This window comes from Glycine max, chromosome 8, assembly GCF_000004515.6.
Source record: "Glycine max cultivar Williams 82 chromosome 8, Glycine_max_v4.0, whole genome shotgun sequence".
NCBI lineage: Eukaryota > Viridiplantae > Streptophyta > Magnoliopsida > Fabales > Fabaceae > Glycine > Glycine max.
Genome location: NC_038244.2, coordinates 42795392 through 42900139, shown reverse-complemented (window position 1 = coordinate 42900139; position 104748 = coordinate 42795392). Strand labels below are relative to the sequence as shown.

General features: G+C 31.5%; 10 protein-coding genes, 2 long non-coding RNA genes and 1 other non-coding gene across 21 annotated transcripts in view; 7 read left to right on the top strand and 6 right to left on the bottom strand.

The window, feature by feature from the left end:
* LOC100794683 (nuclear pore complex protein DDB_G0274915) overlaps positions 1-5633 on the bottom strand; it is an 8218-nt gene extending 2585 nt beyond the window's left edge. The window contains exons 1-6 of one of the 2 annotated variants that reach the window (XM_003530696.5): positions 5252-5633; positions 4260-4381; positions 4011-4162; positions 1040-1121; positions 906-942; positions 153-397 (exon numbers count right to left, since the gene is read on the bottom strand). In XM_003530696.5, the coding sequence (XP_003530744.2) occupies positions 153-397; positions 906-942; positions 1040-1121; positions 4011-4162; positions 4260-4381; positions 5252-5474 (861 nt within the window). In that variant the 5' untranslated portion in view covers positions 5475-5633. Of the gene's footprint in view, positions 1-152; positions 413-905; positions 943-1039; positions 1122-4010; positions 4163-4259; positions 4382-5251 lie in introns of both variants that reach the window. The other variant, XM_006586016.4, reaches the window with a different exon arrangement.
* Positions 5634-11534: 5901 nt separating this feature from the next.
* LOC106799812 (uncharacterized) lies at positions 11535-12874 on the bottom strand. 3 transcript variants are annotated; one of them, XR_005886250.1, is made up of 3 exons: positions 12795-12874; positions 12214-12251; positions 11535-12042 (listed from the first exon to the last, which is right to left on the bottom strand). It is a non-coding gene; the product is annotated as an uncharacterized lncRNA (long non-coding RNA). The 3 variants fall into 3 exon arrangements; XR_001389620.2 differs by having other exon boundaries at positions 11535-12251; positions 12795-12861; XR_005886249.1 differs by having other exon boundaries at positions 11535-12284; positions 12795-12838.
* Positions 12875-16642: 3768 nt separating this feature from the next.
* On the top strand, positions 16643-23333 carry LOC100794157 (uncharacterized). Of its 2 annotated transcripts, none has more exons than XM_006586015.3 (4): positions 16643-17384; positions 19763-20189; positions 20559-22273; positions 22569-23333. In XM_006586015.3, exons 1-4 carry the CDS (start codon positions 17007-17009, stop codon positions 23043-23045), a joined length of 2997 nt encoding a protein of 998 aa, XP_006586078.1. In that variant the 5' UTR covers positions 16643-17006; the 3' UTR covers positions 23046-23333. The 2 variants fall into 2 exon arrangements, with proteins under 2 accessions (XP_006586078.1, XP_040860647.1); XM_041004713.1 differs by lacking the exon at positions 16643-17384 and adding an exon at positions 19531-19648.
* An 8285-nt stretch (positions 23334-31618) lies between these two features.
* On the top strand, positions 31619-36328 carry LOC100782338 (purple acid phosphatase 18-like). Of its 2 annotated transcripts, XR_001389304.2 has the most exons (6): positions 31619-31951; positions 33225-33893; positions 34637-34825; positions 34918-35006; positions 35190-35544; positions 35910-36328. XR_001389304.2 is itself a non-coding variant. In NM_001252701.1 (5 exons), the coding sequence occupies exons 1-5, from the start codon at positions 31709-31711 to the stop codon at positions 35407-35409; spliced, it is 1410 nt and encodes a 469-aa protein (NP_001239630.1). The 2 variants fall into 2 exon arrangements, 1 of the variants encoding a protein (NP_001239630.1); NM_001252701.1 differs by lacking the exon at positions 35910-36328 and having other exon boundaries at positions 31709-31951; positions 35190-35409.
* Positions 36329-43470: 7142 nt separating this feature from the next.
* On the top strand, positions 43471-45320 carry LOC100793638 (fatty acid desaturase 4, chloroplastic). The gene has a single exon (XM_003530694.5). It carries the CDS (start codon positions 43622-43624, stop codon positions 44567-44569), a length of 948 nt encoding a protein of 315 aa, XP_003530742.1. The 5' UTR covers positions 43471-43621; the 3' UTR covers positions 44570-45320.
* Positions 45321-46845: 1525 nt separating this feature from the next.
* LOC100781799 (vacuolar protein sorting-associated protein 22 homolog 1) lies at positions 46846-51775 on the bottom strand. The gene is made up of 6 exons (XM_003532071.5): positions 51448-51775; positions 50517-50652; positions 48762-48916; positions 47589-47696; positions 47158-47247; positions 46846-47046 (listed from the first exon to the last, which is right to left on the bottom strand). Exons 1-6 carry the CDS (start codon positions 51607-51609, stop codon positions 46945-46947), a joined length of 753 nt encoding a protein of 250 aa, XP_003532119.1. The 5' UTR covers positions 51610-51775; the 3' UTR covers positions 46846-46944.
* Positions 51776-52436: 661 nt separating this feature from the next.
* Positions 52437-58164, bottom strand: LOC100781251 (probable folate-biopterin transporter 4). The gene is made up of 7 exons (XM_003532070.5): positions 57790-58164; positions 57284-57411; positions 56419-56640; positions 55209-55661; positions 54225-54422; positions 54002-54139; positions 52437-53353 (listed from the first exon to the last, which is right to left on the bottom strand). The coding sequence occupies exons 1-7, from the start codon at positions 57868-57870 to the stop codon at positions 53092-53094; spliced, it is 1482 nt and encodes a 493-aa protein (XP_003532118.1). The 5' UTR covers positions 57871-58164; the 3' UTR covers positions 52437-53091.
* Positions 58165-63202: 5038 nt separating this feature from the next.
* LOC100527393 (uncharacterized) lies at positions 63203-65602 on the bottom strand. Its single transcript, NM_001248520.1, has 2 exons — positions 65439-65602; positions 63203-63570 (listed from the first exon to the last, which is right to left on the bottom strand). The coding sequence occupies exons 1-2, from the start codon at positions 65587-65589 to the stop codon at positions 63287-63289; spliced, it is 435 nt and encodes a 144-aa protein (NP_001235449.1). The 5' UTR covers positions 65590-65602; the 3' UTR covers positions 63203-63286.
* A 274-nt stretch (positions 65603-65876) lies between these two features.
* On the top strand, positions 65877-68722 carry LOC100780349 (uncharacterized). Of its 2 annotated transcripts, none has more exons than XR_005886238.1 (4): positions 65877-65910; positions 67266-67650; positions 67737-67895; positions 68588-68722. It is a non-coding gene; the product is annotated as an uncharacterized lncRNA (long non-coding RNA). The 2 variants fall into 2 exon arrangements; XR_005886239.1 differs by having other exon boundaries at positions 67737-68479.
* Positions 67101-67195, top strand: LOC113002467 (small nucleolar RNA Z266). The gene has a single exon (XR_003268028.1). It is a non-coding gene; the product is annotated as a small nucleolar RNA Z266 (small nucleolar RNA).
* Positions 68723-68761: 39 nt separating the features above from the next.
* LOC102666527 (uncharacterized) lies at positions 68762-73208 on the bottom strand. Its single transcript, XM_041017782.1, has 2 exons — positions 70288-73208; positions 68762-70261 (listed from the first exon to the last, which is right to left on the bottom strand). The coding sequence occupies exons 1-2, from the start codon at positions 70798-70800 to the stop codon at positions 68762-68764; spliced, it is 2013 nt and encodes a 670-aa protein (XP_040873716.1). The 5' UTR covers positions 70801-73208.
* Positions 73209-74994: 1786 nt separating this feature from the next.
* Positions 74995-89356, top strand: LOC100792578 (uncharacterized). Of its 3 annotated transcripts, none has more exons than XM_014779398.2 (8): positions 74995-75063; positions 75797-76333; positions 77906-78055; positions 78690-78779; positions 79640-79786; positions 80085-80255; positions 87287-87861; positions 88614-89356. In XM_014779398.2, exons 1-8 carry the CDS (start codon positions 75051-75053, stop codon positions 89217-89219), a joined length of 2289 nt encoding a protein of 762 aa, XP_014634884.1. In that variant the 5' UTR covers positions 74995-75050; the 3' UTR covers positions 89220-89356. The 3 variants fall into 3 exon arrangements, with proteins under 3 accessions (XP_014634884.1, XP_006586077.1, XP_006586076.1); XM_006586014.4 differs by having other exon boundaries at positions 75004-75063; positions 75764-76333; positions 77963-78055; XM_006586013.4 differs by having other exon boundaries at positions 75004-75063; positions 75764-76333.
* An 8540-nt stretch (positions 89357-97896) lies between these two features.
* Positions 97897-101568, top strand: LOC106799617 (double-stranded RNA-binding protein 1-like). The gene is made up of 6 exons (NM_001370911.1): positions 97897-98109; positions 98798-98899; positions 99681-99889; positions 100583-100802; positions 100980-101054; positions 101168-101568. The coding sequence occupies exons 1-6, from the start codon at positions 97902-97904 to the stop codon at positions 101368-101370; spliced, it is 1017 nt and encodes a 338-aa protein (NP_001357840.1). The 5' UTR covers positions 97897-97901; the 3' UTR covers positions 101371-101568.
* The last annotated feature ends 3180 nt before the right edge of the window (positions 101569-104748 follow it).

The window sequence follows — 104748 nt, the reverse complement described above, 5'->3', positions numbered from 1 at the left end:
TCTTATCAATCTTATCATAATCTTATCAATTCATCTACCAAATGTGCAACGATAAGAACCCCCTCCCTCCCCCCCACCCCGACACACATACAAACCTACATCTTTTCCTTTTATCAGGAGCTGTTTGGTTTAAGTTAAACTGATTTATTTACCTTAGCATTTCTGGTAGAATCTGTACCCCTTGGAGCAGATATTTCAATGGACCTTGCTGGCTGTGAATCTTGGATGATATCCACACCTTGGGTTAAATTTTTAGAGACAGAGTCTGCAGAAGTAGACCTTTCACTATTCCGATCATTGGCCTTAACAGATGCAGGGGCATTGTTGCAGAGTAATCCATTATCCGAAGGACTTGATGTCCTATCGGTGCTTCCATGCTCAACAGCTACCTCTTGACCTGGACATGTATCAGCTGTAATGTAAGTACAAGAGAATTAAATAAGGGAACACAGAATTATGAAAGCAATATTCTCATCTTGTGCAGGGAATAGGGGATTTAAGTATTCAAGGTTAGTGACCACAGGCCATAGCTCAAATTAGATTGAAAAGGTGTTGGTTAACCAGATAGAAAAGAGAGGTAATATTATGTAAAAATATTGGAAGAAAAATAGACAAAAATAATTTTATTTTCGGTAACCACAGCTTTGAAAAAAGGGTATATTGATATCAGGATAAAAAAGGATGTCCATGCACGTAAAAGTTCTTAAATATATATATCTTGGTATCAGAATAACAAACTGACATGCCTTATTGGTTATTGCGCATCATTTTACATAGAAAAATTGCTGAAGTAGCGAGGTGTACAAACTAACAAATATCCACAAACATTAGTAGTTATGCCATTTCGATATACAGTGGATATAGATAATTTTGCATGCAGTAGATATTGGAGAGATCTAACTCACTTTCATGGCTTGAATTGAGGTTTTGAGTCTTTTCATCCTGTAGAAAATCAAAGCTTTAGAATAAAAAAATCCAAACCATAAAAAATGTGCGGAAATCCTGATTAGAATTACTAACTATGCATATGTCAACATACAATTTTTTCATTAACAGACTCAGACTTCTGTCCACAGTCATCAGTTTTCCCTTTTGAGTTTGACTTGTCGTCTCCAGCTTGTCTGTCAAAGAACAGTTGGCAGAAATCCAAAATGAAAGAAAATAATGTCATAAATCTGTATTTTTAAAACATTTTCTAGCGAGTGCAAATTCTTGTATTAAGATCATGGTAGTCAAACTCAAGATTCTACTTTGACTCAGAAAGGAGTCATAGAATCCTAAAAATGTGAAATCATAACTCAAAGCGTAAGATTCTACAAGATTTATAAAATTAATATATATGCAAAAAAATTCTTATATATGCATCCATAGTATAAATAAGTGAACAAACAATTATAACACATCAAATACTTAATTAAGCTTAAATTCACAATATTAGATTCATAAGAAGCATAAGAAAGTGAAAGACTAAAACTCCATACAGAACTCATAAGTCATAAATGACAATCAAAACTTAACATGCTGCAGTAGTTCCTACTGCCTAGTGCCTACTCCTAGTACAAGACAGAAGACATTAACAACTAGGCTAGACCTCTAAAATAGATCATACAAAATATATCCTCATTTCTTCCTTTTCCATGTCCTTGTCCTTCATCAATCATATTAGCAAGATGAACCAGTGAAATGAGAAAGAGAACCAGTGAACCACACAAACAGAACCACAGACACAGAGGAACAAAACAGAGAGTCAGAGATGACCTTGGATGTGGCCAAGAAGTGCTCTGGACTCTGGACATGGTGAAAAAAAGCTCTGGTCACAGTGGTTTCTGCAGCAGTTTTGGGCATGGTTTAGAGAGGATGCAGAATTTGTGCGAGGTTGAAGAACACGCAGCAATGCCTGCTAAGGTGTTTTCCTTGATTTTTTTTTTCTCTCAATTATCACTGTTAGGGTTACAGATAAGTTGGTTTTGGAGCTTGGGTTTTATGGGCTTAAGTTTTTAGAAGCCCAAAACTAAAAAAAAAAACTTCATCTATTTCTGAAAGTTGGCACACAAAAATGTGACCCACGCGAACTCAAAAAACTCATTGATTCCAGTGGAGATTCTTCCAATTCTGCTCAGCAGACAACGGTGATTCTGAGCATGGATGAACATGCCCAGGCATAACAGAAGCATAGAATTGTGCAATTCTATGAGTTGGGACGTGATTCTGATTTCTGACTACCATGATTAAGATTGTTAACAAATTGGAAACATACTTCATACCATACCATACGAGTATCAAATACGACATGGCTATATATGATTATTCTAAAAATATGCAGGATATGATACATGTATATGCACATTTAGATATGTATAAAAATTCATAAAACATAATAAAGATATAATTGCATTTTGCAAATCCAAATTAAGAACATGGTTGTAAGACATTACTAAAAACAAAATAAAAATTATAAATCATTGTTATCATAAATCACCTCTTATTGTCTACAAATAGGAATAGTATCAATCTCATTCCTTTCTTGAAATCATCCATAAAGAGGACAATTTCTATTTTTGGTTTGTTGGAGATCCCACATCAACTAGTGGTATGGCCAAATTAAATTATATAAGTGGGGGACAACCCTCACCTTACAAGCCGATTTTGTAGGATTAAGTATACAGTGACACTATTCATCTAGCTATCTGGTCCGCTACGACCACTACTAAACCACTCTGCTATGGCATCCCCTGCAGCACATGGGGGTTGCTCTGCGCTGCTATGCCACTATAGCATGCTATTTAAAACCCTGCACATATCTCTATAGGGTAAGGGATCACACTAGTCTCTGGTACCATCTTAGCATGTAGGTTTGGGCCTAACTCAACGCCAAAAGCTAACTCATAGGGTGAGGGTTGCCCTCCACTTAACACTATTTCTAGTCAATGTGAAACTTGAATTTTTTCCAATACACCCACTCCCTCACGCCCAACACTTTTGGGCCTGGTACGTGGATAATATGATGAGTGACCCGTTTAATGGATCTAGGATAGACTCCGATACCATCTTAGAATTTGGATTTTGGCTTGACTCAACCCCAAAAGCTAGCTCATGGGGTGAGGGTTGTCCCCCACTTATATATTTTATCTTCACCTTATCTCTAACCAATGTGGGACTTGGGTGGACTTGGATTTTTCCCGATACATGATAACACCACTACTAATATCATTTGGTAACACCCCAACTATCAGTTAACAATGTAGCATTGTAGCTTGAACATGTCCAAATCAAAGGACTGAGATGCTTAAGCCCCCGCTACTAATACCGGCAGTAACCTACTTATGCTAATCTTTGTCATGTTAAGTATGCAGGACTAAAGCTGATGCACAAAAAATTCATCACATACAAGCCAGTGGGACACAAGTCAAGCCACCTGACACCCTTATTCCTTTTGTAGTCTTTTTTTTTTATCAGTTCCTTTTGTAATCTTATTTGACATTATTTTCCTTTTTCTAGATAAGCTTTGAATTCTAAGCTTCAAAGCTTCATGATCATCCAAAAAATAAAGGTTACCCAGTTACCAGAGTTTGTAAATGGACAAAGCTTCATGATCATCATATTCATAATAAAGAGGTTACACGAGGAATATAAATTTAGACCAGAGCCAACGGAGAAAGAGATACACTGGTGTTTAACAAAAAATGTACATATTTTGCTAGCTAAATGCCTAAATAAGATAGTGAATAGTTGAGCAACCGGAAAATTCAAGTTGTGAGAGCATTTGAACACATTAACTTAGGTTGCAACTATTGGAAATTAGCAAATGACAGAAAAACACCCACTTATTTAAATCACAAATTTTGTAGAAAAGATTACTCAACAATGGCATGTGCATGGCAAGCAAAGAATATACAGTGAATGCTTCTGTTGGATGTCAGTAATAAAACATAGTAATTAATTAACTTAAGTATACTTAACACACAACTCTTCATGCATGCAAATGAATTTGATAGGAGATATCATAGTACCTTAATTGATTAACCTGTTTTGCACCCATCAAAGGTCCTGTATGATTCTCTACCTCACATGTTAGACTCTCGGAACAAACATTATGTGCAACTGCTTCCTCATCATCACCAGTTATGTTTCCACCAACACCATCTGCAGGAAATATTACTCCCTATGCACAAAGTAACATGTGCATTAAGCATATAGTTACATTCTAATTAAAATATGTTTGAACTCATAAGATACATTGCATGGTCTGAGTGTCTTACCTTAGCTACAACTTGCACAAGATCACTGGATAGAATCACTAGTGTATCCACGAAGCCCTCATTTCCGACATTAGAGTTGCCCTTTCCCTTCTTGGTCATCCTTGCTTTCTTCAAAACAATACCTAGACATAACACAAAGCAAAGAAATGCTATGAGTTTTACTTATACCAAAGATGTTCACTAAAATTTAAACGAGGTTTTATGCCAAAACTCAATAATTAAAAACATTAACAACTAGGTTAGGAGGTTTCTGACTTATCTGATCACCCATTTTAACATGTCTACATAAATAATAGACAAGATGAATCCAATGTATTTCTTACTCCCAAGAGTTAAATAAACTTTTTGTATAAACAAGTCCATTCAGTAACCCCTAGATCCAATAGTAAAACCAAGGTTAAACTATCACTTTGTCTCTATAGTTTTCCTCATTTTAAGTTTCAGTCCCTATATTAGAAAATGATAATGAAATTTTATATAACGGTTTTATAACGTAGAAACTTTTCTCTATTATGTTTGTTAGGACTTAGGATCAAACTTAACTTTTATGCATTATAAGGATTACCATTTTACTCGCACAGGGACTAAAACTTAAAACGGAAACATCTATAGAAAACAAATGAACAATTTAAAACCTAAAACAAATACAAAAATACAATTATAATAAATAAATTAGATGACAGAATTAATAACTAATTCAATCCCTCAAATTTTCTCAGCTAACAAGTTCCACACAAAACAATTGAAGCTAAAAACTATCGACAGTCTCAGGATCTATGGTTTTATGTTTCAGCAAAAACAAATAGAAGACAAAGAAAGCCACCCCAGATGAAAATCACACGTGATTGTTCAAGCAGGGCAATGGGAATTGCCCAAAATACGAAATTTCTCACAACCCATTTGAGCCTACAAGGGAATCTACACAAAAGAACCGAATTTCCCAGAAAAAAAAAGTGTGAAGAAATCAACGAGAGAAAAAAGAGGAAATGAACCGTAATCGGCGTGAACAGAAGCAGTGTGGAAGATTCCGGAATAGACAGAGCCATCCTTAACGTGAACATCGACGGGGTGGCCAACGATGCACATGGTGGTGAAAAGCAAGGCTTCGCTGAGTGAATCACACGAAGAAGAAGAAGAAGAAGAAGAAGAAGAAGATGATGATGATGATGATGAAGTGTGATTCTCTGTGATTGAGTCCCTGTTTCTGCAATCCATCTTCAATTCCTTTTTTTTTTTTTTCTCTGTGTCTCTAGAAGCTTATGCTTCTTCTGCTGTTGCAATTGAGTGAAGAGATCTGGCAATTGCAAAAACGAGTTTCGTTATGACAGAGAGCGAGCACGATACACAACAAGCCCACGTTGTTGTTTGTTACTTATATTTAATAGGTTAAATTACTTATTTATTCTTATAATTTCGTTATTTGTATTTTTTAATTTTAATAGTTAATAATTTAATTTTTTTAAATTTTTATAGTTTAAAAATATTTTTTTAATTCTGATCATCTATATTTTAATTCTTTTTTAGTTCATATCGTTTAAAATTAATCTTTTTAATTTATATAATTTGTATTTTAATTATCTTTTAATTCTTGTTAAAAAAATATATAAAATAATTAGTTACAAATTAGTTATAAATTATCAACTATTTTTTTATTATAAATTATTTTACGATAAATTAATTATGAATTACTTGTTAATATTTTTTTATTTAATTATAATTAATAATATTACTCATATTTTGATGGTAAAAATTAAAAGACCATTAAAATATAAAGTATAAGGAATAAAAATATCACTTTAAAATTATAAAAACTAAAAGAAAATTAAAATATAAAGATATCATTTTGAAACTATAAGGACTAAAAGAAAATTAAAATACAAAGGATTAAAAAAATCACTTTCAAATTGGACTAAAAAAAATTAAAATATAAATTATAAAAATTAAGAAAATCATTTTAAAACTATAAAGAATAAAAGTTACAAATGATAAAATTATAATAATCAAATTAGTAATAAACCTATTTAATATTTATTCATGCTTTTTTTTTTCTTTCTCCAAACCTAATAGTAGGACTAGGAGGATTGTTCAGTTTTGCAATATGCATGGCCACTGTTCTTTACAATAATTAGTCTTAGTCCCGAGTGGCAACTCTTGTATAAAATCATTAGGTAAAAGGTCATTTTTCCCCTGAAAATATATAGCGTGATCATGTTAGTATTTGAAAATAAGAAAATAAAAAAAATAGTTCTTAGTGTAAGTTCACTAAGTTGTTTGATCAAGTCTCTAAAATTTTCTTGTAAGTCCTTTAACGGATTGTACTTTTGAGGACTATTTTAAATTTTCTTTTAGAGATTAATGTAATAGCTCAAGTCTAGACATGTGTTGCACTCAAGTCGATTTCAGTAAAAGTTACTGAAAATTGCACTAGGCTGGATTCCAACATGAGACATACATGAATAGAAGGCAATTGTTGTCGTTTAGTTAACATATGTAATGATTTAATTATTTATCCTGTTTTATTTTAACATAAATAAAAATTTGACACAAGCCAACCTTGGTCATTGAAGTCTCTAGATAGAAACTTAACAACCAAACTATTATAACAAATTACTTTTTATAAGAAAATAATAATATATATGTATAGTATATATAATATTGTAATTATTTATACCGAATTATCTAGATTAATTAGTCACACATTAATTTGATCATTGATCAACTGATCGCTGATTTAATTTTTAAAATTATATTTTTAGAAGCCAAAACACCTTTTATCTTAAAATCATTAGACTTTCCATCTCACATATTTATTACATGAAGGCTTTTTATAATACTAATAGAAAGAATTTCATTATTAAGGGTTAAGTAATATGGTATGATATGATTGACAAATAACATTCTCTCTTATTCATATATTAAAAAATGTTAAAAAAAAAATCTTTTCTTTAAATTAATTTTAGTACATAAAGGAATTATATAAAAGAGTGAAATTTACTGTTTAGAAGATATGAGCCAAAGTAATTATAAGAACATTTCTAGTTTGAGTAATTTCTAACAAAACATCTTTTAAAGTCTTAGAAGAGATAATTCAGCAATAGGCTCACGGATACTTAGAGTTGTTACATTAATTTCTCTCTTTTTTTTTTACACCTTCCGAGTCCATGAACTGACATTCCATTTCGTTCTTGAGCCTTTTCACCTTTTAGAGAGTTTGAGGATAAAGATTGTATATTCGGGTTTAGGAATCGATGTTCCATTTCGGTCTCGAGCTTCTTCACTTTTGTACTTGAGGCTAAAAAGATGCGCATCCTCCGATTTGGAATGGAGGATTCTCATGTGTCCTTTCTTGGTCCATGATTGAGCTTTCTTAAATGCATGCATGTATAACTTTTTATGTCTTGTTGATCTTCTCTGTCCTTTACTATAATAACCTCTCACTAGGTGTTGTAAACTTGTTGTGATCTTGTTAAATGGATTTGTGTGTGTACGGTGGTAGAAAACAATTGATAAGCATAAACAATGTGTAAGCAATAGATAGAAAAAAAACTCATAAAACTACTGTAGCTACTTTTTGTTTTTGTTAAAATAATTTGATTCTTTTTTATAACATTTTACTACAATAAATTTATAGGTTTGCTTTCAGTGATTCAGAAAAAAAAAAAAAGATTTGCCTTCGGTGGATTGACTTCAAGTCTTCAACCCAAAATGTTGGAGATGCCACATACTCAAGGAACCGAGCTAATAGAAAGCCACGACGACGTCTCCGAGTATTTTACTTTCTTCTGTTTTTTTTTCAAATAATAATAATTTTTATATATAATTGTATATTATTTGTTCAATTGAATTGTGACACTGATTTTTTATGTTTGATAGATTTGTGACTACTAAACATTACACATTCAATGTTTCTTTTTTCAATTTATTTGTTTAATTTTAAGCAATTTGTAGCCAAATTAAATAATTAATATGGATATATTTTTGTGTGAAAATTTTAACTATCCAATGATATTATCAATTTGTCTATGTAGGTTAAGAGTTACAAATTCGATTTATTTGAACAATTTTCCAAATGAGGAATCATGTGATAATCTTGGATGCAAAGTAGTTGATATGAGTAAAAATGATATGAAGGTTCTCTTGAAAATATTGTTGAAAACTATTTTGAATCTTTTATTGGACAATGTTTCTTAATTGAGGAAGAAGCTTATATGTTTTAGGAGAATTATGCCAAAAGGAATGAGTTCTCAATTCAAAAAGGTCGATTTGTTAATAAAAACGAGAGAATAAATAGGCAAGATTACTATTCTCACCACGGAGGATTTTTAGATAAAAAAAATTGTGACCCATCTAAAGAGAAACAAAATAGAAAATCTTCAAGAAGTGGATGTAATAAGGCTATCTTGACAATCAAATTGAAGAAATTCTTTGAGATTTTTCCAAAAGAATGGCAAGTTGTTTAATTTATATTTGACTACAATCATGAATTGTTGCCTCTAGAGTAAGTGCGCTTCCTTGCATCTTATTGGAACATTTTTGAGGAAGATGAGAAGCAAATCTTGTTATTAAAAGATGTTGACCTTTCAGTTAAGCAAATAATGTGTGTTATGGAGCTTGAGAAAAATGTGATGCATATGGAGATCTTCCATTTCTTCAAAAGGATGTTCATAACGTCTTCAATAAGATTCACCAGCAAAATGTGAATGATGATGCTAGTGATCTTTTACATTTATGTAAGCGTGTTAGAGAGAAAAATTTTTGCTTCTAATTTGCATTTGTTATTGATGAACATAAGAGGTTGGAGCATATTTTCTTGTCACAAGCTTCATTGCTTTGAATTGTACCAAGAGTATGGAGATATTGTTGCATTTGACACTACTTACAAGGTGAATTCTTATAATATGCCTTTTGGCATTTTCATTGGTGTTGACAATCATGGAAGGCCAATATTGTTTGGATGTGCACTCCTTCAAAATGAAACAATTTCTACATTTCAATGGCTAATGAAAGTTAGTTATTATACATCTCTTTTATTATTAAATTTTGTAGTTTTACTTTCATTCTTTTAAAAATAGTAATCTTGTCTATTTTCATTGACAACTTTTTTGCATACAAACTTTTGTTTCTTTGATGAAGAAGCCTCCAAATACAATAATTACCAACCAAGATCCATGGATGACTCAAGCAATTTCTCTTGAAATACCATTCACAAAACATGCCTTTTGTATATGGCACATTACTACTAAATTTAGTGATTGGTTTACTTTTATTCTTCAAAATCAATATTCATCATGGTGTACTGATTTTTATCGAGTTTACAGCCTCAACAATATTGATGATTTTGAGAAAGAATGACCTATCATTGTTTCTAAGTTCAATCTATAGCAAATAATCACACCAAAGATTTGTATGAAGTCAAGCAATATTGGGTACCATCATATCTGCATGCGTGGTATGATGAAAACTGAAAGATCTGAGAGTATAAATGAATTTGTGAAACACTTTACTTCATCTCACTTGTGTTTAATCCAACTTTTCAAACAAGAATTCATATGATATTTTTGTTTCTTGTCTATCTTGTGTGGATTATTTTTACATCGCCAAATATTTAATAATTGGTGGCACTTTGATTGTAGTACCCTAAGAAGTAGCTTATATTCTAAATTGGTTTATATATATATATATATATATATATATATATATATATATATATATAATATTTTAGGTTGATCTTGCCATTGAGGACATTGGACAACAACAATTATATCATACTAAGTTGGATACAAATAAAGGGTTCTTCACTTTGAACTTCATCCCCTTTAAAGGAGCAAGTTTATAATGTTTTCACAACATTTACTTTCAAAAAAATTTCACAAGGAGTTCGAGAGAGTAACTCAATACAAAATATATGAAGAAAATCACGTGGGATACATGTGCAACATTACAAGGAGCAACATTCACAAAAGCATATAAAGTTTTGTGGGATGGTGATGCAGTTAATTAGTTGTAGTTGTAAGAATTTTGAATTTTGGGGTATTCTTTGCTGTCATGTATTAACAATATTCCTCCATATGGATTATTTCCAAGTTTCAATAAGGTATTTGCCATTACGTTGGTGTCGTGATGAATTTCATAGACAAGTTGAAGCTTTTTAGATGCCAAGTGAAGGATGATTTATAGAGAAAGGTCCATCTATTGATAGTGTTGGGAATAAGGTTACTGATTTTATCAACAATCCTCCAAGTTCAATAGCAAAAGATCATCCCAATGTTACAACTTGTCCAGATAACAAAAGATGGAAAGGAATTAGTGAAGGTAGAAATTGTACGTTTTGCAAGAGAAGTGATCACAATGTTACAACTTGTCCAGATAAAGAAAATCATGTTTCATCAACAATGTCAAAGAAAATTTAGAAAGAAACTCAATTACAAGAAAAATTAAATCCTATTTTTTTATCTAAAGTTTTAGACTAAACTTTTTTGGGATCTAGTGATTTTTGTTTCTTTTGGAGTTTTAGAAACGAAGGTTTGAATTATCATTATGAAATAGATGTTGTGAACATCTATGGTAAAGATAGGAGTTTGCCACTAATTATTTACCTATGAATATCTATTATGAAAAATATTGGTGTTTTATTGATTGTATTTTTTTTTCAAGACAAATTGATGAAGAAGTCTCAATGTTACAGAGAAAATCGTCTTTTCATTATGCATGGATCATGGTTGTATATAAAATCTGCTCTAAGTGGCGGTGACTTTTCCAAGCTATTTGGCATATGTCTATTGAATGTGTGAAGTTGTGAAGGAGAACTTTCATTTTCATAAGCTTTGTTGCAACGGGAGAATATCATGGAAATGGATCTCCTCAATTTATAAATGACTAAATAATTTCAATTTAAATAAATAATAATCATTGAATTAAAATTAATGGTTAGGATGAATTTTAACAAAACTTATTGTTTTATTTTCACATATTTTTTAATTCACATTAAAAGTATCACTCTATCACTCTAAGAGTTTGATGTTCCTTGAAGAATTACCAATTAGCAATAGTCCCACTGACATAAACTTGATCTTCAACCATAGCTGGCACAAACCACAACATGGTGAGAACAACCAAAGCATAATAAGTTGGCACCCAAAGAATCCTTCTTCCATTCACAATCGTATCCACTCTTCAAATTCTTCACAACAATCTTCCCATTAAACCTCGCAAACACCATGAAAACCACGATTGGAACAAAATACAACACCAGCCCATCAGACAAACAAGGTAGCACCCTGAACAAAGCCATGTTCCTTGAAAGTGCGTGGGAAGCGACCCCGATTATGCTCAACGTGAGCTCCACGCGATGCCAATTCACCACCAAGATCCACACAATGATCCCAATCACCAAAAACAAGAACACCAAGATGCACACAATAATGTATGTTTATATGGTCCAAATTTGCCTCTCTTGCCCTCTCATATTAACACTCTTTTCACTTGACATACGGCCAAAAAATTATGTTGTCAATGTATTTTGCACCTCAAACAATTTAAAATTTGTCTATTGAAGATTATTACAGGCATATATACATACCTCAGGCGTTAGCCAACTTCAGCTTTGAGGAATCAATCAATCATACAAGGAAAAGCTTAATCATTATATTAAAAATTAAAATAAGAATACCAAGCTCAAATTCATGAATTAGAGAATGGAGCAATTAGAAAAGAGTACCTAAAGTGAATATATAGCTTCTACTTTCAATTTGTCTGACTGATTTGAAATTCGTTTGTCTTATTCCTGACAAACAAATTTCGATCCATTACTTAATTATTGTTTAATGTTGAAATGAATTTATTTGGGGTAGAACACGTCAATCAAATCCTAGCCTGCATCCCTAATTCTAAAATTGATTAAAAAATGAGATGCAAAATAGCAAGTAGATATATTTAAACAAATAAGATCGAGTACCTGAGTGAAAAGAGGACGATGAGATAGCTAACTTGGGGCTGAAAGATTAAGAGAATAACAAATTAAAGCACCTAACATGCAGAAAAATTATAGAGAAATAGAGAAGATCAATCAAATAGTGAAGAGAGCTATCACTAATAATATTTATTAAAGGCAAATGTAAAGTCTTCTGCTTTTATTTTATTTATTTTTTGTTGTGAATTCGAAAATTTTTACTTGTGAAAATCAAAATAATTACTTTTAAGTCTTCCTGCATTTTTTTTTAAAATAATTAATAAATTAACAAGAAAATATACACAAAAATTACCTATAAAAAATCTATAATATGATATTTTTTTCAAAATTTTTTCATGTTAAAGATTTCTTGTGAATTTAAAAACTTAGCTGTAAAAAATTTTAAAATATAAAAAATAAAAAATAAATTTGCAGGAAAAGATACCCAAAAAATACCTATAATAATTATTAATTGTGTAAAAAACATAAGAAAGATTGAAATATGTATATTTTTAGACACAAAAGGTTTAAAATACTGTTAACTGGGAGAAACTAATTTGTCTATGTATGTTTCTCTGGTTATTTACTTTGGATTCGAACTGATGAAGAAAGATGATTTCATATCCTCAAATCAAAATGTGTTGTGCAAGTACTCGACATTCAGCTCTAGCCTGCACAAGAAAATAGAGCTTTTAAACTTAGAATGAGATATTCTTTGCTTATTCTGCCAGTTTTTCTAAATTCTTTAGTGAGTCATGAAGTTTTAGTTATTCTTTTCTTAAAACAACTATCAGAATAAGAATATTGCAAAATCTTTTTTAAAGTGTATGAAAAAAAATCAAAGGGAAAATTTTGCATTTTTTCAAAATCGCATTTAGTTTTTTATATGACGAAAATACCTTTAATAGCATTTTGTGTGCATACTAACATGTCCAAGAAAATTCGATATAACTATAATAGTGTGCATTTTAGGTCTGAAAATTATCTTAATTATTAATTTGATTAATTCTAATAAATTCTATAAATAAAAAGTATTGAATACTTAAATTATAATATCTATATATCAGCAATGTGTAAATGAACTCGCACGACATTATTTTAACCTAAATAGTAATCTTGAATTCAAGCCTTAAATTTACACAACAACGTTATATAGAAAATGTTTTACTACTTATAATAGTCATATTTAGTTTAAATATGAATGCCTTTCATAAATAATAGCTATAGTCTAAAAAAAATAATGATGAAAATGATAATTTTTTCCCCTAAATATTCTAGTTATTTAATATTATATTATTTATATTTATATTTTACTGATAATTTGTTGTAATAAAGATTTTTTTTAGTATGAACAATTACAAGCAAAACTAAAGCCTAGCTAGGAACAGCAAGCTAGTCCTAATGCATTTTGCTAACAAAACAGAAGCAATTAATAGGCGAAGGACAAACATTCCAAATGAATCAAATGTTACTGCAATTTGGCTCAAGGTTTAGCTAGCCAATTAGCTATGCCATTTGCTTCCTTAGCATGGTACAGCTTATGGTGACAGGTGGGGAAACGATTAAAGGTACCTATCATAAAATAACATTGTAGAATTAGCAAATTAAGATTAATGATGGCGGGTTCCAATTGGTGGATATATATATATATATATATAGCTGAAGATTCTCCCCGGTACAAATCTGGAGCTGACGGATCGAAGGGGTATTTAATTTGGTGAGGTAGTTATTTTGATTTTTGAGGGGATACAAAGAGAGTAAAGCACATAGGAATAGGATTTTACTACTACATTGCGACAAATAGCATCTAGCATCCTAGTTACAGTAAAAAGAAACATAATTTAAGGAGGGGAACAGAATATATGCAATTGCATGTACGTTGGTTTGGTTCCGGATCCATGTGTTTCTTTGCTCTTGGCAACAAGTTTAGAGCTGTGCTTAGGGTTTGGGTACCCCTTTTTATCTATAAATGAGTCTTTTTTACTGATAACCCCCCAAAAAAAATAATTCTACCCTTCAAGTGCCTATGTCTTGAAACCCTTCAGGCAACGATGTCATATATATTTTTTCTTGGCAACTCCATCTCAAGGGATTTATATGGCTTCTTCGACTTATAGTTGGTATCTTCAACATCCAACTTATGCATGCACGCCTTTAGAATCTGGAAGAAGATTTGGCATCGTGTTATACCCGAAAAAAATCGTTTCTTCATTTGGCAACCGTTCTGTACTGCTTTTCCAACTATCATTTATAGCAAGAGATTCGCTTGCCGTCTTTTTACCCAATGCTGTCTGCACAAGATGTTTTGCTGCTCGCAAAATAATTGGATGATCTCTTTCTACCCTTGTCATTCAGCAATCTGTTTGTAATCCGGTCATTGAGGGGTGTTTCCACCGTCCCTGAGAAGATTAGGGACATTTAAGGTTATCAAACTCGAGAATTTAAATAAACTCATGAGAGTTTCATAGAATCGACTCGTGAACTCGACTTGTACACTCGGAAGAGTCTACTTTATATAAAAATAATAATAAAATATCTATAAATAATATACTAATTAAATATTTCAACAATATAATAAAATAAAATAGTAAATTATGAAATTTAAAATATTTAAATAATCAAGTCTAGTAATAACACATCACTACTAGATAATAATTTATAGAGATTATAATAGTGATATTTTTAGAGAATAAGGATTTGATATTATTAAAGGTAAAAATTTGTATTTGAGAATAACACGCTAAATGAAATTATGTTGAATGCTAAATAGACAAAAAAACAATAAAAAAATAACTTATATTTTGACATAATTTTTTTAACTTGTTAACTCGTTGACTCAATAATAAACTCGAGAGTCTACCGAGTTTACTTGGAGTTTATAAAGTTTGTCTAGAGTCTACTAAAATTTTTTTACTCATAAATCAACTCGTAAAAGACAAGTGGACTCGTAAACTCGTAAAAATTAATGAATTAACTAAAGAGTTTGATAATTATGAGGACATTAATTCTACTCTTATATACCAATAGTTGATAACACTGTGTTAGTGATTCAGTTTAAGCCAATAATTCCTTGCAACGTGATCTACAAAATTAATCCATTACAAACTTTGTTGCCATGGTTTTAATTAATTGCAGTCACAGTCGCAGTTGCGGTTGCATTGTGATAAGTCAAGAAAACCTTTATATTACGGATAATTGTAGGAAAATACAACTGATGTAATCACAATTACGGTTGCATTGCAATGAGTTAAAATACCTTGATATAACAGATGCAATATGGTTGCAGAAATATTTTTAAAATCATGATTGTTGCATTTAAACTCAAAAGGATAATGTCTCATTTGGTTGCTCATAACCCTCCGGAAGACAAAGTTAATATCATCATTTTTGCTTAGGAAATATTCCACTCTATGAGAACCAAGAGAGGAAAAATTGGGTTGATAGCCATATAAAAGTGGACTGGGAGATTATTCCATCTCATTAATAAGACTTTTGATTTCCTAACGAGACTCAAAATATACCATAAGTTTTGGTTCTTTGAATTGGTTATGAGATTAATTTTTGACTCATTCTTTAGAGCATCTACAATCAATAATTGCTTAGATGAATTATTTATCTTAATTTTTTAGTCTTATAATTTCATATTAATTTAAATGTTCTATTCAAAAATTCATTCCAGTGTTAACGTTGCTAAATTGAATGCTTAAATTAATTTTATAGGTTCCACAATGTTCAAAAAATATGTTATTTATAGAATAATCTTGTTAAACAATAATTGTTTATATAAACAACTTTATGTTATCTGTCATAAAAAAAGAGTTAAGCAACTCATTCACTCTCATTAAAAATACTCTTAGTCTAATATATATTTCTGTTAATTATGATTTTATCCTAACATTTAATAGTAAAAAAAGACAGTTTTAAAGTATCAAACTTTACCGTAACTCAAAAGCTCACCAGACAAGAGAAGATTTTATTCGTTTCTAAATTTTATAAGTATTAGTAGTATCACCAAATATTTCATTTCATAACACGCGGTTAGATTTTTGCAAAAAATTAAAATTGTGCGTGTCTTGAAAGATAACAAGCTAGTAGTTTTTAAAGCACAAAGTCATGTTCGTTTATTGAAGTAACTTGTCTACAGCCAAAGCAAAAGAGAAGCATTTCCCTGTGAACAAAAAGACAATAAAGAGCAAACCAAAAGAAATAAAGCAGGGAAGGGACACAGTTTTCTCCAATATGCTAGGTAATAGCCAACTTCATAAAGATAGAGAATGAAACGGAAGAGTATGTTGGAAGATCTACACCACAACCACTCCAAGGCCCTGAACTGTGGTAAAAGGAGAAGGAAGGAAGAATAATTTGATCAGAGAAAGCAAATTATTAAAGAGACACTGGCTCTTTTTGTGCACTGGCTATGAATCTTTCTTTAAGAAAAGAAAAGAAAGTAACAAGTTAACTTGCTGAATTGTTGTGCACAACGTGGAAACTGTTTGTGTGGTCATTCTACAATAATTATTATTTTTATGTTAATTAACTACTAATTAAACATAACTCTAAGGAATAAAAAAAATGTCATGTTAGGTTGGAAAAAAAATACTTATTTTATGTGAGCTTGAGAAGATTAATCACCAATTTTAGTAAGTATTATTTGGTATCAATAGCATCATAAAAAAAAAAAAAGATAACTCCAAGGAATGAAAAAAAATGTCATGTCATGTACATCATGCATGCTTATGCACGCTCAATCTCCTATTTATAATGTTGTAACACCATAGGAAAAAGAAAGAGAAAGAAAAATGGTTAACCCAATCCCAACGTTTGCAAAGAATGTATGGTCCAAGTGGAACATACGTGGTGTTATCCTCGTTAGTCTCTGCTTGCAGATAACTCTCATCTTCTTAGCACCATTCAGAAAAAGGTCTAGAAAATCCTATTTGGTTTTGTTGCTTTGGTCCACATACCTTCTTGCTGATTACACTGCAAACTTCTGTGTTGGACTCATCTCCAACAAATATGGGGATGAAGACACGCCCATTTCCAGTGTCAACGACTTCTTGCTCGCGTTCTGGACACCCTTTCTGCTGCTGCACTTGGGAGGCCCTGATACCATCACTGCTTTTGCTCTGGAGGATAATGAACTTTGGCTCAGGCACATGCTTGGACTCATTGTTCAGGTAACTATGTAACGCTAATGATTATTGAAATTTATATTGTATCAATTTTTGTTTAAATTTCTGTATATGTATAGGATGTATTTAAACAGTTTTTATATTCTGCATCACTTTAAGTTTTTCATCAGTTTTATATATATGCTTGGACTCATTGATATATATATATGCTTATATTTATTTATTTTACAATTCTTATAAGTTTTAAGGAAGTCATCAAATTCACATTCATGATAATTTCACCAATAATAATATATATGAACACTTAAATAATATAAATAATTTATATATATATATATATATATATATATATATATATATATATATATATATATATATATATGAAATTTGTTAACATAAGCATGGTTATTTTTTTAATGAGTGCAGTAGAGTTACATCATTAGTGATGCAGTGTAGGGTACCAATAGAATAGACCCAAAAAGTCAATTATGTTCTTTTTTACGAATGAATACACTTTTTCGTATGCGAACAACCTTCTAATCGAGATTGCATTTCCCTCAGGCAAAGCACTGGTCGATATTTTAGCCAAATTTTATCATCTAAGGAGTTAAAATGACAATTTTATCGTTTATCGTATTTTAGGGGGTATTTTTGGTATTTTCTTTATGTAAGAGCCTTTTGGGATTTTTATTGTTTCTTGCTTTAGGATTTTTGTTGATTAGTGTTTTTCTAATTATATGTATCTAAGCCTCCTTATGATGGCAGACTCTTTAGTTGAATAAAAATTTAGATTTTTTCAATTTTCAATCCTTGGTATTCTTAGGAATCAATAAGATGTTAAACACTGGTTTCCCTTTTCCTTATGCTTCGCTGCATTAATTAACAATAGCAATATGTACATTAACAAATCCCAAATCCCAGTGTATATATATCTTTTATTATTTTTTAGAGGATATATATCTTTATATTATATCATATCACTTATCACGTTATCATTTATATATATTTCTTTGTTCACTTTCTTTCATGATACTTGTAACTTTTGAAATCCATAAAACATTATCCTAATTCACCTTTCTAATTTTTTATGCAATCCACAAATAAGTTAGCCTCCATTCCTCATTGATATATTTATTATTCAAAAATATTTTTAGACCCCAAATATTATTTAACATCTAGTAAAATAATGATATAAAATAGAAAAAGATATAAGTATGTTAGGGAATATTTCGAGGTAATATAATAAGAAAGTATATATAGAATCCAGAAAATGAATAAGGAACGAGCTGAAAATTAATTTTTGTTACATTGCAGATTTATTTTAAAATTTAGATGAAATAAAAAATTTATCCTCTTAATCCTATAATAAGTGCTGTGTTAAAATAAAAATGAAGTCAAAACAAATGTAATTTTAAATACTTTTTTAGAAAATTATGCATTTGATCTAGTTGCACAAACTTTTCGTTTTACTCCCTACAAGGTAAAATTTGTGCAACAAGAGGAACCAAGAAGGATCCAAAAGTGCTAATACATAGACTAAAATGGATGATTTTTAAGTATAAGAACTAAAAGATAAAGTTTGTACAATTCTAGTGATCAAATGAGTAAGTTTGTTATATTTTTTTTTCATTTATACCCCTAACTATATTTTTTAGAATGTTGCTTTCTGCTACATCATTCCCAACAAAAGAAAATTGTGAATAAGATTAATTTTATAAAATTATTATACTTTTTCATATATTTACTATTTTTTTTTTGTTTTTGTAACACAATTTTATTACACTAAATGAATAATATATATATTTTTAATAAATCTAACAAATATGTATCACATTTTTTATTCAATTTATTCTTATTTTATTGCCTATGACAAAATATCATATTCTCATATTAAAGCTTACATATATTTTTGTTCTTTATCATTATGCTAACTTTTAATTTTAATTCCTGTATAATTTAAATCTTGGTTTGTGTTTTTACATCTTATTAATTAAAAAAAACACTTTATGCATAGATTATGATAGATTCATTACTATTTGGTATTGTCTCTTTTATTATATTTTGATAGTCATGCTAAACATATGTAGTCCGGGTGTATGGTGTTTTTTTATTTATAGGAATTGAATAAAATACATTTTATTCATTCAACTGATATAGACTTCCTTGATGTTTGAGTTTGCTCCTTCTTTTTTGTCTCTGTTCTTATTCTTATTAGCTGACTCATCAACTAGTGTTTTTTGTAAGGCTGGTAGTCTTGTTTCCTTGGCGTTTTGCGGCCCTTCCAGAATTAAAAATAAAATAAAATTAAGGTGGATATCATACTTATGCATGCATGAAATAATCATGTTCATTAAAAGATCATATATTTATGTATTTATTTTTTTTTTTTTTTGTTAGATGGAGCTTACCTTTTATATTTACAGGTATGTCTAACTGCTTATGTGTTCCTCTTGACACTGCCTGAGAACACTTTATGGATCCCTACAGCCCTGGTTTTCACTGCTGGGATCATCAAGTTTGCAGAACGGACTCGGTCTCTTCAACTTGCAAGTGTTGGCCACTTTCGACAATCTATAGTTCGCAAACCAGATCCAGGTCCCAATTATGCAAAGCTCATGGAGGAATTGAAATCTAGGGTTGATGCTGGACTTCCCACCGAAATAGTAACCATGCCAGAAATCTCAGATGATCCATTTTTAGACATTGATGAGCCAGAAACAAGTGGTGGCAATCCAGATCATGAACACCCCAAAACAGATGATGAAGTAGTTGGTGCCATTAATAACACTTCCCAACAATCAGATAAGCCAGAACCACATGCTAATGATAATGCACAGGACCAGCCCAACAGTAAGACATCTATAATTCAAGTTTTAGCTCACCAACAAAAAAAAAAAATATTTACTATTAGTTTTAATAAAGAATTTTATGTATATGTTGGCAAAAAAGTTCTTTACATGAGATCGAGAAAGGCTAGGGACAAATTCTTTTAAACACATTTTTTTTATTGATTAAAATTTAGTGAAAATTACAATTTTGTAAATCTTTCATCATATTTAATGATCTTCCATAATAATTTTATAATTTTTAATATATTTTAACGAGTTCAAGAATGTGTGTTTTTAGCACTCATCCATTATATAATTCCCTCGTTTAAAGTAAAAAAGTCTCTTTCAAAATCTGTTTTATGTTACACTCGCCATCCTACTGGCTCTTCAGATGGAGAGGCTCAAGACGTAGATGGTGCTCCCCCAAAAACACTTGATGATGATGCTAATGCCAAGATCAATGATCAAGAAGTGCTAACCGATGTGGAGGTAGTGAAGGGTGCTTATGACTACTTCAACAAATTCAAAGGGCTTGTTGTTGACATGATCTTCAGCTTCCAGGAACGTAGTGACAGTCGCAATTATTTACTCCAAAGAACAGCACTAGATGCTTTGAGAGTAATAGAGGTTGAACTCAACTTCATCTATCAAGCTTTCTACACCAAGGCATCAGTCATAACCAACAAGGTAGGGTTTTTCTTTCGATTAGGGTCCTTTGCTTCACTCGTGGCGGCCTTGGTGGTTTTTGTTTATGACCAAAAGCGTGGCTCCAATCCCTTTGATGTTAAAGTCACCTACACATTACTATATGGTGCTGTGGCCTTAGATCTCGTGTCCGCGTTCATGCTCATTTTTTCTGACCACTCATTTGCATTAATTTACCCTCACATCTCTAAAAAAATTAGTGATTCTGATGGTGGCAAAGAAACATCCAAATTAGCCTCTATTTTAAGTTGTTTCCTCAAGCTTAAGAGACCGAAATGGAGAGAACAGAAGCTTAAGGAGCCAAAATGGCTTCAAAATAAGAGCTATAAGATATTGTGTAGGTTCATGTTAGTTCGTAGATGGTCTGAGTCCATTTCGGGGTTCAACTTGGTATCGTATTGCCTACATAAGAGGAAACTACGTTTGGTGGATAATAAGGTGATCGAGTACATTGGATTCAAAGAGCCGTTAGAACAATGGTTATGTGAGAAGAAGCAGCCATTGCTCCAAAAGCTTTGGATTTTTATATTTACCGAGCTGGAAAGAAAATCTTCGGACGCAGATGATGTTGAAACTATTCAAAGAATATGCTCTTCAAGAGGTGAGTGGGTTCTCCAAGAAGGCGAGTTACCGCGAAAGGATCTAAACAAGTTGATGTCTTATGTGGAGCGCAACGAAGTTACCTTTGATCAGTGTCTTATTCTTTGGCACATTGCCACTGACCTCTTGTTCTATGCAGATAAAGATGAAGAGGATGAGAGAAAAAAGAAACAACATGATGACGCCAAAAAAAATGATGCTCTGGATCTCAAGAAAGGACCTATAAGTGGTGATGGGCAAAACCATAATGAAAATGATGATGCTCAAGATCTGGAGAAAGGAATTATTGATAAGAGGCAGAAAAATAATGAAATTGCTCCGGATGATCATGTGAAGAAAGAAAGTTCTGAAGGGCAAAAAAAGAATGAAATTGCTCCAGATGATGTGAACAAAGGAAGTGCTGAAGGGAAAAAAAAGAATGAAAATGCTGGACATAAAGATGACCTTGTTAAAAATGATTTTGGAGATGTTGATGAGCTCAGGGATTTTAGTAAGCTACTGTCGGATTACTTGTTGTACCTTGTAATCATGCAACCTAACATGATGTCTGCTGTTAGGGGAATTGCACAGATAAGGTTCCAAGACACGTGTGCTGAGGCCACTAACTTCTTTAGCAAGAGGCAAATGATGGCAGAAGGAGAAAGAAAAATGGAAGCACAGGGGAAAAAAAGAAAGAGAGACGAAGAAAAAGCACTTCAAAAATCAAACACCATGAGGCTCCCACCGGATCAGCGTATTGCTCTGCAGGCAAAGGACATGTGCAAGACACTTTATGATGGATTCATTGGGTTCTTTAAAAAGGTAAAGTTGTTTGAAAACATAAAAGAGTGATGCTACATAGCATATGGTTTTAAATTTGCAGTTTATAATATGGAAAATTGCTGGAAAATGCAATTGATACAGTCATTATGGTCATGGTAAATTAAACAACCATTCCTTTCTAGTCGTAATCCTAACTAGCTGTGAACCACAATTTAAAACCAGGATATATAATAATTTTTTAATCACTTTTAAATATTATATCAGCACTTATTATTTTTTTTCTCTTTTTATCAAGTTATGTCATTTATTATATCTATACGTTTTTCTTCTCCAGGTGTTTAACAGCATTAGCTGTCGTCGAAACTTTTTCCAAGTTAAAGAAGAGAATGGAACAGAAAAGAGTGACGAGCAGGAGGCATGCATGAGACTCCGTGAAGTGTGTGTTGATCATGAACCCTCAGCTGTGAAGGGAGATAGGAGTAAATCTTTGTTATTTGATGCCTGTAAACTGGCCAGTGTTATAGACGGTTTAAGATTAGAAGAGCCAGACAAATGGAAAAAGGCAGACAAATGGAAAATGATAGCACAAGTATGGGTGGAGTTATTGTCATATGCAGCAGCTAATTGCATACCCATTACCCATGTCCAACAACTTAGTAAAGGTGGAGAGTTCCTTTCCCTTGTTTGGCTATTGATGACTCATTTAGGCCTTGCCAAGCAGTTTCAAATCAAGGAAGGCCATGCGAGGGCAAAATTGATAGTAGGTGAAGAAGAACAGATTGAACAAAACTTAGCTAAAACTAAACAATAACTTAGTTGTAATTTGTTACTTAATTCTTTCCTTGTCCTAAGACCTGAAGAAGTAAAAGTCCTTGTTTATTTTCTGTATGTATGTGACATCATGCGTAAACAGTGTGTCATGTGTGTTTGCTGTTGGTAGGAAATATAGAGACTAAACAATCCATGTTTTTGCAGGATTTTTGGTTCCAAAGAATTGGTGTATATTTTTCTTTATCAAGGAAAATATATTGGTATTAAAAGAGTGTAAGGGTACCTATCTATCCATGTACAAAGTAACCTTTGGCTATGTTTCAAGACGAGAAATGTTACTTAGCAATTTAAATAATTTGGTTTTTCCACTTATCACCTATGGGCCATATTCTACACAATACATAAATTGGAACTAATTTAATAAATAGGGTGGATAAACCAAAAATCAAGAAACATATACGAAAAGTTGAGAAATTTAGCTTCTCTGTTGTCCTTTCCTGTGTTGTCCTTGTGCTGCCATTTAAAACTATACAGTTTTCATGATTTTTAAAATTAAATATCACCATTAAATATTAATACAACTGCTATGCATTGTTATTTTAATGGGGCAGCACAGGGACAACACGGAAAAGGACATCAGAGAAGCCAGGTCCAAAGTTGAGATGACATCATTCTTTTCCCCTCAAGAAAACTTGCATGCTACTCCATTAATTACATTGTTCCCCTCTTCAAGAAAAGAATCTAATCCCAAATTTATGTTCCTTGGTGATTGAGACAACTAACAATGTTTACTTTGCAATCACCCGAGGCCTTTCCATCACAAGGTAGAAACAAAAGTGAAAATCAATACTAAAAAAATGGTTTCTTTACAATGTACATTCCACAATGGTTTTCAAAAACCGCATTAGTATATAAGGCGGTAACAATTTTGTAAATATATGATTTTTAAACAAAGACGATTCTACAAAAATCATCTTGAAAACTATCATTTCACGACGATTTCATGAAAACCATCTACGAATGATTGTCATTCTAAGACGTTTCGTAAAACTTGTCTTAGAAGGTTCTCATTCTAAGACGGTTTTATAAAAACTGTCTTAAAAATTAATTTTAATTATATATAACTAAATAATGGAAGAAAATGATTTATATATGTACATTTTATAAAAATAACACTTTCTAAGACCATTCTTTAAAAAACTATTCTGGAATGGACACTTTCTAAGACAGTTTTTCAAAAAACCGTATTAGAATTCTTTAATTTTTTTTTATTTTTTTTAACAAAGACATTCTAAGATGATTTTTAGAAGACTATCTTAGAAAATACCCCTTCAAAGACGATTTTTTAAAGAACTGTCTTAGAATATTTGATTTTTTATTTTAAAAAAAGACATTTTAAGACGGTTCTTTGAAAAACATTCTTAAAAAGTCTACTTTCTATTTCTAAGACAGTTTTTGGAAAATCACCTTAAAATCTTTATTTTTTTATTTTAAAAAAAACATATTCTAAGATGATTTTTCCCAGAAACCACCTAAGAAACATCCATATTTTTTTTTCAAAAAACACTTTCTAAGACAATTCTTGACAAAGTTGTCTTAAAATTTAGACCTTCTAAAAAGGTTTGAGAACCATCACGAAAAGTCAAGACTTTGACTTTTTATGACGAGAGCTTCAAAGACGGTTGAAAACTGTCATAAAAAGCCCCTTAGAAACGTCATGGAAAGCGGGTTTTTTTGTAGTGAACATTTCACCATTGATTTGTATTCCCAATCATCACCACTACTTATAACTCCTTTCATCCATCCAACCCTAGCTCTTCAATTCCCTCCATCATGGCCTCAAACATTACTGAAATCCTTAAAGAAAATTTCTTGAAATTTGTCTAAGAGAAGGAGCTTAACTTATCAACTACTATCACTTCCCTATTAAATGAAATAAAAAATGAATTCACAAAGAACAATGTATATTGATCACCTCCCCTTGTTGAGTCCCTCTCTTATTTGTACCAACTTGACCATGCACTTGCTGAATGTAGAGCAAACCAAAAAACCTTCTCCTTGTTCTCTCGTCTTGATTCGGTAGAAAGTTCCAACGAGAAGGCGTTGATCGATATCAAATACAAACTCATTAAGGTGGGGATGACCAAAGTGAAAGCGAACTCAACCTCAACCTTATACACTTCGTGCATGTACCCTAGAAGAAAGGACAACACACCAATCTTCTCTATATTCATCGAAGAAATCAAAAAAGATTGTGAATTGGCTTGAATCAAATAATGATGGTTTTAAGGCTATAGGGATTCATAGGATGTGTGGCACGAGAAAGACCACACTTACAAAAATGGTTCTCGATGATCAACATGTTTGGTACAAGTACATGAAACCAATTTAGGTGTGTCTGTATGACTTGAAATCGAACGATGAATGTGATGCAGAGGGGTGTGGGTTGGTATTTTTTTTTTGGAGTAGTATATGTATAGTGGCTCACTATACTTTTGTATACATGTGGCTCTTTAATATATATATATATATATATATATATATATATATATATATATATATATATATATATATATATATATATATATATATATATATATATATATATATATATGTGTGTGTGTGTGTATATATGGATGTTATCTTTTCCTTTAAAAAAAGATAGGGGGTGAATCAAATATATTTAATACTTTTCCCTTGAGATAGTTGAATTTTTATTTAGTCATTTTTTTCGAGCAACAGTTGAGCAGTGAGAGTTTAGGAGATGTAAAAAATAACTACTCGGGTATCATGATATCATTTTTTTTTATTAACAGCCATCCAATACAATGCAAAAATATGAATCACATTAATTGTTTTATTCATTCATTTTTTATTAACTCAACTATATGGGAGAAGTATTTTGCAAGATTTGGTTTAACTATCAAATGTCTTTACCAAAAGGTGGTACTTTACAAGATATTGGTAATCTAAGTGTAGGCAATAAAGGCAAAAAAAATATGTTTCACATGGTATATTGTGTATATAAGAGAGTTTTTTTGTCTTTGGTAGGCATCATTTGATATAATAGGCTCGTAGTGGAGCTTTAATGTGTGTATCTTTCTTGTGCCTTTGTTAGGGAGTGGTTATATAACTTTCACACTAAACTTGGAGTCTTGGACTCAACTTATGATAAGCATGTTTACAGGTTTCAGCAATACCATATCCTTTGCGAACCAATTTATTTTAGCTAGATGTCATCCAATTAGAAATGCATAGTTAAAATTATAGTGCGAATGAATTGATAATATTTTGAATAATATTTATTATTTTTAATTCTTTAACCAAATATTTTAATATTTAGGTTGACATTTCCCATCATATTTAATATGTTCTTTACACATTTATTATTCTAATATATGTATCAATATCAATATTACATCCATTTTCTTTATTTGAAATTTAAGGCTTAATTTTTTTTTACCCTTCCTATTTTCAATGTCATTTTGTGTTTGTGCATGTATTCACTTCTATTTTTCATTATTAGATTGTGTTATAAAAACCATGGTTTGCATATTTTAATTTGAATTGTTTTGTTGAAATATTTTATTGAGTACCATTACCATCTAAGCATATAAGTCTCTTGGTACAAATGTTGCCAATGCTTAGTGGCAGCATTGCATTGGTTTTGACCCATACCACATCTATTGCTTAAAGCTTTGTCCACCTAGTAAAAAAGAGGGTCTAGGTTAACACTGGGTTCAGGGACTATACGGTCAAAGAATTGGACAATTTTTTACAACAACCAGCTAATTGGTTAATAGTCATATGTCAATTATAATCAATTACCCAATTGAGTGTTTTTTAACCTACAATTTTGATTTGTTTCAGTGGAGTCCTAACAAGTCTTTTGTATTTGGAAGTATTGCTTAAGATGGTATTTTAAAAATTTGGGACCTTTTTGTCTCATGCCACCTCTCTTTTTATAAGATGTGAATTTGTATATTATACTAATACTAATCAAATGTAGATCTTATGGACTTAAAAATTTTATTTGAGTGCTAGAGCTACTGAAAAACCTAAATTCTCAGGCCTTTTTTTATTGTTGTTTGAGCCCTTCCATGAAAAATAAGAGATCTATATGTCACACATAAAAAATATTTGGAAGAATCTTCTTGTTTATATGTTTTTATTTCTAGCCGGGCTAGTCCTATCATGATAATTTTATTCTCTAAATTATCACTACTTGGTAAAGTCATGCATAGAGTCCAGTTGGCAAAAAAAAAAAAATAGACCTTTTTGTAAAAAACCAAGATGAGATTTGATGGGCTATAACTATTCTATCATTCTTGTTTATTGTATTTTTAATTTCTTATGATTTATCTCACTAATGGTGATGCATGAATTTTGTTTTTCCTATATTGCATGTTTATTTTTATTATCTAAAAGTTTTGGTGTCAAGCTAAAAAACTACTACTTTTAGGTTGGTAAAACAACAGACTCTGGTGGTTCAAAAGCATCAAATACTCCCTTTGGTCTATTCTTTTGACATGTTGGGCATAGGTATGATATCAAATGTTTGTGTGCTTTCATTTCTTTATTTAGTTCATTGGAATTCAACATTATATTTAAGTTGTTTGAGTTTTTATTGCAATTGGGACTACTCAATTGCACAACATTGTAATTTGTTGTGATGTAATATTTGATTGGTGACAGAGTAAATGTAGGTACAAGTGTATCAATGAAGTATCCAAAAATATTAGGGGTTTGAATTATGGACATGTGAAGCAAATGCAGGTACAACCGTACAAGTGTTTCATAGCATATGGACTGATATGGCCACTGCTAGAAAAAAAATGATCTGATGGTGGAAGAACAACTCCATTGGGGCTATCATAATTTGATCCATAAGAAAATCATTATTTTTTAAGGATTTGAAAAAATCTTTTAAGTGAAAACAACTTCACAAGATATTCCTTCTTTCTTTCTTCATTTGGCTATTGAGCATGTACATATTTTTACCATGAAAAATAAGTGTTTGTAGATCTTATCCTAATGCTTGCACCCTATAGATTTTGTTTTTGTCATTATTGTATGTAGGCCATTGACAAATTGCCACTTTTCCCAATGTTACTGGAATTAATTGGAATATTTTACTCTGTGGTAAGTGTTGTGCTGCATAATTGGTGTGTGTTTCTATTAATGCCAATTATGTTTCTATTAACTTTTCCTTTCAATTTCAGTGGTTTACTAATGGTTATCTCATATTCAAACCTCATTGGTAAACATGTTGGTCCCCTTTATTCTAATTTCCACAAGTTTGTTTAATATTAACCACATCATAATATTAAGAAGTGAGACAAGTAAAAGAAAATTTACAATGGTTGCACTTACAAAAAGACTTATGAACCACTTGATTGATTAATCTTGCTATAAAGTTGAAAATGATTGTTTGACCATAGAAAACAGAAGCATATATTATAGTTGCCTTTTGTTGTCCCACATAAGTAGAAATTTTAAAAAACATTTTCTTTAAATGCTCTTTATTAGTTATCAAATCAGTTTTTTTGTAACATCCACTTTATTAGCATTTTTTGAATAGGTTGAAGTGCTATTAGTGGTGATGCTAATATTGAGGAAGTGGCAGAGCTGTTAGAGAAAAATAAGGGGAATCATTTTTACACTGATATTTTATTTTAAAAGGCTTCACACAACTTGGAAAATGTGTGTGCAGAAAAGCTTTCTCTTTTGTTATGATTTCCTATTCATTTTTCTATTTTCCCAAGTCAATAATCTTGGTAATTATTCTGTGGTTTTCATAGCCTAAGACCACGAGTGCACGAGCTCATAGGCTCGTTGTGTTAACCTTTGGGGAGCCGTCGACAATTTGGATTGCACCGATGTCTAGTCGAATGTCGCTTTCAGGGAAGTGGTTTTCACGGCACAACAAAACTTTCAATTAGTTCTTTTCTCGTTTGTTCTGTACTATGTTTTTATCTATTTTCCTACAATGAATAACTATTTAATGAAGAGATTAATCTCATGTAAATGTCAATGCAAGGATTATTATTGGGTTTAAGACCACCATATTGCATCAATGAGTTAAAGCTTACTTCTTTTGTGTTGGTTTCTTTGTATACAATTTTAACGAGTTCCCTTATGCATAAAACTATCAAGAGTAAAACTAGCATAAACAATTACCAGAAATAACTGCTAAGGGTCAACTTATATACTTTAATAAATCTTTACAAGATCATTGTATATGTATTCTCATAGTAAAAAAGATACCAATGCTTTGGGAAATTTGGTATAAATGTAATATATTTATGCTTAATAGTTATATTATTATTATTATTATTATTTCAAAATTTATAAAACTTGTGATGTGAAATGAATTATCATAAGAATATAAGAAATTGAAATAGCATGTGGCTAGGAATAAAAATATTTTTTATTAAAAAAAAAGACATTCTAAGTCAGTTATTTGAAAAATCATTTTAGAAAGTTTACATTCTAAGACGGTTTTTGGAAAAATCATCTTAGAATCCACAATTTTTTCAATTTTTTTAAAAAAAGATTCTAAGATAATTTTTTCAAATCTGTCTTAAAAAGTCTAACTCGTCTTACAATTCTTAATTTTTTATTTTTATTTTTTTAAAAAAAGACATTCTAAGACGATTTTAAGACCAAACCGTCTTAAAAGCTATATTGTTCTAAGGCAGTTTAAAATCGTCATGAAAAGTCATGACTTTCACAACGATGACAATTGAAAATCATCGTAAAAGAATTCCTAAGAACTATCGTAAAAAGCACTTTTTTAGCAATGTACATTTTGTGGTGGGTTAAAATTATCACTAAGTGATTTTAAACTGTCACAAAACACATATTTTCTAACACATCATTTACTTTAGATAAAAAATACAAATTAAAACAATTTTAAAATTAAAGAACCAAATTAAATTCAAATACTAAATTAGAGAGCAAAAATATAATTTAACCTAATAATAATAAAAAGAAAAAAATGGATGAATCTATTAAGAAATAAGAAAAAAGATACTAGTAATATTCTCTCTAACACTCTCTTTTGGTGATTTTTTCTAGTATTAGTTAGAATTTATTGAAAATTATGATTTTTAATAAGTTTTATTTCCCATTTAATAATTTATTCTCTCTTTCTACATTATATTATTATTTATAACTAAGTATACAATCATTATTATATATCACACTATATATATATATATATATATTAAAGATTAATTTGTTTAAACGTAAAAAAACTTTATAATTAATTTTTTTTCAAAAGTAAATAAAAGTTGTTCCTAATAAATATTTTTTAAAAATAATTTAGACAAACAAATTAAAAATTAAAATAAAATTATTCTACTAAAAAAGTGCTTTGAAGAAAAACTTAAACAAAGGTCCTAAAACTTCCCCAATACATTTTTAGCCACCAGCCACCAAAACTTAATTATCGAAATGTCTAATTAATCCTTATTGTTGTGTTAGTCCTGGTTATAAAAACATCATTATCATGTTCAACATTAATTATAATATTGTATAGTTTAATTATATTATTCAAGAATATAGGGTCAACATCGATTATAAATATTTGGTGCATAAGGGACCTGAAAAAAGTAGAATCACTACTTCACTAGAATGCACATCCTTTAGCTTTGAGCCCTGTACCACTCGTGACATGCCACCACTCTTAAAAAAGGGACAACCGACATCATACATTTTTTCTCGCAGTCTCTGACCAATGGATTCTTAATTTATAGTTAGATACTAAATCTTTAATGGTAGATATTTCTAAAATAATATTTTCTCTTTTAATAAATTTATTTTATATGTAATAAAAAGAAATAAATCAAATTATACTAATATAATTTTGACCAAATTATTACACCATTCAATAACATTTAATTAAATAATTTCTTATTAAAACTAGTTATTTGATTGAATGTTATTTTCATATAAATTAAATATAAAAAAATTATATTAATTTAAAATTATTTATTATCTTATTCATATTGATTAAAATCAATATAATATAAAAATTTTAAAATATGTTAAAATGAAAATCATTTGATTATTTTTTATTGTGATTTAATTTTTTATAAAATTTAACATAAATAATCTAACTAATATATATATATATATATATATATATATAATTAAATTGTTGGATCAATAAATATTACATTTTATCACAAAATTATTAAATAGTGTAATAATTATTTAAGCTATATCGGTATAATTTGATTTCTTTGCATAAAAATAAAATTCTAATTAACATATTTAATGAGAAACAATTAACTATACTTACTCTGTAATTGGATAGCAGTTTTTCTCTTTATACATATCAGTTTTAAGTTGTTTTATGGAGAGAAAAATACATCATTTAAGTAATAAAACGAATGTATATTTACAAATCAAAATAGCAGTAAATAATTTAATTTAAAAATTTAATTAGATAAAACAACTGGAATATCAAAGATTTATATAAACTTTTCTTAATTCGAGAAACTGACGCAACAACACGTTAGACTTTTTGGGGACCCAAATGCTACTTTATTCAAAGTAGTAAAATTAAAAGTATATTGCACGAAACAAAAAAGTTATTTAAATATGAAATTATGCAACAAATTAGCCACACAGTGACCAAAAAAGGGATGTACTATTGAGAAACAAAATCCACGGACCTCAATCACGGCGTGGTGAATGCTGATGATAATAGATTCTCCTGAACTTGAAGTACATTGTTGTCGTGCTGCTGATCCAACGTTTGCAGAGGTTTCTGTTGTGTTCACAGTTCACACACAAATGGAACTGAAACTACTTCTAATAACGGTTTTAATGATGGTGTCACTTTCTGCAACTGCAGCAGCTGATTACATTCGACCTCAGCCTCGAAAAACCTTCCATCTCCCATGGCATTCTAAACCCTCCTCTTACCCTCAACAGGTCACACTCTTCATCTCATCACTGTATCGTTTTTTTTTTAATCGGCAAACATTAATTGTTTGTTTGTTATCAGGGGAATCCACCCACAACTTTTCTCCCTTTCTTTCTTTCTTAAACCAACCTTATATTTCATCACTGAGTCGTGTTCTTCAATAAAAATCACTTTTTTTTCTATACCCTTTTGCTTACTAGCTGACCAGTGCCACAATTTTTCCATTTTTATTGTGTTTTTGGTTCTGAATCTGTGTTTTTTTAAGGAAAAAAAAAGAGAAAAATAAGGGTGTGTTTCATTTCTGTTTTGAAATGAAACTAAACAAGGTTGCTCGGAGAGCTGGTGAAGAGTGGTACAAGACACATGGCAGAGTGTAGAATTGAGAGAGTTTGAATAAGATGCAAATAAAAATGGGAAAACATCTCCTAAGTGTGTCTATTATTTGGTTTTTAGATAATTGTTTTGGAACTAATTTTCAGAACTTAAATAGAATTTTGATGTGAAATTAACTGGTGAGTATTGTGAATTTGTTTTAGAAAATAGTTTTTAAACCCCAAAAGTGAAAAGAGAATCAAACTGACCCTAATGTCTAAATTTAGAATGTTTCCCTTTACTCTGCAAATTGCATACACGAAGGAGTTACTTTGTTGTTTGTCCTCATTTAGTGCAATTCCTTGTTCTTCTTTGGTTTCTGGCCCCTGCTACAGTAGTGCTTTCCTTCATATTCATTTTCCATTACGGATTTTGGGTGATAGAAGTAGTGACTTATGGAGAGTTGTGAGATTCAGCGATGCCCCACTAGTTTGATTTGTCACTACTTGGTTGAGTAACGTGACATTAAACTAGTTGATTAGCAGCATTTTGTAATTGTAGTCATGTGTTTGTTCTTGATAATGTTATGATGATAAATTCTTTAGGAGGTTGGCACTGCAATGTGGATGGTATTCAATCCCCGTCCTTGTTATGTTTGGGATTATAATAATGCTAATTTTGATGTCTGACAAGTGGTGAGGAATCTTGAAATGATATTTATTTGTAATGATTGTCTGTTTGTTGTAATGCTTGTACTCAGACACGTATTTTCATTTAAATGTTTCTTATTTGGAACTTAAATTTGGTGAATTATTTTCCAACTCTTGGACAATTACCTGCGAACTTTGAACCATGACTCTTTGCTTAATTAATCATATCAACCATTTTAAGTATGTGAATGTTACTTTGTGATACCCAATTAGTATCAGATGGTTCAGATTCTTATCGGCAAAGTGTATTACATTTCAGGTACACATTTCTTTAGCAGGAGAACAGCACATGAGAGTTACCTGGATTACTGATGATAACTCTGCACCTTCAATTGTAGAATATGGAACATCACCAGGGCGATATGACTCTGTAGCTGAAGGAGAAACCACCTCTTACAGTTATCTGTTGTATAGCTCAGGAAAGATACACCATACTGTAATTGGGCCTTTAGAGCATAATTCTGTGTACTATTACCGATGTGGTGGACAAGGTCCTCAGTTCCAGCTCAGAACTCCTCCAGCTCAACTTCCAATCACTTTTGCCGTGGCTGGTGATTTGGGTCAAACCGGATGGACTAAATCAACATTGGATCACATTGACCAATGTAAATATAATGTTCACCTGCTTCCGGGAGACCTTTCATATGCTGATTATATCCAGCATCGCTGGGACTCGTTTGGTAGGCTAGTGCAGCCACTTGCTAGTGCTAGACCATGGATGGTAACACAAGGAAACCATGAAGTAGAGAGCATACCTTTGTTAAAGGATGGGTTTTTGTCCTATAATTCCAGATGGAAAATGCCATTTGAGGAAAGCGGATCAAATTCAAATCTCTATTATTCGTTTGAAGTTGCAGGTGTTCACATTATCATGCTTGGGTCCTATGCAGATTATGATGAGTACTCTGAACAATATGGATGGCTAAAGGTTAGTTGGTTGCACCAATTCATTAGGAGTTACTAGATTCAGACAAGTGTTGATTTTATCTATTGCCACTAATAAGTAGTAAGTGCTTGGAGAGATTAAATATGGAAGACAAGAGCTTCTTCTGCCATAGTTTTCACTTTTTATTTTGTGGTTTTAGTCTACACCTTTTTAATGAAAAGCATTCTCGGTAATGGCTAGAGGCACATAATGTTTTTCATTGTTAGGAATAGCACGTATCACATCACAGGGTAAAATTAAGTTTGATGTCTGTCGCCGTCTTGGACTCTTGGGATATTTAATGCATGATTCATCATAGCCATGCAGAAGGATCCTCACTTTGAAATTTTAAACTATGTTAGCTTTCATCTGTTTTTCCAAAGAGAATCTGTCATGGATATATCTTGCATTGGAAATTCTATTTTTCTTGATATGCAGAGATTGCTTGCAGTTATAAACAACTGTGATTATACCTTTCTTTTGGCGAATTGTCTCTGATTATACCTGCCAACAGAAGTTTTTCTAAATCAAAACCAAAAGCATCAAGGTTGTTGTCCTGTATTCTTCATATGTTGATACATTATATTACTTTTCAACTGTCACAATGTCCTAGCTTGTTTCCATTGTTCTTCATTTGTCTTGTTATAGATATTCTCAATAAAGTCAATTGATCCACATATATATACAGCCTGTCTTGCTTAAATGTTTTTATGTGCACATGGCTTATTCTTGTCTGTGATCTACAGGAAGATCTGTCAAAGGTGGATAGGGAAAGGACACCTTGGTTGATTGTGTTATTTCATGTACCATGGTATAATAGTAACACAGCTCATCAAGGTGAAGGGGCTGATATGATGGCATCTATGGAGCCATTGCTTTATGCTGCTAGCGCCGATTTAGTTCTTGCCGGTCATGTGCATGCTTATGAACGCTCAGTATGCCTATCCAGTTCATAGTTCCGTTTCTTTTTAAATATTTTTTTCTTAATTGTATTAGGATTTTAAACTGTTGTTTGTTTGATTGACAGAAACGTGTATACAATAAAAGACTTGATCCTTGTGGTTCAGTCCATATAACCATCGGTGATGGAGGAAACAAAGAAGGTTTAGCTCCTAAGTAAGTTTGGTTTAGCCATAAACTTTCCGAATAAATCTGTTCTCTGAACCATTTGTCATCCCAAAATATCTATATTGAGATTGTTTTCAAACTCAATTTGTCAACACTCAACATGCATGCCGCTTGTATTTGCTCTTATATCATTGTTACCATTTTTATGGTCACATCATTGTTTGTTGACAGGTATATAAATCCACAGCCAATATGGTCAGAATTCCGTGAAGCCAGTTTTGGTCATGGTGAGCTACAGATTGTAAACTCTACGCATGCTTTCTGGAGTTGGCACAGGAATGATGATGATGAGCCAGTAAAATCCGATGATATCTGGATAACATCTTTGACCAGCTCAGGATGTGTTGATCAGAAGAGAAATGAACTCAGGAATAAACTTATGACACCTTAAAATCCCCTGATCTTGTTATTTCTCAACGACAGAATAGCAAGAGTTTGGTCGTGTATGCAAATCATGAGACAATTCCTCATACTAGTAAATAGCACTAAATTAGAAGCATGAGTAGTTTGACCTTGGGTCCTTGGAGTGAGTAAATTGTAATATTTCAGTACTTTATTTTGCGGTTGTTCATGCATTTAATCTAAATACATAATCTATAAATTAAGAATAAGGCTAGTTATCTGTTACTCTGTTTGCGGTTGATGGTATTGATTGTTGCGAGTTGTGGGAGAAGTAACTCTAGTGAAGTAGTGATACTGATAGCAATTTGAGTAACTCTTATTAAAGTTGTGAGAAGTAACTCTATAGTGTTAGCAGCTTGAGTGAGTTGACCTTGTGTCGTTTGAGTAGATAGCGATATATCAGTACTTTGCTTACATTTGCTCTTGTATTACTCTTTAAGTATATAATTTAGAATTATGCATAATGTTGGTTTTTTTGTTTCTTTGTAGCATGATGCTGTTGCTTGTTATGGGAAAATGGTAAACTTTCTTATTAGATATTTTGGAGGATGGAGGGTATTGTCTAGACCCTTTTCATATTCAAAATTGGCCAAGGTTCTAATATCCAAGGAGGGGATGAACACGTGATTGGCATTTGGCAAGTTGGTGAAGTTTCTCATTTATGATGCTCTCCTGATAACTGATTGTGCTTATGACGAGGAAAGGTGTGTGTTGTTGAAATAAAAATGGTTGAGCTTTATTCAACCAAACCAGGCCAACCCGTTAAGATCATTAGCTATAACATGTAAAGATAGAATCATGGTTTTAAACTTCCGTCCGCAACCACAATTGTACCTGTGACTGTAACGTAATGCTTTTTCGATTGTTTGCAACTGCAATTATGGTCACATCAATCACGTTTCCCACCATTACTTGCAATGTAGAGGTCGCAACCAAAATTTAAAACCTTCCATATAATAGAGGGATGATACATGAATCACTTTTTGTTTTAAATACCCTATCAATACATCTTATTTTTTTTATCTCTTTAATCTTATTACATCAAAAATTTTATTATACTTGTATTTTTTTTTTCTCTATCCAAGTGTTGGATAACATTTGGGATGCTTATCAAACATTTTCCCATATGATATAAGGATTGGTGTTGAAAATAGTGTACTAAGCAAACAGAGTGCTGCAAAAGTACACTTCAATATATTGACGTTAATTAATTCCCAAGGGTGGATATAGTGGTAATGAGTTTGGATAGTTTGCTGTTGTTGCTATTGTATACCATAATAAAACTTATATTAATTAGAACATTAGCAAATTGATAAATTGATACTCTTCTATTTCACGATGAAGAAATAGGTTCCCTTTGTGAAAGAGTAATTTCTACCATGCCAATGTTTCATGTGAAATAAGAACCATGTCAAACTTTATAGGGTTCTTTGCTTGTCCATTGTGTGCTGGAATAATTTATTGCAAAAGTTAAACCAAATGGAAGATTTCCTTCTTCTTTTTTTTTTATCATTTTCTGAAGCGAAGAATGTTCTTAACTCTTGTCTTCATTGTTTTTGTGGTTCTAATTTAATAAATTCTTTATTTTCTAAAACAATTCTATTATTAATTAGCTCATTAAATTGTGAACCTGCATAAGATAAAAAACAGTAATTTATTCTTTTGGGTGGCAGTACTGCAAATTTTAATTTCAGTACATATCTTATTTATTCTTTTAAATATAGTTTATACATTTTAAATCATAAACCCTTTTATTTTCTCTGCCCGAGACTTGAAATTCACCTAAAGAATTGCATGGCTTGCTAAGTATGAATTTTATAAATTTACATTTTTTATATAGAAACATACGTATTAAATTTGATTTTATAAATTTAAATTTCTAAACCTTAGCTTATTCTGAAATATGATTATTATTTAAGTGGTAACTGAAATGTTATCATACAAGTAACAGATTGAAGAAATTCCAACTTTAATTTTAAACATCAATTGAGAGAATATGAAGCATCTTAAGAAAAGAATGAGGTTAAACATTTGCTATTTTATTCCATGCGTGCAATGATGAGTTTAGTTAAATTCCACAGTTTAAACTATATATAAATTGGTTTTTTTTATCAGTTTTTTATAGTCAGAAAATCTCCTACCACATACTCTAGCTAATCCTATATATATATAGTTTCTTTCATCAAATCTATTTATTTATAATATATAAAAATTAAACTTCCCAATATCACACTATTAAGTCAGTAAAATTAATGATTTAAAGGAATAAAAAACTTCTCAATATCACGCTATCACATCACCAATTTGAAAAAAAAATAACATTTTACGTATTTAATTTTAAAAATTAAATTAATATGAAGAAAAATTATAAATAAAATAAATATAAAAGTTTACATTGATCTAATATTATCATCTATGTACAAATTTATTTATTTTTATAATTGGTTACTTTAAAATATATTTATGGCAAAATAATAAATTAAATTCATGACTTTAAAGTTATAATATAATATAATATGAAAATAAAAAATATAAAAATTAGATATATATATATATATATATATATATATATATATATATATTTAAAACAAAAATTATTAATAGTTATATTCAATGTTAATTATTTAAATTAAAATTAATTAGATAAGTGTAAATTAATGATAAAAGACTAATATTTAATATAAATTTAAGAATTTTTATATTATTTTTATTGTAAATTTTATTTCATAAACTAATTTTTAAAAAAAACTATAAATGTAATAATTAAATAATAAATATTATTTGCTTCACTTTTACATAAAAATAGATATATGTAAAAATATATGTTACAAAATTTATCGTATGATAAAGTTAATAATATTTTTTAATTTTAAATTATATTTTCTAAAACAACTTTTTCCAATGATGAAAAAAAATTAATTATATTTTAGATTAATTTAATATCATTGAATTTACACAATGAATACCAATAAAATTTAATGATTACATGTATTAAAATATTAATTTTAGGTATAAAAAAAACAAATAAATAAACTTGAACTTTAAGTTAACTTATTTGGGAAATATAATTTTACATTAAGTTCATCAATAGTCATTTAAATATATGAACACTGATTATATAATTTTGATACTATTTTAAATAATAAATTTTACATAAATAGTAAATTAAAAAATATTTGACTATGCTTACATTAAAATATATATTTCATAAAATAAATAAAAATATTTATAATATTATATACTATAAAATAATATGTATTAAAATTGTCTAAGACATTATTATTATTATTATTATTATTATTATATCTTAAAATAGTATAATATATTATTTTTTTCTTCCTTTTTTCACTTGGTTCTTTATAAAAATTAATCATCATTTGTACTTTTTAGTCGTTATAGTTTGAAAGTGATCTTTTTAAGTTTTTATAATTTACATTTTAATTCTCTTTTAGTTCATGTAGTTTAAAATTAATCTTTTTAGTCCTTATAATTTATATTTTAATTCTCTTTTAGTCCATATAGTTTGAAAGTGGTCTTTTTAGTCCCTATACTTTATATTTTAATTTCCTTTTAGTCCTTACCATCAAAATATGAGTAATATTATCAATTACAATTAACTACAAAAATATTAACAAGTAATGCATAACTTATTTATCGCAAGATAATTTGTAATAAAAAATAGTTGATAAAACACAACGTGTTGAAGGAGACAACATTGAAGGCCTTGTGGGAGAAGCTCAAAAATATCTATTTGTCACAGTCGCTAACCAATCGCCTATGTTAGAAGATGGAGATACATCAACTCAAAATGGAATTGAGAGGAGATCTTCATAACCACATCAACAAGTTCAATCAACTAGTAAATCAATTGTTGAATGCAAATGATAGACTCTTTGATGAGGAGTAGGCGTTGTTGTTGTTGGCCTCATTACCAAGGTTCTTCAAAGCTTTGGTTCAAACGTTGTTTGTGGGAAGATTAACTTTGAAATTGGATGAGGTGATCGCCACTCTTAGAGAAAATGAGAGAATGATGAGAACTGAAAATGTTGATGATGAACACAATGCAATAGCTGTGGTGGAGTCTGAGCGAGGAAAGAATCAATCAAGGAGACATGATGATCCAAGAGGAAGATCAAAATCACAACCGCGTCCGCAATGAGATATGAGTAACATTCAATGTTACTATTGTCATAAGAATGGTCATGTGTAAGTGAGGTGCAAACAAATGAAAGAAGACTTGAAGAAATTAAGAGATTGAACAAAAATGACACCAACAAATGATGATGGATTTTGTTGCCTCAAAGCATATTTGTAGAGATTGAGAGATGTTTGAAACTTTGAAAACCGATGGAGAATTCAATCATTTCAAGTTAGGGAATGGTGGGAAAATACAGGTTGAAGACATAAGGAGCATGAAGATGAAGCTCCATGATGGAGTTATTCAAAGTTTCTCAAATGTGAGGTTTGTACCTTTTGCTGTTGTCAATATGATTTCTATGAGGGAGATGACATCACAAGGTTACAAGTATGTTAGTTCAAAGTGGGGATGCAAGGTGTACAAGGGGAGACACTTGATGTTCCGAGGACAGAAAAATAAAGGTAACATTTGTTATTTAGATGGTCAAGTCTTGAAGAGGAACCATGATAGCAAAGTGAAAAAGAAAGTTAAGTTTTCTAATGTTGTAGAAGTGTTAAGAGATATTTCCGTTGGAGGGAGAGTTTGTTCACTCTCAAATTAATTGAATGATATTTCTCTTTTGGCTTAAGGGGGAGAATTATAGAGTTTCAAGCCAGAAGATAAGGTGCATGCATATTAGAAATTGAATTTTTATCATTAAGATTTAGGTGGCTTAAATGCATAGTGAAAAATTGCATTTTATTATATGAACCTTAGTTGAATGGATGTATTGGAAGTTGTTTTTGTTTCAACTTTCAAGAGAGTTTATTTATTATGGTTAGTGAGAATCTTCATTATAAATAGAGAAGAAAATTACTGGAGAAACACAACACATGTAAAAAGAGTGTGTGAGAAGAGAAATTGTGAAACAAAGTCACTTTGTTAAGAGAAAAATATCTTTGTGTGAGAGTACTATTATTTCTTGTAACCATTGAGTGAAATACTCAAGTTTGTAGAGTGATACACTATTTGGGGTGAGTTACAATCTTGTAATTATTTTTATGATAATGAAATACTTTTTGAGACGATTCCGTAGACGTAGGCAAGAGCTGTCTAATCACGTTAAATTTTTGTGTTTGTTATTATTTTCCTACGGTGTAATCTTTATTGTATTATCACAATCATTTGTGAGTGTGAATAATTTTGTCTGTAGGAGCGTTGAGTATCAACAATTTCGATTTAGCTTACAGAATTGTATTTACAAAATGTGTAGATATAACTAACTTCAGATTCTGTTCGACTATTATTCAATCCCCGTTTGCATTCTCCCCAACAAGTAGCACTTAGACATTTCTAAATGCTTGAGATTTTTCAATGATGTAATATCATTAGGCAGTGTTGTGACAGGCATTGAGATCAAGAATTTCAAGCCTTTCAAGTCGAATAATGGTGTGTAGAAGCTTGTAAATTCTTAACATCCCGTAATACTTACTTCTAAATTTAAAATGGGTATACTACAAAGTTGATTGGTTGTATAAGAAGGATGAGATATTGTAAACTCTTTAATAAGTGTTTTTTATTAGTATGGATAAAAATAAATAAATTAAAGTGTGTCTTTAAGCTCAATGCCTAAATTTTTGTTTTTTACATATAAATTTTTAAAAAAGGCAAGTTGAAAAAAAAAAAAAACATATAACTAATCGTTGTTTTTTATCCGTAGAAATCAAATACGAATATCAAAGATTTATAACAAATTAAGCACACTACTCAATCAACTAAATCAAATCCCATGAATAAATATAGCTAATCTATCACTATAATTAAATTTATATTTGACTCATATTAGCCCCTATATATCTTCCATCTCCAATTGATTATTATGAATAATATGTAGTCTTCTACCACCAATACATACTAGATATATACTAGTACGCTGCACGGAAACTTATTTATTTTTGTTTTAATATTATAATTATTAATCTAATTAAGATTTAGAAAAAAAGTTCACATAACCAACAAAAGTTTGAATTTAGTGAAAGAAATTAATCTTTTGCAACATCATAAATTAAGGTTTAAATTTTTATTAAAAGAAGTTTTCACATTTAAAGCATTCCTAACATATATTTTGGATAGAAATGTTCAAATGGTCCACCTATGAAAAACTAAAAGATATTAGATTTAAGATAAATTTATATTTATATATAAAAAAATCATGATAAATATATATCCACGTGTTAGATAAGTGTTACATATATAATCAACCATTTAATTGAAATTTTAAAAAAATATATTTAACCAATAATTTAAATTAAATTAAAATATTTAAATTATAAAATAGATATAAAATTAAAAACAATAGAATAAAATATTTAAAATTAAAAAAATACAACAAAATTCTTAACTTGATTTAAAAAAAAGAAAGAAACATTTAAAAATAAAAAAAATGTACTAAAGAAATTTCTTAAGTAAACAAAAAAAAAAGACAAAAAGTGGGAAATCAGTTTGGGGAAATCAATTTCTCATCTTGAATAATGTTTTGTATATCCATATAAATAATTTTTTAGATATATTATTTGGGTATATAATTAATATATTTGTATTATTTAGATAAAAAAAACTCTAGAAAAACAGCTTAATATAAACAAAACATTTTTTCATCATCCACAGGAATCATATTTCTGAAAATATATTTGTTAATAATTATTTAGTATGTTCAAGACATTTCCGAGTCCCACCTATTTTCATGAGAAAATCTTAGTGGAAACCTAATTAAAAAAACCACTGAAATGTTATATTCTTAGAAATAATTTTTAGAATATTCATTGATATAGGAATTTAACATTTGCTAGAAAGATTCCTGGGTAGGGGTGTAAATTGTTGTATATTGAAGTATTTCAAATGGCAAATCTCATATTGTATAGAACAATTTTGTTTCACTTGTTTATATTTTATTGGTATTAAAGGCTTTCTAAATGTCAAGAGAGCCTTATCTTTAGTTTCTATAAATAATTTTTTTAAAAAATAAAACATATTTTTAATATAATTAATATATTAAAACAAACTAATAGGAACAAAATTATAATGACTTTTATACTTATACAAATTATAAATTAAAACAAGTTAAAGGAAAGAAAAACTTAATTACAACAACTATTTAGGAAATTTGAGCTCAACGACGCTTCAAATAGTTAAATTCATTATCTCCAATAAAAGCAATAGAAAACAAAATTGTATTTTAATGGAAATTAATATTTACACAAACAAATAAGTAGCCCGGCCTTTTATAAATGGACAGTTAAATTTTTCATATTTTCTAACCTTCCTTTCACTTCTTAAAAAATATATTTAATTCTATTTTTTTATCTCCAACTTTTTAATTTTTGATAAATATTATCTCCAATAAATAAACTTAAAGCCTTGTCTCCAAAGAAGAGATGAGATAAGGAGAGTCAAAATCGTCTCAATTTCCTTACCATATATACCTACCGTGTTCTGATAGGCCTCTATTAGTTGCTTTCAGAAGCTGGATCCTTTCGGGACTAGAATTTACAGATTTTTAACTTTATATCCTTTTCCTTTGATTAATTTATACAATGAAGATGCTTCTACAACTTGTTATTCGTGGAAGAAACACATCCTCACGTATCTATCTCTATTTCCATATTATTAAGTTTCAAGCGACTTCCTAAAAAGTTTTGTACGTGGACACAAAGTGTACTACTAGATGACTTAATCACCAACCAATTAAATAGATCACACTCTCTAAGGGACCACCAAAAACAGCAAATTGATTTAGTCCAAAGTGTCAAAATTGCTCTACCACGCTTTTTTGGCTCATAAGAAACAAACCTACAGGGAAATCCATAATCAAATGTGTGACGCATATTTAATGTAAACCTGTAAGTTTCTTTTAGAATTCAATAACACCACGCATCCCTTTTCCCCACCACATTATTTTGCCTTCTCCTACTTCCACAAAAATGGGCATTTTCCCCCACAACCACTATTGAGTAGCTCCAAATTTTGTATATGTAGCTCTTTTTAATGCAAGAATTTGATTCCTCTTCATTCTTCAATAACTCCAATGTATTCCTTAGCTCAACACAAGTATACACCAAACTTCCACCACCAAGTTTGCAAGAACCATCCACCCCGTCACCCGTCTCGAGTACATTGTTCTACCACAACCACTACCACCACCACCTCTAGGTCTAAGTCCAATGCTAAGTCATTGGTCATTGAGACCCGGCTCGTGCCGGTGCCGCCAATGCCAACGGTCGTTACCACTGAGATCCACCGTCCAATGAACAATGACCCAAGTTTGCAATCAACATGGTCTCATAGAGCTTGGGTGGCAGCTGGATGCTCAACTTTGGTCATTTCCTTGGGAGAGTCCATAAAGGGTGCTATTGATTTGAACATGTGGGTTGAGCCCATTGTGGCAGGTTGGGTTGGATACATCTTAGCTGATCTTGGATCAGGGGTTTACCATTGGGCCATCGACAATTATGGCGATGGCTCAACCCCAATAGTTGGGGCTCAAATTGAAGCCTTTCAAGGCCACCACAAGTGGCCTTGGACCATCACTAGGCGTCAATTTGCTAACAATTTACATGCATTGGCACGTGCAGTGACCTTGGCAGTGCTTCCTGTAGTCCTTCTTTGCCATGACCCTATTGTTGAAGGATTTGTTGTGGTGTGCTCAGGTTGCATCATGTTTAGCCAACAGTTTCATGCATGGTCACATGGCACTAAGAGCCGGCTTCCGCCACTCGTGGTGGCATTACAAGAGGCCGGCGTGCTCGTGTCACGGTGGCAACATGCCGCACACCACCGGGCACCATATAACAATAACTATTGTATAGTGAGTGGAGTGTGGAATGAGTTTTTGGATAAGCATAAGGTCTTTGAAGCCATGGAAATGGTATTGTATTTTAAAACAGGAGTTAGGCCAAGGTCATGGAGTGAACCTGCCCCTGAGTGGGTTGAGGAGATTGAGACTCCTTCTCAAATCCAAATCCAAACCCAATGAATGATGTTTATTCTCTTCTCCATTTATTTTTAAACCATTTATAACACACATGTGTCAATGTAGCTTTTGGGTAATGTAAATTACATTATATTTAAATTATAAAGCTTGAAAGGTTAAATATATGATAGAGGAAGTCTGTTCTTTCTTAATGGTTTTAAATTTTAATATATTTTACATTTCTAGCATCTAAAAGCGACGTTATCCTCACCTTCCTCTGCCTTATCACCTGCAGTCTGCTCAGGGCCGTAAGGGGAAAAAAATCACTAACGATGTCACAATACACTATCATATAAAAGTTTAGTTTTTAAAATTATAGCAGTTATAATGCTGATATATGTTACAAAACATTGGGGACTGTGAATATCCAATTTTATTTGCCTGCATACAGTTTTATGTGAAAAAAGTATTTTATTTTTTATTTTTTAAAGAAAATAAAAAAGACGGACAAAGAAAAAGAAATAGAAAAAATGTGACAGGACTCTATCAATACATGGGATATTTCGTTTTTTTATTATTTTGTAAATAGATAATGAGTGTCCGCATGTCGGGCATGTGGTGTCTCTGGACATGTATATCTCTTGATATAGGATTAAAATATGAAATCATAATAAAATGGATATTGGCATTGGTTTTTAATTGGTTACAAAAAACAATAATAAAAATTGGCACGTTGGGTCAGGTATTGTTTCTTCTTTTCTTTTGCAAGCAAAATATGTATAAGATGAGGTTTAGTTTTGGTTATATTTTACAATAAAAAGAGTGGTGTTGGATTGTATAGGAACGATGAGCATGTTCCCCTTCCTTAACAAAAGTAAGAATAGATATTTTCTTTTTTAATCTTTTTATTTTTCTCTCGAATCTTTTTTTTTTATACTTTTTCTATTATTGTAGTTTTTTTAATTAACTCATGCAATGGTTTATGAAATTAATTAAGTAACAATTTTACTTTTTAATGTTGCTTAAATCATAAAAAATATAGAATAACCATTTTTTATCTAATACTTAGGTATGGAGTTATCTTTAAGAAAATTATTTTTATGAAATTTTAAATAAAATATAAAAAATTTTAACTTGTACAGTGGTATGTAATGTTGACTGAGTAGCAATTCTATCTTTTATGTCACATAAATCATAAAATTTATAGAATAGTCATTTGCTATCTAAAGTTCTTCTTTATAAAGTTATCTTCTTTAAATAAATAAAAGTGTTCTTTTGATAAAAATAATATAAATCAAAAAATACTTTTTTGGATAAAGTAAACATTTAAAAAGATATATTATTTTACACAATTAATTGTAAGTACCCTTTTTAAGGGATGTTATAGGATGTTAACATCTTCCCTATACGTAATGGACTCTCAAATCTATTTTTTATTTCAAAGTCCATTCATTTTTTAAAGATTTTTTCTTTCAAGATACAAATATTAATGTCGACTCCATGATTTAATAAATTTATCCACCGTTCCCATTGTAACTCCGGTTGCGACATAGACATTTCAAAACATTAGCTTCAATTTGCAATGTTTTGCAACATGCATTAAGTTATTGGTGGTGGAAAAAAGAAAAATATACTAAACGAAAACTAATCATCATATTGCTTTTCAAACTAGACTTCTTTCAAAGTAGGGGTGTTTAATTAAAAAAATTGGTTCGGATTGAATTAGATTGTAATCGAACCTAAATCAAATTAATTTTCTAGTTCAAGAAAAAATAAGTACACTATTTTATAAAATCAATTTGGTTAATCAAATTATTTATACAAAACCAGTTGGATTAATCGAAATGATTTTTATTTGAAAAAAATAGTTCGAAAATCAATTCAAAACTGGTTTGACTCTTCAAACTAATTTAAAACTAATTCAGTTCAGAACCAAATTTTTAAGACCAGTTTCTAAATCAGTTTGACTATTTGGATAAAAAACCAAAACGATTAAAACAACTTAAAACCAATTTGATTCAATTTTTTTACCGAACTAATTTTTGCACACCCCTGATTCAAAGCATAGGTGACTATGTCATACATCTGATGCTGGAACCAGATCTAGTTATGCAGATGATTGATGGTTTCATGTTTTTAATGAGAAGAGGAGAAAGATATGGGGGTGGGGGGTGGGGTGGGGATTGGGGGCAAAACTGAACAAGATCCAAAAAAATTTAGTACTTTTGTTTTACGCAATCGTCACTTACAGAAAACGAAGTAAACATTTCCAGTTCCCAATCGCCATACATATGTGTACACTAGATAAACATACAATACAATTATTTTAGGACAAAAAATTCAAGAAATCAAAAGCAATAATAAATATCAATTTTGTAACAATCTAAACATACATAGGTCTTCAAAAACCAGACCTCAGTTTCCTTTCACTAAATTTATTAGGAATCAACTCCTATTGAAGATGAGATGGGAGACACGCAAGGAAACCAGTACCGCCGTCTACCATCTCTATGGCCATCATCAATCATTGCAAGTCCTTCCTGCACAAGCCAACAGTGTTTCATTGTTACATATGTGATTTGAGATTGAAATGTGTTAATCAGATAAAGAGAAAGAAACAGATTTTCTCATAAAAAATTTAGTTATCTTACATCGAGTAATGTATCAAGGGCATCGATGGCACGGCCAGAACTCCATGACAACCGCCTCTCTACTTCATCTACAGTCACAAATCCTTGAGCCTGCAGTAAATAAAATGTTACACGCAAATGTGAAAAGACTAATGCTTCTCAAACAGCAAACTGATTGCATAGCTATTTTTGCTACACTGGATAAGTTGGACACAGGCAATCTTTTCTTCACAACAAGGAATCCAATTTCTAACTAATGTCAATCAAATTAAATCACACCATGGATGAAGCTTCTTGTACACATTGTTAACAATCAAACAAGATCCAAAGCAAGATGGTTCAAATTAAAGAAAAGTGAAAGGAACAAGGAAGCATTAGCGAGTAATAACTTATAACACCTTAATGAAAAGCACACATATTACCATATCCAAAAAGGAAGAAAAAGTTGTTACCTGGGCAAGTTCTAGAATTTCATTGTGGTCTTTGTTTAACTCGGTTGGAACTGAACGAACAAGTTTTTTCTTTCCAACAGAAATAACTTCAAAACCACTACCCAGCACCTGAAATTTAGTTAAAGATCAGTATGAAACACCAAAAGGTTCAAGAAGGACACATGTAACAAATTTCTCTAGTGGAGAAACAAAGATGAACAAAAGGAATATGTACTACTCTTTACTTGTGCACTCCGCAATCCAAATGCTCTTCCAACATATACATGCAATTTAGGTTCACTATATGTAGTTTATTTAATCCAACCATAAGAAAAGTAGACATCCTTTTACTAAGAAAGACACAGAAAAGATAAAGAGTGATTAATCATTACACTATCATCTACAGATAAGCATTATATTCAGTAATTAGTGTCGTAGCAGAGGCTAAGCTAACATCCTGTCAATATAGTGTTCTTTTTTCAAAAATATCGATTATTTATAAAAGAATTCAAAACTGACTGCATATCTATAAACAATAGTTGTTCTATATTTACAATTCATAGATTAAGGAAGAGTTTTGTCTTGTAAATTTTCCCCAATTTACTTACAAAAAAACTGAAGGTCCTTCCTACAATTTAAATCCATATTTCAGAGTAAGTCCAAAACTATCCAAAGAAGTGGACTCCTCCTACCATTAACCCATTCACATCCCAACTTCCTTCTTTAGCTGAATATTATCAAGTTTCTTTTGTTTTTTTCTCATAAATGTGTTTGGCCATTACCATTTGTGGACTTTGCTGATACCATCAATTATCATTGACTTTAAGTCCTGAGAAGTATAAAAATTCCCATCACAAATACCAAATTTGTGTATGCTGTATAACAGTTAAAGGAAATCATGAATTCAATGTAATGAGGTTGTTCAAAATGAGATATTGCTGCTCAGCTATGGTCATTCCCAGAGCAGGATTAATTAATGGGGAAGAGTCAAAGGCATGCTGTAAAAGTAGGAGCACATTTATGTTGAACAATGCACTGATGTGCAAACATATGGGATAACAGAACCCTTAAACACATCTGGGATTGTCTTTGGCATTTATTTAAGATTTCCTGAATCTAGCATACATTATCTACATCACACTCATAAACAGTAATAGTCATAATCTAGTTAATGGGCAACCTAAAGCACAAGACCTTCAGCTTCTTAATAGCACGCAGACAATCATCCTCAGAAACAACTTCACGATCACTTTTTCGTCTCTGGCGAAGGAGACTGCAGAGTTCGTGCAGGTCGATCAGTCCTCCATTGTGGGCTCTAGTGGCCAAGCAAATATCCACTATTTGAACTCCTGTCTAGTCAAGTAGCTTGTCTTAGCATACATGATAAGAAAATATTGAAAATAAGCAGCTTGGATTTAATTAAAAATATAAATCAGGAATGGTTTATTAAATAAAAAAGATAAATAGTTCAACAATTATAAGTTTGTAACACGCTGAATTAAAATGTAATGTGAATAAAACAATAAAGAGAAACCATCATAAGGAACATTTTATCTTAGAGGATAAAAGGCTAGTTAATAATAGAATACCAAGCTTTGAAAGTTATAAATTTAATTAATAATAGAATGTCAGATTAGTTATTTTTAGTTTTAAGGCGTAGATGTTCTTCATAACATTAAGACTACTTCCATTAATCTTTATCCCAGTCTCTATTTTTCCACAGACCACAGCTGTTTTACCTATATTTCTAGTGTTAGATTCTATCTTAAAACCAATTGGCATTAAATGAATTTAGATGCCTAGCAGACCCATCCATATACAGCAAAAACTACAAAAGCAATGGAGATCCCCTCCACAACATGGAAACAACTGGAAATGAATTAGGCTCTTATATCGTTTTAGATTTCATCTTAAAAGTTAAAACCAATTGGAATTAAGAGAAGTTGTCCAACAGGAATATAAATAGCCCCCTAACAACTGAGGCAAGTGATGTGGGGCTTTCCAATGTTTGGTAAACTAACATTAGTTTCCAATTTCCATTACATTAAGCATCTCCCTTGTCCCATGACAATCTACCTAACCCCAACTCATGGTTTTTGTTTGTTTGAAAACCAAGAACAGAAAATCTAAACAAGAACTATCACCCCATATGCAATATTGATGCTAATTAGCCAGCATAGGATGCCCAACAAACTACATATAGAAACATGATTAAAGGCAAAAATACTGCATGAACAATCACAAGAAAACCCACAGCTTTTGAAGATAATATTGCAATAAATTTACAGCGGCACATTATCTGCAGCTTTGACAAAATGAAGATTTAATAATTAAATAAGGATACAAGATCTGAACAAGCTACTCAAATTATGGAACACGGCCCTTGAATTTAATAACAGTGGCCGACACTTGACGATAACTCATATTGGCAGAACAAAGATTCTACTATTTTAGATCTATACTAGGTAATGCCAGTAGTTTCTGTCGTGATAAAGGGACATATGCTAAATATTATTAAGATCAATTGAGGTATCTTGTTCATGTGCAGTGCAATGTTATATGCAAGTAATTGGAACATTTGATCTCATATTTACCTTTATAAACATAAAAAATATCACGGTATGTATGCCTATCGGCCTGTGGTTTTGTCATTTTGAAATTTCATAAAAATCATCCTGAAGTTAACTCTTCTTCCCTAAAAGTGAACCCAGTAAAGAGCTGCAATACTAAATCCAAGCCACATTCATATTGCTCAAATTCTGAATAAGACTGTCATGTATAGTTCAGACACTACAAACTCCAGCATTATCTGTCTTATCCTACATTTTTTTCTCAGGTATTCCATATTAATTATCATTATAGCATATGGATATTAGTACATAAAAGATCCATCGATGCATAAGAAAGTAGAAACTTATTTCAGACAAGGCTAAGAAAAATATCACTAACCGAGTTCATAATAGAAGTCACCAAGTCCTAACAGCTCTGACCAGAAACCCTTGTTTGAGGCCAAGGGGTCTACTCCAACTTTAGCACACATCTCATGAAACTGTGATCTGAATGAAGGGTTCTTGCGGATGTCATTCTGAACAGGCAATATCAACTGTTAGAATCTTTTAATTTAATCATGAATTGCCAAAAAAAAAGTGATAACTAAAGTGGGATTTCATTATAAGGCCAACACCAGAAACCATGAACAATGTGTGTTGTTACTTGTTAGCCAAACACTACTCTGAAGTTTCAAGGCTATCAAATTAGTCAAGCATATGCCCCTGAACAGAACTCCACTGACATGCTAAGTCAGCAATCAGCAACATAGCTAAAATATTTCAAACTCACCCTATTCCCATATCATCCTATTTCCATTTCATACATTGCTAGCATTTCTCAACTTTCATTAACGAATATTGGCAAAACTTAAAGCAATTCGTTAAGTGCTTTTGGTCTTATTCTCTTATCAAAATTAGTTTCACCTCAGTAATCCGCGTAATAAATGTTTGTATTAAACGTCAGCATAGCTTACTGAGGTAATAAAACTCTTTTCCTAATTGAAGAATAGAACCAACTACATTAAAGTTTCGTCCTTTATTACTTTCACTCAAAATCAGCCAAGCCCAAGTCCCAAAAAACCAAAAAAAAAAAAAACTCCTTTCCCACTAAAAGCATCAAGTTCATAAAACCCAGTTGAATTTTTCCAACACCCCAACATAAAAATAATAAAAAAAACGGAACAGCAGAAGAATGAGACAATTTGACACACAAATTACAAAGAAACTGATGATAAATCAGACAAATATTACTATTATTCAGAAACTAGCAAACCAATTAAAACTAGTAACTATCATGTGCTGCATCGATAAAAGAAAAAAAACGAATTCACCTTGTGTTTGCGAGCGAAATCTTCGAGCTGAGAGCGAAAGGTGGCAAGCTGCTCCTTCATCAAATCAGTTCTGATCTTTGCGACATTTTCACCAAGCAAACGGAATTGATCTCTTGCAGCGGCGTGCGTCTGCAACCCTCCAATTCCTGGTCTTCTTCTCATCTTCCTTTAGCCTTCGCCGAATCTTTGTTCCAATTTTTGTGGTTTTTCTGCTAATTGAGTTCAGGGTAGTGCTTTTGTTGATCAAATCTAAAAGAAAGAGGCTATTTTTTTTGTGGGAGAATTGAAATTATGGTAAATATGATATTTGAGTGAATTATTTTAAAAGTTAGGGCAAATAGTGAAATTCTGTCCCTGTGATAACTTAGTTGCTGAATGTAAAAAAATAAAAAAATAAATTAAATTAATCCTACAAGTTAAATTTATGAGCTCATTATTAATTTATAATATTCAACAATTCAACAACAAATTATATCTTTTGAAAACTAATTCAATATTAAATTACAAAAATTAAGAATTAATTTTTCACTAAATTGTCTACACCATTAATTTGTGACACTTTTTCAATTTAAATTTATTATTTTTTAAGGACTAATTTATTCAAATTTCATACTTTTAGGAGAGAATTAGGATATTTATTTATGCTAAAAATTAATGAATTTATATAATATTGAAAAAATAAATTTAAATATTTTATTTTTCAAGAATCAATTTATCCAATCCCGTAATTTTAGAAATAAATTTGATTATTTATATACAACCTTCATTTCAGCCTACAAAAAAATGGAGAGAACAAGCTGAGAAAGGCAATGTGCAATACTAGCTTATTTATAAAAGGATTATATAATGTGTGAATAGATAACATACCACTAATCACAGTGGCGCAGCGTAAGCGTGGTCAGCCCATATCCCACAGGTCCCTTGATCAAAACTAGGCTCTAGTGTGAATAGATAATACTAGCTTGTTTATTTTTTGTTTTTTTTTCTTCTTATTTTCACTCTGAATTAAAACAGCACACCCTAATTGTTTCAAGGAGAAACCATTTGATTGATAGATTCCAATTCACTATAAGCCCCCATCTTAACTTTTGAAGGTGATTTTTTTTTATATAGTACTTTTGAAAGTGATTCTTTTTTTATATATAGTACTTTTGAAGGTGAATTTTGATTAGTCCATACAGGGTTTTTGTTTATAAAAATATATGTACCTTTATGTACTGTAAAAACACAAGTTGTGAATTTAGAAAACGAGAATGATAGTTTAGTGAAGCAACACATTGCACGATACCTTAAAACAAAAAGTGAATAATATTGTTTCAACAAAATGCATGCAGATGAAGAGCATTTTGACAAGTGATTATTCGCCAAAAACCACACTCATTATTTGTCATCAACCCTTTATAAAAATTAACGAAGATGTGTGTCAACCACCTTTCAAATTTTTCATGCAAGAAAATAGACTTGCTGACCAAAATTGTCAGTAAAATAGTATATACAATTACTATGATCCGAGTTCGCATAAATCAGATTAATATGTTCCTCATTTGCTCCAAAATATTCCCATCTACAAGTGTAAAATTACAACTATGGTAGGCCTAGAAGAACCTAATGAAGCAAAGCCAATCCCTGTGTAGTAGTCATAATCTATGTTGAAGAACCTGTAGCTTCCTTTGGTATCAGAAACAGAAAAGCAATTGGGATGAAATTGCACAAGGCATGAACAATGATGCCCAAGAGAAGATTGTCAAATGATCCTGAATCAATGTTCAATATAGAAGCCAAGCCAGCACCCACAAAAGACCCCACTGTGGATCCCAAGTTGTTTATTGACATGAAAAGTGCAAATAAAGTCCCTTCAATTCCTGGAGGACAAAGTTGTCCAGATAAGATCAGGAAAGGCATAAACCTGCAGTTTTTCCCAGAAAAAAAATGGTTACGATTTAGAACTAATGATGTAGCACAAATAATTGTTCAAATCATTATGCTTCCAGCAACAAAAACTCAGATGCAACAATGGAGATGCCCATGGCGAATCAAAATGCACTGGAAAATAGATTGGCACGATCATAAAAGATCTTCTACACTTCTAATGCCTATTTAGGTGTGCTTGATAAAGATGAATTAGGGGGCAGGGATAGTTTTAAGAAATGAAAAATGTTAACTTGTTACTATATGTAACAAAAGTAGAAACATCATCATTTCATTACACCAAATGTTTTCATCTCTATTTTAAGATGACAATGAAGTGAACATATAATAAAAGAGCTCAATTTCGATACACTTGGTATAAAAGTTTTTATATTGACAACTGGTTAGAAATCTCCCTAGATATGACTAAAATAATTTTTACAAAAGTCAACAATTTTTAATTATGTGACAATTTATGATTGGATAACAGTGTAAAAAGAACATTTGTATTGTTTGTGTATTTCCTATTAAATTCATAAAATAACATTTCTTTCATGCTTATTTTTATGTTTTTCTTGGAAATACTTTTCACCTATCCAACCATGCACATTTTTAACTAAAACAAAAAATAGAAGCAATAACATACTTGAATTGATTGATTCCATCAGCAAGAGCCGAACCAAAAAGGACCATAATCTTGTCTGAGATGCCAAAGGCAATATTTTTCCTTGACACTACAGCAATCTGCAGAAGATTCAAGAAGGCCAAACCAATATGGGCACACCTGTAATCAAGATAAAAACATATCAGTATATTAAATATACATAAGTTAGTCATCCACCAAGGGAAAATAATCCTTAGTTGCTTACATGAGGATTTTTCGTAGGGTCATATACTTTAGGTGACGATTATAAATGAAGGTGCCCAGCATAAGTCCCAACCAACCAACAACCCGTGAAGTCCCAAGGAAAGATGCTTCTAGCTTTAAAACCTCGGTTTCGTAGTAGAAGATGACGGTTGAAAGATTCGGAATCGTAACGTGGGCAAGGAAAAACCAAGACATAGGTCTGCCCTCACCAACATATAACAAAGACTATTAGTAACTAATAACCATGTTATAGCATATGCATAATACATGAAATGAATTAGCATCAATTGATACGGCCATGCACACATACAGAGGAGTATAAAAATCAAAACCTTAAATATCTCAGATGTTTTGATTAGTGTTCTGTAACATTTCTTATTATTAGTTTGTGTTGAAATACATTCAGGTTACCATTTACAGATTACTAGGTTCATTAGATATTGTAGAGTTATTAGGTCGATCTCTGTTTCCTAGATTCCTCATCATTCATTACTGTATATAGTTCACTGAACCTTAATTTAGAGATTCAGTATAAAAATGACATCAGATGTTCAGTATTTTTCACCAAATCATTCACCCAAACTAATTCATTCACAGTTATAAACCATTGCAGAGAATGTTTTTGAAGGTAACGTCTGTCAATATAAGCTTTCTAACTTGATTACGTCCTTTTGTCTGTAGAAACCAGTGATTCTTCCAAACTAATCATTTCAATCGGCTGCAGTTTATAAACCTCTCAAGTCTATGTAGTTAGACAGTTGCAGAAACTAGGGTGAACATGTTTAGTAGCCAAAATGCCATCTTTAAGGAACAGGTAGGAGGATTCAGGATGCAGACTTACTCAAACTATACAGATAGATAAAACTCTCAGGCAGGAGATTCACTTTCAATAAGGAATCATTCATTATCTTAAAAGTATACAATTAAAATTGAAAATATCTACACGAATACACTGTACATAAACTTTAAATATTACTATAGTTACCTCCAAATCATTGGCTGTCTAAATGCACGGCATAAATCATAAATTGCTTCTTTCAAAGAATGGAACCACTTTAATGCCAGGGAGTCTCCTTTCTTATAAATCTTTGATTTGCTGCTATTTACTGCTCTACCTTTTGCATTTTTTTTGCCCTTCTTTCTTCTTCTTGTGCTGCTGTGGGACTTTTTGGTTAAAGGACTATCTTCATCTAGGGTACTACCATTCATATGTGAATCCCTTACAATTGAATCCTCTGGTTCAGCTTTGCTATTTTCAGAGTTCTCCTCCACAAAACAGCATGATAATAACTGTATGCATGGTAGTACACAAAACAGAAGAAAAATAGTATCTATCTGTAAATTGGATAATGCGTATCCCCCTAACAAACTCCCACATATTCCTCCCAAAGCCATAGAAGACCAAGATATTGACTGGAGATCTCCTGCAAATGATGCCCTAGCCAACAAAGCAAGTACTTAACCACATACTGTAGAGAAGCATTCAACAAAGATGATATGAACAAAGTACATAGTCCACAGTCACACCAAAGATTAGACACAGATACAAGATATAGAATATCCATCATTAAAATTCAAAAAAGGAAATTCCCTCCAGGTCAAACCTTATGCATGGGTCTAATAACTGAAATACATTAAAAGGTTATTAACAAAAGTTACAAAACCAATCCAATCTTGGGAGCAACCTTCAATAATCGATTATATTAAGAGATTGGAACTTCTTATGTCACAGAAAGAAAAAATTCTATTGAATTCAATTGTCAAGTGATACGAATGGCATGATACTATCAAATGAAAACAAAAAATTATCTTGTGCCAAATGAATAAAAAGTATTCCACAATGTCTAGTAAATGCAAACTTGAACAGGAAAGCAAACAATTAGAAAGCAGTCTCACAAGTAAAACCTGAAAAAAAAAAAACAACAGAAGGAAATTGTTTGATATTTAGAAATCATACTACTCTCAGTCATTCCCCAATTTTCATTGCTTTTCAGTGATCAAGAATTAACATTCACACCATTGAATACACAGTATTTGATTTCATCCTCCATCCTTATTATGAAGATTGAGAAATTGCAAATAAGCCAAAAAAAAATTAAACTACAATTCAGATGTTTTGTGTTTTTGCATTTTTCTTATGCGTGCGCAGTATTTAATTAGAAAATGAGAATCAGGAACTTGTGATGCAGACATACCGTTCATATCTTACTGCCTCAGCTATCATTGCATCAACAACAACATCTGCCATTGCTGAGCCCAAGTTTTGTGCAGTCAACAATACCATGAGGTGCCATGTTGAATCCCTCAAAGTTGAAGATAAGCCTAAAATAAACCATGGCACTAGGGAGAGCACAGTTGCAATCACTAAGTAGGGAATCCGTTTTCTTCCTTTAATTGGAATACAATCAGAAAGTATTCTGTGTATCAGTAACAAAATCAGATTGCAAGCAAGCGGTATAAAGTTGATTTAGTAAACAAACAGATACAGATACACAAAAAAAAAACTACAAAAATTAAGCAGCACATTTTAATAGTCAACACAGTTATGTGGGTTGGAGAATTACTGGAAAGTAATATTAAAATTCTGTTTATGCAGAAACTCTTCATGCTGAATGAAAAGGTTACTTGTTCATCCAGAGACCCCTTAAGATCTTGTATTCTCTAATCCCTTTATGACACTTTTCTTTTCCCATTTGATGGGAATATCTATGTCATTTTAAAAACTATACTAGGAACTACTAGTATAAATAATTTAATTCTATCTCATACTTTTCCATGTTCTTTCCCTTTTCATTATTCAAAATCAAAAGATAACTTCTATCATTCTGTCATATCTTCTCAATACTTGTATATGAAAGCTGAAAACAGATGACGGAATTATAGAAACATAAGCACAAAAAAGCATCACATTAAATTTATTCAGGCCGATATAATTTGCAAATCTGCCTTAAGATAAGGATACATTACTTTTGTGCTTTGTATTCATGAACAAATCTCCCTACGTGTATTAAGTGTTTTTACAAGTGAATAATCAATGAAAAAAGGACCATTGATCCGTACCCGTATAATGGTTTAATGCTCCATGGGAAAAATGCTACTGAAAACACAAATTGGGAAGCTGAGGGTGACAACTTAAGATTATCTTTAAGCTGGTAGGAAATCGATGTCCATACAAAAGACCTAAAACCCTGCATTCATTAATGAAGTGAAACAACCAAACAAAAGGCAAGGCATCAATTACCATTATATAATGTTATGTCAGCATGACACTTAAGCAATCTAATAGCAACTGATAAACTAACAGAATCATTCCTCAGAAAATGTAAAGAAAGAAAGAAAGAAGGAAACAAAATACTATTTTAGGCTCAGAGCAATTTTATGCATAGAAAAAGGACTAAAGAAATGAATTGACCAATAACACCCATTGTAACAAAACCAATAAGAAACTATCAGAATTCAGATCTTACAGAAAAGGGGAAAGAAATTTAAAAAAAAAAAACATCATTGATTCCACCAAAAGATTTAAAATTTAGATAAAAAGAAAACAAAACTTGAAGAATTGAAACCTGGGTGAAGTAAATCATGCAAATCAGCCAAAGAAACGAGGCCCCAAATGCAGCATTCAGCTGCTTCGTCCATTGGATCATAGTCGACAAAAAAAAAAAACTCACTCTTTGAAACCCTTTTGTGTATGTGTTTGTGTTTGTGTCTCCCTCTTTGTGTGTTCTCAATTCTCAGTACGACTGTAGGAGGATGATGCTGATTCGAGAGTTGGGCTGTTTTTGGAGAAGCGACAACAGTTTCCGTTTTCCCTCCCAACGGTTTCGACATTCGACAGTGCGGGAGTTATTCCCTTTTTGACGGTTTTGTCCCTTCCTCGTACGGTCTCCAAGTTCGCCGCAATAGAGGTTATTTGCGTCATTAAGTTGAGTAGCTGACACGTCCATGAAACGAACCAGATTTCGCCTGTTTGCAAACGGATGTGATAGTTTGACTTTTCTCAATATGAGGACTTTGACTTGCCCAAAATGTTTTATTGAATTTTCAGCTTGTTTTTTGAAAAAAGGCATTTTCAATAACAGCATATTCTTTTAACATACTATTTAATATTTTTATTATTATTAATTAAAATTTATTGAAAAATACAAATAATAAGATTTTTTAGTGAAACACATGTAATGGAAGGTAGGGTGCATGAAGAGTCCTTGAGTTGGTGGGCCAGTTATGGTTCGTTGACACCAACATTGCAAGCTCTAGCATATAAGTTGCTTTCACAGCCTGTTGGTTAATTTGAAAATCGAGATAATATTGGATAAATCTGAAATTGTGTATAACACTTTCAGATTAAATCAAATTTCGGGGTTCAACCAAAATTGTTCAATCGGATAAAATCATAAGATTATAATTCAAGAGTTTTGTTTTGATCTTGTATGTTTTGTCACCCGTTATGCTTTCTGAACCAGAATGATTATTTATGATCAAAGAACAGGTGGTTTTTGGCGGTTGATGAAAGTTTTATCTTTTTTTAAAAAAAATGCCAACAGGTGGTTTTTGACGGTTGATGGAAGTTTTAAAAACTGTCTTTTCCTGAAAGTCACTTCCATGTAATTTCCAAAATTTGCCTAAACCGAACATCTCGTTATTACATTAAAACAAGCGTGCACTCTTATTTTAACATAATAAAGAGATCAATTACACTAAAATGTCAAACAAACCTCCCCCATTTTAGTATAATTACCGATCAAATCACCAAAGTCATAACATACCACAAACTACTGCATAGATGAAATATCGTGACGATTGAATTTCATCTTAGCAAATTACACGTTTCAAATATTCGAATATCAGGGTGTCACTAAGGATTGAACCCTTTCTATTCATAATGAATACATGAAGATAATCTGCACAATAGTTTATAATATTACTCTTGCTCGACACTAGTTTACTAGCCTGTGTCCCTATCCTTCATAAGCATATCAAAGCCAAGTCCCAACTTCTTGAAGCGGCTAAACTTCATGCTTATATAGGTAGTCTTTTTCTTTCTTGCACCTGCAAATGCAATTTTTCAAAAGAACCATTGAGAAGTTATACTTCAACCTCCTTAACTTACAGAACCGAACACATACCTTTTGGGATACTTTCGATGATGTGTTCCAATCTCTACATGTTAAGCTTTCCACATTGAATTCAACACCTAATGTCATATTAGATGAGAATTGGGTATCTTAACATAAGAGATTTCTGATGGACTTTAATCCTAATCCCACAGCCGACCTTTTCACGAGATCTCTACTTAACCCTTTGGTTAAATGATCGGCCAAATTATGCTGAGTTCTCACAAACTCCACTGATATCACACCATGCATCCCCAAATTTTGAGATAACTCAAATTTGGTGTCTTTTTGTGCCAAAGTTCATATGGGGTAACCTTATTCCTTTTGTTAGGAATTCGGTTCAACAAGTAACAGGCTGTCAACATAGCCTCACCCCAAAATCCTTCACTTAAACCCGAATAGGATAACATGGAATTCCCCATTTCTTTCAAGGTTCTATTCTTCCTTTCGGCTACACCATTCTGTTGTGGTGTATAGGGAGCTGTAGTTTGATGTATTATTCCAGTAGATTGAAAATAAACCGGATCATAATACTCACCTCCCCTATCCGTACGAAGAGTTTTGATTAGCCCATTTTGATGAAGTTCTACCTTTTTCTTATAAATTTTAAATTTATCAAGAACTTCATCTTTTGTATTTAATAAATATACATAACAATACCTTGATGCATCATCAATAAAAGTAACAAGATATTTTTTATGACCTAATGATGGAGTAGCATGCAAATCACACAAATCACTATGAATAAGGTCTAAGACTTTAGTCTCACTTTTAACATCCTTAAAAGGTTTCCTAGTGATCTTGGTCAACATGCAAGTTTTTCATTTTTCAATGTTCATATCAAAAGGAAGAATCATACTTGTTTTTGACATATCTTTTAATCTTTTGTAATGAACATGTCCTAATCTAGCATGCCAAATTTCTGATTTTGTCATATTAGTTATAGAACTACACGAGGCCATACAAACAGATTCAAGAACAAAAGGAACATCAATGTTTAATTTAAACATTCCATTACAACGATAACCAAATCCAACAAACGAACCATGTCTTGACAAGATGTACTTGTCACTTTCAAGTACTTGCTTGAAACCACAATTATTTAAAACCATACCAGACAATAAGTTCTTACGAATACCAGGTACAAATAAGACATTATCCAAATACAAACTTTTTCCGGAAGTAAAAACTAAATTCACACAACCTAATCCTAGGATTGGTTCAGTTGCAACATTGCCCATCTTCACAATAGAGCCATCATCGATTGGTCTAAATTCCTTGAACCAACGACGATCTTTGCACACATGGCTTGTTGCTCCCGAATCAAACCACCAAGCAACGTCATCATCTTGCACATAGAATGCATCAGATATTAGTGATACATAATTTGAATTCGTATTCGAATTAAAATTATTCACTATAATTTGACCTTGTTGCTTTTCAGGATCATTAGACCCACTTGGACCAGCCTTGTTTTTTCCTTTGAACACTCGACAATCCCTCTTTAAATGACCAGGTTTCCCACACTTCCAAAATGACAATTTTGTCTATTTGTTTGGACCTTTGTTCTTATTTCCTTGAAATTTTCGTTTGTTACCTTTAGCATTGTAATTTTGCTTAACTGTTCCACTTTCCTCTACCATATTAACGAAAGAGGAACCTGCTACGTTTTTATCATTGACTTTGTCAATTTCCTGAGCCCTCAGCGACTCCTCAATCATGAAATGACTACCAAGTTGAACCAGAGTCAACTCTTCCTTCTTATGTTTCAAGGTATGCTTGAAGTCTTTCCAAGAAGAAGGCAGTTTATCAATTATAGATGAAACTGCAATGAATTCATCCATTTTCAAATCATGTTGAGTAAACTGACCCAAAATCCGTAGCAGTTCATTATATTGTTCCATAACAGGCCTCGAATCAATCATTTTGTAATTAAAGAAATTACTAACTAAGAATTTGTTACTTGAGGCATCTTCTGCCATATACTTGGATTCAAGAGAGTCCCATAATTCCTTAGCAGACTCAACATTTTGATAAATATCAAAGAGAGAGTCAGACATACCGTTCAGAATGTGTCCACGACAAATGTAATCGTCGTTCTCCCATTTCGAACGCTTCATTGTTTGATCCAGAGTTTCGTCTTCCATAAACACCGGCATCGGTGTACTCAGCACATACACCACCTTTAATGTTGTCAAGAGAAAGTGCATCTTCTTCTGCCATCTTTTGAAATCCTGCCCTTCAAACTTGTCCAACTTCGCAAACTTGCTTGTCATCTTCGAACTATCGTTCGTCATCTCGAAAAATTTGATTCAATCTTTTGTTGATTAATTTGAAAATCGAGATAATACTGGATAAATCTGAAGTCGTATATAACACTTTCAGATTGAATCAAATTTCGAGGTTCAACCAAAATTGTTCAATCAGATAAAATCAGAAGATTATAATTCAACAGTTTTGTTTTGGTCTTGTATGTTTTGTCACCCGTTATGCTTTCTGAACCAGAATGATTATTTATGATCAAAGAACAGGTGATTTTTGGCGGTTGATGGAAGTTTTATCTTAAAAAAAAAAAACTGCCAACAGGTGGTTTTTGGCGGTTGATGGAAGTTTTAAAAACTGCCTTTTCTTGAAAGTCACTTCCATGTAATTTCCAAAATTTTCCTAAACCGAACATCTCGTTATTACATTAAAACAAGCGTGCACTCTTATTTTAACATAATAAAGAGATCAATTACACTAAAATGTCCAACACAGCCTACATCTTCCTCTTGCTGTGAAAGAAACTGAAGTTCTTTCTCTGCTATCCAAAGTCTCAAGAGAAATAAATTAACTTCAAGTAGGACTGATGACCTCATCTATGTTCACACCAACCTGCGCATGTTGGCTAGAAAGAAGGAAGAGTACAAGGTTGGTCCATCAAACTATTGGGATGTTGGCAAGTTTTTAATATTTGAAACTTATTTTCTATGAATCAATTTTAGTTTTTTATTCAATTTTTGGCTAACTGATTTTCTGTCATTGCTTTTTTAGGTGGAAATGTACTTCTTGTGGATGATGACTATGTTGATGACCCGAAGATTGAAGGTGTGCTTTTCAATGATGAAGAAGAGCAAGTGAACTGACTTGGTGGCTGGTGCTGGTTGATGAATTTGCTAGTTTAAGATGCTGCTAACTCGGAGATTATGCTACTGCTTTTCTGTTAGTTCAGTTTATGTTTTTTTTTTCTTTTCATGTTAGTTGAAATTTGGAATTGGAAACTCTAATTTATTAAGGTTTTATGTTTTTTTTTCATGTTATTTGAATTTTGAAGTTGGAATTGGAATTTGAGTTTTTTGAACTTTAGATTATGCTGCAGGTTGAATTGAGTATTTATATTTTGTGATATATTTTTAATTAAAAATAAATGTTCCACCGTAATTTTAAAAAGTATAATAATAAAATAAAAAATAATGTCTCGTGTCCCCGAGTCCATATCCAAGATTTGGAGCCTTGCAAAATGTGTTCCCGAGTCCTTGAAATTAGAATTTCACAGGTCCAAACCTTGGATCCATATCCGAGTCGGATACCCGTACCCGTACCCGAGTCCGCACATCACAGCTTTCAATAAAAGCTATTGGAGGTGTCATATGTGATATTGTTTAATGCAGTCCATATATGTATTTATGAATGTAATGCTAGAAAATATAATATGCATTTAAGCCATGGACTCATTGCATTGCTCAATGACAATGCCATTTACAATGATTTTGCATTGCTCTCTATAATATTGCCATTTACAGTTACTTAAACGTCTCATGCTTACTTTGACTAAGCTCTATAGAAATACATGCCGGAACACCACTACACATACATATAGTATAAATAAAATATGCTCATATACTCATTAGTTTTGCACTAGTTCAATCAAGCATAGACACTCTCAGATTCATATACTCATTAGTATATATCAAATGCAGTAAGTTGGAACACTGGTGGGTCGATAAACAAAGGTCCTGACAGTGTGTGAATGTCCTGATGGATGATTGTAACTGAATTTAACCCCAATGCTGCCTTCACCAAGTTGAGTGCATTGCTCATGGAAACTACTGATTGGTCGGGCAAGACATGCATCCCAACGATCACTCTCCGGCATTGTCTCGGCCACTGTGTATATCCCCTTAGCATCAGTGAATGCCTGATAATTTAGAACCTCCCCAGATTTGGTGATGCAAAGAACAGCAACCTCAGCACCTGCATGAAAGCATTATAAATTACTTTTCTTTTGTTTAAGAAATGGAAATAATAGTCTGGCAGTACGTTGCAATCATGCGAAAGTCAATCTGTGGAAATTGCATTCTGAGTTGCACCAAGATTTTGAAATGCACTAGGAAAAGTGTAATATACAGGAATATACTTAGCTTCAAACCAATTGCAGAGGATGACCAGTTGACCACAGTGACATGTCCTTGTTTGTTGTATTTGTTATTGTTAAATTTCAAACCAAACCGCACCCGAAAGAATGAAATGATGTTATGAAACTATGAATTACAACCAAAATGGTTAACTCTGAAAATGAGATTACTTAAAAGCCAGATACAATAGGATAAGAAAGAAGCCTCGTTTCTCATAGAGACAACATTAAATTAGGTTATCATGGAATCAATGCTATATGTTTCCATAGATGAATCTTAGGGGTAAAAGATGAAACTTGAAAACTTCAAATCATCAGCTGTTAGGCCAGTTTTTCACCAATTGTGAAAATGAACTCCAAAGGACAGTTGCAGCTAAACCTATCTTAGCTTCAACAGATTTGTCATGAAAGTGCATGGTTGCAATAATTTTAGCTCAGCAAACAAAGCAGCAATCTTTAACCAGGTTATCAAATACTTCTAATTCTAATGGCCTAGCAAGACAAATCAAGTTGGAAACTAGATCTTTTGGTGAGATTTCTATTCATGCATTTAGGACAAGTTTAATCCATAAATCATATGTTGAATCAAGATTATTTGTTTTTTTTGTTGACCATGGTATTGGCACGAAATTGTTCCCACCAGAAATGGTGACTATGACTAATCTTTGTCGGGATCATGAGCGTCCTCAAGGTAAGTATTTTTCTCCTAACATGATTTATTTCACATTCAAGGATCAATCAAGATTCGAACCCTGAACTACTTATTAAGGAACACAAATCGCTACCACTTGTGTTAACTGTTGTTGGTAGATTATTTGTTTGCGACTGAAATCAAGAGAAAATGGAAATGCAATGTAACCAGGTTGAACAGATTATCATGAAACATATCTTTTCCAACCAGTCACCATCATTCAAAAATCAATATATAAGACTGGATCAGGAACATAAATCTTCCAGGTATCAAATTACACTTGGGATTGAGGAAATTTTTTTTTCCCACTCCAACAGAGGTTAATCAGGTTATGCATTCTTATGAATATCTGAAAATCCAATGATCAAACCAACCAAGGCCATCTCATTCTCTTAGTGGAAATCTTTTTTTATTTTTTTAGCAGAGGTAATTAATCATCAATTCAACATCATTTCCTAATGGCAATAAACAAATTCTGAAAACATCTTCCCTGTTACATCCCATGTGCCACCAGGTCTAACAGGCTAATAATGACTAAAACAGTGCACACAGTCTAGTGCAAGGTTTAAAACAATGATTGTGAGTGCAATTTTGGCTGCAACATTGAGGTTTTTGGGTTTCTGCTGCCACAATTTCAGGCGCATTTGTCCATAATTTCTCACAATATCAATGATCGAAACAAAAATGCATCTGCAGCCGCAATCTAAAACCTCGGTCTAGTGTGTTATGGCAAATTTCCTCCACAGGCCAAAAAACAAAAAAGATCAGGCAAGAAATAGAAGTGCTAAACGGTTAAAACGCTAACCACTAACCACACACCACAGATATCAACATACACACAAGTCAAGTTTTCAACCAAGTTGAACAATTGGCGAAGAATGACAAGGCTCATGAACAACAACAAAAAAGCAAACACCTTTCAACAAAAAGTGAAAACTCCACTTCAGAAACTCCACAAAAAAAGCCCCAAAAATGAGAGAGAAAACGCCAATTGAAAAGAGAGAGAAAGAGAAAAACCTTCGAGAACATGGTCTTCAGGTCCGAGAGAAGAATCCCCACAAACATCACAAACAACTCTTCCATGGATTTCACCAGTCCAAGCACTCACATCCGAAGCAAATAACAGCAGCAACAGAATCAAACCCATCACTGTCTTCTGCTTCTCCATGGTTGAGAATTGAGAAAAAAACAACCACAAAAAAAACGCTACCTTTCTCAGAGCACTCTGTTTTTGGGTTTATAGGTAGTTTTCTTATAACGCCCACAGTGCATTGATTTTTCACCGACACAATAGCTGCAATGTTGAATCACTGAGTCCAATGACCGAGTCAACCTAGTAGGGACTGAAGTGTCATTATGTAAGATGTTCAGGGGTTAATTGGAAAATAAAAAAATCATGACCTATGTTCTGTCTTCTATAAATACCAACCAAACCCTATGTATAGTTGCTATGTTTTGCCGCTTCTGAGAGGGTTACTGAGGGGGACTGGTAGGTTACCCTGTGTTTTGGTGCATTGAGAATTTTCTATTGATGTTTGTTTATTTTTACTGTTTGTGTGTTACAAATCTCGTTTAGTTTGATAACACTTTTGTTATTGTCAATGTTGTTGTTATTGTGTATTGCATGCTATAGGGTTCATTTATTGTTTCAAAAGTTAGATTTTTTTATTGATGTTTCAGAAGAGTGGAAAATGAACGGATTCATGGTTGTTGTATTAATGTGGGAAATATTAAGGGATAAACCGGTATAGACTCTCACAATCATGCTCAATGTCACTTTTACCAGATTTGAATTCCTGAGTGTTTCTCTTTGTTTTCTTTGGGAGTATTATGTGTATTGTTGTGACTGGTTAATTTTAATTTAAACTGGATGAAGTTCTTCTCTTTTTTCTACCCTCTTTTGATGGGGAAAAGTTTGTATATTTCAATTTGATTGATTGCAATATGGTTAATTTTATATTTCACGGTAAGTTGTATAGTATTTTTCGAAGGGTAAAGATGATTTTTTGTGGGTTTGTTTGATACTTTTGAGGACTGAATTCCCTTGAGGAGAAATAAAATCAGAGGGATGTACATATCTGTTACCTATTATTGTTGTTTTTCTGCACTTTGTGTAAGCATTGTGCCATGTAGCATCCATTCTGAGTCTTAATGTAAAGCCCAAGGTTTTAAATATTGGTTGCGCTGCAGTTTTGTTGCACATTTTTCTACTGCTTCGATTGTCAATTTGTGTGAAATATTGTGTCATGCACTGTTATAGGCAGTTTAAATACTACTTGTGTAAGCACGGTCCTTAAGATCGCCTTCCTTAATTCTTATCATGGAAGCGTTTTGAGTCATAGCTGTGCAAAAGCAATTTAATTATGGAGGTTTCCCATTAGGGTTTTCCTTCTGGGTCCTCCTTTCCCCCACTTGATTCGTATAGTAATGAGGTATAGACCCTTTTTACCATTGGAGCTGTTACTTTTATCCTATTATTGTTGATCTTATGTAAATGACTACGTGTCACCATAAGATTCAACTAATAGGAGTTTGGCTCCTTTGGTGCACGACTAATGTCTCAGCTAGCAAGTGGGAACAATTAGGCAAATCTTTCTTAATTTTGTTGGTTTGTACCTTGATGACTTGTTTGGTGCTTTACTTTGTCTGCTTTATTAGTTCTGTTTTAGTTAAGAATACAAAAGACAAGGCAGATGAATCAAGTAGATGTGTGGAAGGAGAAGTCCTTTCTGATCTTAAATTTTGAGGCATATTTAATATCTTATATGTTAATCTTTTTGTGTTTTGAAATGCTATTAAATATTTTTAAAGAAATCACTAAATTAGTATATTCTTCATATGCAGAAAGGCGTTGAAAAAGATTGTCCCCCTCCCTTTTCCTGTTCTGTTTGCTGGATCATATTTTTGTTAATACCAATTACCAACTCGGGTGCCAATGTTTACTCTTGTACATTTTTGGGTTGAGCTCATTGATCTCCTAATTCTCTCCATTTTTCTATGATTGCTCCACTGATTTCACATTACATGTACACTTGGTACCATTAAAGAGAGTTCGTTATAGAAAATTAGACTTGATTTTGTTGGGTACATATTGTTTCAGCACACTCCCATCAACAGCATCATCATACCCTACTCTACCCCTGGGGCCATACTTTAAGCAGCACAAGCCACTCCTATATTCCAAACCATCCAAATTCAACTCTCTTTCAATAAATGGCCACAGAAGGATGTAAGTTGCACTGATCTACTCTTCCATTTCCACTGTCATGACAGTTCCTAACTCTGGAAAATCTAATCATAAAATGAAATTTGCAGCTGTGATCTCTTTGATTTGCATCAAGAGCAAGTACCTTATGAAGTGGCCTGGTCTTTGGCAAAAGGAGATTGTCAGGGAAAAGAAGGCACACATTGAAAAGGAAGGAGATTGCACTGACACCCTTATTATTCTACAACACCCTTCTGTTTATACATTAGGTACAGCTAGTATGGAGGAGAACCTCCAGTTTGACAAGAAAAAATGCTCGGTTTTTTTTCCTGCATTACATCTTTTCTCTTCTCATTTTTTTCAAAAATACCCTAAACTACACCTGTTCTTGAAGTTTGGAGAGAAGTTTCTCTTTGGTTTTGGTTTTGTTTTAAAAATAATATTTTCCCAAACCAAGTTTTAAATTCTTTTATTTTGAGGTGCTATCGCATGCTATTAACATTATTAGCAAGAGATGTCATAGTGGCATGGTTGCAACAATAAGGTGCTATGAATCAGGACCACATAGGAATTGGCTGTACTACAATTGCAAGGAAATGGTTAGCAAATTCCTTGGATGAGTGAATCAACTGGAGAGCTATAAACGTAAAACAAGCATAGGAATTGTGTTGAGAGGCAGCGTTTTACAAGAGAATGTGACTTTTGTAGAAATTGGTTATGTAAAAGCTGGGGTAGAAGTTCTTAAAAAAGATTGAAATCTTGAGTTGATGTATCTCCCATGGCATTGCAATAAATAGGCAAATTTTAGAACCTGTAAAATCTACCATGGCATTGCAATTGACTAGATTAACAGGTACTATCTCATTATACAGAGATATATCTCCCATCTTCTAAATTCAGATATAGGTTCTTTCAGCCTAAATAGCCATGTTGATACTCAATTATATGTCTATCTGCACAGGCCATGCAATGCTGTGAATCCAAATTCAAGACAATGCACCAGTGCTAAGATCCTACTTTTTCATGTTGTATTTGTTTTTCTAAACATTCATGTCATGTAATTTTGCAAGTATATGACATTAGTAATTCATGTTAACAAGTGGCAAGGTTTTGGTTTGATAAGCTAATAATGTTTTTAACAGTGACCAAACTTTGCTATCTTCAATTTTTTAATCACTGTCTCAAGTCTGTTGATTCTCTGCTCAAGATCCATTACATTTATTCCAGATACAAAGGTATAGCTTTCTCCTTGAGTACCAGATAGGCTTACCCTCTCACTAGAAAGCCTTGATTCTTTGCTCCCATTCGCATCTTCAAAATCTTCCTCCAAACGCCCCATCAATGGTTCAACCGTATCTTTTGCAAGCAGTTTTGTCAGTGGTGATATCCTTTTAACATTTTCATATTCTGCAGTAGAGGCTGAAGAACTTGGGTTGGACAAATTCTTACATGTTGGAACATAAGCATCAATACTTTCATTAGCTATCGTACCATCTTGAGCAGAATTTCCAGAAGAAACAGTTTTCAAACGTTTAAGAAGAAAACCAGAAGGTGCATCAACATCACTATTACGTTTCCTAGCATTTGAATCATCATCAACATTCCCATTTTTGTTTGCTTTTGATACTTGAGGTGACCTTGGACTTCTTTTTCGTCGCACAATATTCTTTGCAAAATCCTGATGACCCATATTCTTTGCAAAATCCTGATGACCCATTAGAGATCGCTTCCACCACTTTGCATAACGTGTGGTAATATCACCCTCAAAAAGCCTAGCAGGAAAATACAAACTCCTATCAGATATGGGCCTGCAGTAATTTTTCCAAGCAAAGTCTTTAGTCCCATCAAATCTAGGCAAGCAACTTGGAACATCTTGATCCATTCCAAATTGCATAGCAACTCTATGTGGCAGGTACTTCTTTATAGTAGACTGAATACCAACAAGCAGAGAAACTCTCAAGCATGTAGCAAAAGATACTAGTAGTCCCGTAGGTTCTTTATCCAAATCTGTATCAATTAGTACCAAAGTTTCATTTTCTGGATAAAACACCTTGAACTTACCGGCATATTGAACATAAGGGCGCCAACAAAAATGCTCCATAGCCGACTCTAGTGCCAATCTCACATTGTCAATTTTCAAGGCCTTAACCTTGTGCCACCTAAACATCATAGGATCTTCATGGTTGATCAACCTGGGCTGTGGTTGCAAATTCTTGAACCTCTCCCAAACCCAAATTTGGACCAAGTAAAAAGGTGACTGAAGAGTAACCTCCAATTCCAATTTATCACCAAGTACTAGTTGTTTTGTCATACCGACTATTGAGTTCTTCAACAAAGTCAAATCCTTATATATGCTGGCCAAAACTGCTGGTCCCAAAGCAATGGGATTCCCTCTAGCAAGATGAACAGCTATAGGGAAAACCAACGTACTCACCAAACCTTTGGAAGAAAAACCAATCATTGACAACCAAGTTGCAAGGAATGCTTCATGCTCAACTTCACTCCCACTATTGACAAAAGCATCCATCCATGCAGATAAAGAAGCCTTAGCTTTTGTCCTCCTCCAAAGTTGTTCTCTTGCAAGAATCAATTTCTTCTCCGCCTCTCTCATTTCATGGCTTTGAAGTGTTGTTCTCTTGCAAGAATCAATTTCTTCTCCGCCTCTCTCATTTCATGGCTTTGAAGTGGGGCGAAGACAGGATCACCAACAACAGGGTAACCCCCCAACACCATCACATCCTCCAATGTGATGGTTGCCTCGCCCCATGGAAACAATAAGGTATTTGTCTCAGCACACCACTTCTCAGCGATCCCAAAACACAAGTTCTGATCTTTCGCTATGGAACACTTGATGCTCATTATGGCTTCAAAGATGCCAACTTTCTTCCACACTGATTTATACCTGAGTTGAAGGGCATCCACCCATTCAACCCATTTCTTCTTTGTGTGGCGCCGCCAGTCGAAATGGATCACCAAAGGCCAGTCCTTTGGTTCAAACACGGGTGGCAGTGACATAGTCATAGAAGATGAAAGAACCTTAGAAACTGGTCCATCAAGGGATTTTGCAATGGGTTTCAGAAAATAGGCACTTCTCAAAGCTGGTTCACTGTCTCCAATAGGTGAAACCATTAAATCTTCCCTTACCTCCATAATGCTCAACAATGATTCATCCATTCTTTAAATTTGATATAGAAACTACAGTGCTAGGTTTTTCAATAGAATGTGAACATGCTACAAATGGTGTCGAAGCTTAATAAAAAGAACCCAAATGATCAAAAAACGGTTACTGTCAATGCATTGCTTTGACTAGAAAATGGACACGTTATGGCTCATGCATTTGTTGTGTGCAATTTCAATGATAAGTATTCTTCCACATGAAGTTTGTGTATGATGAGATACGGGAATAGAGCATCGTGTCACCGAGTACAGGTAAAATTAAAATACAAAATATAAGAAAAACTAAAATTAGAAAAAAAAATACATAATTAGTTTAAGTAAAATATAAAAAGGTGTAAATTAAAAAATAAATTATAAAGACATGTATAATTAATTTAAAATTTAAAATTAAGGTTTTTCAATTTCGAAGGATATTGTCTGATCTTTTTTTCCTCTCTTTATAAGGAAATTGTGATAACTACAGTTTTTAAAAAACTCTTGAAAATGAAATCAATCTTTTAATAATAAAAGAATAAAGCTTTTTCGGTACAAAATAAAATAAAACTTATATAAAAAGTAATTAAAGAGTTCTTACTTTCAATGAGAAAAAAAAAACAAAAGCCTGCCATTTTAGTTAAAATAAACCTTTCCTAACACATGGATGAAGAACGTCAACCAATCAAAGTTATCAAACTCTTCTCCTCCCCCAAGGTAATAGAAAACCATATTATATCAAATTTAGAAATTAATTGCTAGCTCTCATGTTTTAAAAATCGAGTTATGCTAGAGAGTGTAAATTAAGAACTTTATAGCAGTTTTTGCAAGAAGTATACCCCAAAAAATTATTTGTGTTGAAAATTAAATTGCAACTCCTTATATAGATTAGGCGATCATGCAAGGAGCCGTTTTTGCAAGAAGTACCCCAAAAAATTAATGTTAGCCTTAAATTGTTGCCATTCATGTCTCTATCAAAGTAGTACACTGTTCACAATGAACACATTGATTGTGTGTGTAGCTGACCAAACACATCAAGCAACCACCCAACTTGGACATTGCCTGAATCCTGGCATCTTAATTTGTATGTGGCAGCAACACCCAAAACTATCTTTAATAACCATATGCTAAATTTTGAGTATACAGAATCTGTAAGAATTAAGCATCAAAACATTCCATTGTTGTTCAAAGAGTCTTTAGAAGTATGATAATGAAGAGATATCTGTTTAGGGAGGCTTAGGGCTGTGACGATCTAGGACCCTAGTCAACGGGGAAAATTTATTTTAGAGAAATAAAAAATAATAATTATTGGCATGGAATGGAATGAAATGTGAGATAAAATGAAATATCAAATTGATCAAAGTAGTGTACTGAAAGAGCTAAAAATGAAAGAAAAAAAAAGGTAAAAGATAAAATTGGACACCAGAGAAAGAAATTGGAGACAATGAATTCGTATATATAAAAATAGGGGAGCAAAATACAAAAACTCTAAATATATACACTTGTAGTTTTCTCAAAGTGAGAGAGTGCATTAGCACAGACTCACTTCAACATATGTCCACCAGCGGCTCAGGGTGTTGGTTGCATTTGATCATTGTATTGATGAGTCTATGATTGATGGCGCGTAGATCTGCAAATAAAGTTATAATCTATTATTTGTAAACAATAACTGTTATGTGTGTTGAGTTGAATCTATGGTCAGTCATGTAATCATGATTTTAAATTGTCGTTGTAGTCACAATGGCAACTTCATTGCAATTTTTGATATTGTAAAAAATTACAAACAAATGCGACTGATTAGGTATGGCAGATTTAGAGGTTTATTATTTCAGTAATGTAAATAATGATGAAGGGGAGATATAAGCATACTGTCATGTTGTTTTGGAATTGGCATTTCTGCTATGCAAGATAATGTGAAGGCATTCCATTTCCACCTATGCGGGTTCCTCATGCATCATGATGATAGATTATATCTTGGTTGATCTTTTTGTTGATCCAATGCTCAGATATTTATACTTTTCTATTAATGAATGGGTGCAGGGCAATATTGATCCAATTAACATGTCCCTTGCATTCCTAATTTCCTATAGTATGAGTGAGCATCATGCCATTTTAATCTTTGGCGGTTCACCAATTATACTACCTATAAAGGTGATTCATGGTAGCCTTCGTCACATTTTTATTGCATTTGCAAAAAGATTCCACACCAACAAGCATTTGGATTTCAGTTTGGTGACTTCAAACATGCTTTTGGAGCATCAAAGATATTATGGTTCATGTTTGGTTGCCACCAGAAGTCATTTTCCTACCAACATTTTACTCTAAGCTGAGTTTGGTGCGCCAAAGCAACATGGGGGTTGCTTTTGAAAACTCATTTTCTGTTGGAAGTATTTATCCAATAGCAACATCAAGTAAAAGTACTTTTAATTAGTATTACCCAAACAAACTTTATTTTATCAAGATATTTTTGAACAAAAAATATTCAAACATAAATATATTATAATAAACTTATTTTTATCAAACTTGAGTTATTAACATATTTATGATTCAAATTTATGTTCGCAAACTTTAATTCAAACATACAAAAAGAATGTTCACCTGAGCACAGAGGATCCTATTCGGCATATTCGACTGAAATTTGGCAGCTTCACTGAAGGTATATATATGTTTTTGCTAATTCAATTTTATTTGCTTACAGTGGTATTTTAATCTTTGCTTTTATAAATTTACATTTACGTCATGGATAATACTTAAAGAAATGCAAACAGAGGATTCTATTTCTATTTGTGGCCCATACGTACTAGGTGCTAGAGGTGGAAATCCACCTAGGGGCACCTATATATTTGGTTGTCCACTCCATATTAGTAAAGGCAAAGGTTTATATATTAGGCACTTTATATAATAGACAGACAATTCTCTAGCCTTTATGTTACTCAATTCTATATAATTTTTACCCTGTCCTATGCTTTGTGAAAATCCTGTGAGCTAAAGCAGTATGATTGTATGAATTAAAGGTGCTTTCTTCTGGACTCTCCCTGTCATAAATTTGTTTTGTTACAGGAAATTAAAAGAAATTTATTATCTCAACATAATGAAATCAAAACTATGTCATATTTCTAATTTTAAGGCAAACAACATTATATTAAAACCAGTTTATAACTTGCATTCCAATGGCTTAGAGGACCTCTACAACAAAAGAATACTTTCGACCTTTGGTTTTTAAATATAAAGGACTAATTTCAAATATTGCATTCATTTATATCTTTATGTATAATACTGTTTAAAAGGGACTATTTAATGTTTTTTTCCACCTACACATGTAGCATGTAGGTTGTACTGGTTTTGTACCACGCATACATAGAATTCCAAATTTTTGCACCCTTTTAGTACTCGACCACCTTAATATATATATGTCAATATTTGAAATTTCAGCCAAACGTGTTTCTACACTTTGAGTCTTCTTGCTGAAGTGAAGCATAATTCTTTCCTCTCATTTAAGTAATATTGTAACTTTTGCTTCTCTACTACAACTAAAACAAAATTAAAGTCATCTTAAAACTTTTTTCTTGACGCAAGTCATCTTAAAACTATACTGGACAAAAATCCTTCACTTCAATATAGCCTACTTTAAAGAAAAGGACTGATGATCATATGACAAAGGACCACAAAAAAGACATAAGATACCAATCCTTATCTTTGGTTGATGCCAAAACAAATATGAAAAAGACGGTACCTTTGGTTTTGCTCAAGCTTGCATTGAATTGTGCTTGTCATGCAAGAAAATTTTCCTCAACCCTAACTCATCAGGTCATTGTGATAACTTGTAACATTTATTGGGTTTTAGATATAAATAGAATTCTAATATTCTTAATTTTTAATGCATAAATGTATATAAACGGAATTTTAAAAAAAATATAATATAGAAAAACTATATGGAAAATACATGGTTTCCGTGTTTAAAATTATCATAATGGCAAACTAGAAAGTTATATATGGTGGAAGGCGTGGAAGTGGGGTAACAGACAGCTAAATATGACTCAATTATTTGATAAATAGTATAATAAAGAATTAAAAAATGTTAGTTTGAAAGGAATTATTCTAGAGAACAAATAAATAATCACTTTCAATTCACTACAAGACAGATGTAAATTAGAAGCGTGGGATTCAGAGCTTTGGTATTATATATAAAGGAAAGCTTGCGTTCCTCCCAGTATCTTGCAACTCCCATTTCCCGTCTATCATCTTCCTTCTTGTCATCGTTTCAACCTCGCAAAATGAGCACCTTTGGTGAGTCCAATTAACTGAATGCAGATGAGAACATTTATATACTAGCTAGTTCTAATATTTCCAAATTCTCCTTGTAATCAGGTTAACTACTATGATTGATATTAAATTTGGTTGACGATCTCTTGATTATCTTGTTTTAATTATTGAGTGAACTTGTTTTTTTCCAGCATTTTTATTTAAGTAACTTTAAATTAGTATCTGTGATATTTTTGACGAAAAATAAATCTTCAACAAATTTTTTAGATGAACTCCTAATAATTAATTTTTGGTTGAATGTGTCTTATTGCTTAACAGCATAAGCATTCTGTGTATGATAATCAGAATCTATATGATCAAGTAGTAGAGTTTAGTACTCAACCTCTTAGACATGCAAATTTAAATTAGCAGAAATTTATTTTGCATAGAGTGTAAATATTTTTATATTGTCAATTTATCATAGATGATTTTATACATATGCAATAATGAAGCTTAACTTAATTGCTTAATTAAGTAACATATATGAGTTGTTGTAAATTCTTCTATTTGTTTTTGGTTCCTACATATTATAAAAAAAGTTATTTTTATATTATATGCTAACTTTGCTTATCATGAAAGTTATTCTGAATAGTATAATTTTTTTATTGGTTCTTTTAACTTAACGAGCATGCACATGCACGATTAAATTCAAATCATTAATGTATATCTTTCATTGTTTCACTAGAATCATCAACAACAAGATCCTTTGTTTCTGTAGAATCAACAACACCAATTGAAGGAACGGAAGCTGACAATGTGAATAGGGACTCATTGTTCCGAGGGTGTGTATTGGAAGGGAGATGGGACTTCATTCTTACGGCATATAAAAACGATAGTCACTATCACAAAATTAAAATAAACGAAAGCAGAGGCACAGCACTACACGTGGCAGTGAATGATGGCAAAGTGGAACTTGTTAACACTCTCGTTGGTGCAATCTTAAACCATGAAGGGATGGATGTGCTGAGGGATGATAGTGCATTGAAAACAACCAATGAGAGAGGGGACACTCCTTTGCACCTTGCAGCATCAAGAGGGTTCAATGCTATGTGCAAGTGCATCATAGGGGAGTCTGAGGAAAGGAAGGATTTGATTAGGGTTAGGAACAATAAGGGTGAAACACCTCTCTTCCGGGCTGTGCTCACATGCCATACAAAGACCTTTGTGTACTTCCATCATGTTTCCAAAGATATTCCACTTAGGAACTATGATGGGGATACCATCCTTCACCATGCCATTTGGAGAGAATTCTTGGGTAAGTAAGCTTTTAATTCTATTTTTTACCATCCTTTTCATTCCTGGATATGATTTGTTTGAATTTGTGTTGATTCTTAGTCAAGAATGTGGGAGAATGAATTGGATGATTTTTTTTTTTATCGATAAATATTAGTTATTAGTTTTTGTTAGTGAGAGATTGAAACTCAAAATCTCTCTCCCCTTTCTTCTCTTTCATCACTTAGTGGTCAATCTTATAATTCCTTAAATGATTTATACTTGATTAACTTATTTTAGGATGAACATATATAGCTTAGATTAGACCTTTGAAAAAATTTATAACTCAAATTAATTAAAAATATATAGTTTGATTAGTAAGTCAGATTAGATTTGCTTAAGTGTGTGTCAACCCAACTTGATCCAACTTGATTAGGTTAGGTCATTAAGGTGAAAATATAAAATGGATTTTTTAAAAAAAATACAAAAAAACTAAAATTTAAAAGAAAATAGATGTTATGTCTCAAAATTTAGATAAATAAATATAATTAAAGATAAAAAAATACTTAAATGTTAAACTTTTATAGTTTGATATAATCGAAACGAGTTTGAAATCTCTAAAACCTAATATTCATCTCAATTGTTTCATTTTTATCCATTTTCAAATAGTTCTAATCCATCAACCCAACTCAATCTAGTTTGTATTATCTCATGTCAAGTTGAGTTAGTAAGGTCAATCCAACTCATGATCAACTATGTGTAAGTTATTTGTCCAACAATATTTGACATTTTGGACTCATGACCATGGTCTCCTTTCATTCCCTTGTGATGGAAGAATGTGAAACTTGTTCTATAATAAGAATTTTTTTATTTTGAAAAATTGTTTATGTTGTAATAATAATAGAAATAGTTATTATTAATAATATTTTATACACTATCTATATGATAGAAAAAAATACTTTCCTTATACAATTGAATATTATAACGGTCTTTGAAATTTTTACATTTGTAATTAATATCTTTTACATATTTGTAAAAATAAATTCTGAAAATAATTAACATTACTTATTTTTACATAAATATTTTTTTGGATCCTAAAAAATTGGAGCACTAAACATAGATTTTAAATGACCTAGAATGTTTTAGTTTACTCATATATCACTATTTTTAATTAAAAAAATAATCATATACATACAATACAATTAGACAACAAATTAATGTGAAATAATTGAACTTGATTTTTGGATTACTATATTGTTGATAAGAAGTATCTCATTATTTTGTTGATAATTATTTGTCAAAAAATTTGACTAACAATTTTTAAAATGTATTTGGTTATGCATTGAAATCACATTCAACCCAAAAAAACCTATTACAAGACACAAAGATAAATAAATGTGAGGAAAGTAATTTTTTTAACCTAATTATGAGGAGTGTAATCGGTACATAAACATATTTAATGGTATCTATTTTCAATCACATTTTCTCTCAAAAGACTTAAATACGAGATTTTAATTAAGAGATTTGAGCTCAATTACCTTCGATTTAATAACATGTTGATTCAGCTTGGATCTAAATTTTGATTGCATAACTATGAGTTGATTAAATTTCACAGATTTGGCAATTATAATAACTCATTGCTATCCTGAACTTGTTGACATGCGAAACAAAGATGGAGCCACTCCTCTCAAAGTTCTTGCCTCTAAGCCTTCAGCCTTCAAGAGTGGAAGCAATCTCCCATGGTGGAAGCAAATTCTATATTATGGTAAGTGTTGCATACGTGAAAATGATCTCATAAGATTTATTTTATTTTATTTTACAAAAATGGAATTAAAATTCAGGAGTGGCTCAACTTACCCTAAAGTAATCCACACACTTGCTTTTATTAGTCTCCCCGACAAAATCCTCTTATAATTATTTCCTTAACAAATGTTTTATACGTGAAAATTAAAAATATCTTAAAATTTAAGTTTAGTTTAGTTTGGCTTATTTTATGATTTAGATATTAATGATCTATCTTAAATTTTTTAAATGTATTTTCTTGTATTCCCTCCTGTACGTCATGAATGTAACCTATTATACTTTTCATCCGTTAATTCATTGCATTAATTATACTACTTTAAGAAATCTTATTTATGATAGAGACTGTCCTAATTAAGAACATGTCTTCCAAAACTTAGTGAAATTATTTTTTATAATTTATTATACATTAATGATGACTGTCATGTTTAGTCTTTTTTTTTTTTCACAGCAGTTATTTTTTAGTCATTAATATACTCAAAATAATCTACTTATATTTTGGAAGACCAAAATAACATTCATTTGAGTTATTAATTTTAGTTATGTCAAAGACCATCAAAACACACTTCTAACATTATTTCTATTATTTTCATGCAAAGGTATACTCGTAGAACAACTAGACGCAGAAAAGGCAATAAAATCCTATATGGATAAAGTTGACAAATTTGAGGCCGACATTGAACTCAAAGGTAAGCTTCCGATTATTATTATTATCTCAAATATTATATATAACTCTTTACATTATGGATAAAGTTTCTAGTACTTTTTTTGTTGTTTTTAAATTTTATCCTTTTATGATCTTATGATTATTAATTACCTTTGTTTAAAATTATATAAATTATTGATGAATAATAAAAATATCAGTTTCTTTACTTTTGCGATATCTTGCATAGGTAATTCATATGCTATATTATTATAATTTTTCTTTTTGTATTTGATTAACTATATCATTTCTTTTTATTTGAAACATGGGTTCTGCAAATTAATTCAACTATTTTTTTTTAAATAATTGTATGAAACAATACATTAAGTTAAATATACCAGTTAGAAACAAAATTAGGATCGTATATAGATTATATTTAATAAAGGGCAATAATTACATTTAAAAAAACAGTATGTTAAGAAAAAAAACCCTCAATATATAAAATATATATAGAATGGCCGCGTTTAGACGGGATAGTCTTTTTTTTTTTTTTTGGAAATCAGGTATGCATTAAAATTACCGATTCATAATTTTTTTAAGTATATGGAATAACATTATTAATGTAGCATTATTTGCAATACAAAGCTCAATCATCCTTGCCATAGACAGAATTGTGATGGGAGACTTAAAAAAATAGTAAGGATTAATCATTTGATTAATTCAAATCCTTTTAGCTCTACTCTTTACATTTTTAGTTGACATATTTTATTAGAGATCACTTGAAAAAAATTAATTTTTTATATACGTATAAAAAACACTTTTAGTTACTTATACAATTAATTTAAGTATCTTTAATTTCGTTACTCGATATTGCATTTACTCATTAGTTGAGTTGTATTATTCCAGTGAATATACATTCAGAAAGTAGTGAAGCCAACAAAGCACAAAAATTTGTGGAAAAACAGTATGCTACTTCTGTTCGGTTTGTAAAGAGTGCTGTTCGATTAGCATTCAAAGTCCTTAGCCTCTCGGGATTGGGTGTCACTGCACAGGGTACGTAGGTCTCTCTTTCAAATTAATTTTTAATCAATAATATTATTCTCAATATTTTTTTTCTGTCCCTCTCTCTATTCATATCATTCATCTTATCTCACTTTTCTTCGTATAAAAAGTATTGCTTCTATTATAATTAAGTGGATATAGCATGCATGATTTCTCTCTCTCTCTCTCTCTCTCTCTATATATATATATATATATATATATATATATATATATGATGTTTAATCTATTGGATTTAATTGTCAAAATTAATTGCTCTTCTTGGTGCATGTACTTAATTATAACTTTCAAGACTTGAAAGCAATAAAGAAGATAAGGCAGAAGCACAGATGGAGTCGTCAACTCTTGAATATTTTTATGGAAAGACCTTATGAGTCGTACATTGGAATTACTGGGGGTCGACCATTTTTGAGAGAAGACAGAGACTTAGGGCAACCCGTTATTACCCAACAACAGTTACAAAGTAAGCAACAAATCAGTTCAGTTAATTTATAAGTTGTTAATAATAGTTTACGCAATATACTAATTTAAATTGTGGAATAAAACGTAGGATGAAAATTGGTCATGTGTTAATTTTCAGACTAATTGTAGGATATAACTTAATAGTTCATGCTCGAATGATTTTGATAAGAAAGCACCTTGCTCCCTCTATGATAAAACACACACACACACATATCATCATCTTTATATTTGAAATTAATTCTTTTCGTGATTGTTAGTATAAATGAAAGTTTGAAAAAAAAGAAAGGAAAAAAAAAAAGAAAAAAAAAGCTTCAAGTTCCACATCGCTCAGGATAAACACTTGAATAGTGTTTCATTCTCTATATATAGAGAGCTCATTTCTTCTTTTTTCCTTGCCCCAGTTGAGAAGCATTTCCTCAACTTTTCTTTCTCCCTCCCATATTTCAGCCGATGCATTTCCGACAAACTTCTCCCTCTTTCTTTCTGTCGCTCTAAAATTTTGGTTGCCTTTAAGAGTGACTTTCTAAGTCATATTTTTTCGGTTGGTTTTAAGAGTGACTTTTTAAGTCACATTTTCCGGTTGCCTTTTAGAGTGACTTTTCAAGTCATATTTTCGGGTGGCTTTAGAGTGACTTTTCAAGTCATACAAGAGGGTGTAATTCTAGAAAAGGTTCCCTCAGTGCAGTGGGAATCTTATACAGTGATCTGGGCTGTTTTATCCTGGGGACGTCGTGGTTGATAGTCTGCTTGCACAATTTTTGGCAGTGCCACGAAACGTCTTAAAGAAAGCGACATTGTCCGTGACTTAGCCAGTAATTTTTTGGTTTGCCATAAACTTTTGTTACAACAATTTTAAGACGTTTTCGGTTCTGCTATGACTACCGTAGATATTACTGGCTCGAACAACAATGACCTCAACAAACCTTTTAGGTTTGAAGGGTATCATTTCAAACGTTGGCAACAAAAGATGATGTTATATTTAACTATGAGAAAAGTTGCCTATGTTTTGAACACTGATATTCCGGTGGTATTTGAGGATGCTGAGAAGGAAGTGAAGGATAAAATGACTATGGAATTAGCTCTCTGGAATGAAAATGATTATCTATGCAAGAATTTCATTCTGAATGGGTTAGCTGATGATCTCTATGATTATTATAGCCCATATAAGTCTGCCAAATTAGTTTGACTGGCTTTGGAAAAGAAGTATGATACTGAGGAAGTTGGGACTAAAAAGTATGCTGTTAGTCGCTACCTCAAGTATCAAATGACTGATGATAAATCAGTAGAGTCTCAATCCCATGAGATACAGAAAATTGCTCATGATATCATATCAGAGGGTATGACATTGGATGAGCAATTTCAGGTTGCTGTCATCATAGAAAAATTGCCTCCTGGCTGGAAGGATTTCAAAAACCTTCTCAGACACAAGACCAAAGAATTCTCTTTGGAGTCTCTGATCACACGTCTGCGCATTGAGGAAGAGGCACGCAGACAAGATAAAAAAGATGAAGTGTTGGTTGTGTCTCACAACAACACTAAAAGAAAGAACACAGGTGCAGTTCTGAAGCCTATTGGCAAAAACTTTAAGAATCAGAATCGCAATGTGTGCAATACCTCTAACCGCAACAAGAACCCCCCAAGGGTCCAACATGCTAGACAACATCCACCTACCAAGAATAATCCCGGTGAGCCATTCCTCTGCTACAATTGTGGCAAACCGGGACATATGACACGTAAATGCAGAAATCCTTCAATGACAGGTGCTCCCCAGGCTAACATGACTCAAGAGCCATACATAGTTGTGATAACAGAAATCAATATGATTGGAGGATCAGATGGATGGTGGGTAGACACTGGCGCCTCCCGCCATGTCTGCTATGATCGTGCTATGTTTAAAACATACACGAATGTTGAAAGTAAGAAAGTGTTGCTGGGTGATTCCCACACCACTACTATTGCTGGAACTGGAGATGTTGAACTGAAGTTTACCTCTGGAAAGACTTTGATTCTCAAAGATGTGATGCATACTCCAGAGATGAGAAAGAATCTGGTTTCTGGTTTTCTTTTAAACAAGGCTGGGTTTACTCAGACCATAGGTGCAGATTTATTTACTTTGACCAAGAATGGGGTATTTGTAGGGAAAGGGTACGCCACTAATAGCATGTTCAAATTGAATCTTGATATTAATAAAGTTTCTCCTTCTGCTTACATGCTGTGTGATTTTAATATCTGACATTCTAGACTTTGTCATATAAATAGTCGTTGCATATCTAATATGAGTAACTTAGGTTTTATTCCAAAGCTATCTTCAAATCACTTTGAAAAATGTGTTTTTTGCAGTCAATCTAAAATAACTAAGAAATCACATAAATCAGTAGTTAAAGAATCTGAGCCATTGGATTTAATACATTCTGATATATGCGAATTTGATGGAACGTTGACCAGAAATGGAAAACGATATTTTATCACTTTTATTGATGACTGCTCTGATTATACATATGTATATCTTATGAAAAATAAAAGTGAAGCGCTTGACATGTTTAAGTTATTTGTAACAGAAATTGAAAATCAATTCAATAAGAAAATTAAGAAACTTCGAAGTGATAGAGGCATAGAGTATGATTCCAGTTTGTTTAATGAGTTTTATAATTTGCATGGAATCATACATGAAACGACTGTTCCATATTCACCTGAAATGAACGGTAAAGCTGAAAGAAAGAACAGAACTTTTACACAATTAGCTGTAGCTACTATGTTGAGTTCTAGTGCAACATCTTTTTGGTGGGGCAAAATTTTGTTAACTGTTTGTTATGTGCTAAATAGAATCCCCAAATCAAAAAGCAAGACATCTCCCTATGAGATATTAAAGAAAAGACAACCAAATTTGTCTTATTTGAGAACTTGGGGATGTCTGGCCTATGTAAGGATCCCAGATCCTAAGAGGGTTAAACTTGCAAGTAGAGCCTATGAATGTGTGTTCATTGGTTATGCTATTAATAGCAAAGCGTATAGGTTTTATGACCTAAACGCAAAAGTGATCATAGAGTCAAATGATGCTGATTTTTATGAAAATAATTTTCCTTTTAAATTAAGGGATAGTGGGGGTACTTCATCCAATTATCTTCCTGCTATTAGTAGTGAAAATCTTGCACAACCAAAACCAGATATAGAGCCTCGAAGAGGTAAGAGAGCAAGAATTGCTAAAGATTATGGGCCCGATTATATGGCTTATACATTAGAGGAGGATCCATCAAACATCCAAGAAGTTTTGTCTTCTTTGGATGCTGACTTGTGGCAAGAAGCCATTAATGATGAGATGGATTCTTTAGAATCTAACAAGACATGGCATTTAGTAGACTTGCCTCCTGGTTGCAAACCAATTGGTTGTAAATGGATCTTGAAAAAGAAACTAAAACCTGATGGTACTGTGGATAAATACAAGGCTTGCCTTGTAGCCAAGGGTTTTAGGCAAAGAGAGAATGTGGATTTCTTCGACACCTTTTCACCAGTCACTAGAATAACATCTATTCGGGTGCTAATATCTCTTGCTGCTATTCACAGTCTAGTGGTACACCAAATGGATGTTAAAACTGTTTTTTTAAATGGTGAATTGGAAGAGGAAATCTATATGGAACAACCTGAAGGGTTTGTGATTCATGGATAAGAAGATAAAGTCTGCAAGTTAGATAAATCTTTGTATGGCCTAAAACAAGCACCTAAGCAGTGGCATGAAAAGTTTGATAACTTAATAGTCTCGAATGGGTTTAAGGTGAATGAAAGTGAAAAATGCATTTACTACAAATCTGTAAATAATATTTGCACTATCATATGTGTATATGTCGATGACCTTCTCATATTTGGTTCAAATATTCATGTAGTGAACAATGTGAAATCATTGTTGTGTAACAACTTTGATATGAAAGACCTCGGAGAAGCAAGTGTAATCCTTGGTATTAAGATTACTAGGTCAAAAGAGGGAATTTCTCTGGATCAATCTCACTACATTGAGAAGATCTTAAAGAAATATGACTACTTTGACTGTAAACCTGCTAGTACACCATATGATCCAAGTGTAAAACTGTTTAAGAACACTGGTGAAGGTATATGACAAACTGAGTACGCAAGTATCATTGGCAGCCTTAGGTATGCCACTGATTGTACTAGACCTGACATAGCCTATGTTGTGGGATTATTATGCAGGTTTACCAGTAGACCTAGTATGGAGCACTGGCACGCTATTGAAAGGGTAATGAGGTACCTTAAAAGAACCATAAATCTTGGATTACATTATAAAAGGTTTCCCGCTGTACTTGAAGGATACAACGATGCAGATTGGAACACTCTTTCAGATGATTCTAAAGTAACCAGCGGCTATATATTTAGCATAGCTGGTGGGGCTGTTTCTTGGAAGTCAAAGAAACAGACTATCTTAGCTCAGTTCACTATGGAATCTGAGATGATAGCACTAGCAACTGCTAGTGAGGAAGCAAGTTGGCTAAGAAGCTTACTTGTAGAGATTCCTTTATGGGAAAGACCGATACCAGCTGTGTTGATCCATTGTGATAGTACCGCGACTATTGCAAAAATTGAGAACCGTTATTACAATGGTAAGAAACGACAGATACGTCGTAAGCACAACACTGTTAGAGAATTACTCTCAACAAGAGCTGTTAGAGTGGATCATGTACGCACTGATAATAATTTAGTAGATCCTTTGACGAAAGGATTAGCTAGAGAGAAAGTCCATAACACTTCTAAAAGAATGAGACTATTGCCCTTACTGCGATGATCATTCATGATGGTAACCCGACCTATATGACTGGAGATCCCAAGAACTAGGTTCAATGGGTAATAACAAGTTATGAAGTGATATGAGATGAACATGCTGTTATAAGTGAAAACAACATGATTCCTGAAGTAACAACAGGATGAGTTATGAAAAAAAATTCATAATTCTTAATGAGATCTATGCTCTACATTGAGTGGAGTACCTAGGCTACAGGAGTACTCTTGATAGACTCACCTATGTGAATGTTGAAGTGGGGGCCGCTTCATATGAAATTTTGGGCAAAAATTTCTAGAGCGTTCACTATACTGGGATAGACGTGCATGACCTTTAACGCACGGGCTTTATAGAATACACCTATGAAAAGGTTGTGTGTGGTTTGATGTCGGAGATAGAGTTCAAGACTTCGAGTCACTCTAGTAAAATCTGAATCTTACTCACTATGCAAAGGTTCAAGTTGTATGACACCTTTGTTTATGCACAATTTTATGATATCCTCGAAAATCTTCTTTTCAAATTTCAAGTGGGGGATTGTTAGTACAAATGAAAGTTTGAAAAAAAAGAAAGGAAAAAAAAAGCTTCAAGTCCCACATCGCTCAGGATAAACACTTGAATAGTGTTTCACTCCCTATATATAGAGAGCTCATTTCTTCTTTTTTCCTTGCCCCAGTTGAGAAGCATTTCCTCAACTTTTCTTTCTCCCTCCCATATTTCAGCCGATGCATTTCCGGCAAACTTCTCCTTCTTTCTTTCTGTCGCTCTAAAATTTTGGTTGCTTTTAAGAGTGACTTTCTAAGTCATATTTTTTCGGTTGGTTTTAAGAGTGACTTTTTAAGTCACATTTTCCGGTTGCCTTTTAGAGTGACTTTTCAAGTCATATTTTCGGGTGGCTTTAGAGTGACTTTTCAAGTCATACAAGAGGGTGTAATTCTAGAAAAGGTTCCCTCAGTGCAGTGAGAATCTTATACAGTAATCTTGGCTGTTTTATCCTGGGGACGTCGTGGTTGATACTCTGCTTGCACAATTTTTGGCAGTGCCACGAAACGTCTTAAAGAAAGCGACATTGTCCGTGACTCAGCCAGTAATTTTTCGGTTTGCCATAAACTTTTGTTACAACAGTGATTTATTTAAAATTTTCTTAATTTAGTTTTAGTCTTTATAAAAGTTTTTGTCCCTTTTTCATCATTGTAAAATTAAAATATGTCATATTTTAAATCTAAATTAAGTTTGATTATGTCTTCAAACCTTCTCACATTTTCTATTTTAAAATTTTAAATATGATTTATGGAAATTAAAAGTCACTAATAATTCTAAAAAAATAAAAAAATACAAAAATATAATCTGTGATGGTTAAAACTAAAAAAAAAAAAGCAACAATCAGATTCAATGATTCTCAATCAGTCATCCATCACCATTGCACCTCAAACATTATCACCACCTTCAACCCCCAATTCACAACCCCTAACAACCACCACCTCCAACCCTCAAATCAGATTCAAAAAACAAATTATGGATTTGAACAACAACAACATTTGTGTAAAGGGCTCTGAGAGGAACTCTTCCACTCTCGTGTTTAATCTTCCCTAGAACCGTCGCGAAAGGGATGCTGCCCGCCACAAGGTTCACGGCGGAGGAGGCGACAAGCCTTTGTTGAACACAACGGAAGAAGTTGCAGAGGAGCCATGTTGGACATGCGGGTTGCAGGTGCTGTGCTGGTTGAAATCAAAGCTGGGGACTCCCTTAGAATCCTCCATTGGAACTCTCCCTCTTACTCCATCATCATCGTATGTAGCGACATCTTTAAAGAATTTTTACACGTGTCAGAATCTAGTTGGCTACTTGTCCAACACACCCATGAGACATATAGGTTAGGTTGGGACATAACAGAACATAACTTCTGAATAAAAAAATGACACATTATAATTTTAATGTTGGTTTGTTATATGTTAAATTGAAATTAATCTTGAATGCTGGTTTGTTATATGTTACAGAAATTACTATTTTGCTTTGCTTTTTTCTTACCTTGAAAAGATGAGAGGTGCTATACGGTACAATACCATTTGCACAAAGACTTTACGAATACATGTGCTTAAATGTTATTGGCTAAATTCTAAATTAAAAGTACAGAAACTTCAATCTTTGATGGAAATTAAGGTGTGGCATGGTGGTTGCTGTGTTAAAAGTTTTTCGAGCATGAATACAATCGTACCAAATAGCATTTACCTTTTACATAAATATACTTGCAGTGGTGGGTGGTGCAGCTAGCTCAGGGCAACAAGAAAACAATAGAGTGGAATCCGCAGCAAAAAATGAGGAAAAGGAGACATTTGTGGCAGTGGCAAAAGCCGGCATAGTTGAACTTGTGAATGAGCTTCACAACAAAGTACCAAGTACCTTCCATGACACTAACTCTCCTGAGAAGGAAAACTTACTGATTGTGGCAATGAAGAACATCAAATACAAAATAGGAGAACACCATGTTGACAAAAAGGAGACTGCATTTTTGGCAGCGGCTAAATACGGCATTGTGGAGATTGTATTTGCACTTCAATCCAAAATACCAAGTGCCGTGCATGAAACCAACTCCAACAATGAAAACGTGTTGCTTGTGGCTGTGAAGAATAGACAAACCAAAGTTGTTGAGGTGTTAAGGAAACATATGGATAAGGAACTCTTTGATAGCTTGATTTTAGAAGTGGATAACAGGGAGAACACTGTGTTGCACTTGGCAGCTGGAACTGGAACTACAAGCAACAGTGAAAGGACCTGGCAGATTGCTGGTGCTGCCATGCAAATGATGTGGGATATCAAGTGGTATCAGGTATGCATATTTTCATATTTGTTTTGTAAATTTTCACGAAGTTGGATTCATACTAAACATTTTTTTCCAATTAAATTCATTGTTAAATATGTATATATGCATGTAATGAATATATATTATTAAGAGAGATTAACAAAATTTAAATATAATTTGTCTAGTCTATAATATTGTGTATAATGGCATAAATATACACCAATATCGATGAAGTTTGGATATTTAACAATGATATTTCAACATCACATTATTATAAATATTTTTTATTTTTTTCTATCACATTTTATTATATCTAATTCTTTTTCTCTTTTTTTTTTATCTCTATGTCACTTCATATATTTTTTACTAGCAAATAATAATTATTAGTTTTTTTGTTTTTATTAGAAAATAAATTTGAACTCACCATTTGTTCTCTTTTCTTCTTCCTTTTATGATTAACAGCAAGATAATCTTATCTCCTCTCTCACTTGGTGTTAAATAACATGTTGGATGTTGAAGTATATTATTCCTTTGTATATTTCACTAACCGAAAAGAAAGTGATAAAAACCAAAATTAATTTACATGACAAGATTATGCAAAATTTAACATGAGAAGAACAATTATCTCTCATTCACCCTTGCCCACTATTACTAGTCATTTATTTGCCCCTTCTCCCTCACATACAATAGTAAATTAATTTGATGTAACATATTCAACAATACAACATATACACACTCATATTAATTAATCCCTTGATCAATTCTACCATGTGGAGCAGTACATTAGAGCCCTAGTGCCGGAGCACTTCGTTTTCAGAACCAACAAAGACGATAAAACCGCAGGCGAAATCTTCAAACAAAAACACAAAGACCTGGTGAAAGAAAGCTCCGAGTGGCTAAAGGAAACCTCCAACTCCTGCTCCGTCGTCGCCGCCCTAATCGCGGGCGTCTCCTTCGCCACATCGAGCTCCGTCCCCGGTGGCACCGAGAAGGGCAAGCCCGAACTTGAAGGCCAGCCAGCCTTCGACGTCTTCGCCATCGCATCGCTCATCGGCCTCTGCTTCTCCGTCACCGCCCTCATCATGTTCCTTGCCATTCTCACTTCGCGAAAACAGGCCCCAGACTTCCGCAAGAGCTTGCCCTTGAAGCTTCTCTTTGGCTTAAGCTCTCTCTTCGTGTCCATTGGCTCAATGCTTGTTTCGTTTTGCGCTGCGCATTTCTTTGTGCTCAAGGACAAGTACAAGAACATTTTGTTCCCCGTTTATATTGCTACTTGTTTGCCTGTGACCTTCTATGCGGTGGTGCAGTTTCCGTTGTATGCTGATCTTCTTAAAGCCATTTTCAAGAAGGTGCCACAACCCAGTATTACCAGCAGCCAATTTTAGGGTGGCTATTCTTTTTGCTTTGTCCTACTTATTAATAATTGTATTTGGGTAATTTGTACCTGAATATGTAATTGTAAAATGTTTGATAAACATCCAATCCAATGTATTTATCCAACACTTTGAAAGAGAAAGAAAAAATACACATAAATGATAAGATTTATCATATCATACAAAAAGAGAAATAAAAAAGGATTATTAAATTAATGTTTAATTAAAATAAAGATTTCTTTGTACTATGCTACATGTATAAATATATTAACACAATATAAATATGTTTTGGATTTTGTACCTAGAGAGTGATCATAATAGAAAGAATTGATACATGATGCTATAATAACATTTTGTTTCACGTTTGCCACAACTTTTTTCCATCATATTGAAAAAGAATAACAATAAAATAATAACACTAATATAGTTAATAATATAATTTAAGTAAAATAATATTTCATAAATATATGGTTGCAAATTAGTAAATATTTAATAAAGTAAAACTTTAATATAGAAAGGATTAATTGAATCTTAATCCTGAGATTTTGAATCACAAGCTCTGACAACTCGACGTATTAAAACTCTTTAGCTTCTCTAAAAATATATATTAATCTGAAATAAATAAACATGATAAAATTAATTTTTCCATAGTTTTTATTTTATTTTGGCTGTGATAAATATTTTAAAAGTTATAAATAATTTTCTCAATAAATTAGAGGTAACCGTCTTCGAGGATTCATTTTTTTATGCATAATTAACCTAAAATAAATGTCGGAGACAACTTTTTTTATTTTAACATAAAAAAATTTAATCACTTAGCACATTATTTAAATAACTAAAAAAAATATTTTGATTCAGATTAAAAAATATACTCTCATATAATTTTAAAATATAGTTCCACATAATTTTGAATATAAAATATTTTTATTTTTAATTTCTTAACTAATTTCTTTAAAAGATTATTAACAAGACCCTTTTAACATATTATTTTTGTCATCTTGTTGCAATCCTCTTTGTGACAATCTTAAAATTACCCGACAAAAATTCAGAGCATTACTTTATTTAATTTTTTTAATAAAGTTAAGGTATGCTAGCTAGCACATTACAATAGTCCCATAGATCTCAACGAGGTTGCCACCTAAGATTCTATCCATCATTTGCTACTCATGTAATGTTCATTCAATTAATCCAAAAAGAAAAAAAAAAATCATAGTATTACTTCATGATAGCGTTCTTTTAAGAATATGGCTGAATCAATACGACAAAGACCACAACAAAAACAACAGACCACCATAAAGAACTCAACAAAAAAAGTACTCAACAAAAAAAAATACCACAATAAAAAACTTAATAAAAAAATTAAGACCACAATAAAGAACTGATAAAGAACAAAATTAAATAAATTAAAAAAACCACAATAAAGACGGCAAGATACGAAGCCTAATCTTTGGTTAATGCCAGAACATAAATGGAAAAGGAGGAAGTATCTTAGTTTGTGCTTTAATTATAAGCTTGTGCTTTACTCAACATTTGTGTTTATCATGCAAGAATTTTCTCCAAAATTTCAATTCATCGGATCTATGATGACTTTTACACTGTAAGAGTTTTCACGCTCAGGCCGTGTATAAATATTCTAAGGTCTAAGACGAAAATGTTAAAATGATCTTTTTTTTTTACAAGAATTTTAAAGAGACTTAGTATATTATATAAAATATCAATTTTTATATTAATCTTTTAGCTGCAAAATTATTTATCTTAAGAGTTTTATAATCAAGCAATTCTAACCCTTCACTTTCAATAGATAAAATAACTAGCACATTCAATCTATCTTGTAACATTGTTAATTTTAGATATGATTTAAGTAATTTTAATTTTGAAAAACTTCTTTCAGTAGTAACAACTGTTACCGGGATTGTCAATAAAATTCTATATGCAATGTAAACATTTGAAAAAGAATATAAAGTTTTGATATAACTCAATACTTCTATTGGTGTGCTAATTTCTTCTCTTAACATTTCTCTTAGTACTTTCAATTCTGAAAATAAATTAAGACCATCAATATCAGAGTATTCATTAAACCTTAAAAACTTTTCAAGATTAATACAATATTTTTTCAATTCATCCTTATCTAAAGCTTTAATTTTTTTGGAATCAAATAAAAAAACCAAAAATTGTCTCATATTGTAAAAAGTGTTCAAATCGTGTCTCAATAGAATTAATTGATTGATCTAATATGTATAAAAAATACTCAATACGAAAAGATTCTTCAAGTGAATGTGTGATCTCATTACTAATATTTTCATCAAAATGAGATTTTCTATGAATTTTATTTTTTTCACGAAATTTTGGCTCTATATCCATTTCGATAGCCCTTTTTTCTGTGGATTCTAAAGTCAATGCAAACCCGTTTTTCCTATAATGTTTTAAATAAGTGATAAGACCTTTTAAATGATCTATAGCAACATTTATATACATATTTTTTTTATTGTAGAATCTTGCTAACAGAATTGACAGCAAACAAAATATCATACCAAATATTCATTCCTAATAAAAATTCAAAATCTTCAAGTTCATGAGTTGGACATGACTTCACTTTTTAATTTAGGATCTTCACAATTTTTTGATAATTCAATCAAAGCATCTCTTACCTTTGGAGCTTGAAACTTAATAGCTTTGACACTTTCTATTCTACTTTTCCAACGAGTTTGAGATAATGATTTAACAGAAAATTTAGATACATCATCTTGCAAAATTTTCCACCGTTTGGTAGATGAAGCAAATAAAGAATAAATACATTGTAGAACTCCAAAAAAAGAAATAGCTCTAGGAGACGAACTAGCCATATCACATAAAACTAAGTTCAAGTTATGACACCCACACGATGTATAAAATACTCTAGGATTTATGTCTAATAATCTTCTTTGCACTTCTTGATTTTTACCCTTCATGTTGGAACCATTATCATAACCTTGTCCCCTTATATCATCAATATTAAGGCCATATTTTTTTTAAAACATTAACAAGCTCATTAAAAAGACCATTTCCTGATGTGTCATCAACTTTTAAAAATTCTAAAAAATACTCCTCGATTTTAATTGGAGATTTAGAAGTATCAATGCATCTCAAGATAAGAGTCATTTGTTCTTGATGACTTACATCAGGAGTACAATCAAGAATAACAGAAAAATATTATCATCTTTAACTTTCTCTATGATTGACTTTTTAACTTGGAAGGCTATCATTTCTATAAGCTCGTTTTGTAAGGTATTACTCAAGAAATGATTATGAGTTTCATTACTTTTTATGCGCCTAACATGTTCTTGCATAATTGGATCAAATTCCGCAAGCATCTCAATCAAACTCAAAAAATTACCATTACCTTTTTCATATATCTTTTCATTTGTTCCACGAAAAACAAGATTATTTTTAGAAAGATATTTGACTATAGCTATAATCCTAAGTAGAACCTTTTCCCAATGTTCCTTTTCTTTGTTAATTTGTTCTTGTATATGCTTATCAATTGTTTGTTTTGTTGTCAATCTCTTTTCTAGTTCAATCCACTTGGTCATATTAATTATATGTTCACGATTTGTTTCATGACTCTTTAAGTTTGGAACCAAGATTCTTCCAATCTTTAGTCCCTTCATTTGCTAGTTGACTAACATTTGTTGAACCAAATAACTTACAGCAAAAACAATACACTTTGTCTTAATTTTTAGAATAAACTAGCCATCTTCTATCATGTTTTCCTCCATTTGATGGTGTTCGTTGATAACATAATGAATAGAAATATCTATTATTTTCATTTTTTGGATATTGAAAATTGTCATGTCTGATAGGACCGTTTTCTATCATTAAATCTCTAAATTTTCCATCAATATTTTTCCATAGTCATGGGTCATAAATATTTGTAGGTACTTCACTAGAAGTGTTATTATGCTCAACATTCCCTTCTACTCCTATTTCTAAAATATTGTCTTCTAGTTCTTGATTGAAATTATGATTATTTGTGTTGTCAGTATTATTTATAGGTAGTTATTCTATCACGTTTTCACCATTGTCAGTATCATCTCTAGGTAGGTGTTCTACATCGTTGTCAGTATTATCTATAGGTGGTTGTTTTATAACATTTTTCTCGTTTTCAGTATGATCTATCAGTGGTTGTTCTATCGCATTTTCACCTATTGAACTTGCTTCTGCGTCATTTTTATGAATAATAACAAATTTATCAAGGACACCACGTTGAGATTCAATTAGCTTTTCAACTTTTCGTTTTTCTTCAATTTTTCATAACCAGATTCATACTTTCTATTTGACATTTTCTTTTGTAAATAATCAAAATAAAAAATTAACTAAATATTAAAGAAATATAAATAAACTAAACTCTAAAATAAATATAGAAAATGATGATCGATGAACAGAACGATAGAACCTGGAATTGGAAACAGACAGACAGAGATTTTGTTGTTTAGATGTTGTGTCAGGCCAAGGGTGCTACATGATACGTGTTGTATTGCCCGTGAAATGAATCGTTCCACCTATCCACCGAGATGGAGATGAAAGGCTCCGCATGCGGGACGCCGGGATGTATGCGATTTATAGGCGTTCAAAATCCAGATGATGTCAAATTCATAGAGGTTGAGCCGCGGAGACAAAGTTTGATCAATAGACAATAGGTTTCATTCAAGGGAAGGAGAAGAATAATTTTTTTTTATGAACAGAAGATGAGTAGATGAAAAAATGTGAAGAATGGAGTTTGGAGAGTGAGATACGAGAATTGAGATGGGTTAAAGGAAAGTTAATAGAGATTTACTTTTTTGGGATAAATAACATACTTTAAATGACATTAATTGTGATATTGATTAATTTTTAAAAAGATGATATTGATTAACTAATTTTAAGGAAAAAGAGAGATTCTAAATTATTTTATTTTGATCAGTTAAAATTTGTTAATAGTTAATAATAAAAAAAATTTAGGCCTAAAATTTCATTTTTTTTAGATCTTAAGCTGATGTCTAATTTGCCTTGCATCTTGCACGGCCCTGCGCATAGAGTTGCTAGGCAATTTGGAATGGATCAAGATGTTCCAGATTATGTACCTAGATTCAACTACCGGACTAAAGGCATTGCTTGGAAAAATTACTGCAGGCCCATATCTGATACGAGTTTGTATTTTCCTCCTAGGCATTTTGAGGGAGATGCTACCACACGCGCGTTATGCAAAGTGGTGGAAGAAAACAGTACCGAGTCATCAGGATTTTGCAAAGAACATAGTGCAAAGTGGTGGAAGTCCAAAGTCCCCTCATTCTGCACCTCATGTATCAAAAGCAAACACAAATGGAAATGATGCTGATTTTCCACCTGGTTTTCTTCCCAAACCTGTTAGCACTGTGTATTTTGGAAAATCTGGTAAGGATCACTCAAATGCTAGGAAAGGTAATAGTGATGCTGATGCACCTTCTGGTTTTCTTAAAAGTTTGAAAACCGCTACTTCTGGAAATTCTTATCAAGATGGTTTGAAAGATAAGGAAAAAATTGATACCAATGGCGATGTTCCAACAATATGTAAGAATTTATCCAACCAAAGTTCTTCAGCCTCTACTGCAGTTTATGAAAATATTAAAAGGAAATCACCGCTGACAAAACTGGTCTCAAAAGATACAGTTGAACCATTGATGGGGGTTTGGAGGAAGATTTTGTAGATGCAAATTGGAGCAAGGAATCAAGGCTGTCAAGTGAGAGGGTAAGCCTATCTGGTACTCAAGGAGAAAGCTATAGCTTTGCATCTGGAATAAATGTAATCGAACTGAGAATAAACAGACTGGAGACAGTGATTAAAAGATTAAAGAAAGTAAAATTTGGACACAGTTGAAAAAATTATTAGCTTATCAAACCACTTGTTCTTGTAATAGCAAAATTACATGACAGAGATGTTAAGAAAAACAAATACAACATGATCTTTTAGGATCTTAGTGTTGGTACATTCTCCTCCTTTCTGACATTGGTTCTTGCGTCTGTCTTGCATTTTTGCCCATACTACCTTGTGCTTTTGTAATTCGTTGAACTGTAATTTCAGTTTCATTTTCTAAATTTTTGTAAACTGTAGTGTCAGTGTCATTGTCTGCGTTTCTGTAAACTTTAGCAACAGTTTCATTATCTAAACTTCATCGAAAACAGATGCATTCAGTAGTATGTATGCTATTGTTAGTTTTAGTTTTAGGTTCCAGCTATGTTGTTATACCTTCGAAGTGTTGGTTGAGTTTTCCTTTTGTTATAGATGCATGAACTGAATCTAGATCAGAAAAAAAAAAAAAAAAAAGAGGTGGCCTTTGCAGAGAGGAATAGTGGAGCATCAATCTAGCTATTTTGGCTGAATGAACCTATATCTAAATTTAGAAGATGACAGATATATCTCTGGATAATGGGAAAGTGCCTGTTAATCTAGTCAATTGCAATGCCATGGTCGATTTTACAGGTTCTGAAATGTACCTATTTGAGGTAAGTTTCTAACTTCATTACCGCCATTGTACACAAAAAAATGTACCGATTCGTTGCACACTGTTAGAATGTAAGTTGTTGAGTAATCGAGTAACCGTACACATTGCATGGTAGAATAATGTTTCTAATTCTACTCATTACTGATTACTAAGTACACACAGTAATATCTGTCCAATATGGGTGTCTTACTTTTTTCCAAATCAAATATGATCAGGTGCATGTACTTATGATCAGTATTTACGTACAACTTTCGTGATTATTTCTCCAAGAACAATATAAGATGCCAACTGAATAAACATTGTATATTTTGCATCTTACTTAATGCTTGTCTGTTTTGCATGTTACTATCAGAAATGTTGCCTATCTTGTGGATAAGAATGCATGTATTTTGTGCATACAATTGTTAGATTATGCATCTCAACACATGGTGTTACCTGAGTTACAAAAGACACCAGCATAGCCAGATTACTAATTTTCATTTTTCACAGTTTATTAGTTTATCCTGTGTAGATAGATTTCCGGATTCGTTTTTAAGTTGTTTTACCATATTGCAGAGGTTGAAAAATTATCCCCTTATTTTCTTTAACGCATTTTTCTCTTAATCTTGTATACCTTATGGCATACGTTGTCACTAAATCATTGCTCCTCAAAAACCACGATGTCTTGCTATAATGTGATCAAACATATAATATTTGTTAATGACTTAAATATGTTTTTTTATTCTTAATAAATATTTGATTTTGTATTTATTTCTTAATAAATTTTTGTTTTGTCATTGGTTATGATAAAATAATAATTTTATGTTTGATCTTTGACATTTATTTTTAACTCCTAATAAACTAACAAATTCTGTGTTTGTAAATATTTCTCATTTGTTATTAATATAAACTCAAACAAAATTTATTAAGAAACAAACACAAAATTTTTTAATTTATTAAAGACTAAAATAAAATATTAAGGATAAAAAATAAAAAAAATATTTTATTAATAACTTAATGCAATTTTTTTTATTAAAAAATAAACACAAAAATAAGTATTTATTAAAAATCAAAAATATATTTAATCCTTTCACAATTAAGTTACATGTTAAGTTACATGTCAATATCGCGTTGATAAAAAAAAGTTACATGTCAATAAATATCCACGCCAACCAACACTAAGCTACCACCACCACATTACAGTAAAAATTGCAGGTACAGCATGAGCCAATTTTAAAATACCAATTAATTCCTATTTAAAAAATCTTAGAAGTTAACAAGCAGGCACAACAAAAAAGTAATTTGGGTTGACTATAAAGTTTGTGAACGATTTATAATAGACAATTACAATATTTTTTTATATATTTTATTTCAAAGGATTATTTTTTAAAGTTATTTTAAATCTGTACAATTAATTTGATTAACTGTTTTATAATGGACAGGGTAGAGAATTAAATACTTTTTCTATGTGAAACCAACTTCGTAACTTTTTAAATCTCTATTAAAACTATAAAAAAAAAAATCAATTTTCTAAATAAATGTTTCTTTTCTTATATTTGTCCTAATTAAATAAATATTGGTAGCAATCCCGTTTTTTAAAAAATATTTTCAAATTTCAGGGAATTCAATTCAAAAAAGAGACCATACATTCCACATGATTTACACAAGTACCATAGCCCTCCTTCCACAGAAACAATAATACATGCAGCAGAAACAAATACGCAATGTTCAGTTCTTCACAACCGCTCTCCTTCATGCATGAAGCATTTCTCTCTAGAGAAACCAAACTCACAATATGTTAAAGGACGCATGAGAATAATTAATCTTATCATATAATCATGTGTTAACATTTAAGATTAATTTTACTTAAAATTTATCACCTCGTTTACATTAATTCATCTCATTTATATTATTATATGGTACGTGAAAAAAAGTGTTAATCTATGATCATATAATTAATGATATATTAATCCTACAATTATGCAAGGATGTTAGTCAACTAATCAGAAATTTTCATGTAATGTAATTTGTTAACTTTTATAATGCCTAACTCATTTCTAAAATGATTTCTAATTGGTTGACAATTTAAAAAACCATTACACCTTTAGTACATAGATGTTAAACTCAGTTGATTATACTAATCCAATTATTTACATTAGTTCTTCTTCTCATGTATATAATGCTTGGTGAATGCATTCCTGTGTGTGTGACTGTGAAAATGTACAAGGCAAAGTTGCAAGAGCTGTGCCACCAGAGAAAGTGGGGTTTGCCTAGGTACTCTGCCATGAAAGATGGTCCAGATCACATGCCAAGCTTTAAGGCTTCTGTTTATGTTAATCGTGTCACCTTCACTTCTGGTGCCTTCAGGTCCCTTAAAGAAGCTAAAAACCATGCTGCCATGCTTGCTTTCTTCAGCTTCTCTTCTGGTACTCCACCAATTTCAATTCCTTTTCTAGGTTATGTTTGTTTCCTTGGAAAGTTACTTTCTTTAGTGCTTTTTTATTTTATGTGGATGATGATCTTGAGGTTGCGATTTATGGTTATGTGGAGTGAGTTGTCTGTTTGATTCCTTGGATTGTTAAGTTGTGTTTGTGTTCATATAGAATCATATATAGCTGATTAGGACAGTTCTCAGGATACAAATTTCTCTTCTTATTTGAGTTTTTTTTGTTGGAAATGATCACTTTGTTCAGTGAAATGGTTTGAGAACCACAAAATTGTTTGATCAAAAGAGGATGATAAGTTGGTTAGGTGTTCAAAATTTTCATGTTTTTATAATTTTTGTCCTTGGATTAGTATTGAGTATTGGCAATTACATTTTACTGCTAAACATCATTGATTTGATAACAGTCAAACTAAAATTCAAGTATGAAATTTAGCATCCTATCTTATATTTTAGAATGATATTATATATTTAAATCAGTTCTGTCAAAAGGCTTTCTTGTATAGTTTCCTTGGTTACTATTATGCCTTGTAGTAACAAAAGGATGCAGAAAACAATATCATGGTAGAAACTCGTAATGCTACATCAAGTTCATATCATAGGGTAGAAGTTGTTGCCCTATATTTGTAGAATTGTGCTCAAATTAATAATTGTACTTTTTGATTGTTTAGGCTCTTCAACACAAACATCTGAACATGATATAAACGAGCAAATTGGAGAAGTGAAACCTCGGGATGTTCCAATTCCAGCACAATCTTCAGTCATTATAGATGGTGAATAATTCCTTTCCTCCTTACTTTTTGAACTTAAATAGTAAGCTTTGTTAACTCTTCTCTACCTTGTCCACAAAATTAATATGATTTCAGTTTTATTTGCTATATATGGATGCTAATGGTCTGACAGAAAATAATACTTCAAATTTCTATCTAGTTCCATTTTTAATGCACAATGTATTTTCTCCAACCCTCCAAACACCTTATTGCCTTATCTTAAGAGTAGAAATATAATAATCAAAACTGTCTGGAATCACTCTAGCTATGTAAATTAGGAAAGCTACAAGGTGCCATACACATCCCAGATTTTTTTAGAAATTGTGGGTCTACTCACATTTTCGTATTATATTTGACTATGTTATATCTCCTCTTTCCAAGTCAAACACTATAGGTACAATTGTTTCTAGATCTTTTTTACTCAACAAAGATCAAAGGTATGCAATGCATTTTTGTGTGTATTTCTACAGCACATCGCTTATATTAGTCTGAACTCTGAATTTCTGGTATGTCAAAGGTTATTGTTATCTTTGTCTCAATGAACAAACACACTCCCCAATTTTCCGAGCCATAACTATGACAACAGTTTCTACATATTAACAACTACTTATGAACTTCTATGACAATATAACACATTAATTGTGTTCTGGTGGAAGCCTTTCTTTCATTTTATCCACAACTGTATTGGCAAATCTATGATAATTATAAATCATTGTTGCAAGTGACCATTTTCATTTTCCAATTCAACATCTATCTAACAACATCAATCAACTCATTCCTCCAGATATGGATCGTTATTGCAAAAACCAGCCTCAGAACAATGCTCAAAAGAACAATCTTGATCCACCTGTATTTACATGCAAAACTGAGGACCTGCCTCCAACTAATGAGCAATCTGTTGAGAGCCCTGACTTTTTCAACACTATAAAAGAGGTAGATCAAGCTGCTGCAAAACTTGATTTAATGTCATTGTCACCTGACAACTTTGAGAAGGCAAGTATCCTTGTAATTTCCGCATGGTTCCAAATTAACATTTTGTAGGCTTTATGATCATCAAATTTGCTAGGGGTGGAATGTTTGAGAAAATTTTCTGAAGACTATATAGAGGATTCATTGCCAAAAAGGAATTCTATTTGATTTCAAAAGTTTTTCTTATGGAGCTACAGTTTTTAAACTTACAATGAACAAGAAACACATGTTACAAACCAAAAGCATAGCTAAAGTAATATGATGAAGTAATATCTAGCACTAATTAAGTTGGCATTCTTAATGTTTAATACTTAGTTGCCTGATGATTTCCAGAATATATGGAATGTCTCAGTAGGTTCTTTTTTCTTATCTATTATAGAATGTCTTTATATATGTGTGTGTGTGTGTGTGTGTGTGTGTGTGTGTGTGTGTGTGTGTGTGTGTGTGTGTGTGTGTATAAGGAAAAGCAGTTTAAGAATGCTTGTTTGATCTTTATAGTATTATATAATATCAGTGTTCACTTATTATTCAGTATAAAGAAAATTTGATTTATGGAAGAAGTTTAGATTTCAATAGATGATAGCCTGATTTTCAGTAATAGTAGATCAACTGCATTCAAAGGTCAATTTTATTTATGTGTTCACCTGTATGTTTTCGTGTTCTCCCTGCATTAAAAATTGCTATAATTGAATATGGATTTGTATCATCCTTGTTCAGGGTGACTCTGGTTCATTCAAGACTTCACTGCTGAGACTATCTGAGAGACAAGACTTTCACAAACCAACATATAAAACTATGCAGGCTGGTTCTCCTCATATGCCAACTTTCTTCTCTACCGTGGAAGTAGAGGGCGTGGAATTTCACGGAAAGGGAGGTAGATCCAAGAAACAGGCAGAAGAGGATGCTGCAAAGATTGCTTACATTGCATTAAAAGAGTGTAAGTTTATTGTAGCTCTTAAGTGGTCTGCATCTCCAATTTTGCTTTCATGCATAAGAACCACTTCGAGGAAATTTAATATCTCATCATAAATTGCTCCTTTGTCTATACACTTTATCAAATAGCAGAATATTCATGTATATAATCATGTTTTGATAATGTATATGCCATGCACAGGTGGACTTAATATGTATGCTGCTTTTTCTCCCTCTCAAATAGAAAATAAAGCAGTGCAATCAATTCATAACTTAGGTCCGTTTCTTTCATCTTCTGCCACAACATATGTTAATTATGAAACACGTTATAAGTTTCTAAGGTCCACGACACTAACTATAAGCTATACATATGGCATTCTATTCTAACAGATGAACTTTTGGACCTAGACTTGAATGAGATATTACTTGCTAATGTCAAAGTTAGAAATGAGGTGCACAATCCATCTTTCCTACAGTCACCTGAGGAAGACATGATAAACAACAGGAATTCATCATCTTGCGAACCAGTAATCAGTTCTTCACCAAAATCATCTCCACTTTCACATATTGATGTTTCTTGTCTGTCAATTTGAGTCCAGAGCAAGGCAAATACTCCCACTAGTAGCTATGTTGTGTAACAGGTTCAAGCTTTATACATGTTTCCCAAATATTCCATTTGATGACTCATTTACAATGGAGATATATTGTTATTTCTTAAGCATGTATTTTACTAGTAATTAGTAAATGTTGATGGTAATACTGATGTTCTTACATTATTTGGGTGGTGGTTCAATGCCTCTCAAACATTACTCTAACAAAAAGAAAGAGTTGTGTTTATAAGTTTATATGTGCACCTAAGAGTTGGAGCTCTAATTCTGGATTAGAGCAGTGGATTGGCCAATTTATAAACTCAATGGCTCAGTCCTGGTCACAAGATAGTGAAAGACAATTTTTTTTATGCTTGTGCCGTAATAGACCCAACCATGATAGCTTTGGATAGGCCACGCTAGGACAAACATGTTTAAAAGAAATGAGTATAATCAAGGTTATCAAACTCGAGAGTTTGGGTAGACTCACGAGAGTTCTATAAACTCGACTTGTGAACTTAACTCATAAACTCGTAACATTTCATATAAAAATAATAACAAAATATCTATAAATAACATAATAATTAAACATTTCAACAATATAATAAAGTAAAATAGTAAATCATAAATTTCACAATACTTAAATAACTGAGTCTAGTAATGCATCACTACTAGATAATAACTTACAAATGTTATAATAGTGGTAGATCATTCCCATCGAAGATTTGATGTTATTAGAAAATAAGGGTTTGATGTTATTAAAGGTGAGAATTTTTTTATTTGAGAATAACACACTAAATGAAGGTATCTTGAACACTAAACAAACAAAAAACAACTCAAAATGACTTACATTTTGATCTAATTTTTTTAACTTGTTGACTCGTTGACTCGAATGGTAAACTCGAGAGTCTACCGAATTTACTTAGAATTTATAGAGTTTACTCAGAGCCTAAAAAAAGAATTTACTCAAGAATCAACTCACAGGAATAAATAAACTCGTAAGAATTAACGAGTTAACTTGAGTTTGATAACCATGAGTATAATCATCCTATTAAAAAGAGTTCAAGGTTAAAAGCTGAATGCAAAACAACATTATCCGTACTTAGACTAGACCAATCCACTCCACTTTAAATCCATTTTAGAGGATTTTTTTTTTCCAAACCACTTTTTATATCTTCTATGAATATGGTGGATCTTATATTATAAATTAATACTAGACTTTAAATCCGTGCAACACACGCATTTTTTTAAATTATATATATATATATATATATATATATATATATATCATTTTATATTTATTTATTTATATAAATAAAAACAATAATTTTTAAATATTTTGTACTATGTTAAACATAATTATATTATTAATGAGAAATTTCATTAATTATATTTTTAATTGAATTAATTTTATCTTAAAAATTAAGTATATTAAAATTTATTGTAATTTTTTGTTCATTCAACTAATAATAGTGATCCAATATCTTTTGAAAAATAAATATACACAAATAAAATTATCCATTTTAAAGATGTTTAGTAGTAAAACAAACATATAAATATTAAAATTTAAAAATAATGTTAAATATTATATTTTTAATGGATAAATGTTCTTTTTAAACCTATTAAGTCCGTTGAATTTCACTAGAATTTATTTTTTCTCCAAGTTATAATATTAATGCAATACCAATATGAAACATAGAAGTTTATATATATATATATATATATATATATATATATATATATATATATATATATATATATATATATATATATAATGTACAGTATTTATTTAAATTTAAGTGTACATTTATGATAAAAATTTAAATATTTTTTAAATTTGTTAAAATAGTATGAATTTTATTAAATAGATATTCTCATTGATTGTTTTTAAAATTATAATTTTACTTATTTTTAATATATTAGTTTGTGTAATATTTTTAAAATTTTAAAGTTTGAATTAATTAATCTAACTATGATGTAATATACATTAAATAATCTTAATTTATAATTATTATTATTATTTCATTTGCCTTATTTTTAGCTTTATTTTCATTTCTTACTAATTTTTAAAATTTATTTATAAAAATAATTATATGTTTCAAACTTAAATATTATTGTTTACATATTTATAAACTTATTAAAGATATTGTTGATTATTTGTATGTATTAATAATCTTTAATATGTTATTAATTATTACATTTTATTGTTTCTTTATAATAATAATTATATTACTACATATGTTAATTATTTTAAATTAATGATATTTAATTGATGTTTATTATTTTCTATGGTCTAAATGTATAAGGATATTAAGTTATAACTTCTTATGATTGACTTTTTAAACAACAGTTGTACTGTTAGTATTATTATTGTTATTATTATTACTATTATTATTATTATTATTATTATTATTATTATTATTATTATTATTATTATTATTATTATTATTGTGTAATATTTATTATCAATTTAATTATTCAAAATATTTATTGTAAGTTTTAGCATATATTTTAAAACTAAAAATATTATTATTAAATTGATTGTATCAATGATAATTATTAAATTATTTACATTGATAATATGTATTTTGAAGAAAATTAATTAGTCAATTGATAGTTAAAAAGTATCATTCATATAATTTGATAATTGATTTGAGTAGAAAAAATAAAAATTTGTAATGGAACTATGATTGATAAAAAAAAATTAAAATTATCACAATAATATAATCTCTTCAAGTCTTGTTGAATAAATATAATATAAAAATAAGATTTCTGAAACAATAGTTATAGAAGAAAAAATATGAAACATATAAAAAACCTAAACAATAATAATAATTAAAACTTATAATAACATAACACTAAAATGAAGAAGAAGAAAAAAACACAAGCAATTCTTGCTAAGAAAAAAGAAAAAACAATGAAAGACAAAGAAAAAGATGTTTCATGTAAGGACTTTCTAATAAAAGCATGATTTTGATTCAAATGTTTATTCAATTTTACAAAAATTATTTAAAGAAAAAATTAGATCTAAAATCAAAATATAAATATAAAAAAACACTAAAAATAAAAATTTAAACACATTATTTTTTTTATTATTGATGAATATAGATCCACATTATACCTTACTAATCTAAAAAAGTTAGATTTTTATTTTTGACAATGATCCATAACATGTTCAAAGTATCATTTTATACATAAAAATGAAGAATAATAGAAATGATATTATATCAAAACATATAATAGCATAACAATAAAATGAAGAAAAGAAAAATAACAAGAATAATACTTGCTAAGAAAAAATAATGATAAAAGACAAAGAGTAAGACGATATACCTCATCAAATATGATTTTTAATTTCCACTTGTCATTCCTTACAAAATGTAT

Coding starts and splice junctions, on each gene's coding strand:
- LOC100792578 (XM_006586013.4), top strand. Junction 76,334..77,905: donor CATTTGGAGAGAATTCTTGG/GTAAGTAAGCTT, acceptor TAAATTTCACAG/ATTTGGCAATTATAATAACT. Junction 78,056..78,689: donor GAAGCAAATTCTATATTATG/GTAAGTGTTGCA, acceptor TTTCATGCAAAG/GTATACTCGTAGAACAACTA.
- LOC100781251 (XM_003532070.5), bottom strand. CDS start 57,870: ATGATCCAATGGACGAAGCAGCTGAATGCTGCATTTGGGGCCTCGTTT. Junction 57,412..57,789: donor GCATGATTTACTTCACCCAG/GTTTCAATTCTT, acceptor TAATGAATGCAG/GGTTTTAGGTCTTTTGTATG. Junction 53,354..54,001: donor GATGGAATCAATCAATTCAA/GTATGTTATTGC, acceptor GAAAAACTGCAG/GTTTATGCCTTTCCTGATCT.
- LOC100782338 (NM_001252701.1), top strand. CDS start 31,709: ATGCTGATGATAATAGATTCTCCTGAACTTGAAGTACATTGTTGTCGT. Junction 31,952..33,224: donor CCTCCTCTTACCCTCAACAG/GTCACACTCTTC, acceptor ATTACATTTCAG/GTACACATTTCTTTAGCAGG. Junction 33,894..34,636: donor AACAATATGGATGGCTAAAG/GTTAGTTGGTTG, acceptor TGTGATCTACAG/GAAGATCTGTCAAAGGTGGA.
- LOC100781799 (XM_003532071.5), bottom strand. CDS start 51,609: ATGAGAAGAAGACCAGGAATTGGAGGGTTGCAGACGCACGCCGCTGCA. Junction 48,917..50,516: donor TGACTTCTATTATGAACTCG/GTTAGTGATATT, acceptor TTGACTAGACAG/GAGTTCAAATAGTGGATATT. Junction 47,047..47,157: donor CCCTTGATACATTACTCGAT/GTAAGATAACTA, acceptor TGGCTTGTGCAG/GAAGGACTTGCAATGATTGA.
- LOC100793638 (XM_003530694.5), top strand. CDS start 43,622: ATGTATTCCTTAGCTCAACACAAGTATACACCAAACTTCCACCACCAA.
- LOC100527393 (NM_001248520.1), bottom strand. CDS start 65,589: ATGGAGAAGCAGAAGACAGTGATGGGTTTGATTCTGTTGCTGCTGTTA. Junction 63,571..65,438: donor TGAAGACCATGTTCTCGAAG/GTTTTTCTCTTT, acceptor GCTTTCATGCAG/GTGCTGAGGTTGCTGTTCTT.
- LOC102666527 (XM_041017782.1), bottom strand. CDS start 70,800: ATGGATGAATCATTGTTGAGCATTATGGAGGTAAGGGAAGATTTAATG. Junction 70,262..70,287: donor AAAGCCATGAAATGAGAGAG/GCGGAGAAGAAA, acceptor GATTCTTGCAAG/AGAACAACACTTCAAAGCCA.
- LOC100794157 (XM_006586015.3), top strand. CDS start 17,007: ATGGTTAACCCAATCCCAACGTTTGCAAAGAATGTATGGTCCAAGTGG. Junction 20,190..20,558: donor TGCACAGGACCAGCCCAACA/GTAAGACATCTA, acceptor CTGGCTCTTCAG/ATGGAGAGGCTCAAGACGTA. Junction 22,274..22,568: donor TCATTGGGTTCTTTAAAAAG/GTAAAGTTGTTT, acceptor TTTCTTCTCCAG/GTGTTTAACAGCATTAGCTG.
- LOC106799617 (NM_001370911.1), top strand. CDS start 97,902: ATGTACAAGGCAAAGTTGCAAGAGCTGTGCCACCAGAGAAAGTGGGGT. Junction 98,110..98,797: donor TTTCTTCAGCTTCTCTTCTG/GTACTCCACCAA, acceptor TTGATTGTTTAG/GCTCTTCAACACAAACATCT. Junction 99,890..100,582: donor CACCTGACAACTTTGAGAAG/GCAAGTATCCTT, acceptor ATCCTTGTTCAG/GGTGACTCTGGTTCATTCAA.